The sequence below is a fragment of the Equus asinus genome, chromosome 2, assembly GCF_041296235.1.
Source record: "Equus asinus isolate D_3611 breed Donkey chromosome 2, EquAss-T2T_v2, whole genome shotgun sequence".
In the NCBI taxonomy this organism is placed as follows: domain Eukaryota; kingdom Metazoa; phylum Chordata; class Mammalia; order Perissodactyla; family Equidae; genus Equus; species Equus asinus.
The window spans coordinates 87674931-87808496 of record NC_091791.1 but is presented as its reverse complement, the minus strand read 5'-3'; the positions used below and the strand labels follow the sequence as shown (position 1 = coordinate 87808496).

General features: G+C 44.3%; 1 protein-coding gene and 1 long non-coding RNA gene across 4 annotated transcripts; one reads left to right on the top strand and one right to left on the bottom strand.

The window, feature by feature from the left end:
• Positions 1-52912: 52912 nt before the first annotated feature.
• ERCC6 (ERCC excision repair 6, chromatin remodeling factor) lies at positions 52913-123466 on the bottom strand. 2 transcript variants are annotated; one of them, XM_044759343.2, is made up of 21 exons: positions 123353-123466; positions 118476-118911; positions 116467-116587; positions 114400-114511; positions 109090-109807; positions 93893-94021; positions 88576-88734; positions 82175-82310; positions 72739-72909; positions 72112-72288; positions 67374-67490; positions 63685-63780; positions 61445-61660; positions 60877-60987; positions 60362-60481; positions 59829-59923; positions 58296-58441; positions 57510-58211; positions 55818-56022; positions 55167-55245; positions 52913-54087 (listed from the first exon to the last, which is right to left on the bottom strand). In XM_044759343.2, exons 2-21 carry the CDS (start codon positions 118895-118897, stop codon positions 53665-53667), a joined length of 4455 nt encoding a protein of 1484 aa, XP_044615278.2. In that variant the 5' UTR covers positions 118898-118911; positions 123353-123466; the 3' UTR covers positions 52913-53664. The 2 variants fall into 2 exon arrangements, with proteins under 2 accessions (XP_044615278.2, XP_070349217.1); XM_070493116.1 differs by having other exon boundaries at positions 118476-118907; positions 123353-123459.
• A 60-nt stretch (positions 123467-123526) lies between these two features.
• On the top strand, positions 123527-131479 carry LOC123281131 (uncharacterized). Of its 2 annotated transcripts, none has more exons than XR_011496500.1 (3): positions 123527-123793; positions 126641-126740; positions 129998-131479. It is a non-coding gene; the product is annotated as an uncharacterized lncRNA (long non-coding RNA). The 2 variants fall into 2 exon arrangements; XR_006520387.2 differs by having other exon boundaries at positions 123591-123731; positions 129998-130656.
• Positions 131480-133566: the final 2087 nt, after the last annotated feature.

Here is a 133566-nt window from a genome sequence, read left to right as displayed (position 1 = left end):
TAATGCTGCGTTCGGGAGCCTTGACGAGGAGGCGGGTCGGGTCCCTGCATCGCCCGAGATTCAGCCTTGATCTTAAAGATACAGCGCGTTGCAAACAAAAGGCCTGGCGGGCCCACACGTGGACCCCCTCCCCGGGCGAGGCGCGCTGAGCTGGAGGGCAGAGTGCCGGGGCCCTGGCCGGCCCGTGGACACCGTCCGAAAACCGCCGGGAGGAAGACGCGGCACCACTCTGGCGGAGGCAAGTCGGGGCCCGGAGCGCTTCAGCGGCCCTTCCTGGGCTCAGCCGGCCCCGGAGCGGGCAGTCAGCCCTGCCACGCGGAGGAAACCGCTGGAAACTCCGGCTCGGTTCAGAGCAGAGAGAACCCGCGGCGCCAGCTCTGCCAGGGCCACCGATTCCAAGAGTCCGGGCGGTCGGCCCGGGGTAGCACGCCTGCAGGTCTGGGAGGCGGGTGCGGTAGCAGGCGGGGCCGGCGGGGCGGCTGAGAGAGCTGTTTGCACTTCATGCAGAGAAGGTTGGAGCCCCTGGAGCCGACGCCCTTTCAGCCCAGGCCAAAAGGCTCGTCGCACTCTCTCTGTCTCTCTCCCTGTCTCACTCAGAGGGTTCCTGCTCTCTGGAGCCCTTTTTAAGAGCCCGAGGCGTCCCTTGCGCGCCTGGGTCCGCCAAAATTCCCCTCAGGCTCCCTCCTGCCCTAGGCGGCAGCTTCTCTCCTGCGCACCCCGCGCGCTGCGGGAGCCGGCTGCCTGTGAAGCGAGGTGAAGAAAGAATCCGGGCCGGCTCCGCCAGGATGCTCCAGGCGCGCTTGGGTATCTGCGGGAACCCTCGGCACCAGGCGCCCGGCGCCGCTTTGGCCCCAGAAACCAACTAGGTCCAAGCCCCAGTCTCAGCTCCCCATCTCTGACATCCGCCGAAGCAGATTCCTACCAAGGCCCAGAGACGTCCCGGGGGCTGGACACGCTCGTCCTGGGTCGGCGGGCCTCGCGCTCCCCGCGCCGCCGGGCCTGTCAGGACCCTGAACAGCGGCACCGGCTCCTCAGTCGCTGCGGAGGGATAAGGGGCGGGTCCCTAGAACCCCTTTGGGGCCCCGCGCTGCCGGGGCGGGACCCTCCCGGCCAGATCCCGGGCTTTGGGGGACCGACGCCAATCTTCTTCTGGTCCAAACCTGCGAAAGTTACTTGGGACGCGCCCTCAGCTCTCGCGGCAGGGACCGAACTCTCGACTCGGCCATCCCACGCGCGGCTCCTGCACCGCGGCTCCAGCCGCAAGGCGTCCCGTTGTCGCTTGATCCCAGCCTTCCCAGCGTCCCCGACTCGAGCCTGGCCGAGACGTCTCCCTGGCGGGACTATCGGCCGGACTCCTGGAAAATACCCACCTCGCGCGGGGCTCAGAGCCAGTTCGGGACCCGCGGCCTCCCTTTGCCCGAAGTCTCTCTCCCGGAGCCGCGAAGCAGGGCTCGCTCCTGGTGGCAAAACCGCGAATAAACAAACAAACAAGCAACCGTAGAAACGAAAGACTACCGCAAACTTTGATGACGCGAGCCCCTTTTTTTCCTCCGATTTTCTCCAACGCTTGGGGCCCGGGAGGTGACTAATAGTATTCGCTACCGTCCCCCTCCCCACTTAGAAGGGCGTTAGTAACGAAAAGGTTATTTTTACTTAATTCTTGCGCGGTAAAATGTATTTTCCAATTAACCAAATTCACCGATCTGTCCCCGCTTGGACACTCCGATAATTTACAACCTAAAAGTGTACTTTCTTTATCTAAAGACCAAGGTGACTGCTTTTAATTTTCTCTAACCTCTTTACACTTGATGTTCACCAGACTCATAATGTTAATTGGCTTCATATACGGATCATCAGTTTAATGAAGAAATAAATCCTGTGTTGCTTTATGTTTTAACAGTGATTGCTTTAATGAGGAATGTGACGTGTTCCAAAATCAAAGCTGCGGGAGGCATTGGGGGGGCTTCTATTAGGACGGGAATGCTTCTTTAAAGTTAAAACCAGGGGTCATATTTCAACAGATTCTCCCATCGCCCGCCCTCCCCACCCCCACCTGGTTGCTTCCAGCCTCTGGAGGAGACAATTCTGTGGTTGGTCCTCAATTCTCCTTCTCTCCGTATTTAATATACAGCAGCCGCAGAGTCTCCGTTCCCTATAAGAATCATTTTCTGGTTGCTAAACAGACGTGTGACTTGCCTCCTGTCCAGCAGCGCAAAGAGAAGCCAAAACAGAGTGAGGCGTTCAACTTTCAAGGTTGTTCACTTTGCAAAAAAATAAAACTAAGCGGGAAGAGAATACACACACACACACCATAAGATTCGTGTGCAGACCTTGCAGGGACCGCAGCCCCAGCACAGCTCATCCCATCACGGAAAATTCGAGCCCCTACTCTTAAAGGAGGACAGCTCCGTTTAGGCCCGGTGGGCTGCTGCAGACCCGGGCTCTGGCCCCTGAAAATATGTGCAGAGGATGCGCTGAGCATCCCACCTGAATGATGAGAATCTTACATCTCTATATCAATTAATAGGAGAGAAAATCTGCTCTCTCTAATGGGTGTTTGATTTTTCTCATTTTAAGCTTGTTCTATGAAGAGAAAACTGTCGTCTCAAAAACACCGAGGCCAGCAATAAAATGCTGGAAATTGGAGCATCTATACCTGTAAGCCCTAAGTTATCTTTCAGTTGAATTAGGAGTTATTTTAAACTGATTCCTGAAAAGGATCCCAGATCCTTAGAAAATGCAGGAATTTGAGGCTCCAGGTTGGCATCTCAAACACCACACATGGTACTCATTTCTTACTGTTTACTCTGTTTCAGGAAAGCCAGAGAAACATTTGGAGACACCACTGTCAACATCTTTTGAGCCCGAATACATGAACATATGTTGAACTTGACATCTCAATTGTGCTCAGAAAAGATTTCCCAACCTCCCTTTTAAAATTTTCTTTAGCAGAAACAATTCCAGTACACGTGGTTTAAAACCATAATAATTTGGTAATGTTTTGATTGGTGGTATTGTTTTGTTATTAAATTTTTTTAAAAGGCCTCTCTGGTGGCTGCACAGCTCTCCCAGGGCAGCAGGTGTGGCGTGTACATACTCAGGATGGACCCCACACAGTCTCGACTTGTTGGCAAATCTATTGTCATTTTGCATTTTTGGAAATTGCCAAGAAAACTTGGGTTAGCTAAACACAATAGAATATGTGAAAAAAGAAATAGCAGCTCATTGAAATTCCAGATGAACAGAGGACTGTGAACAGAAAATATATTTCTTCAACAAGGGATAGTTATGCATTTTATTATCTTGGAAATTCCCTATCATTCATGAGTTTGACTGTCATGTAAAAATAATAGCAGCTGCTTTAAATGCAAGCGAGCTTCCAGTAACTTCACCTGACGGCCATGGGATAAAGTGTATTCCCATGGGGCCCCCGGGGAATGTCAAGAGCTCCGCACCAGGCTATTGATGCTCAGAAGGTGAGAAAGCATTGCAGCTGACAGGCCCCCTGGCTGCACCCCCCCCCCCCCCCCCCCCCGCTTCATTCAAGCAGGCTCCCGTCCTCCTGAGCTGGCCACTTACTCTCTCAGGACCTCCATGACTTCCTCAGTGAAGGGGGGATCAAAATGCCTACATCAAATGCTGGGGGGAGGACTAAAAACAGTGCTAGAGGATGTTTAGGGCCCTGAAATTGTTCTATATGATACTACAGTGGTGGATGCATGTCATTATACTTTTGTTAAAACCCCCAACATGTCCAACACTAAGAATGAACCCTAATGTAAACTATGGGCTCTGGATGATGACGATGTGTCAATGTTGGTTCATCGATTGTAACAAATGGACACTCTGGTGAAGGATGTTGATAATGGGGGAGGCTGTGCATGTGTGGGGGCAGGGAGTATATGAGAACTCTCTGTACTTTCTGCTCAATTTTGCTGTGAACCCAAAACTGCTCAAGAAAAATAAAATCTGTTAAAAAGAAAGAAAGAAAAAAAAAAGATAATGCTGAAAACAATGCCCAGCACAGAGGAACCACTCAGTAAACACCAGCTATGATTGTTCTCCTCTCATCATCGTTCCTATTGTCTTGCCACTACTATGGCACACTAGGGGACCACATTCCTGAAGAGATGCTGCCCCGAGCTGCCTTAGGTACTTAGAGATGGCACCTGACTCTTCTGGCTGTCTCCAGCATGAGCTCACCTTGGGCCAAATCAGCACCACCCCTGGGGAGAGCTCCTCTGTGACTTGTCATGCAGCCAGTCTGCCATCTTGTTTCCTTACATTTTTCATTCTTCATACCTCATTGCCTGGTTTGTTGAGCCTTACTCCACACACACCTATTTGACTAAAAACCTAAACCAAGGGCCTTAAAGCTGGATCAGAGGTATTTTATTTGGCCAACAGAAATTTTCCAGAAATGCAAACTGATTGCCTTTAAACTGGGCATGTCAACTCTACTTGGCCATAAGCCCCACTATTCCACACTACTTTCCTCCAGGTCACCTCTCACATTAGTGTGACCCACCCGGTTCCTGCAGGCATCTGCCTTTCCTACCCCTGGCATAAATTGTCTGTGAGTCTATAATTTCCAGACTGATAATGAGTTCCTGTCAAGTGTTAGGATGGAAAGGAGTGTATTGAGGGAGACTAAGTCCACAGTCTCTGGAGTTTCAGAGTCTAATTCAGTCCACTTCAACAAACACGTATCTAGCACCTATTCTGTGGCTAGGCACAAGGGTCACAGACCAGAGCTCTTGGCCTCAGGAGCCAGCCCCTAGAGATTCTGGCCAGGAAAGGAGATGGGGCAGCAGGGGGCAGGGAAACTGACACTATTCTTTACCACACCAGAAGATGCTGGATTCACTGGACCTTCCTTTACCTGCTCGAGAGAGCATTCTGGAAGGGCAGCTCTCAGAATATAGCCCACCCCCAGGTGAGGGAGGGGGTCCCATACTCATTTACCCTCATGCAGCTTCAGACAGTGAAGCGCCCTCTCTCCCCAGAGCCCATGGACACAGTCTCCCTCTGTCCCCAGTGTTCAGGCATCACACTAGCATGTGGAGGTCTTGACAGGGCTCAGCATCAGCCTTCAGCCCCCTGTTCCCCAGCTCCAGCTGCAGTGAGAATCTCGGGGGACTGAACCACACATCAGTCTGGGATCCATCCTACAGATGCGCCTACAGGATTCAATTTCTAAGATCCCAACATCCAGATCTACTCCAATGGTACTGGAGTCATCGACTTGGAGCAAAATCATTTTATAAACATTTAGTTGGTAAGTCTAGCTGACAATTATTAAAAATGTAATAATGAATTGCTAATAAGAAAATGAAATCAATCCGAGGAAATCTCCAATAGAATCCAGCCAAAAATAGAAGAAAGAGCCCAGTCTCCAAATCTGAATTATCTCAGCAGTAAAGCTCTAGGAAAAATAGCTTTCAAGGTCAGCATTTTGGTGCAAAACAGTTGTCTATAACAAAACACTAACAGAGTTGTAGAATGGTAAGAGAAGAAGTGGGGAGACGAGGATTTAAGTAACAACAGAAGAAGGACCGGAATCCAGATCTCCCAGCCCGAAGCCAACACTTCCGGCTGCCCCCTCTTTATAAGACATGTTTCTCCTGAAACAAAATACACAGTCGATTGGCCCCGCTAAGTGCTCAATAAATGTGCAGGATTTAATTGAAATGACTATTGAAGAAATGAAATTAGTTTGCTACATGAATGATTAGTAAACACCACGAAAGTCTTCCCATTTCCAATAGGCTTGAATTATGTAAACATCTGCCTAATGGGTTTTGAATCAGACCAACTTGGGGTCAAATTTGGCTTCTTCTTAAAGCCCCTTTCCTTGTCTACAAAGTGGGATTGACGACGCCTGCCTTTTAGTATCTGACCCAGCTATCCGTAGCTTTTTCTCTCTCTCTCCCTGACGCACAGCCAGCTTCTGTCCATGGTTAGACTCCACCTCCCCAGGACACTGCCCCAACCCCATGCCCACTCCACTGCTCTGCTGGTACTGTCTGCTTCTCTCTTTGTGACTTGGTTCACCATCACCTTGCCTAGCCCAGACAGGCCATGTGTGTTCCCAGAAGGGCATCTCAGCACACTCCAGAGGTAGGGCACTCACTGCCTCGCTTCCCTCCTGCTGGCTTCAGCCTCTCCCGAGAGCAGCCTCTCAGAGCACATTTAGATCCAGACACAAATATTTATTGAGTGAAATTGACTGATGTCTGAGCAAGGCTGGTACAGGCCATTCCCACCTCTCAGCCCCATCACCAATCAGCCCGCAGTACCCAACAGGCCAGCCTGGGGAGGGGCACGGCTCGGCACGACATACTGAGGCACCCTGGGGACATTCACTATTTACCCGTCTATCCATTCATTGCTTCATTCATTCCACAAATAGCTGTGGAACACCGGTTTTGCATCGGATAACATTCAGGGGATGCGCTGGTACACACGACCCCAGGGATCTAAGAGGCGGATGTGTTGGGAAAGCCTCTCATAACCATGGGAGTGGAGAAAGGCAGGCCACACCTCTGGAGAGGACCCCCGCTGTGCATGGCTGCTCCCCAAGTCCCCAGCAGTTCATTCAGAGCATCTCAGCCAGAGAGGGTGAGCCCCAGCTGCTGCAGAAGGGCAGCTGATGCAGGGACGCCCGAGGCCTCACCTTTGCTGGGGAGGGGGAGGTCCCCAGCCCAGCCCCCAAGATGTCCATCCTGTAGCCCGAACATTCCTCTTCCCCTTTACTGTCATTCCTCGCACAGCTGCTCACTGTGAACCATGTTTGTGCCAGCCTTATGCTGGGGGTGAGAGAAAAGAGATGTGCTTAAAACCTTTGAATATAATATATTCATGTGATTTTTTTTAACTAATATTATGTCACCAAGCAGACTGTAAATGCCATAAAGGTAGAGAGCAGGCTAGCTCGGGCTCATCATGATATACTAAGCCCTTAGCCCAGCGTCTGGTGCCTAGCAGGCACGCAGTAAAGATCTGCTGAATGCATAAATGAATAACACAAGATCTGTGGGCTCTGTTCTAGAGGACACAGACATGAAGATCCTTTGGCGATCAATGCCTCCCCCTGCAGAGCTGGTCTTGCATCCTTCGGTGCTCTCTGAGACAAGCCAGGGCAGAAATAAGGACAGGAATCAAGGGCCAATCAATCTTCTCTTCTCTCCTCTCCTGTTTTTGTTGTTAGCGCATTGAGTCGATTCTGATTCCTAGTGACTCTGTGTACAGCACAGCAGAACCCTGCCCAGTCTTTTTGCACCATCCTCTCATCTTCCGGGACTGTGTTAGACAATGCTCTGCTGCTCTTCATGGAGTTTTCAGGGCCACCTATGAAAACTGGTGGAGGGTCAGCCCAGTGGCCTAGTGGTTAAGTTCAGCTCCCTCCACTTTAGCAGCCACGCACCGAACTATACCACTCGTCTGTCAGTGGCCATGCTGTGGTGGTGGCTCACTTACAAAAAGAGGAGGATTCACAACAGATGTTAGCTCGAGGTAAGTCTTCCTCAGGGGAAAAAAAAGAAGAAGAAGAAAGAAAACTGGTGGCCAGTTCCTTCTTCCTACTCTGTCTTAATTTGGAAGCTCTGCTGAAAACTCTCCACCATGAGTGACCCTGCTGGTACTTGTAATACTGGTGGCACAGCTTTCAGCATCACAGCAACATGCAGCTGCCACGGTATGACAACCGACAGACGTGTGGTGTGGTTCCCCAATCGGGAAACGAGCCCAGATGGCAGTGGTAGGAGAAAACCAAGTAACCATGAGACCCCCAGGGCTGGCTCTTCTCTCCTGTATCTCTTGCTACGTATTGCCAAGGGCTTTTGAATAGTCACAAGCAGTCACCTCCAAGATGGCCATAAGTGACACAGTTTTCAGAATGAGGCAGACACACTGTCCAGTCTTATAGGAAAGGCTAAGACAGCATGAGAGCGCATCTTCTCTCTCCCCACTCAGCATATGGTGTATCGTGTCCGAAATCTCTGTTGTTGTTTCCAGACCTCCAGTCATCTGACCTTTTCAAATTTTGTCTTCCACATCTGCAAAAGAGAAATGATTCCCAGAAGAAGTACTTGATGAAATGCTAAAGTGCTCTGTCGATGTGCTGGCAGCTAGAATTTGTGATCTCCCTTTCATAAAACAAAAAGGAGGGGAGGGAGCGGTGACAGCCCTTCCACTCTGCCCTTCTGGCCTTATTCATTCGCATTCTCTCCCTGTCTTTCTCTCTCTCTCTCATCTCCCCTTCCCTCCATCCTCCCCACCACCGCCCCTCTGCGAGTCCAGCCTCTAGCTGGCAACGCCTATGCTAAACTCTGCTCTGTCCAGAGATGCCTGTCTCTGTGTTGGCTCTGACCTCTCACTCTGCCTTTCCTCCTTTAACCAGGAAATAGTGCTCAGATGGGAGGAGGTGGGGGCGGAGAGTGGGGGAACAGAAGGGCACTCTCATTTCTTACTTTATGCAGCAGTTGCTGCCTGGCTCTCCACGGTCAAAGTTTCTTTCTGTTGGACCAGAATCGATCTTAGCTTTATTTTCTGTTGTTTAAAATGTGAAAACAATTGTACAGAACACAACTGGCCGAGGTCCGTCCCCTGCCCCTTGGTAACATCTCACCCCTCCACACACGGATGATTTCAGTCTGACATCTGAAGGCGCGTGGATTTGCAATCCCTGGATAGATTTTTTAAGTGGTGGGCTTATGGCTGGCTCTCCCTTTATTGTGCTCTTCAGAAAAAGTTGGCTAAAGGAAAAATAAATCAATCAATGAATTAAATGTTAAAATGTTTTTCAAATAGCACAAAGGACAACAGAATTAAAACCACCCATAATCTCACATCCTAAAGATAAGCATTAATAACATTTTATTATATAGCTTACCAATATTTTATATGAATTTATTGTATGGATACTTTTTAAAGAAAAAATAATAAGACCATACCATTACCCGGTTTTGTAGTTTCTCATTCGCTTAACAACATATTGTGAAAATCTTTCCATGTCATTGAATGTTCTTCCATAATATTCGTAGAGGGTCTATACAGAGTTAGGAAGATGTCCAGTTGCTGTAATAGAGACCCATAACAGTGGCTTAACAGGACGTTCGTTTCTCCCTTATGTGGATGTCCAGCCTGGCATCGTGGCCGTGCTCCGTGAGGTGGCAGCGCTCCCTTTGATCCACTTACTCCACCATCCCTCGGGTGTGGCACTTGTCTGCATGGCCCAAGAGGACACTCACCACACCTGCATTGCAGCCACCAGGGAGGGTGGGAAAGGAAGGCAGGAGGCACGGCCCTTCTGGCATCTAGACGCTGCACCTGTTACCTCTGTTCTCATCCCCTTGGCCAGAACCGTGGCCATACCCAGCTGCTAGGGAGGCTTAGAAATGGTTTTTATCTTGGCATCCATGTGCCCAGATAAATATTGCAGGGTCTGTCCTTATGGGAGAAAGGAGAATGGATATTGGGGCACAACTGTCAGTATCTGCCACACTTGTATTTTATTTGGGGGATTGTTTTGGGACATTCCTATACCCATTGTTATTTTCTTAAGATAAACTTTCAGCAGACAAGCCATTTGATCAAAGAATAAGCATATTTAAGATTCCTGAGAGCCATTCGTACTTCCTATTTCTGCAGAAGCCCGTAACCACTTACATATTTTTCCTTTTGGCTTCCCTTCCACCTTGAGCAAACTTCAGCTCTCCATCCTTTAACAAGGGGACCAGCCTGCATGGGTAGTAGATAGACATCAATGAGCAAACTGAAAACCACGTTCACGATGCATATCCCACAGGCCTGACTCAGCCCCCTCTCGTTGGGGGCAGCAAAGTTGGAGCCAGGCAGTCTCTCAGGGATGGGCCAGGATGTCAGATACTGCTGGAGAGGACCCACACACAGGCCAGGGGACAGAGATCTGGATGAAAGCCCTGATCCCCTCAAGGACCCCTGAATAAAGAGGCTGGTGGGAGGCAGGGGTCACAATCAGGAAACCCCAGGCAAAATGATGCTGGGGTGGGGACTTGAACACTGCAGAGGACGGTCCTGGAACAGTCATCGAATCAGGGCTTTCTTCTCCATGGTGGGGAGGAAGATGAACCCAGGGTCAAATACCAGGGGAGTCAAGACCCCAGACCACTGGCTGATTTCTCCCCAAGGCAGGCTCATTTAGCAGGGGTCCTCAGCACCTCCCCTGAACCCACTCAACTCCTTGTGGGGGGGGGGGACTGCCACTAACACAGGGGCTCTCTGCTTACACCCCTACAGAGAGTAGGGGTCACAGGTCACTACTGTGAACTCCATGAAAATGTAAATTCAGACTAGCAACTGGTGCCTCAAAGGGAGAAGAGGGGAAGTGGGAGGAAGGGGGGGTCTCTGTGTCCCCAGTTCTCCCAGCCCAATTTCCTCAGACTGCGCTGAGAAAGAGTTACCAACCAGGTGGGCAGTTTCTGAGGTGGCTGCCGCTCTCCTGCAGTCACGTGGAGCCAGCCCACCCAGAATCGCCCCCATCGATTTAAACTGGAGCCAATAGCTGCCACCAGGTGGCACCAAACTGCAAAGGAAGCAGCTCCTTCCTCTTCAGCCATGCTATCAATCCGGCAGACACAGCTTCATGTCAAAGGAGGGAGCCCCAGCTGATTCATCTGGGTGTTGCTGGCTCCTCCAAGGCCCTGGCACGGGGAGTGGACTCAGAAAACGTGTGCATGTCTGCTGGTTGCAGGATGAATGGATGGATAGAGTTGATTCCCCCAAACGGAGCTGGGCACCCCTTCTCCTTCAAGGGGGCGCTGCAGGCCTTCCAGGTGCCTCAGCCTCCAGCTCCATCTGGGGTCCAGAGCCTGGGAAGAAGGTCTTTATTATACAAATTGGTGGGAACCAGGTCTGCCTCCCATGCAGGGGGTGAAGAGCAAGAGGTCGTGGGGGTGTCCTAACACTGCATCTCACATGGGGCAATCAGAGAAGCCCCTCCTGTACCCATCCCCTCCCCAGCCTGGCCAGCCATCTCTCCACTCTTGTCCTTGCTCCTCTGTCTGTCTGGGAAGCCTTTAAGGCTCTGGCCCTCACTTCATCCGTTCTCACTTCGGAGTCATCTATCTCGTCAAGATAAGACTTCCAGGGCCACCACAGCCTCAGTCCCCCCAACTCCCTGCCCTTCTCCTATCTTCATTTCTTTATTAGCCGGCAATGCCTTCTCACATGTCTTACTGGCACACACTTAGCATCCGCCTCCCTTCGAGCATTCAAGTTCCATGGCACAGCCTGACATCTAGAGCAGCGCCCAGCACACCACATTTTGCTGACTGAACAAACCCCAGCTCCTCCCCTGGCTGGAGCTCCGGGCAGCCCCCGGACCCCTCTGCCGCCCCTAGCCAGGACTGCCCCTCAGCAGGAGAGGTCATCATCCCTGAGAAGTGCACCTTCTTCCTCCAAAGGCAACTCCTCCTTAATGACCCTGCTAATTGTAAGCCCCATAGCCCAGCTCTGCACCACCACCATTGCAAAGCTCATTTCCTTACAAAGTCCAGGACAAACAAACCCAATATATTTTGTTTTAATTATCGCTGTTTAATGTGCCATAATGAAACTACGGTGAAGATGCACAATGGGAAGAGACCCTTTAGAGCATGTGCCGGGGCCGAGATGCTGGTGAGTGACAGCCTGGCTGCTTGGGTCTCCTTCACTGTAATCCTGGCTGCCTCCATAGGCCCAGAAACCCATGGGTTACCCACCCTTCTTCACCTGTGGCTCTGAGCCTGCCACCCCGGCAGGATGTTGGCCGTAGTGGAGAGCAATCAGGAACCCAGCAACTGTGGGGACAACGGAAGTTCCCCAGGGGCCAGGGGCCTGGATTCGTCCCCATACTCATGAGACAGCAGGCAACCTTTTAAATCACTTCTGACAGTCTGATAAGCCACACCAAAAAAGGCATCTTGTTTTATCTTTTCTCTTGTTTCATCTTTATGGGTTAAACAGTTTACCAGACATTTGTGCCTATGTTCTATTTCTTTTTGGGGTTTTTTTTGGGGGGGGGGTCTTCTTCCTTGCCTCGTTTGCTGCTGGGGGGTTCATGATTCTTTTTGGAGGATTAATGATTTGGAAGAGCTCCAGAGGCAGTAAGATGTTACTGTCTTGTCCCTCATCTGTGTCGCAAACGTTCTTCTTGGCTTACTGCATGGCTGTGGCTATGCGCCCACTCACAGGACAATGCCGCCTGCTCTGCACCTGCCTTGCTGAGGGCAGAGGGGGTCCCTCCACAGACCCATGTGGCGTCAGAGGGAGGAGGCGCCCTCATTCCTCAATCGGGTGCTGGTTCTCTGGCTACTCTAGAAGGGAGACCCCCTTCTCCCCAGCAACCAGGAGGACCCCAATCTCACCTACGTCATCCCCATCACCCCTCCTCCTCTTGCACACCTGCATCCCTGCTTTCCCAGCCTTAGGAAGAGGGAAAACTCGCTCTGTTCTAGTCTTGCATTTAAGCTACTGAATCCTTTGAATCTTTGTTTCTGTTTAGGAGGAGGAGGGTGAGGGCAGCCCTGGGGCTCCAGTAAGAGAATGAAGGGGAAAGGAAATAGAAAAACCACACAGATGAGCCCTGGAGAGCACCCCGGGTGGCAGCTGGTCTTCACTCACATGTGTTCACGCAAAGACTTTAAACACCGGGGTGGCCAGTCCATGAGTGGGAAGAGCGGGGTCTCCTTTCCGCATCTGCTGTCCATCATGGGAGGGTTTGAGGGTGGGATGTGGAGAGGCTGCAACAGTCGCAGAGAAGGTGAGGGGACCTTGGAAACAGCCGAGGCCTCAGGTGACTGCAGTGCCACCTCCTGCCCCTCACAGTGGTCCCTGACCCCGGAGAGCTGGAGCACCAGGAGGAAGGGACGGACCCCTCAGAGAATTGCCTGGCTCCACCTCAGGCTGGTCCTGGACACACAAAAACTTGGATGGGAGCAGAGGCAAGTTGGGGCTTGTCCGGCTCCTAACTATGGCCAGGGGATTATCTAGAGAAAGTGAGTATTGCACGTGCTTCCATCTTTCAGTCAACAAACTGTTGCCAGGCCAGAGGGGCCCAGGCATGGCCAGGAGAGTCGTGCACTGGGGCACCTCTGCAGTGAAGCGGCGGCAGGCTGTGCAGTGCAGCTAAGGGACCTGCTCCCACTTTGCTCTGCAGATAGCCAGCGCTCCCGTAGCCTCGATCCTGGGCAGCTGGTTCTACCTGCAGGATAGTGACGCTTCCGTCTGAGGTGAGGACTCTGGGACACTGGTGGCTGGGAGCTGGGAGACCCTCGGGCCAGGGCATCTGACTGCCCAGCCATTCTGCAGGCCCCAGACCCACAGACGGTGGCAGAGAGGGGTAAAACCACAGGGCTGTGAAAGGGCCGAGCTGAGCCAGGGCAAGGCACTGCTGGTCCTAGACCCCGTCGCAATGGATGACAGAAACACTGAGCAGGGACTGGAAATGAGTCTGCCAGCTCAGGAGTTGTGGCATGAGTAGGGGCTGAGCAGGAAGACCCCTGGTGAGAAAGTGATGCGGTGTGAGGGGAGCCAAGCCCAAGGATGGCTAGGAAAGGACTCGGAGTGTGGCTTCTGCCCCATCTAGGCCAGTGGCCAGAGCACCCATGCTTTGGTCCTGCCCATCCAGAGAGCAGGCCTGCACATCTTCTCTGCACCTCACTTTCCTCTCACCTGCGCGAGCTGCTGCCCATCCCTCCGGACCAGTGGTTCTCAACTGGAGTGATTTTGCCCCCAGGGGACATTTAGCAGCATCTGGAAATGTTTTTGGTTGTCTCGACGGGGGTGGGGAGTGAGGGATTGCTGCTGGCATCTAGTGGGAGAGGCCAAGGATGCTGGTAAACATCCTACAATGCAGAGGGACCCCACCCCCCAACGAAGAATCATCCATCTGGCCCCAAACGTCAATAGTACTGAGACTGAGAGACCCTGCTCCAGACCCAGCTTGTTCATCTACCCACCCGTTCATTCAACACACATTTACTGAGCACCAACTACATGCCAGCTCTGATGTCCCCCTGCTGACAGGCCTCCCCTACCCCAGACTCAAGTAGGCCCCTGCTGTCTTCCCCTTGGTCCCATTGTCTCCCTTGTGTCTTCATTAAGTAGCAGACATGTCCCAAACACCAGCCCTGTGCCAGGCCTGGCGCTGCAGAAGAAGATCCAGGAAAATCCACTCCTGGGCGCTCCCAGGCTGGCCCTGTTCTTGGCCATCGTTTCTGTGCACAGCGTTCCTCTCATCTCCCCGCTAAAGGCAAGCGTCTCCTTCCTATTTGCTAACTGTGCCACTTCCTCCTCCGTAGACCCTTTGAGAGATGCAGGATTTCCCGCTCTTCACAGATACGGAAGTTCCCACTCAGAAAACCGGGGAACTTTCCTAAGGTCACACAGCTGGCTGGCCAGGGGCAGAGCCGGGTCCAAACACAGGACTTTGACCACATTCTCAGTGTGCAAAGGGCTGGCACTTGACCACCTTCATCTCTGGGTCCGCAGGATACCGAGAAACGGTCCTGGAAGGGAATCTTAGGGAATCCCAAGTTGTGAGAGTCCTCAGAGGTCACGGAACCTCATTTGTACCAGGCAGGAGCTCACCACGGCCTGGCAGGCAAAGCCTGGAGACGTCCCTGCTTCCCGCCTGCCCAGACACACATCTCTCCCCATCAGTGTTGCCTGCGGCGCAAAGCGGAGAGCTCAACTGCTTTCTTTTCAAAATAATTTTAGTTGTTTTTTCCTTTGTTAATATATCCTCGTTGTCGAAAATGTAGAAAACATAGCTAAGTAAGAAGAAAACAAAAACTACACATGCTCTCACTCACCAGAGAAAAATCAGTGTTGACTGTAATGTATTTCCTTCTGGTGTTTTTCCTATGCAAATAGCTGTAAACAAAAATAGAATCATATTGTGAAGACTCCTGTAACCAGTTTTCTTTTCATCCAACGATGTTGTGAACATCTTGCTATGAACATCACCTTTAATGTCTTCTCCATAACTTGGATGGATGGTGGACAGATAGATGGATGGTGGATGGTGGATGATGGATGGATGGATGGATGGTGGGTGGGTGGGTGGGGGATGGAGGATGGAAGGATGGATGGAAGGATGGATGGAGAAGGGGGATAGATAAGTGGGTGAAAGGAAGGATAGATGGATGGATTTATCAGTTACTTCCCTGCAGATGGACATTTAGTTCACATCTATCCTAAAATTTCCAAAGAAGTGGTTTCTCTTGATAATATACTAAAGAATTTGCTGGCAGGAATATCTTCTTTCTTGTTTGCTTCATTTTTTTTCTAAGCAATACCATGGTTGGGAGCATTGGTCTTGAGGCTCAGCGGATAGACACAGCGTCCCTCGCAGTAGTTGATCTGGTAGCCGGGGGACAAGATGACCCAGCCCTCCAGCAGATGTCCTGCAAGTCCACATAAAGCGGGTACTTCTGGCCACTTGGAGCTGTGTCTCACATCCTGCAGCCGCCTAGGGTGGCTGGCGGTGATGTTTGAAGGTGGCTCCTGCTGGGGCAGCCACTCCAGCTCAGAGGGCAGCTGCATGGAAGGACAGCTCAGCACAGCAATCTGCTTAGCCGTGGCCTGAGCCCCCTGCCTGCGCCTGCCTCAGCCCTCACCCACCACCCTGTCCTCCCACGGCTTTATGTGTGACCCAGCTCTGTCCTGCTGTGTGGCTGTGAGCCACAACACTCAGGCGCTAGACATGAGTCAGGGTGTTTTACCCCGTGCCAGGGTCCAGATGAATAGGATGGGCCTGCAGCCACACCGCCGGGTTCAGCCTCTGTCTCTGGCTCTCACTAGCTGAGTGGCCTTTTTGTGCCTCAGTTTCCCCTTCCGTACAACAGCAATAATAATAGCATAAACCTCATAAGCCTGTTGAGAGCATTAAAGTCACGTGACTTGGTGTGGATGAGCTTAAATAAATCATTCAACCCTACAAGAATGATACCCAACTGGTCCCAGTTCCTGCAGAAGGAAATGAAGGTCTGGGATGAAGGTTTGGGAAGGGCGAGTAGATTAACCAAGTCATCAGGAGGTAAACGGCAGAGCCGGGATTGGAACCCAGGCAGTGTTGCTGGAAAGTCACGGTCTTAACCATTATAAAACACACAGCCTCCAACTGAGTCTGTGCCTCAATTTCCTACTTCTAAAGTGCAGACAGCACCACTCCTGGCAGAGTTTTCAAGCTGGTGTGATCAGAGTGGAGATGCAGAGGGGCCTTGTAAGTGCACAGCGCCGCCCAAGGACTGGGGCCTGGAAGCATCGCGGAGCTGCCTGCTGAGGCCAGGGCCCCGGGGATGACATCTGAGTGCCAGGGTCCAAATTGGTTGAACCCCGCCTCTGGCTCTCACTAGCTGAACGTTGTGTTTTTTTAATGGTTAACATTTACTGGGAACTTATTATGTGCCGGGCACTTGATAGTTTGTGTGCATTATCTGAAATCAATCTTCACAACGGCCTCAGGAAGCAGGCACTGTATTTATCTTCATTTTACATATAAAGAGACCTAGAAATAAGGTGTGTAGAGACAAGTAAAAAGTCTTTAATATGTACCAATTCCTCTCAAGACAAACCAAATGAGCAAGCCGTGGTTTCTGCCTAAACAGCCCACAGCCAGCGCATGTTTTTAATGGAAAGACAATCGCAATAAACATTTCATCTTTGGATATTAGCAACGGAAGAGACCTTAACTTTCATGCAGTCCCGCATCCAAAACCCCAAATTAGGAAAAAAGCAGAGATCAGCATCCGTGGTCACTGTCATAGACTTGGGTTCCTGCAGCACTGAGGAGCTCCCCTCACGGTGTGGCCTTTTGTACCTCAGTTTCCCCATGTATACAATAGCAATAAGAATGGTATAAACCTCCTAGTCTTGCTGAGAACATTAAATTCACATGACTTCATATGAATGAGCTGTTTTGTCTTAGCCCAGGCCAATGTTCACAATATTATATCCAGGGCCTACGATTGACTTCACATTTCTCTATAAATCACCTCACATTGGTAACCCCCAATTTATTTTAAATGGACCCTTTAAAGCACTATCATAAATGCAGTATCCTTGTGTTTGTGAGGATAGACATAAAATAAACATGGAATACAAATGACACTCCAATGGCAGTGAGCACACAAAGTGCTTGCTTTCTGAACACCATCCCCACCAAGACAGGAGTCAGGCTTGCAAATGCCATGCAAGTTTGAAGTTATTTCAGAATAAAATGTAAAAGAAAGCGTGAGAGAGAAAGGAACAGGACTCCTCAGAGAAATGGCTGCTTCCAGCTCAGGCGGGGAAAGTACCCTAGGAGCCTGAGGCACCGTGCTGGGCCAGGAGGTGAGGAGGTGGCCAAAAACTATGGGAAAGTGTCTTAGGCCACAAGAGTTCGCCTAAAGCAGCTCCCGGCCAAGACTGGGAATATCCGAGCATCAAAATAAATGAGGGTACTAATGGATTATAATCTACCGAATAAAATAAACTCTGTCAGTCCAGCCTGCTGTAAATAAATAAGTAAGCAGGGAGAGCTCGTCCTTCCTGTAAATGCCAGGGATAAACGTAGAAGTGAAGGTGTTGGGAAATCCTCTGGCAGCCATCATAGTAACCAGAGATTCAGGCAAGACTCACCCAGGAAGGTTAAAAACAGCGGGTGAAAGTTTGATGAGGAACAGGATAGCCATGTAATCTGAAAAGTATTTCCCCACAACTGACTTACTCAGCTCAAAGAGTAACGTAGAATGGAGGAGCCTGGAGGAGCCACCTTCCCCGGGTGGTCAAGGTCGGCATGACCAATACAGGGACAGACACTCATCGTGCTTGCCAAGGCCATGTCCTGAGGGGACCCCACACCACCTGCGCTAAAAATGGTTCCCCCAACCCTAATCATGAGGAAACATCCCACAGACCCAAACAGAGAGACGTTCTGCCAAGTGTGAATTGTGAAGTTCCTGAAGACCCAGGAATGACGGGACTGTCCCGGTTAAAGGAGACTGGAAGGATGAATGACTAAGGCGTGTGTGGTCCTGGACAGGCGGGTGGGGGTAGCTGCAGAGGAGGACGGCGTGGGACAGCTAGCAAAGTTTGAGTGTGGACTTCTTATGAGGAAACAGTATTGCATCAGTGTTAAATGTCTAGACTTTGATAACTCTACCGTTGTATCTAAGAGATCGTCCTTGCTCTTAGGAAAAACACGCTGAAATATTTAGGGGTGAAGGGCATGATGTCTGCAACTTACTCCCAAATGGTCAGGAGCAAAAATGTGCATGTATGTGTGTGTGTGTGTGGAGAAAGCATAAGCAAACGGGGCAAAAATGTAAATAGTTGGTGAATCTGGGTCAAGGGCACATGGGAGTTCTCCTCCATTCTCGTAACTTTCCTATGTTTGAAATTATTTCAAAATAGAAATATTTACCAATTAAAGGTGTTTGCCTGTGTGCTGACCCAGACCCTCTGCTTTGGACATCATCGGAAGAACGAGAAGAGGGCATGACCAACAGCCACTCTGCGGTCCAGCCCCTGCGTGTGGTGTCCGGGGACCCCAAGCCTGACCTCATCACCTGGTTCTTGGAACCAGAGAAGCCCAGGCTTCAGGCAGGGAGGGCTGGAGGAGGGTCATCCGAGACCACACACGCGAAAGCAGCAGGAGTTCCTCCTGAAAGAACCACTCCATGTTGCCTGTGAGGACATGTGGGTCCTTGGCGATCCCATTGGGGTTGGCCACCTTCTGGAGGAGGTCCAGCATGAAGCCGGGCTGGCATCAGGGTGGGCCCCACATGTGGTTAACCTTCTCCATAGTGAACAGAGGCTCCATCTCCCACAGCAGCTTCTCCTTCATCCAGGCCTGGTCCCCTATCCACCAGGGCCTCCAGGCCCAAGAACAGCAGGGCAAGGCCAGCCTAGCGCCCCGTGGTGAGCAGCTCTCGGGCTGTCACTGTCAGGGTCTCACATTCTCAGGCCCTGAGGCAGCCCGTCTGGTGGGTGGGCACCCTCTCTCTGTGTCATCCCCAGGGAGACCATGTGACAAAGGTGGAGGGCAGTGACTGAGGGGCTGGGAGGGACCAGATCAGCTCTCCCTGGGCAGAAAGTCTCCAGAAAGGACAGAGAGAGCATGCTCTGTGGCCTTGGCCTTCCTTGTGTCTGGGCCTCAGTTTCCCTATCTGCAAGGAGCTCCTTAAACTTCTACAGGAGACCCCCCCAAAGCACCAGCAAAGCACAGGCATCAAACATTAACTACTTTAAATGATTTGACACTGGATACATAAAGAAAAAAATCCACGGAGCGAACAGGAGGCAAACCAGTACTTTGGGGTGCCTCCCTGTGCTTTGGCTCAGTACCATTTTTAGTTTGACATTAATCGCAAGGAAGGAAGATTATAATATCCTCAGGGTTTGGGGGCCCCAAAGGTCCTTATGGGCCCTGCCTCACACCCCCGTCCACCTCCTGTCCCCTCCTGGGGCAGAGTTGGAGCTCCCATAGGAACCACCCCAGCACAGAATGCGGCCCTGGGACATCCTCCAGCCCAGGCTGAAGGCCAGAAACCTGGGCTCCGGCCCTGCCCCCCAACCCTCCAGCTCTGGGCAGATCTCTTCTCTTTGCCCTGCCTCAGTTTCTCCATTTGCAAGCCTGGGGTCAAGACTTTGAGCACAGGACTGCAAGGAGCACTAAATAAAATCAGAATGTGAACCCACCCAGCCCGCCCCACTGGACCAAACCCAGCTCTGCAGACCCCATGGCTCTCCTTTCAAATTCCTGCCTGGGCTGTATCAGAGATTGGTAAACCTGGTTGACCCCCAAAATTTTTAAAACCAGAAGTCTCAGAATGGCTGTTTTAGGGAACTATGACAGCTGTGCTGTGACTCTTGCACTAATTTGGCGGAGGTAGAGAAACACAATTTTATCTTCTGCCACTGGGCTAACAGGCACAGTATTTGAGCTCCGCTGTGTCATCTGCAGAAAGGAATAACGTCTCCTCCAAGGGTTGCTGTGAGGATCAAGGATGAAGTCACTCCATTCATCGGCCCAGTGGGAGGCCTGGTGCTGGGGGACGTGTGCAGGGGAGGGCCACGCCACTCGTCCCACGCCCCTCGTCCCGCTCTTGCCCAAGGCCACCCACAGTCAATGGGAAATTCCAGAGAGGATGCTGGGTTCTGGGAGCTCCTCTCAATGGCTACTCCCGGGGCCGAAGGACTTTGCAGGCCCTAAAGACTGAACTGAAAATGGAGCTCCCTCCCAACCCCATATGGGATTTAACATAAAAGCTATACTGCAAAATCCAGTGACACAGAGTTTTCACTGTGGTGACAACGCTGTTGCTTTTTCAGAATACTAAACTCATTCCATCCTGTTTCTCATGGAGGGGCTTAGGATACTTATTGGAGAGAGGGCTGTGGGGCCGCCCTTCTAGCCCCTCGGGCTTCTGCCTTGATGGCCCACCTGGGTCATGGGCCAGAGTCAACGTCGGGCGGCACGCAGGCTCTCACACACCTGTCGGCAGCCCTGTGGGTAACCCCTGCAGGGTCAGCGCCCGAATCGGTCCGGGAGGTAGTTGCCAGGCTGATGAATGACCTTCTACTGCCGAATGCTTCAGTGCGTATTTCCTACAAACAAGGGCATTCTCTTATGTAACCTTGGTCCAGCGGCCCAACTCAGGGAGTTAACAGCGACACTGCTGCTAATATGCAGCCCACATTCGAATACAAATGTCCAGTTTCCCCCTAACCGGGGGCTCTTGTGCTTGATTTAGTGTCTTTCTTAGACCAGTTATTCAGTCTTTTTGAAGTCATTCAGTCTTTCCTGACATTTTTGAAGAATTCAGGTCAGATTTTTTTATGGTTCTTTTTTTTTAACAGAAACAGTATCATATGATATGTAACGTTAGCTGTATATTTTTGCGATACTTCTCCATCAATAAATAAATATGACTGTGTTTAAACTATGCTGAGTCTATAAAGAAATACAGCACTCAGTAGTGTGACCAAATCATTGTTGAGTCATTCCTGCCCTCATAGACATTCAGTTGTTGCACTTTTAAGATAAACACCAGTATATGTGCTTTTTTGTGTATCTGTGCACATAATTGTCAGGAACAAAAACCTAGTCTGGCAGTTGCTGGGCCAAAGGATATGTTTGCCTTTGATTTAAACGGACATCGCAAAATTACCATTCTAAGATCCACATCAGTTTACACTGCCTTCAAAAGATGCTTAGAGCGCCCGTTCCCATCTTGGGAACACTGTCCATTTTTTGCTATTTTTTGCACCTACAGTTAACACACTCGGACCCGGGGCAGCTGTCGCAGGCTGTTTGGTTCTGATCACCGACAAGACTGCACATCTTTTCGTGGCCCCGGCCATGTGAACTGTCCTCTCGGTAAACTGCCTGGCGGTGACAGTCATTTCTCACTCCTCAACAGCACTGTTCATCTTTTTCTTACTCTTTCACCGAGGGCTTTATGTTTGGGGGCTGGATCCTGTGTTCTAGACGCCACAGATGCGTTCTCTCCGCCTGTCCTTTGTCTTTGCTTGCAGCGTCTATTGTGTCTCCAAAGTTTTAAGCTTTGAAGGAATTAAATTTACCAACCTTTTTTCTGTGTTTTGTATTTTTTTGTATGTTTGTGTGTGTGTGTTTTGCTTTTGAAGACCATTCCCATTCTAAGTTTATATACAAATTATTCAATAATTTCTCAACATGCTTTTGTAGGTTTTGTTAGTTCTTTAGCTTGAAATTTGTTTTTACATGATTGTCTACAACTATCTACAACATGTTAAGTGTGTATTTAGGTTTCCAAACCGTTTATGAAACAATTCAGCCTTTTCTTTCTGGACCCATCATTTGGGTACTAATTTCCCATATATACATGGGTTGTTTACTGGACTCCATTCTGGTTCATTGGTACATTTGTCTTTTTCCCGCATCAAGGGCATTTTATTATTATTATTATTACTATTATTATTATTATTATTACAGCTTTGCACTCTGTTTTTGCATCTGGTCTGGCTGGTCACCCTCTCTGGTCTTCCTTCTTGAAGTGCTCCTGGCTAACCTCCCCCAGGCCTGCAGGATCGCTGCCTCTCTCAGGTGATGGGTGATCTCAGGCCTCTAACGCCCGAGGCTGAGTTTTTATGGTGGGAATTCCCCTGGCCTTCCCTCAGTTTCCACCGATCAATGGGTAATTGATGATTGGCATAATTCCACTTAATCCCCAGAGGCCTGAATTTGTGTCCTCACACCTAGAGGGGGCGTCCAAAAGCCAGGCAGCTCCTCCCCAGTTGGGAAAGGAAATAGAACATCTTTCCAAAAATGAGGGAAATATTGCTAAAACTCGTGACATTGAATCTATGTTTTTATATAGACTCTGAGGGCAGCAAGAGACCCAGAGGAGAAAAGGGACTTGCTCCAGGTCACCCAGCAAAGGCTTCCTGATCTCCCACCAGGGCCTCCCTCTGGTCCCTCACGCTGAAAGGTTCCCAGGCCCCCTCTAAGCCAGGCTGCCTCTTCCTCACAGCCTCAGCAGGACCCTGCCCCGGCCAGAGGGCCCTGCTCCCAGCCCTCCACTCAGGGCTTGCTCTTCACACTGCTGTTTAAACCACGCTCTTCTGTAGGGAAATCCTCACTGCCACCCACCCAGCCCTGTTCTGCTGCACAAGGGGAATCCTGGAAGCCAGCCTGGGCCCCTCCTCTCCCTCACGCACCCTCCATCCATCACCCAAATACCTCGGTTCTCACCACAGCTCCACCTCTTACGAGGAGAGGTATTAACCTCTCTGTGCCTCAGTTTCTTTGTCTGTCAAATTGAGACAATGGCCACGCTTACACTTACACTTATGTTTAACTTGCCCCAGGCCTGGAATGAGTCATTTCTCCAAGAAGCCTCATACCTTTTAGGGGGAATGGTATGTAGAGACCAAGGTAGAGGTAGGCAACGTGCTCATTGCTATGCCCCAGGCCTCTTAGCAAGAATCCTTAGCAGCCAATCAGGAAGCAGGAACCCGGCTCTGCCCTCCTGCCACCCCCATTCCAACCTACTCCAGAGGCTGCGCCCCTTGGGCTGAGCCCCACCTGCATTCTTCCCACAGGACCCCACAGCTGGCTCCAGAATGTGGTTGTCAAGCCCCCTCAGGCATGTGGGAGCCTCCAGACCCAGGATTGCCCACCCCAAGCTCCAGAGGGAGGGGGACACACCCAGGCGGAATGGGCTGCTGATGAGAAAACCAAGTGGCCACAGAGACATCTTCAGCTCTGTCTTCTGGGGGCTCCCTGAGCTCCCCTGTGCACAGTCAGCCTTCATTTGGGAATATAACCAAACCAACAAGCCCCTGGCTGCTCGCCTCACCGCCCCCGGGCCCCGGGTTTCTCTTACAACCCACACCACTGGCCCAACCAAAGTCATGAGATGCAGCCCTCATGTCACAAGAAGGGACTGCAGACACCATGTCCTTTCTTCATCCTCCCAATATGCCCAGCTCACTTTGATGGGGCCCTGCGGGTGTGTGGAATGGAGACTGAAGCTGCATCGGGGCCACTCACCCAAGGGAGTCAGCGTGTGGTTGGAGGAGATGAACGAGTCCCTCAGAGCAAGTGGGCCCTTTTGTCTTTCTCTAATTTAAATTTAATTTTTTAACACAGTAATACGTGTATATGTTTCTAAAGTCAAATACTACTACAAAGCTGATAATTAAACAATAGCACCCCTATGCTTCGACTAGGGTGAGAGAACACAGGTGTGCACATTTGTCCTCAAATGTTGGATCCCAGGAGGGGCCCCCACCATTTCCCTGGAGGCCTTGAATGGTGAGGTTTTTACTCTAGGTCACTCTGTTTTTCCAGAGAAGAACCTGCCAATTGCCTGCCTAAGATATTAAGTCTGGCCTCTGGGATTCTGGGCCCAGGCTGGAGAAAGTGGCTTGGCTCTCATTACTTCCACAGGCGTTCACTTGATTTCCATTTGCTCATGTCTCCATGCCCCCAGCCTCTGCTGCGCCTGATGCTCAAAGCCCACAGCTCCCCGGGTCCATTTCTGAAGAGGGCCAACATTCTTCCACTGCACCGGGTTGCAAAGGAGATCCAGAATTTCACACTTGGAGCAGATTCCCTGCGTTCAGCCTCCAGCGGTCCCTATGCTTCTAATTCTCAGCCTTTCTGGCCGTCCTCAGCTTATTGTCTTCCTCCTCCTTCAACTTTATTTTGCTAAATTACTTACCCTCTTTCATGCGCATCCTGTCATCTGAAAATCTTTTTGGTGTATCTCATCCACTGTTTCTTCTCCTGTTCTCGTGCCCTTGTGCAGCTACACCATGGTTTCAGGAAGGAAGGGAGATAACTGCGACCTCAGTCACCCTTTCTAACTGGAGGTTTCTGGTCCATTTTCTAAGTTTCTCTCTCTTTGAAGACTGTTTCTTAACTTCTCTGGGGATGAGCAACCAGCTTTGTAAGTCGAGAATGTGGAGTTTCAGGCATCTGTAAGATCTCCAAGTGCTGATGAGCCAAGTGCCCTGGTGTGTTGTGTGGCCAGGATTCAGCTTTGTCTTTGGGACAACATCCTCTCACTCCACAGAGAAAGGCCCTGGAAATCGCATGGTAGGGCAAAGATGCTGCACTGAGGTTCGATAGTGATGCTAAATGGAGGCTCTAAAAAGAGGGAAAGAAAGGATACCCCTTCTTATGGGCTCAAATGTCCACTCTCTCCACACTAGGTGGCCACTCACCTTTTATAGCCTCAGCTTCTCTCATCCTCATCTTGAGAGAACCTTTGTGCAGGCTGTAAGGACCGAAGGAGTGAAGGGACATTAATGATGACTAGAGAATGGTGAATGGACGTGAATGGTGGATGGTGAGTGGAGGTGGATGGTGAATGGGGCAGATGGTGGATAGTGAATGGAGGTGGATACTGGATGTGAATGGAGGTGAATGGTGGATGGTGAATGGGGTGGATGGTGGATGGTGGATGGTGAATGGGGTGGATGGTAGTTGGTAAATGGAGGAAGATGGTGGATGGTGAATGGGGAACAGTGGATGATAAATGGAAGTGGATGGTGGTTGGTGAATGGAGGTGGATGGTGGATGGTGAGTGGAATTGAATGGTGGAGGAATGAATGGTGAATGGAGGCTGAGAAGCCCTCCCCCACCTGTATGAGGAGAAAAGACTCTTTTCACATTCCTGTAATTTTCACATCCACCTTCAAAGGATTTTTTGCTTCCAATCTATTGGAAAGAATAGGGATTCTAGGGGCCAGCCTGGTGGCACAGTTGTTAAATTTTCACATTCCACTTCAGTGGCCCAGGGTTCACCGGTTTGGATCCCAGGTGTGGACCTAGGCAGCACTTGTCAAGCCATGCTGTGGCGGGCATCCCACATATAAAGTAGAGGAGGACGGGCATGGATGTTAGCTCAGGGCCAGTCTTCCTCAGCAAAAAGAGGAGGGTTGGCAGCAGATGCTAGCTCAGGGCTAATCTTCCTCAAAAGAAAAAAAAAGAAAAGGGATTCTGAGATGGCTCTCAGAGAGCCTGGAGTGAAGGAGAGGAAAGAGGACAACATGCTACTCCTGGAAGACAAGTTCCAGAGCAGCTAATTCCCAGGACATTTCTCTAACCCCTGATTGAGGTCCCAGACGCAGATGTGGCCATTATCCTCCAGAGTAGAGAGTAGTGATTCTCAAAGGGATGGCCTCAGCCAGATGCCTCTGCACTGCCTAAGAACTTGTTAGAAATGCTAGTTCTGGATCCCAACCAGACCTACTAAATCAGGGACTCTTGGGTGGGGTCCAGCACCCTGCTTTAAGGAGCCCTCCAGGTGATGGTGATACCTGCTCAAGTTCAGAACCACTGCTCCCTCATGGGCACACAAACCACCTGGGGATCTTGTAAAAATGTAGGTTCTGGGGCTTGAGGTTCTGCATTTCTAACATGCTCCCAAGTGATGCCAATGCTACTGGTTCAAAGACTTCACTTTGAATAGTAAAACTCTCAAAAATACAATTTGAGCCACAGATTGAATTATACATTTTTGTACCAGCCTCATTTAGAAAAAGTAAAAGGAGACAGGTTAACTATGAGAAATTATGTTTTATTCAAACTAATACATCAAAAATATTATTTCAACATGTAATCCATATGAAAAGGTATTGAAATATTTTATATTATTTTTACATTATTCCCACATTTATATTATTTTTTTATACTAAGTCTTTGAAATCTTTAAAGTTTAGAGCACATCTCAATGGGCACAGGCCACCCCTCAGGCGTTCCATAGCCACATATGCCTAGCGGCTACCATATTGAAAAGTGCAACTGAAGATGCTCTCCCACATTCCCACGCACACTCTCCCCTTTGTCCTCCAAGGACTTACCCTGGGATGAAAGCATGCGCCCACAAGTCTGTTGGTGACCTTTCTGTGGACTGTTCCCTTATTAGAGTGACTATACATTTCTCTTTGCCACTGATTTACTATTAAAGAAGATTCATACCTGCATGTGGAATATTTCTATTGCTCCCCAGAGATAATCACCCCTATGCTCTAACACAAAGAGAGAGAGAGAGAAATCATTGAGTCCACTCAAGCCAGAGAGAAGGAACTGAGACCATGGCACAAAGCTGGGATGCACAGGGGCTGCGAGTGGGGGACTGCAGTAACAGAGGAATGAGGAAGATTCGGCCTACCACTATGAAAGAGGTCACAAAAGCTGATATCTGCCCAAGACTCTGAAGTAGGGGGTGAGGCGGGAAAGAAGGAAGATTCTCCCAAGGGAAACTGAAAAGCTAAGCTTACAGCACGCACAGGTTGGCAGTCTGCATGTACACAATCAGGGAGGTGTGGAAATCCCTAAACTGAGAAATTAGCATGAGAACTGGTTATAATTGGGTGAGACCTCAAGCATCTAGATGACACAAAAGCAAAACCAATCTTTGGGAACAACTTCCTAGCCCAAAGATTCCTACATGAAAAACAAACAAATGAAACTCCTGCTGTATATGAGGTCCAAATTAAAAAATTTCAAAATATACAAGAAAATAAGACACAATGAGTAAAAATTAGCAGAAACATCAAACAAAGGAATTGGCTGCCCTCTACCCCTGGCAAACTTGAGTCTGTAAAACGTTATGAAAAAGCTGATAAAGTAAGATTATTTTTAGAGATTAAGGAGACTAGAAACCACACGAGGAAAGGGAATTGTGAAAAGATTAGGTAGGAAGGAAATAAAACATTTAAAAATATTAAAAAATCATTGAAATTAAAAATTCAATAGACAAGTTAAAGAGCAAGTTAAACACCTTTGAGGAGAGAATTAGGGAAGTGGAAGAAAGTTCTGAAGAAATCACCTAGAATGTATCACAGAGAGATAAATACAGGAAAAATCTTTGAGACTAAACGGAGTCTAGGCTAAGAAGAGCTGGTACCCATCTGATAAGCATTGAGGAGGAAGGCATACAGAAGAGGCAGGAGAGACAATATTGAGTAGCTGGTCATTTTTGAGAAATTATGAAAAATAGGCATCCTTAGATTGAGGAAGCACACGTGGTCCTAAGCAGGAAAAATAAAAATGAACACACAGCTCTGTGACAATAAAAGTCATAAAATAGCAAAGACAAAAGGAAAATCTAGAGAGCAACCAGGGAGAAAAGACCAACGACCTGGCAAACAGCAGCCACCAGACAGACAGCAGGTGTCTAACATGCGATAGAAGAGGCCAGAAGACAAGAGGATGACATCGTCAGTACATTGAAAACACATAGCTGTTAACCTAGCATTCCACACTCTGCTGAAGAATCACTCGAGAGGGAGAGTGAAATAAAGTAATTTTCATTCAAGTAGAGGATGCCATTTACACACACACACACGCACACACACTTTCACTGAGAGAAGTACTGAAGGGTGTATTTCAGAGGCAAAGAAACTAGACCTAGAAGTAAGGAGTGAGACACCCCAAGCAGTGGTGAAGGAAGAAGTGAGTGAACATGTAGGTAAATGTAAGTGAGCATAAATGAACATAAATGTACAACACCATGATCATTGGGGATCACTGGAAATAGATGGACCTGAAACTGAGACAGTATAGCATGCAAGCTGGGGGAAAGATACGATAACAGTTCAAGGGTCCTCTGGTTCTTTTATTTTTTCAGAAAGAGGATGAAAACATAGATTTTTAAAATGCATATTAAACTTTCAAAGAATAGGAATAAAATACATAACTTTTAAATAAACGTAAGGGAAAGGGGATAGCAAAAATTCAATCAATTCATAGAAGACAGGAGAGAAAAATGAAGTTAAGGATTAAAACAAAGCACGATAATAAATTCAAAATACACACAAAAAATGACAGAAATACAGCCCAATTTATCAGCAATCTTAGTTATAAAGTGACTACATTTGCCCATTGAAATACAACCATCTCAGTGGGATTTTTTTAATCCAGCTACATGCTATTTTGCAAGAGATGCAGTTCAACACTCTGACACACACGCAAAAAGATGAATATAAAAGATGGGAAAATATAATAGGCAAGTATTCATCAAAAAGAGCAGTTTTAACTATACTTATAGTGGATGAAATAGACATTAAGAGAAGCAGCATTATTAGAGTCAAAAAGATCATCACACAATGATAATGGAAACAATTCACCGTAAAGATATAAAAAAATCCAAATCTGCATGTTTCAACAACATAATTGCAAAACAGATAAAGCAAAAATCAATAGCTTTCTAAAGAGATATTTTAAAAATTCCCACTCAGTAATTAATAAATTAAGTAGAGAAAAAAAGATCAGTAAGGACACAGAACATTTCAACAGTAGAGGACCAGGCCAGCCCCAGTGGCCTAGTGGTGAAGTTCAGCGCACTCTGCTTCAGCAGACCAGGTTCAGTTCCCAGGAGCAGACCTACATCACTCATCTGTCAGTGGCCATCCTGTGGTGATGGCTCACATATAAAAAGAAGAAGATTGGCAGTGGATGTTAGCTCAGGGTAAATCTTCTTCAGCAAAAAAAAAAAAAACAGGAGGACCAGACAGTGGTGAATTCCACCAACCATTCAAAGAAGAGTTAATGCCAATCCTTCTCAAACTCTTCCCAAAAAACAGAAGAGAGGCGAACTCTTCCAAACACATTTTACAAGGCCAGCATCACCCTGATACCAAAACCAGACAAGGATGCTGCGAAAAGAGAAAATGACAGGCCAATATCCCTGATGAACGTAGATGCTAAAATCCTCAACAAAATATTAGCAAACCAAATTCAACAATACATTAAAAGGATCATACACCATAGTCGAGTGGGATTTACTCCAGGGATGCAAGGATGGTTCAACATCCATGAGTCAATCAATGTGATACACCACATTCACAAAATGAGGAATAAAAATCACATGATCATCTCAATAGAAGCAGAAAAAGCATTGGACAAATTCAGCACCTATTTATGGTAAGAACTCTCGACAAAGTAAGTACAGAGGGAACACGCCTCAACATAATAAAGGCCATAAATGAGAAGCCCACAGGTGACATCATAGTCAATGGTGAAAAACCAAAACCTCTTCCTCTGAAATTTAGGAAGAAGACAAATTTGTCCTATCTCATTACTTTCATTCAACACAATCCTGGAAGTCCCAGGCAGAGCAAATTAGGTAGGAAAAAGAAATAAAAGGCATCCAAATTGGAAAAGAAGTAAAACCATCACTATTTGCCAATGACATGGTATCCTATATAGAAAACCACAGGGCTGGCCCAGTGGTGTAGTGGGTAAGTTCACATGCTCTGCTTCGGTGGCCCCAGGTTCAGATCCTGGGCACAGACCTACACACTGCTCATCAAGCCATGCTGTGGTGGCATACCACATACAAAATAGAGGAAGATTGGCACAAATGTTAGCTCAGGGAAAATCTTCCTCAAGCAAAAAAAAAAAAAAAAAAGGTGGAAGATTGGCAATGGATGTTAGCTCAGGGCCAATCTGCCTCACCAAAATAAAAAAAGAAAAGAAAACCCCAAAGACTCCATCAAAAAAGTGTTATAACAAATAAAAAAATCAGCAAAGTTGCAGGATACAAAATCAATACACAAAAATGTGTTGTGTTTCTTTACATGAATAATGAAATATCAGAAGGAGAAATTAAGAAAACAACTCCATTTACAATAACATCAAAAAGAGTAAAATATACAATGGAATACTACTCAGCCATAAAAATGACAAAATTGTCCCATTCACAACAACATGGATGGACCTTGAGGGCCTTATGTTAAGTAAAATAAGCCAGAGGGAGAAAGACAAACACTGTATGAGTCCATTCATATGTGGAAAACAAACAAACACATGGACAAAGAGAACAGAATAGTGGTTACCGGGGGAAGGGGGGTTGGGGGGGCGGGCACAAAGAATGAAGGAGAGCATCTATAAGATGACTGACAAATGATAATGCACAACCGAAATTTCACAATGTTGTATACTATCATAACCTCAATTTTTTAAAAAGACTAAAATATCTAGGAATAAATTTAACTAAGGAGGTAAAAAGCCTATATGTTGAAAACTATAAGACACTGAAGAAGACATGAATAAATGGAAGGATATTCTGTGCTCGTAGACTGGAAGAATTAATGTTGTTTAAATGTCTATACTACCCAAATCAACATACAGATTCAATGCAATCCCTATCAAAATTCCAATGGTAGTTTTCACAGAAATAGAGCAAATAATCCTAATTTATATGGGACCACAAAAGACCAGGAATAGCCAAAGCAATCTTGAGAAAGGAGAACAAAGCTGGAGGCATTGCTCTCCCTGATATAGTATTGGGATAAAAACAGACACACAGGGGGGCCGGCCCCATGGCTGAGTGGTTAAGTTCATGCACTCCACTTCGGCGGCTCAGGGTTTCACCTGTTCAAATCCTGGGCACGGACATGGCACCGCTCATCAAGCCATGCTGAGGTGGCATCCCACATGCCACAACTAGAATGACCCACAACTAAAACGATACAACCATGTACCAGGGGGCTTTGGGGAGAAAAAGGAAAATAAAATATTAAAAAAAAAAAAAAAAAACCAGACACACAGATCAATGGAATAGAATAGAGAGCCCAGAAATAAACTCATGCATATATGGTCAATTAATTTATGATAAAGAAGCCAAGAATATGCAATGGGGAAAGGACAGTCTCTTCACTAAACAGTGTTGGGAAAATTAGCCATACGCAAAAGAATGAAACTGGACAACTATATTCTACCATACACAAAAATTAACTCAAAATAGATTGAAGACTTCAACATAAGACCTGAAACCATAAAACAACCAGAAGAAAACATAAGCAGTAAGTTCTTTGACGTAGGTCTTGGCAATGATATTTTTAATCTGACACCAAAAGCAAAAATAAACAAGTGGGACTACATCAAACTAAAAAGCTTCTGCACAGCAAAGGAAACCAGCAACAAAATGAAAAAGCAACATAGTGAATGGGAGAAAATAAGTACAAATCACATATCTGATAAGGGGCTAATATTCAAAATATATAAAGAACTCATACAACTCAATACCAAAAAAATAAACTCATTAAAAAATGGGCAGAATATCTGACAGATATTTTCCAAAGAAGACATCCAGATGGCCAACAGATACATGAAAAGATGCTCAGTATCACTAATTATCAGGGAAATGCAAATCAAAACCACAATGAGATATCACCTCACACCTGTTAGAATGGCTATTATCAAAAAAGACAAGAAATAAGTGTTGCTGAGGATGCAGAAAAAGGGGAACCCTTATGTACTGCTGGTGGGAATGTAAATTGGTGCAGCCAATATGGAAAACAGTATAGAGACTCCTCAAAAAATTAAAAATAGAACTACTATATGATCCAGCAATCCCACTTCTGGATATTTATCTGAAGAAAACAGAAACACTAATTGAAAAGGTGTGTGCACCCACATGTTCACTACATCATTATTTACACTAGCCGAGATATGGAAACAACCTAAGCGTCCATCAAGGGATGAATGGATAAAGAAATTGTGGGGTATATATATATAATGGAATATCACTCAGCCATAAAAAAGCATGAAATCTTGGCATTTGTGACAACCTGGACAGACCTTGACGGCATTACGCTAAGTGAAATAAGTCAGGCAGAGAAAGACAAATCCTATATGGTCTCTCTTATATGTAGAATCTAAAAAAACCCCAAGCTTGTAGATACAGAGAACAGATTAGTGGTTGCAAGAGGTCAGGGGTGGGAGGTGGGCGTAATGGATGAACTGTTTTTGGTTTTTTCAGTTTAAATAAATTGAATAAACATTTTAAAGAAATAAAATAATTTTTTAAAAAACTATAGGATTCACCTAAAGTAGTACTTGGAGGAAAATTTATAGCTTTAAATGCATGTATTAACAAACAAGGAAGATTCAAAAACCGTGAAACAAGAGTCCAACTCAAGACATTATTAAAAGGATCACTGGGTCGGCCCCATGGCTGAAGGGTTAAGTTCGTGCTCCCCGCTTCAGTGGCCCAGGGTTTCGCCAGTTCGGACCCTGGGCGCGGATGTGGTACCACTCATCAAGCCACACTGAGGTGGCATCCCACATGCCACAACTAGAAGGACCCACAACTAAAATATACAACTATGCACTGGGAGGATTTGGGGAGAAAAAGCAGAAAAGAAAAGAAAAAAAAAGAAGATTGGCAACAGTTGTTAGCTCAGGTGCCAATCTTAAAAGAAAATAATAATAAATAATTATTTGTTAAAAAAAAAAAAAGAAGTCTGATAGCACCAAAAGTTGGAAAGAATATGGATCAGCAGGATTTCTTTTTCTTTCTTTTTTTTTTTTGGAGATATAATTAACAAATAACATTATATTAGTTTCAGGAGCAACATAACGATTCAGTGTTTGTATATATAGTGAAATGATCGCCACCATCAGTCTAGTTAACATCCATCACCACTCACAGTTACAATGTTTTTTTGTGACGGGCACTTTTAAGATCTACTCTCTTAGAAACTTTCAAGTACACAAGTATTATCAACTACAGTCACCATGCTGTACTGTACATCCTCGTGACTTATTTATTAGGAGTTCTTATACTTTGCTTGAAGGGGTGACATTTGGTACCATGGGTACAATTGCATTCCCGGTTATGTGTCCAGTAAAAGATGTCTGTGAGACAGTCTTACTCTTGTATACCAGGAATACCGCCCATCAGAATGGTCATAGCCACAGTGTATATAATATAAAAACCTGGAAATAACTGAATGGCTTTCAATAAGAGAATAGATAAATGTGCAATATTCGAAAATGGCATACCACACCACGGTGAAGCTACATGCAACAATATGGATGAAACACAGCCTTATAACATGGGCTTTAAAAAACAAGAGCCAGAATATTAGGTACTGCAAGACGCCCTTTTTATTACATGAAGAACAACTGAAAATAAACAACGTACTTTTAGAAATACACACACAAACACGGAAGTAAGGCAATGAAAAGCACAAGATCCAGAACAGTGGTTCTCAGTTGGAAGCGGGTGGAATAAATAGGTAGACGTGAGCTACCGGAGGGGCCCTTTCTCCCCTTCGAGCCATAGGCTCCCCCGTGCTTATTATTACACACATAAACACAACAAAACAGGGCATGACGGGACAAGGATGAGCATCCTGAGACAGGAATACTCATTTATCCAATTCTGAGCACCTGAGGTCCATTAGAAAGTCAATAGCATAGGAATCAAAGAAATAATAGAGAGGATGACAAAACCTAAAAGCTGGTTCTTTAAAGAGACTAATAAAAGAGACAAACCTCCAGCATCACATTGAGATAAAGAGAGGAAAACACAAAAACGACCTCAGAGATGTAAAGGACCATAATTATAGATAGCGTCAAAACTTAAACAACCATTTGAGAATACGATGAACAAGTTTGTGCCAATAAATTTGAAAATCTGGATAAAATAAAACATTTTCTACAGAAATAGGACTTAATAAAAGTGTCACAAGAAGAAATAGAAATGCAGAATAGATTCATATTTGTTTAAGTCAAATCAGTAGTTAAAATTCTTCCCACAAATATATGCGCAGTAAAACAGGTGAGTTCTTCCAAAATTCCTAGGAATAGATAATCTTACACAAATTTCTCCAAAGAGTTGAAAAAGCAGAAAAACTCTCCCAACTCATGATGTGTTTAAAACAAGAACAATCCGCAAAGGGAAAATCATACTCCAGATTCACCTGTGAACATAGACACAACTACCCTACACAAAACAGGGGCAAATGGAATCTAACAGTATATTTTAAAAAAAAATGACAAAGGAGGATCTATCACAGGAATACAAAGATGGTTCCGTTTTAGACAGCAGAGCAGGGTGCCCCATCACATTAAAAGATGAAAGGAAGAAATTAACCCACGATCACCTCAACAGATGTAGAAAGAGCATTGGATGACATGCAACACTCATTTATGATAAGAATTCTTAGGAAATCAGAGAAGAGACTTCCTCATTCTGATAATGGCCAGCCATTAGAACCTAAAGCAAACAGCATACATAATAGTGAAACTTTGAAATTATTACTTTTATTTATTTATTTATTTATTTATTTATTTTTTGAGGAAGATTAGCACTGAGTTAACATCTACCACCAATCCTATTTTTTTGCTGAGGAAGATTGGCCCTGAGCTAACATTTGTGCCCATCTTCCTCTATTTTATATGTGGGATGCCTAAACAGCGTGGCTCGATGAGCTGTGTGTAGGTCCACCCCCAGGATCCAAACCGGCAAACTCCGGGTTGCTGAAGTGGAACATATGAACTTAACTGCTGTGCCACCGGGCCAGCCCCATTAAAAAAAATAGGCTTTTAAAAATGTGCAAATGTTTTTTAGATCTAACAAAAAGTATTGGCAAGGCTACAGCTCTCATAAACTGCTGGTGGGAGAGTAAATCAGCACGATTGTGGAGAGCAATTTGTCGGTTCCTAGAGAAGCTGAAAATGCAACCCCACGTCTAGATGTGTGTCATGGAGAAGCCCTGGCGTGTGTGTACACTAGGAAACAGGAACGATGCTGTTGACAGCATCATTCTTGGTACTAGTAAGAAAGACAAAGGCCTGTCTATCAGTGGGGAATTAGATTACAGCAGAATATTATACAGAAGTTAAGATGAGCAAACAAGAGCTATGCATTACCCACATGGAACACGTCTCAAAAACATAGTGCATGAAAAAGCAAGTTGCAGGGCTGGCCCCACAGCTGAGTGGTTAAGTGCACACGCTCTGATTCGGCAACCCAGGATTTTGCCAGTTTGGATCCTGGGCGCAGACATGGCACCACTCATCAGGCCACGTTGAGGCAGCGTCCCACATAGCACGAACAGAGGCACTCACAACTAGAATCTACAACTATGTACTGGGGGGCTTTGGGGAGAAAAAGAAGAAGAAGAAAAAAAAGCAAGTTGCTAAAAGTATGCACAGTATAAAACTATTCTGTTTATTGAAAAACTTTTTGAAACAATATTCTATTTAGTATATGGATAGCTATATATGTAGTCAATGAATAAAAATATGCCTGGGATTAATGTATGTCAACTTTAGAATATTAATATATGTTAACTTTAGGTGTCTAGTTGTCCCCAGGGAGACAGGAAATGAAAAGGAATTGGAATGATTAATTCTTTGACAAGAATATGCAACACATTTCTTTAAAGAAAAAGACCTGAAACAAATTTTGCACAATCTTGATATTTGCTAAAGCTGGGCAAAAAATACGTGGATGAAATATTATCATTTAACTCTGCATTCATGAAAGAACATAACCTAAAATTTCTTTAAAAACTCAAAAGAATTTACTCAGACATAGAGGGAAATGCAGGAAAAATAAAGTATCATACAAATGGAGACGTATCCTCAAGGGTAAGAAGCTCGAAGGGGCAGCGACAGAAATCTCTGAGAGAAGGAACTGGTGAGCAGTAAAGCTGGGAGTTGCAGGGGTGGGGGTGGCGGGAAGGGGCAGTAGCCAGAAACTCCTATTAAAAGTATGACCTTCTCTGGACCAGCCCCATGGCATAGTGGTTAAGTTCCCACGCTCCCCTTCAGCACCCATGTTCGCCAGCCAGGATCCCTGGTGCAGACCTACACCGCTTGTCAGCCATGCTGTGGCAGTGATCCACATACAAAATAGAGGAAGACTGACGCAGATGGTAGCTCAGGGCGAATCTTCCTCAGCAAAAAAACAAACAAACAAGCAAAACAAAAGACACCTTCTCACCTTGACATCTCAGTCATGCTTCAGGTTCCAAACTGTGGGTATCAAAGGAGTGGGGAGTATCAAACAGAAACTCAGAGCAAATATGCTTGACAGGTGGGGAGCATCCCTTACTCAAGTAGGAACAAGACACAGGTGTCCTCTCTCCTCACCATTCCTGGCTAACTTTGGGGTAGAGGAATGAGGCAGCATGGTAAGAAAAAAAATAAGAGGTAACAATATTGAAAAGCAAGAGACAATCTTGTCATTATTTGTAGATGATTTTGATATGCCTAGAAAATATAAGAGAATCAGCTGTCAAACTCTTGGAACTATAAAGGTAATTCGACAGTAATAATAATAAAACTGTTACCAAGCAAAGGCTCGCTGCCTGATGCACATAGAAGCCAATACTATGGCACCAGTTTTTGAGAGAATAAAGAGTTTTATTGCAAGGTCAGCCAGCAAGGGGACAGGAGGCAGGGCTCAAATCTGTCTACCCCGGCTGAAGTGGGGACAGACTTTTAAGGAGCCAGGAATGGAAAAGGTTATACAAAATGCTAACTTGGCAGAATCTGATGGGAGAGTAGGAATGTAACAGTCTCATACGTCTGATGTGCTATAAATCAAGGGACCCCTCACTTCTTATTAGGTTCCTCGTTCCACTTTCTCTATATATTGAATTCTGTAGTGGGGGAACTTTGGGTTCTTAGGCAGCTCAAGGTCATCTGAGGACAAGATTTCCATCTTCTGAGCATCCTCCCGCTACATGACACAGTTTTTGCTCATTACCCCTGCAAAACAACTTTTGATGCAACATTGTTATTGATACAATAGGAGATACAAGAGGGCCAGTGCCAACTGGCCTATGATGGTTACAAAGCAACGAAAATAATAACAGCTAACACACATGGTTCTTGTTTCTTCCCAGGCGCTTTACACCAACACGACTAATTAGAAAACCAATGGTTTCAGCAATGTAACAGATAAGATTACCTAAAAGTTCTTGTAAACAACAAGAAATATTTATATAATGTAACAAAAAGCTAAGATCTTAGCAAAGGAAACTGCCAGGGGCCACAAATAAGAAAGAAACTAAAAAACAGAGTGGTACATGCTCACCATAAAGTGCTGTTTTGGAAATCTAGAAGTCTGGATTTAGCACCAAGGCATAAGCGACAAGGACACGTGGCTGCTCAGGACAAAGAGTGAGAACTGAGACACCCACTTCCAGCCATGATCCTCGGGAAAAGGATGGGCTGGAATAGAACCCACCTCCTGGGACCGAGAAGCGTTTTCCGTTCGGGCGTGGACTCTTGCTGGGGGATTTTGTATCCCCTCATCCCTCACCCCTACTCACCCTCTGAGAATTCATAACTCGAAGCATATATGCATTTAAGTATTCAAGTTTCTACCACCATGTGATCCAGGAAGCTGTAAATCAAGAAATTAATGCAAAAATTGACCCCAGGCTGGTAATGCCATAGGACAGCAGGAAATGCAAACTACACTAGGGAGCCAAGGCTTACACCCACAGATAAAGTGTGTGAGGATGGCTCACGTCCAACATTACAAACGCAAAAGAGCAATCCACTGTGACAGAGAGCCAGCAGATGCAACAAAGAGCAGAACGAATACCAAGAACTTTGACCAGTGCAATAATCTGATGGAGACTCTAAAACAATTATGTCTAAAATTATAGCCATAAAAGAAAAATTCAGTAAGAGAAAAGTATTGTGAAACAAAATCAGGAAGGTTTGGGGGTTGGGGGGAAGCTGTTTTAGAAATAAAAATTATAGTTATAAAATTAAAAATTCAATGGACGCCTTAAACAGAACATTAGAAAGAAAGGGTTCCAGAAGGATGGGAATAGAGAAAACTGGAAAAAGGCAACAGTCAAAGAAATAAGGCCTACGGTTTTCCAGAATTGTTGAAAGATATGAATCCTTAAATTCAGGAAGCAAAAATTTCATACATAATAAAAATAAATCCACAAATCAGAGCAAAAATGCAGAATACCAATGACAAAGAGAGGATATGCACATGGGAACAACTTAGACAAATGGATAATTTTCTAGAAAAATGTAACTTACCAAAATTGACTGAAAGCAATATTGAACACCTGGGAATATTTTTTAAGTGCACAATTCAGTAGCGACTAGTACATTCACAATGGTGTGCAACCACCAAATCTATTTAGTTCCAAAACGTTTTAATCACCCCAAAAAAGAACCACGTACCTATTAAGCAGACATTCTGCATCCACACCCCTACTGTCAGCCTCTGATAACCTCCAATCCACTTTTTGTTTCTATGGATTTGTCTATTCTGGGTATTTCATATCAATGGAATCACACATGTAGTCTTTTGTATCTGGCTTCTGTTACTTAGTATATTTTTGAGGTCTGTCCATGTTATAGATGTATCAGCACTTCATTCCTTTTCATGGCTGAGTAATATTCCATTGTATGGGTATACCACCTTTTGTTTACCCATTTATCTGTCAATGAACACTCAGTTGTTTCCACATTTGGCGACTGGGAATATTACTGCTATGAACATTCACGTGCAAGTGTTTGTTGAGTACCTGTTTTTATTTCTTTTGGGAGTATTTCACCTAGGACTGTAATTGTTGGGTGGTATGGTAGTTCTATGTTTAACTTTTTGAGGAACCACCAAACTCTTTTTCACAGTGGCGGCACCATTTTACGTTCTTACCAGTAGTGTATGAGGGCTCCAGTTTCTCTACACCCTTACCAAAACTTGTTATTATCTGACTTTTAAAAATATTTGTTATAGCCATCCTAGTGAATGTCAAGTGGTATCTCATTGTGGTTTTGATTTGCATTTCCCTAGTGACTAGTGATGTCGAGCATCTTTTCATATGCTTGTTGGCCATTTGTATATCTTCTTTTTCTATCTAGATTCTTTCTCTATTTTTAATTGGATTATTTGTCTTTTTGTCCTTGAGCTCCCAATTTCTTTTGCACTTTATGTTGATTATTTATGTTTTAACAACGTATTAAGATATAATTCATATATATGCATATACAATTACATGTCATATAATTCACCCATTTAAAGAATGTGCTTTTTTGAGATATAATTGACATATAACATTATATTAGTTTTAGGTGTACAACATAATGATCTGATGTATGTATATATTGTGAAATGATCACCACAACTAGTCTAGTTAACATTCATCACCACACATAATTAAAATTTTTTTTCATGTGATGAGAACTTTTAAGATCTACTCTCTTTGCCGCTTTCAAATATATAATATGGTATTATTAACTCTAGTCACCATGCTGTACATTACATCCCAGGACTTCTTTATGTTATAAATAGAAGTTTGTACCTTTGGACCAAACATTTTTGACCTTCACCAATTTTGCACACCCTACACGCCCTGCCTCTGGCAACCACTAGCCTATTCTTCATATCTATGAGTTCAGTTTTGTTTTTTAGCTTTTTTTTTAGATCCCACATATGAATGAAAGCATATGGTATTTGTCTTTCTCTGTGTGACATATTTCACTTAGCATAACACCCTCAAGGTCCATCCATGTTGTCACAAATGGCAGGAACTCCTTTTTTAATGGCTAAATAATAATCCATATTATATATATACACATATATACCACATTTTCTTCCTTCATCCCTCCATTGATGGACACTTAGCTTGTTTCCATGTCTTGGCTATTGTAAATAATGCTGCAATGAACAGGGCAGTGCAGATACGTCTTCAAGTGAGTGCCTCATGGAAGTGGAATCATACAGAATGTTCTTTTTGTGACAGACATTTCACTTAGCATAATGTCCTCAGGTTCCTTCATGTTGTAGTATGTAACAGAATTTCCTTTCATTTTAAGGCTGAATAGTATTCCATTGTCTACATATAAACCACGTTTGGCTTTTCTTCATCTGTCAATGGGCACCTAGGCTGCCTCCATTGTGAATAATGCTGCTACGAACATGAGTGTACAAATATCTCTTTGAAACCCCACTTTCAGTTCTTTTGGGTATATACCCAGAAGCGGAATTGCTGGATCATGTGGTGATTCTGCTTTTCATTTTTTGATAAATCACCATACTCTTTCCCACAGTGGGAACTCTGGGTGTCGGTTACATCTTGGAGTTTGTCTGGTTGGAGGGAAGGGAGCTGGACTTGCACACTCCTGCACCAGTTGGTCATTGGCTAAGGGCTGGAAAGGGCACTTCCTTGCAAGGAAAGGGACTCAAGTAGCAGGAGGGACCCCAGGGGACTGTGCAGCACACTGACAGTGTCCACTACATGTGCCTTCCTCATCTCAGAAAACGGCAGTGTCATCCTGCTTGTTGTTCAGGCCCCAAACTCCAGAATCATCTTTGATCCTTTCTGTCTCTCACATCCCATTCCAATCCTTTAGCCAATCTTACTGGCAATAACTTCAACATATACCTCAAACCTGATCACCTTTTATTTAGTAATCTTTTAAAAATTGTGGCAAAATACACATACATAGAGTTCAGCAGTATTAAGTACATTCACGTTGCTGTGCAGCCATCACCACCATCTAGCCACAGGATTTTTATCTCACAAAACTGAAATCCTGTAACTATTAAACATTGTGTTTATCCAGTCCTCTGTTGATTGACACTTGGGTTGCTTCCACCTCTTGGCTGTTGTGAATAACGCTGCTATGAACATAAGTGTGTAAATATCTCTTTGAGACCCCACTTTCAATTCTTTTGGGTATATACCCAGAAGTGGAATTGCTGGATCATATGGTAATTCTATTTTTAACTTTTTAAGGAACTTCCATACTATTTTCCATAGTGGCTGCACTATTTTACACTCCCACCAACAGTGTACAAGTGTTCCAATTTCTCCACATCCTTGCCAACACTTGTTTTCTCTTTTTAATTTTTTTATTGAGGTCAAAATAGTTTATGTCATTGTGAAATTTCAGCTGTACATTATTATTTGTCAGTCACCATACATATGTGCCCCTTCATCCCTTGGGCCCACTCCCCACCCCCCTTGCCTCTGGTAACCACTACTCTGTTCTCTTTGTCCATGTGTTAGTTTATCTTCCATTTATGAGTGAAATCATATGGTGTCTGTCTTTTCTGTCTGGCTTATTTTGCTTAACATAATTCCCTCTAGGTCCTTCAATGTTGTTGCAAATGGGACAATTTTGTCTTTTTTATGGCTGAGTAGTATTCCATTGTATATATACCACGTCTTCTTTATCCAGTCATCAGTGGATGGGCACTTGGGTTGTTTCCACGTCTTGGCTATTGTGAATAATGCTGCAGTGAACATAGGGGTGCATAAGTCTCTTCGAATTGTTGATTTCAATTTCTTTGGATAAATACCCAGTAGTGGGATAGCTGGGTTATATGGTATTTCTATTTTTAATTTTTTGAGAAATCTCCATACTATTTCCCATAGTGCACCAGTTTGCATTCCCACCAGCAGTGTATGAGGGTTCCCTTTTCTCCACACCCTCTCCAACACTTGTTATTTTTGTCTTGGTGATCATAGCCATTTTAACGGGTGTAAGGTGATACCTTAGTGTAGTTTCGATTTGCATTTCCCTCATGATTAGTGATGTTCAACATCTTTTCATGTGCCTGTTGGCCATCTGTATATCTTCTTTGGAAAAATGTTCATTTCCTCTGCCCATTTTTTCATTGAGTAGTTTGTTTTTTTTGTTGTTCAGTTGTGTGAGTTCCTTATATATTTTAGAGATTAACTGCTTGCCAGATACATGACTTGAAAATATTTTCTCCCTGTTGGTGAGTTGCCTTTTCGTTTTGTTCCTGGTTCCCTTTGCCTTGCAGAAGCTCGTTAGTCTGCTGAAGTCCCACTTGTTTATTTTTTCTTTTGTTTCCTTTGCCCAAGTAGAGATGGTATTTGAAAAAAATCCTTCTAAGACCAATGTCGAAGAGCGTACTGCCTATATTTTCTTCTAGCGGTTTTATGGTTTCAGGTCTTTCAAGTCTTTGATCCATTTTGAGTTAATTTTTGTGTATGGTGAAAGATAATGGTCCACTTTGACTCTTTTGCATGTGGCTGTCCAGTTTTTCCCACACCATTTATTGAAGAGACGAAGAGACTTTCCTTTCTCTATTGTATGTTCTTGGCTTCTTTGTCAAAGACTAGCTGTCTATAGGTGTGTGATTTTATTTCTTGGCTTTCAATTCTGTTCCATTGATCTGTGTGTCTGTTTTGTACCTGTATCACACTGTTTTGACTAATATAGCTTTGTAGTATATTTTGAAGTCAGGGATTTTGATGCCTCCAACTTTGTTCTTTTTTCTTAGGATTGTTTTAATTATTTGGGGTCTTTTGTGCCCCATATGAATTTTAGGATTTTTTGTTCTATTTCTGTGAAGAATTAAGGTTCTGATTGGGATTGCATTGAATCTGTAGATTGCTTTAGGTAGTATGGACATTTTAACTATGTTTATTCTTCCAATCCACGTGGATGGAATATCTTTCCATTTCTTCATGTCCTCATTGATATCTTTCAATAATGTCTTATAGTTTTCATCATATACGTCTTTCACCTCCTTGGTTAAATTTATTCCTATATATTTTATTCTTTTTGTTGAGATTGTAAAAGGGATTGTATTCTTGAGTTCTCTTTCTGATAGTTTTTATTAGAGTATAGAAATGGAACTGATTTTTGTAAGTTGATTTTGTACCCTGCAACTTTGCTGTAATTGTTGATTATTTCTAATAATTTTCCAGTGGATTCTTTAGGGTTTTCTATATATAAAATCATGTCATCTGCAAAAGAGTTTCACTTCTTAATTCCTATTTGGACTCCTTTTATTTCTTTTTCTTGCCTAATTGCTCTGGCCAAAACCTTCAGTACTATGTTGAATAAGAGTGGTGGGAGTGAGCACCTTTGTCTTGTTCCCATTCTCAGAAGGATGGCTTTCAGTTTTTTCCCATTGAGTATGATGTTGGCTGTGGGTTTGTCATATATGCCTTTATTATGTTGAAGTACTTTCCTTCTATACCCATTTTATTGAGAGTTTTTATCATAAATGGATGTTGGATCCTGTCAAATGCTTTCTCTATGACTATTGAGATGATCATGTGGTTTTTATTCCTCATTTTGTTAATGTGGTGTATCACGTTGACTGACTTGTGGATGTTGAACCATCTCTGTGCAGCATGAGGTTTGTATAAAAATCTCGTAGATGAGATAGTCCATTTTCTGATAGTCTCTTATTTCCTTAGCATAGCTGATTCCATCCTTTTCCTCTTCCCCTTCTAAGTTATTATTGTCACAACTTATCCCATCTTGTGTTGTGAGTTTGTGGTTAAAATGATAAAATTATATTTATTTTTGATGTTTTTCCTTCCTTTTATCTTTAATGTTATAATTAAGTGTTTGCTAACCTATTCTGATAGAGAGCTGCAATTTTCCAATTTTTGTCTGCCTATTTTTCTCCTTGCTCAAGCTTTGTAAACTCTTTCTTTTGCTTTTCAGGTATGAGGGCCTTCTTGAGCATTTCTTGTAGGAGGGGTCTTGTGGCAATGAACTCCCTTAGCTTTTGTTTATCTGGGAAAGTTTTTCTTTCTCCATCACATCCTAAGGATATTTTCACTGGATAGACTATTCTAGGCTGAAAGTTTTTGTCTCTCAGAATTTTGACTCTATCATTCGCCTGTAAGATTCCTGTTGAGAAATCTGCTGAAAGCCTGATAGGGGTTCCTTTGTAAGTTATTTTCTTCTGTCTTGCTGCCCTTAATATTCTTTCTTTCTCATTGACTTTTGCTGACTTTACTACTATATGCCTTGGAGAAGGTCCTTTTACATTGATGTTATTAGGAGTTATATTAGCTTCTTTCACTTGTATTTCCAGCTTCTTCCCCAGGTTTTGGAAGTTCTCAGCTATTATTTCTTTGAACAACCTTTTGGCTCCATTCTCCTCCTCTTCTCCCTCTTGAATACCTATAATCCTCATGTTGCATTTCCTAATTGAGTCAGATATTTCTCAGAGAATTTCTCATTTAATTTTAGTCTTAGTTCTCTCTCCTCTTCCATCTGAAGCATTTTTATATTTTTGTCTTCCAGACTGATGATTCTCTCCTCCATAATATCAGCTTGTTATTTAGGGAGTCCAGATTTTTCTTTATCTCATCCATTGTGTTTTTCTTCTCCAACATTTCTGACTGGTTCTTCTTGATAGTTTCAATCTCTTGTGAAGAAGTTCTTGATTTCATTGAAGTGTCTATCTGCATTTTCTTGTAACTCATTGAGTTTTTTAAATAATAGCTATTTTGAATTCTTTGTTATTTAGATTATAAATTTCTGTCACTTCAGGATTGATTTCTGGGTGCTTGTCACTTTCCTTCTGGAGTATTAATATATTTTTTCATACTGTTTTATGGCATGTATTTGTGCCTCCACATAGTGATATGATCTGGTGGCAGATTCCACCTGCTGCCACCGGGCTGGGGTCAAGAGCTGTGTATTCTGAGCCTGCCTTGACCCCGGCTGGCTCACCCACAGCTGTTGCTTTTCTAACATATGCACGGGTGCTCTGGTCGACCCGATGACCTGGAGTGCCAGGTGGGTGGAGGGGTGCTTTCTTTTGCCTGCACGATCCCAGGGGCATTCTCACTCTGCCCTCACTATCTGCTCTCCAGAGGTGTTGGCTTGATGGAGACACCCCTGCAATAGCTTAGTCACCTCTCTTTGGGGCTTTCCCACAGGCTGTGAGGGAACTTGGAGAGCGAAGGTGTTCCCGTAGAGGGCCACCTCTCTCCCTTCTCCTCTCAGAGCTGTGTGGTCCTGTGCCCTGGGTCACTGCCGTTGGGCAGGGAGAGGAGATTCCCTCACCTCCTTCCAGTTATTCTTGGGGATCCAGCACCTTCACCTTCAGATGTATGGCTGTGTGGGTCTCTCAGACGTCTTTTGTGTTGTATGAATGTTCTCTGTTGGTTTATGAATGTCCTTTTCATTATATCTTAGGTTGGAGAGTCTAAGGGAAGAGCTCACTCCACCATGATTTTGACATCACTCCTGTTTTCTTTTTCTGATGGTAGCTATCCTAATGGATGTGAGGTGATACCTCACTGTAGTTTTGATTTGCATTTCCCTAATGAATAGTGATGTTAAGCATCTTTTCAGGTGCCTGTTGGCCATTTGTATCTCTTCTTTGGAAAAAGGTCTATTCAAGTTCTTTGCCCATTTTTGAATGGGTTGTATGTTTTTTGTTCCTGAATTTTAGGAGTTCTCTATATTCTGAATATTAATCCCTTATCAGATGTACGATTTACAAATATTTTCTCCCATTCTGTGGGTTGCCTTTTTACTCTGTTGGTAGTGTCTTTGATGCACAAATTTTTAAAATTTTCATGAAGTACAATTTGTCTATTTTTTCTTTTGTTATCTGTGCTTTTGGTGTCATATTCAAGAAATCATTGCCAAATCCTATGTCATGAAAGTTTTGCCCTATATTTTCTTCTAAGAGTTTCATTGTTTTAGGTCATATTTCTATTCTTTTACATTTATTGAATTTGTTTTATGGCTTAGCATATGGTCTGTCCTGAAGAATGTTCCATGTGCACTTGAGAAGAATGTATGTTCTATAATTATTGAGTAGAGATGTCTGCTAAGTCTAGTTGGTTTATAGTGTTGGTCAAATCTTCTATTTCATTGTTGATCTTCTACCTTGCTGTTCTATCCATTATTGAAATGGGATATTTGAAGTCCCCAACTATTATTGTTGTTTATTTCTCCCTTCACTTCTGTCAGTTTTTGCTTCATGTGTTTTGGTGCTCTCTTATTAGGTGCATATATGTTTACAATTGTTATATCTTCTCAATGGGTCAACCCTTTTGTCATTATAAAATGTCCCTCTTTATCTCTAGTAATATTTGAGTCTATTTTGTCTGATATTAGTTTAGCACTTTAGCTTTCCTGTGGTTGCTGTTTGCATGATATGTATTTTTCCATCCTTTTTCTTTCAATCTATTTGTGTCTTTGAATCTAAAATGTTCCTACTGTAGGCAACAAATTTGGATCCTGTTTTTCTTTTTATCCAATCTGAAAATCTCTGCCTTTTGATTGGATTGTTTAATTTATTCACATTTGTTATTACTGACATAACTGGGTTTATATCTGCCACTTTAGGTTTTTGTTTTCTATATGTCTCATCTTTCTTTGGTTCCTCTTGTCCTCCTTTACTGTTTTCTTTTGCATTGAATGAATGTTTTCTAATGTAGTACTTAAATGTCATTAATGATTTTTTTTCACTATTTTTTCTTAGTGCTTATCTTCTTAGTGGTTGCTCTAGGGTACCATATACCTTTTAACTTATCAGAATCTATTACAGATTTATACTAGTTTAACTCCAATAATGTAAAGAAACATTACTCATATACAACTCTATTGCCTTTCCCCCTTTTTTTGCAGCATTATGGTTATACATATCTATAACTGTTACAAACCCAACATTATAATTATTATTTTACCATCTGTCATCATTTCATTAGCCCATTACAGCTTTGCCCTCACCCACTTCCTTTGTGCTGTTATTAGAAAATATGTTACATATATATTACATTTCTGTATGTTATAGGCCCAACAATACATTATATACATATTATTCTATACACTTTCTTTTTGAATCAGTTTAAAGAAGGAGGAAAAACATGCATTTATAGCATCTTTTATGATGACATAATTACTTTTACTGGAGCTCTTTGTTTATGTAGATTTGCATTACTATCTGAAGTCACCTGCTTTCAGCCTGAAGAACTTCCTTTAGTATTTCTTGTTAGCCAGGTCTGCTAGCAACAAATTTTCTCACTTTTCGTTTATCTGGGAAAGTCTTTATTTTACCTTCATTTTTGAAGGATACCTTTGCTGGATATAAGATTTATGGTTGATAGGTTTTTTTCTTTGAGCACTTGAGTGTTATGCCTGCCTTCTGGCCTCTATGTTTCCTTCTGAGAAGTTAACTGTTGATGTCGTTGAGGTTCCCTTATAAATGATGCATCATTTTCACTTGCTACTTTTCAAGATTTTCTCTATCTTTGATTTCGGCATTTTTACCATATGTCTGCAGGTCCCTTTGTGTTCATCCTGCTTGGAGTTTATTGAGTTTCACGGATGTTTTTCAATAAACTTGGAAAGTTTTCAGCCATTATTTGAGTACTTTCTTCTCCTCTCTCTCTCCTCTCCTTCTGGTACTCCCATTATGCATACATTGGTGCTCTTTATGGTGTTATCACATTTCTCTGGGGCTTTGTACATTTTTCTTCATTCTTTTTCTTCTCTGTTCTTTGGATAGCATGATCTCTACCAATCTATCTGAAAGTTCGCTGAATCTTTCCTCTGCCAGTTCAGATCTACTGCTGAGTCCATCCAGTGAATTTTTGTTATTATACTTTTTAACTCCATGAATTTAGGCCCTGTCGCTTGGAGCTGGAGGGGATAGGAAACAATGGCAGCGTGTCCGTCCCAATGAGATACTGTACCCTTTCATTGGGAACTCAGGGAGGGAGCCCCATTTTCTTGGCTAAACCCACCTACCTTACAGCATCCGTCATCACACTGAGATGAGGAGGAGGGAGGGAGGAATGGGTTCCAGCTCAAGAGTCAAACTCTTGCTGTTGTTGCCCAGATTTAGCAGCTTTTCTTGACTAAGCATCTCTTCATTTGCAGTGCGCCCTTAGGACTATTTCCAGAAACATTAAATGGTTTTTTGGAGAGGGGCAGTTGTCCATCTTTTGGGATTCTGTCCAGTTATAGGTGTTTTCTGAGGTCCCACACACTGCCATTCTGGAAGTGGACATCTAAAAGATGTTTTAGTGTTGAAAAACTTAACTGTGTACTCTCTGATGCTGAGAGAGAGAATTAAATGAGAAAAACTACACAATTAAGTCAACAGATGCAGAAAAAGCATTTAATAAAATTCAGCACTGGAGTAAGGACTGGAAAGAGCATTTCCTTAACTTGATAAAGACCGTCTGCTGGAAAACAAGAGCAACTGCATATTTAATGGTAAAAGTTTAGAAATTTATTTTCAATGTCAGGAATAAGATAAAGGGGCCAACCTTTGTCATTTACATTTATTATCATATTGGAAATATATAAAGTATAAGTATTGGAATGAAAGAAATACAATTGTCATTATTTGCAGCTGACAGGCTTATTATATACAGGACAATTTATAGACTATTAGAATTAATAAGAGTTTGGCAAGATTGCTAGATACAAGACAAATATGTAAAAATCAACAGTACTCATAAACTAGAAAGTGACTTTTTCTTTAAAAAGTATGTCATTTACTATAGCAACCCAAACTGTAGGATAATTAGAAATAAATATAAGATATGCATGACCTTATTATATAAGTGGAAAGCACAACAGAATTGTCTTTATAATAAATATGTATTATAAATGGAGTGATATGCCCTATTCATAGATGAGAAACTCAATATCATAAACAATTTTCCCCACACAATCTATACAGTCATTATAATTTTAAAGACAACAAGATCCAAATGTGACAAGCTGATCCCAAAATTTATATGGAACAAATGTTCAAGAACTAAGGCATTTTTAGAAGATGAGGAGTATCATTCTACCATATATAATAGCCAGTTATAAAGCTACGATAATTAAAACAGTGGGTTATTGGCAAATAAGTGGACCAATTTAACAGAATAGAGCCCAGAAAGTCCCATAATTACATGGAAATTGGATATAACAATAGAGGCGGCCTTACAAACCAGGAGGGAAAGGATGAACTATTTTTTTTTTTTAAAGGTGCTAGGAAAAATAAGTATCGCTACATTTACAAGAGAATTTATGAGAGCGTAATCATGACTTTCAGCCAGCCCTGGTGGTCTAGTGGTTAAGATCTGGTGCTTCCACCACCACAGCCTGGGTTTCTTTCCTGGTGTGGGAGCCACACCACCCGTCAATCAGCTGTCATACTGTGGCGGCTGCATGTTGCTGTGATGCTGAAGCTATGCCATTGGTATTTCAAATACCAGCAGGGTCACCCATGGTGGACAGGTTTCAGTGGAGCTTCCAGAGATGGACTAGGAAGATGGACCTGGCCACCCACTTCCAAACATTCGGCCACCAAAACTCTATGAAGAGCAGCAGAGCATTGTCTGATATCACGCCAGAAGGTGAGAGGCCGGCACAAAATGACCAGGCAGAGTTCCGCTCTGCCATACACGGGGTCACTAGGAGTCAGAATCGACTCAGTGGCACTAGCAACAAATCATGACTTCAGGTTAGGAAAAGGGCTCTCAAATAAGGAAACAAAACACAACAAGACTGCATTTGACTGTATTTTTTAAACTTCTGTATAATAAATGACATCCTAAACAAAGGAGATACATGGCTGTTCTAATCTTTTACATTTTTATGTAAAAGTAGAAAAACTCTCAACCAAAACTAAAAATCTCTGAAATACCTAGGAATAAGCCTAATATGGAGTGTGCAAAACCTTTATGAAGGAAGTTAAGAAAATTTTATCCAAGAATATAAAATATTTTAATTAATAAAATTAGGCCTATCATGATACTAATGGGAAAAATTATATTAATTATAAGGAAGGCTATTATCCTCAAATTAATGTATAAATTAACGCAATCCAAAACAAAAGAGCAACACAATTTTAACGGAACTAAATAAACTGATTCTAAGACTCACTGATAACAGAAAATGCACAAGAATAAGACAATGAAGAGGAGGGAAAAAAAGGAGGGGGACTTGCCTTTTGGTCGCAAAACCAAAGGAAAGTGAAGAGTGTGGTTGGTGGGAGACACCTAAACCCACCGCCCAGAAATGGACAACTTAGCAGATGATAAACATGGCACTTCAAGTGGGTGGAGAAAAGATGGACTAATCGATAATCATTGGGATAAGTGTCTTTTCATTTTTGTTTTGGGAGGAACCCTAAAAGGTAAATAATCAATGATAAAAGTAGGCAAATATGACATGAACAGGCAACATACAACAGAGGATCAGCAAATGGCCAAAAAACATGGAAATGTTTTGTCTTCTAAGTAATCAGGGAAACTCAAGTTGAAACAAGATATTTTCAAACCACAAGACTGCTTAACAAACTTCCCGAGATTGGTACTACCTACTGTTGGCAAGGGTGTGGAGAAATGGGTCTGCTCATGGAGTGTAAATTGAAGGAAGCAGTTTCACTGTATCTGTTAAGATTAAAAATCTGCATAATTTTTTTTTCTTTTTTGGTGAGGAAGATTGGCCCTGAGCTAACACCCACAGCCAATCTTCCACTTTTTGCTTGAGCAAGATTGTCCCTGAGCTAACATCTGTGCCAACCCTCCTCTACTCTATATGTGGGATGCTGCCACAGCATGGCTTGATGAGTGGTATGGAGATCGGCACCTGGGATCTGAACCCTTGGACCCCAGGCCACCAAAGCGGAGCGTGCAAACTTTACTACTACACAACCAGGCTGGCCCCAAAAATCTACATAAGTTTTAATCCAGCAATTCCATGAAGGTATATCACAGGAATGACAAGGTGTCTTGCGTATGTTAGATGGAAAGTTAGTTGCAAAAATAATGATTTAATCCCATTTATGTAAATCACATACATAAAACTAGCTGCTGTCATAAAGAGACACCAAAAGACAGTGTTTTAACCAAGTCAGAATTTATTTCACTCCTAAACAGGAAAAGGAAAGCAGTTCAGGACTGGCAGGGCAACGTCTCCATCCTCAACACGTGACTTCCATCGACCCCATGTCACTGCTTAAGCCCCAGAGGCATCTCAGCCAGCAAGATGGGAAGTCACAGGAGTGTGCACCCGATTCCTTATTGAAGGGCCTAGGCTGGAAGTTCTGCTCACAGCCCACTGACTGGTCACGTGGCCACAATTAACTGTAAGGGAGGCTGGCAAGCAGAGTCTCTAGGTGGGCAGCCCGGCGTCCAGGTCAAAGCCACAGAGCTCATCAGTGCAGGAAGCAGGGGAAAAGGACACGATAGTGGCGGCCTCTGCCACACGTGTCTGTAAACGCAGGGAAAGCAGCTGGGAGAATACACACAAAACGCAGTGCCTACCTCTGAAACAGGAGCGAGAGGCGGCGGGCAGAGGACTGCCTGAAAACTCCTCAACAGTGATAGTGTATTCATGCATTAACTAAGGGACTTCAAAAATTTCACAACATTTTAAAATCCTTTATTTGTAGCTTGAGACTGATACATGTTAAATACGTTAAATCTATCTACATTGGACAAAGCTTTGAAAGTCCCCAAAACGAGATTTTATCTAAACGAGTAAGTTACTGTCTATCGTTTAAACCATCCCACTTAGAGAACCTCCCTCTACGTCTCTCCCCTGGGAGGCATGACAACAATGTCCACAGAGATCCACGCTGAGACCCGGGCAGGGCAGTGACCCGCCCAAGGACACAGCCTGCAGGTGGCAGAGCTGAGATAAGTGCTGGAGTGAGGACCACTTCGCTCGCCGCATCCTAACTTGGGCGGCATCTTCCACCTGCCCAGGAGGCTAAGGCCGCTCTAGCTTTAGATTCCAGACGCTGCAGATGACGACGCCGAGACAATTCACACTCGTGACACGCCTCAGCACTTCAATTCAAGAACAGGGGGATGCAATTTTATGACTAATGATTACAAAAGTAAAGAAAACAGTCTTTCCAGAGAGAAAACAGTCACGAACTTGGACTCCCTTCTGAGCCAAGTAACCAAGTTTAGGATTTAGTGACCTGTTGAAAATCCTTTCTATGACTTCTGGATGATGGCAGAACCAAGAAAATAATAGAATTTCCTCCTTTAATATATAATGAATGACTCTAAAAACAGAAAGAAAAAAAAAATGAACAAGCCAGAATCCCGAAAGAGGAGAAAATCCTGGTGGGGATCATGACTCCGACAACTCCTGTGTAAGTGGAGGGATTCTTGGCCCAAGTGCTCAACACAATTTCCAAATAGGAAAGTGAAACCCAGTGGTCCCACCACAGCCGCCTGCTGCCGCAGAGGCTCTCCCTGACCCCCAGCCACACCCCTGCTCTGGGCCGCAGGAGGAGCATTCAGGTCTGGACACAGCTGCTCGCTTTCAGCAGGACCAAGATGTAAGGAAATGGCATGAGAGGAAGGCAAGCATCAAACAGAAAAGCCAACAAGAGGAAAAACAGCAAACCAGAGAAGAGAAACCCAAGAAACGAACAAATGGCACGGTTAGAGCTCGAGTAGAAATGGAAGGAATAGAATGAATTTAAGAAAACAAGATTTCAGAGCTGAGATGACAAAATAACAACGAGAAGGGAACAAGAAAAACAAGCGGAGGATCAAAACATCACCATCACAGAACTATAAATCCATAAACAACAGCCAGAAACAAGAGATGCAGCTGCAAACCAAGCCTCTCAAACAGGAGAGACAGCGAACACACAGGAAAAAGAGATGAAAACGACTGGACAGAGACATGAGGGGAACGATGCTGCCTAGTATCAAGTACTCAGCGTCCTTGGAAAATCAAACAATGAATAAAATAAAAAATGCTCAAAGCTGCCTCCCAGCATGCAAGCGGGGTGGCTGCAGTGGTGGTCACCTTGCGGTAATGACGGTACATCCAGTTGTGGTTCTGGAGTGGCATTTGTGTGCATGTGTGTGTGCTGGTTGTTTTATTCGTACTCACTTTTGGTTCTGCTTGTGTTTTTTTTTTTTTTTAATATAATACATTCCATTTTCCTAAAACCAAGCAGTCACTGTAGGGAGGAAAAGATGCCCTTTGCTTAATGTAAAGCCTGTGAACTGAAGACAGTGCAGCTTTCTGCAAATAATATCTTATCATCTATTTCCAAGCTATTGCATGCTTTACTAAGAAAACTACCTGCCAATCTAACAGTACCTTAAAAGGAAGATCATTTAAAGGCAATTAATATGATTCAAAGGATAACAAATCTGATCTTTTTGGGGTGACAAATGATAAATTCAAATGTTTAAAAGCTATGCACCAAAAATGGTGCTGTTATCAGATATTGATGAACTAATTTATTGAACAGGCCTGACGGAATATCAGACACGTTTTTAGCACCAGTAAAAAGAATTCTTGAGATTTCTGGTCTATAAACTTCTAAATGAGCAGTCTCATGCTGCCTGCCAGCATTTTTTGGGTAAAGAAGCAAAAGTGTTCCCAGAATTAACTGCTAGGCCCCTGATTTTAAAACATAATTCACAGTGCCAAAAAAGTTCATGTCAACCCAAGGATTTTTAGAACTTTCCCATTTCAGAGAAGAACTGCTTCTTCTGTAAAGTTTTAATTATGAGGTAGATATCATTCAAAGTAAACATCAAATGCAGCCAACTTCTGTCGACAAACACATGATTATTAATCATAGGATTAATAATCAGAAATTTCTGTTAGAAAAAGTCAATTAAAAGTTTAGAAAGTAATGTTGATCAGCAGTATTCTGGCTTGAGTTTCCAGATTCCTTCGCCATTAGAAGTTCTATGGAAAGTGCACAGGTTTCTCAACAGTTCTCGAAAGACACAAGACTGGGACGCCGACAACTTGGACTCGAACTCCTGCAGGATCTCCCGCGTGCTGGCCTGGCCGTCCACACGGGCCTGGAAGGCGATGAAGTTCCTCATCTCCACCAGGAGGTCGTCGTGCTCTGTGGAGGAGGGCAGGGGGGCGGGCGGCTCCTGGGGGGGCACGGGTTCGCTTTCTAACCGCTCCGGCAAGATCAGGTGGTTTCTAGCTCTCATTTTAGCCAAGAGCGAGGATGAAGTGAGGGCGCCGGATGAAGACTCTGCATCTTCCACTTTTCCACTAAAATGCTCAGAAACAGTATCTTTTCCATCCTTTTTCATGACGCTGTCCTGGAGAAAGAAAACCACTGCACTGATATATTTCACTTCCAGTTTACGCTTCCACTTATTTCTCCAAAGGCTGAGGGGCCATAAATAACCCCCATGCCCAGAGTAGTCAAGGTGATGGAGAAAGAATGAGATATGCCTAACCCAACGTGAAAGCAGGGGAGTCGAGCATGTAAATCCACCTGCTATTAAAGAACATTTCCTAAAAAAACCCCAAACTAGGCTGTTCACTGGTCCCCCTTCTGAGGGGAGAGCGGCAGGAGGATGCAGTGGCCGGGGGCTGGGCCCAGAGGAACTGTCTCCAGGAGGCGCGCATCCGCAGGCTTCTCCTGTTCCCCCTCCCAGGTTCTCCCTGACCCGGGCACTGTAGGATGAGGAGCCGCATCACAGCTGTGCCTCCTCCTCACTTCCAAATCCTTTTCCTACTTTACATCTCACGTGAGTCTCCTTAAAACAGCACCAGTCTCACCTGTCTTCACTCTCCTACGGCTAAAAGAACATGGGAAGTCAAACAAAGGCACTCTACTCCTAGATGGGCTCCTACCAATCCATACCAGGAGCCTGTACCTGGAGTTTTCAAACTTCACTGTAACATCACCTTAACCGGGAACGACAGAGAGGCCGGACTGATGGCGTGTGGCCTCCTGTTCACTCTCAGCGAGGCGCAGCAGGCGTCAGTCACAGAACACGGCGGGACGGGCACAACGCTCCCGCAGCGGGCAAATTCTGAGTAACACTCCAGGCAGTTTTCTAGAGCTCTGTTCTAGAGGGTACTGGTCTTCGGAGCTGGTACTTGGCCTCTGGTGGGCAGGCTGCAGGGGCAGCGACTCACACATCACCCTCCCTGTATGAACTCTCTGAGCAAACAGAACCTGCTACAGATCTCGGGTTAAAGACTGTGTCTTTTAGGAAGTTAGCCGGCCCTTTCAAACTCAAAAGGACGTGCTCCATAAATCCGAGCACACAGTAAAACTATCAAGCGTTAGTATGCCCGCGGTTTCCTTTGCATCTGGATTGGGTTAAACCTTCACGGCCATTCCATCGAGTCTCCCGCACGAGAAGCAGAGGGGTTATCCCATTACCTGGGCTTTCTCCTTCGGAGACGCTGAGGAAGGACGCTGCATAGAGAAGCTGGAATTCCTCTTCTGACCAAACCTGCTCCTGAGGAAGGAAAAGAAGCACAGCAGATGAAAGCTTTGCCTTCGTGCCTGAGAGAGGAAAACGCCCTTCCAACACCCAAACTCTTCCTGGAAAAGTCTCCTTCTGTTCTATGCCCTCCGATTCCTCCACTCCACCCTCCTGGGAAGTAAGTGCTGCATCTCCGGGAAGAACCACTAGCAGCCTCGTTCAACATCTGACGGAAACTATCCTCAATTCTAGGTAGGAAACAATTCCAGAGGAGCATTCTAAACAGCATGGTAATCACTGATTGTTGAAAACTGGCTAATCATCTTACTAAAGTTTAATCGTTACTCTCTATTTTTAATGACATCATCTTTTAAACAAAACAGATCAGTTTTCCTTAGCTCTGAAAAGCAGGGGCAGAAGGCAAGGGAGGTTTAAGGTTACAAAGGTATCTCCTGTGTGTCCAAGTGACACGTCTGGCTGACCATCCCTCCGTGAGACATTTTCGAGGACTGCAGAGAAGCAGGAGTAAGACTCCGTGCCGCCCTCCCTTGGCTCCGAGCCCGGGGGTCGGCGTCCTCACAAGCACGGCAGGGTGGCCCTCTTACTTTAACCCGGCCGGTGCCCCCGAGCTGCCCCTGTGGCCGGTCCAGGTGGGAGCGCCGGACGTGGCCCCCAGACACTGCTGCCGCGAGTGCCGCAGGGCTCTCAGGGCATCCTGGGCCACTCGGTTGGCCTCGGCCTCCACCAGCAAGTAATCCGGGCTGGCTCCATCCATGATGGCGTCATGTTTCATGACACTGTGCACGCCGACTAGGAAGAACAAAGGGAGCAGGAAGCGTGTTAGTTAGTGTGCACGATCATACTGTTCCTCCTGTGCAGTCTAGTGTGTTGTGGGTGGAGAAAAGACAATGAACACGTCCAGCTGCCATTTACTGAGTGACCACCATGACCCAGAACTACACAAACGCCACTGCTACTCTCCTTCGTCACTACCCTACGAGACTAGACATTCGGGTAATAATCACTGAAGCACAATGCTGCCATCACCACAACTTTGATGTAACCCCCATCGCTGCTATCTAGAAAATTTTAAAGCCTTCTATTAACAAATTCTCTATCAAAGGGAAAAATAAAAAAATATACACCAGAATCACAGAATTTCTAAAAAGTAATGATCAGGAAAACACCACAACTCAGAAGAATTTAATGCAGTTATCAACAGAAAACTCAGAGCCTTAAATACCGCCATCAATAAAAAAATAAAAATAAATGAACTAAATTTCCAAGTCAAACAGATTTATAAAAACTAAGCACCCTCCAAAAACCCTCACCAAAACATAACAAAAACAAAAGTACAGGGAAGAAAACAAAGATAATAGTAAAAATCAATGAGGTAGAGAACCAAGGATCTAATTCATAAATTAAAATCCTGGTTTATTGATAAAAAATCACAAAACAGACAAACTACTAGCTTAACTTGATCAAAGAAAAAGGGAGAAAATATACAGAATTAGAAATGACAGGGGGAAATTATCTTGAAACACAAGTGAAATAAAAGAAAATATTACTACGAGAGGACTTCCTATGCCTATATGCAAATAAATTTGAAAACCAGACCAAAAAAATAATTTCCTAGCAAAACAGACCAGGAACTGCAGAAAGAAGAGAGAAAGTTCCAATGGGCTACCTGACAAAAAGCGTCAGGCCCAGACGTTTCTCTCTGCAGGGCCCCCGGTGAAGCTGCCTCCCTGAGAGGAAAACCACACACGGGGCCCTCGCACTGTGAATAGTGACTGCCGAGGCCTGAGTGGACGCCACTCCAGGGATCACTGCGCCGGGCAGCACTGCCTGTCCCCAGAGGCCTGAGCAATTGTTGGGTCTGCTTCTCCCATTTTCCCCCATATTGGCTATCAGCCTTCCTCCTTCCAGTGTGCCTGCCTCTCCACACCATGATCTCTTACTTTAACGCCCTGTGGTTAGAAGATCAATAGGGCATGTAGAGAACTTTCCATGAACGTGCAGGTGGCACAAATCTACTTAAAGCACTGCAGCCCTCCTGTGTGGGTCTAAGTCAAGGACCAGTGATCTTGGAAGTTCCTAAATTCTGCTTGGTCTTCAGAAAAGAGAGGTGAAGATGGTTTTCAGAAACGTCAATACTTTTCAAATCTGAATTTTGGAAGGAAAACTACTCGCAGTGAGAGCCCCCATGGCAGCGTCAGTGAAGGTCGCTCCGCCAGAGCTGGCCTAGCCCCTCTCTGTTCCCAGCGCACGCCGGGCAAATTTAGCAGAAGCACTACCTGATTTCCTGAAAAGCTTTTCCAGAACATAATCATCGTGGCCCCGCTCCTTGGGCTCGTGCTCGTTCTCGCCGTCTTGCTTCCGGTACTGCCTTCTCTTCACCAGGTGTGGGATCCGAGTGCCTTCAAACTTGGCGTCTCTGCGATGCTTCGAGCTCTTTGGCTCCTGCTTCGGCCTCCGGTGTTTCTCCAGGGTCCCTTCCTCTGCCGCACGGTGTTTCGTTTTTGCCTTGTGCTTACAGGAGTTATTTTCCATTTGGTCCCTCTCCCACAGGGGCTCTGTCTGAGCCTGGCAGCTTTCTCTTTTGTCAGTAAGACCCTGCTTTTCACCGACGCTTTCCTCGCCAGATGTCCTGGACATTCTGCTGATTCTTGGAGACTCTGAACATTCCCCGTTTCCACTAACCACGGGTGACTCGTCTCGTCCAGCCACTGCACCTGTGTCCTCTCCAAGGCTATCGCTGCTAGTGAGACCACGAGGCGGCTCGGGGACCTCCTTCAAGGGGTCGCCTTGATCAGAAGCAACTGCCTTCACATCAGCTCCTGCAGCTGCGGATCTCTCCTCAGAGGACGTGGCACCATTTGCAGACGTGCTAGAGGCGGGAAGCTTCCTGCTCATGGGAACGTTATGGTCTGTTCCAACAGCTGGCTCAAGCTGTCTCTTTAGACGGCGTTTGGGTGTCTGAACATCTGACCCAGTCCCTGGCAAGGGGAAGACAGGCTAACATTACACTGTGTCACTCTTTTGTAGTTCACCACTTTCGGTGAAATGACTTTAGCCAGTACCTGCGAAAATAGCGCTGGTCTCAGTGCTCTGGGATGCGTCAGGGCTGGTCAGGGTAAACAGCTCATAAAGATCATTGGACTTGAAAAACCGCCTTTGCTTTGGATCTTTTAGCACTCTATTTGTCAAAAACTGCTTGAAGATTTGTCTACAACGATAAAAGTTAAACTGGCATCAAACCATGTTCAGCTCTACCCCAAAATCCTAATTATAAAACAATCTGAAAGAGATATGATAACTGCAGCTGCACAGATGTCTAAATAATTCCCCAACTTTTAGCCTTGGAAAATTACAACTCAGGAAGCACACAAAACACCAGGTGGTCTCCATGTTTTACAGAATTTAAATTAGAAATAACAGCTTATTATTATTTATACCCAAGGAGCTTTTTCAGCCTCCAAGATTCATCACATTTCAAGAAACATCTTCTCACATACACTCATGTGACTCACGGCCCTTGTGAGCTGGAAGGAGCTGGCCTCCTGACTCCTGGACCAAGGATCCCTGCACTGCCCTACTCAGGACCCTCCTAGGATGGGGCTCAGGGAATCTTACCTGGGGCTTCGCAAAGTTTTCACCTGGAGCCACCTCCCCTCGCTCCCACCTGCTGATCCACGCTCCAGGCGAAAGCTCCACACCCCCGTCACTCTTGCCCTGATACCTCCAGGAAGTCGTCCCGCCCCCTCCCAGGCGCTTATTCGTCAGGCTAAGACATGTATCTTTACGAGGAAGCGCCTCCCAGGACTCAACCGTCTCCAGCCCCCTCACAAGGGCCCTGAAGAACAGGACTGTTGCAGGAGTGGCGCGGTGCGTGGTGGAAAGCGGGGGCTCCCTTTAGGAGAATGCAGTCCTCAGCAGGGGAGGGAGCAGTGGCACCATCTCCACTCTACTGTTGCAGGAGTGGCGCGGTGTGTGGTGGAAAGCGGGGGCTCCCTTTAGGAGAATGCAGTCCTCAGCAGGGGAGGGGAGCAGTGGCACCATCTCCACTCTACTGTTGCAGTTACCCTCGCCTCAACCCCTCGTCACCGTAGAGAGACGGAGGAAGAAACAGGGGTCCTGGTCAACCTCTCTCTACGGGGCACGTGAGTCAAAGACCACCAGGACACCACACTGATCGGAGCTGCGTGTGACTGTAACACCAGCATGCTGGCATTTCGACTGTCACCTCCTCAAGAAGCCCCCACTACAGCAGGCAGGAACATTCCCCTCAAATAGCAACTAATACACGGTCCACACATGAGCAGTCCTTGAAGTTTAATAAGCTAGGAAAACGATCAGGTTCAAAGACATTTTAAAAAAACTCACAATAAGCCACCTAAGCTTATTTTAGTGAGAAAAAAACATGAAAACAAAATTTTAAAATTCCAGATATTCCTCAAGTTAAAGTGTCTATCGCTCTAAGATAAAAAGACCTTTTAAAGCAATACTTTAGAACAATGCCCTGCTCGAAGCCTGGAGGCGTCCTTCTCCATCCCGCACCGCCCGCGGCCAGGAGAGCAGCGCCAGGCAGGGCGCAGGCAGCCGTCTGTACTGACCGGTGGTAAATCTTCTCTTCAATGGTGCCCGCAGTCAGAAGCCTGTACACCGTCACCTGCTTCTTCTGGCCTATCCTCCACGCTCGCTCCCGGGCCTGCGGCAGAGAGATGCGGCTCAACAAGGGCCTGCGCAGTGACAAGCACTGACTTAGGGGAAGAGAGAGGGCTGGTTGCTTCCTGCCACTCCTAAGGTTGGAATTCAGGCTAACCAGGCTAAATACACCTAAGGCCTATTACGGAAGATAACCAGGCAGGTGACAGAGACAGACCACGCCATCTCCACCTGAAAAACAATGTTTTGTAACTTTGCACAGTCTCGTTTCACCCCAGATCTAGCGATGGACACTACAGACAAACTGCTGAAGGCGCTTCCTGTCTGTGACGCTGGAGGGTGTCTTCCTCCACACTGAAGACGAGGCGGCAACCAAGATGGGAATTATATACCGGACCTAACACGAGGACCAAAGGGCCCTGCCAAGCGCTAGCCACTAAACTGTATGTCACCACCAACTCCTTTAAACAAACAAACAGACCTGCGTGTCTGTGCTTGGGTTCCAGTCGGGGTCATAGATGATGACTCTGTTGGCCCCCGTCAGGTTGACTCCTATGCCACCCACTCGAGTGGTCAGAAGAAACACGAATACGGACGTGTCCTAGGGGCAGACACAACACTTAGTGCGCACTGACTAGTCACGGCTCTTCACCCCTGCCTTTGCACGTTCCACACATGGAAACGTGCTCCCAGTATAAGGAAGGGGTTATGTCCTAGAGACCTTTGTTTGGTCAAAATCCCATCTCACAGTTCCTGCTTTTAATATCAATTCTATTTACAATATTTAAAAGTTGAGTTGTCAAGAAGGAATACACATTCCTTGTTTAAACACATGCACACACCAATAACCCAGAAATGCAGAGTCAGAAGCAGAAAGCCCCCTCCCCACCCCCGCTGCCCAGTGCAGACGTCAGCAGGGCTCGGCAGGCAAGCACTGCCCCCTCCCCGCTGCGGACAGCAGCACTACTTGACCTGACTGTTCCGTTCACTGGTTACCTCGTTGTATCTCGTAATCAGTGGTTGTCTTGAAGCTATTGTAGTGGTACCATCCATCTTGAGATAGGAATACTTTTGGGCTCTAAGAAATACTTCAAGTATGTCCAGCATCTGTTTGGGAGAGAGGGTGGAGGAAAAGAGTTTAAAACTCGAATATACACCTCCAAAGAGGGATTCTACAACTGTGTAAACAGAGTCACACCTTCCCCAGCAGGCTTTAACTAAAAGGAGTTTCTTGCTTTGAAGGTAGATAAATATAACAACTACAGGAATATTTTTGGTATTTCCCTACTGTTAATTCTTGTAAGTTTTGTAAATAGCAGGGAATTTATTTGAATTCAGATCCAAACTCGCCTGCAGCCCAGAATCACATGGGAAGCCTTTTTAAAACGCCCGCTTCTGGCACCAATTCTAGAGGAAGGTCCAAGTTTCCAGGGAGATTTGCAGGCTGCCACCTCAGTATTTGCAGCCTGCTCTTGGATTATTTTAGATTATATCCCATTTTCTGAATTAATGTTTGTAAGTCACAAGGAACCAATGGTTTCTTGCGTGTGGTTTGCATACTCACCTGTCTCGACTGAGAAAACAGCAATACTCGCTGACCCTGCTTATGCCATATTTTCAACAGGGACTCAACAACTATCATTTTCCCAGAACGTTTCCAGTATCCAAACTGATCTTCCTCTAGCTCCCCCTCTGGAACGCCTCTGAAACTCTTGGGGCCTCCAGAAAAGAGATCAGGGTGGTTGCAGATCTTCCTCAGGGCCACGAGTCCAGAGAAAATCTATGGTATAAAAGAATTATGTAGACTCAGGATAGCCCATGGAAGATAATCTCCACTCGGGAAGGAAGGAAAGGGGCTGTTGGATGTGTAACACAGACTAAACCATAATTGCTCACCACTTCTTAGTTTCCTCCCTAATAACAGCATATTAGGAGCTGGAAGAAATCAGCCTTCACTCATCTTTTCCTGACAGGACAAGCTCTCCAGAAACAAAAAAATTCTATCAGTCTGAACATGTCTACTGGGGTCATACTCAATTACTAATGATTTATTTCCCTCACTAGAAAAAAGGGGATGCAGTTCACAGTATATAAAAAACTGACTAATCATTTAAATATAAATCAAAAAAGTCATGCCCACCCAACTTTGGAGAAATAAGTCATGTGCAAATGCAATTAATTAAATTCAAATTAAAAGCAAATGAATTTAAATATCACATTCCTAAGCACTTCACTAAAAGTTCTGTAGTTTAATCTGTGTCAGAGGTTGAAGTTCCATTTTCCTTTACATTAGTAAATAAGAAAGCGTATTGCATGGAAAATACACGAATGGGAAAGATCTGAAGGATGGGTCACACGGCAGAAGGGCTTGGGAGACCAGGAGGGAGGGCCTGCCCATCTCTGCCCAGCAACAGGGCATCCTTCACAGCTCTCAAAGGGTGACCGAATCGAGCTCACCAGTGCAAACGCTAAAGCAGAGAAAGAGGCATCATAAATTAAGCCAATAACCAGAGAGTGTGGTAGTTTTAACCAGTAAGCCACAGCTAAACAAACAAGAGATCTGAACAGATCAGGAACTTTGTCAAAACTCCCCGAAGAGTCATCTGTGCCTCCTCCTTCTTCCCCAGACCTGAGCTGTACAACACAGCAGTCACACGCCACAGGCGGCTGCTGAGCACACGGCGTGTAGCTGGTCCGAACTGAGATGCGCTGCTCGTGTTAAATACCCAGTTATAAAGACTTAGTCCAAAAAAAAAAGAGAGTAAATTATTTCAGTAATCATTTCAAAATTTTGATTATATTTTTGTAAGATGTTTTGGATATATCAGGTTAAATAAACTATATTACCAGAATTGACTTCACCTATTTTTTTTTTTCCCTGTTCTAACGTGACTACTGGCTAACTGTCAATCACCCGTGTGGCCTGCGTTCTGGTTACTGAATAGTGCTGACCTAGACCAGAGATGGCTTCACAACTTGGAGGCCCATGAAGGTGAGTTAAGGGGAGATGTGGGAGACAGGAACAAATGCAAACGATGTAGAAACCTCTCTGAGATGCGAATGATACAAGAAATGAGAAGCTGCAAGAGATGGTTAAAAGAACTGAGTGACTTATTCTGAAAGAAAAAGCACGCAGCGTTAGGGAACACAGGCAGCCACGTCGCCTGCGTTCATCTCTTTATCTACCTCCGCGTCTAAGCTGGAAAGTGCATTTCGGAGTGTACTGGGCTACTCTGTGGTACCTCCAATGAGGATGGACTAAGGAAGTCTTATACGTCAAACAAATAAAACACAATTCACATTTTAAGATACTGAAGCACGAAGAAGTTGAATAGTTCACTGGAAGTTTTAGACTAAATGCTGATTATAAACCTACTATACATGTTGACCAAACAGACATTTACCCACATATATTGCTGAGTATTGCCAATAACGGAAATGTTATTACGCACAGAAAAACCTGTGCTAATAATTCTTGCTCCACGGGCCTGTGAACCCAGCCGTTGGCTGCCTCCCTACATCCCACACCAGGCAGCAGGCCCTGCCCCAACCAGTGCAGATCCCGCCGTCTGGGCTTGTTCCTCCACTAAACCACGTGTGCTGGATTCAAGGGTAACCGTGCTCAGTGCAGGCAAATGGAGCGTGCTGAAATCTAACCTGTGTTCTTACTTCTGGAAGGGCTTCAAATTGCACCGAAATGTTTCTAAGAGGTAAGAGGGACTCCCTGACCAGCACTGGCTTCCTTTCCTGTCCTGCTTCCCTTGGTCCACAATTCATTTCTCCAGCTTCTAGTATTTAGCTGACCTGCATATCTCCATTGAGAATTCCGTAAACTTCTTTGGAATCAATGAAATTTTGGTAGACTTTATGCTGCTCATCTGTAAGACGGCAAAATAAGACCTATAAGAGGAAAAAAAAGAGAGAAACCATAATTTCAAAAAAAAACCAGAATAAAATAATTAAAATATCAACGAAATTTCCTAATCAAAAAGCCACAGTGTATGCAGTTTTAATAACGTACCTCTTATTAAAAGAACAAAACAAAGCGACACCACATCTCAGAGCTGAGCAAAGAGCACAGTTGGCTCCTCTCTGCAGCCCCCTCCACTTATGCCACCCGTCCACCTCTCGGTGCCCATCCCACCATCCTGACAGAGCCTGAAGACTGGCTGCCTGCTCACAGGAAGTTCAGCGCAGACCTCCCCCACCCCACTCCCCTGGGTGCTCAGCCCGTCCCCCCTCCTGCGCCCCTCACCCACATTCCACGTCAGCAAACCTGCCCAGGGCTACCCTCCCCTGGCTAACCCCTTTCCTGGAGTTCCCAGTGCAGGTGCCCAAGTTCACCAGACAACAACCACACCCCGCCCAGCCCAAATGCACCAAAGACTCCACGCCCTCACGTCTGCCAACTTTCTGACTCTCAGTCCCCTCTTCTCCACGTCCACCGCTACCACCTCACGAGTGGACTTTATTCCTTGTCTAGTTATATTCCCAAGGTATTTTCCTTCAGCCACCCCTTTGCCAGCCACTGCCCCTGCCCTGTAAACTTCCAAAAGTACATTAGCTCAACCGCCTGCCTTCTCTCCTCCTCCGTGGTAAGGGCTGGGCGCTGCTGAAGACCATCACCCACGCGGCCGGCATCTCACAGCTGCCACTCCCGGTCTCCAGGGGCGTCTTCCATCACCCCTACTCAGCACTTTCTGCAAACCCAGAACGGCTGACAACACTCCTTACTTTCCCCAAGCCACCCACCCCCCCCCCACTTTGTCTCAACTTCTGCTCAAAAAGAATCAAACAGAAACAACACGACAAAAATAGAAACTAACCCTATCTGGCAGGATTCCCTAGTCTTCACTACCTAAACGCACCTAACTTCTTCATCGGCCTCACCTTGCTTCCCTTTATTCTCAGAGGAACAGCTTCCTTTACGGGATCCAGGGCAACCCTTCCACTCTGTCCCAGATCTGAAAACCCACTCCTTCTCCTCAGGACACTGCTCCTCCCCTGAGGTTCTCCACAAGTCCAGGGGACATTCTCCGAGAGGATCATGGATGCTCACCATCTCCAGCTCTCGCCTTCCCAGCACTCCCACCCAGCACACGCCTGCAGGGCATTCCCACTGCTAGCACTGAGGCGATCCTGGAGGAGGTCACCAATGACTTCCTGGTTGCCAAACCCACCGGGTCCCCATGATTCCATGTCCCCTAACCTGCCTCCTGCCTCTCTACCTAGGTCTTCCCAGCCAGCTGTCCTCTTCTACCCTCCCCTTAAATGGCGCAGTGCCCTGGGCCGCCTGGCTCTTCCCATGCTGCACGGGCTCCTTGGGCACACTCATCCCTGTTCACGCCTGAACACCTTCCCTGCTCAGGGGTCAGAGATGCAGCCCCACCTGGAAGGCTCCTCAGAGCTCAGACCCATCTCGAACTGCCTTCGGGGCAAGCAGATTCTCACACAGGTGCTTCAAATAACATCCTGAATGAAACATCAGCTGGCTCCTCCAGCTCTTTGTCCTCTCTGAGCCTCTGCGGCAGTAGATCCCAACATGGCAGCAAAGAACCTGGAAGTCGCTGGGCCCTCCAGCTCCTCCTGCCGGCCCCACCCTTGCCTCGGCTCAGGCCTGCATCTTCTCTCCTGCGGACTCTGAGGGACTGGCTACCTCGGCCCTTTGCCTCCATTTTCTTCCCCCTCCAGTGCTTTCATGTGCTGCCTGAGTAATCCTTCTAAAATATGAACCTGAGTGTTATAATGCTTAATTTCTCAAATTCATATTTCATTCCTTTAAACACAACGGCAGCAGAGAAAAGCCCTTCCTCTCAATCACAAAGCTACTTGAAGGAGCCATTCACAAGGTGCCCAGTGTCTGTGGATCGCTGTTTTAGGTGTCACACGGCACTTTAAGATGGGGAGACGAAGCCCCAAGTCAAGGAGTTCCAGCCCGGCAGAGCTCGCGGAGAGCCTAGTGGGACCTTAAAATGGAACTTCTGTGTCTGTGTGTGTGCTGGGGGGGGGTGGGGGGGGGGTGGGTGTGGAAAAACCCCAGGGGGAGAGAGCAGCCTGAGCGAATGGAAAGAAAAAGTAGCCCATGTTTGGGAGACAGGAAGTGATCTGCCTTGGCTACTGCAGGGCAGACCAGAAGAGAGCCTGGGACTCCACAGTGAAAACAAACTGGTGCAGATAACCTAATTCAGTACTCTGGGTGGGAGAGAGACATCAAAGGTATGTTGGTGGGAAGACAAGCCTTGGGAACATTAATCCAGCGACACTGAGCAATACTGAACGGGGCGGGGAATGCCAATGGTCAGACATCAACTGCACTGGTTTATGAGGATGGGAAGCAGAGAAGCGAGAGAACGAAAAAGGACAAATAAAACACCACAGCAACTGGCTGACTAGGAATCAGAGATGGCTCAGAGGACGGTGGCCTGAGTGGCCGCAGGAATGGGAGACCTGTGGGGAACGCGAGACCAAGCGCTAATCTGGAGATGAGCTTCGGGTGAGGGAAGAGGCAGGGATGAAAGCAGCCTTGAGGACAATCTCCAAGATCCCTTAAGTTTTAAAAATCTACAAAGCATTTACTTTTAGATGCTAAATAGAAGGTGCAGCCATCTACTCTATGATAACACTAGATGGAATTCAAAAGGATGGTCCTTTTAAAACCCCAGTTGATGACGTCACTCCTTTGCTCAGGATCTTCCGGTGAATTTATTTCCTCCTCACGCACAGTAAAACCCTAGTCTCCACCACGACCAGCAGGAGCAGGCGATCTGGCATCTCGGGCAGCAACCTGACACCTTCCTGTGCTGGCTTTCCTCCTGGCTCCTGCCTGCGGCCCTGCGGGCCTCCTTGCCAGCCCCTGAATGTAAACACGCGCTCCCATGTTCTGTCGACCTGTTACACTCTGCCTCCAAAACCCCTAGGACTTGCTCCTTCACTTCTTCAGGCCTCTGCTCCAATGTCAGCGCCAGAGGCCTCCTCCGACCATCCTCATAGAAAGCCTGCTTCCCCAAATCCTGCCCTCAGCACTCCCTACCCCCTTACCCTGCTTCATTGTTTCTCCACACTGTTGGCCGCGTGCCACGCGATGTATCTACTCATGACTGTCCCCCTCGAGAGCGGCTGTGAGTTCCGTGAGAACAAGCCTCGACCTTGTGCACTGCTAACGCCCAGGACTGTGGTCGGCACCTAATAGATTTGTAGCATGAATGAACTGGGGGCTCGAGGAAAACGGAAAAGTTTAAAGGAGTAGCTGCAGGGATCCGTGTGTTAATAAGACAAAGCTCAAGCCTGTGGACCAGAGGAGGAGTCCCGCTGAGGGCAGATGCCACGGCAGGCTCACCTGTCACATACACATGGATACAGACGTAGATCAGCCTGCCCCACAGCACCAGTGACCACACCTGTTGGCCTCACTGATCCCGCATGTGAAAAGCAGGCTGAGTGGACAGGTGCACCCATGCTTTAGGAAGGTCTTGGTAACTCCTGGATTTACAGACCTGTTCATTTTTATCCGGCAAAGAAAGGCTCATTTTGACATCTGACTTCATTCTCCGCAGCAGGTATGGGTTTATGGTATCCCGTAAGACACATGCACACTTATAAGCAGTTTTAACCTTGAATAAGAGAAAAGGGGAAACAATTACTATTCTTTTGTTCTTACCTCTTGGTTGATTCCAATGCTTAAAATTTTTTTTTAAAAGAATGACCAGGGACCGGCCCACTGGCATAGTGGCTAAGTCTGCATACTCTGCTTTAGCGGCCCGAGGTTGGTGGGTTTGGATCCTGGGCTCAGACCCTACACACTGCTCAGCAAGCCACGCTGTCCCATATACAAAACAGAGGAAGACTGGCATGGATGTCAGCTCAGGGATAGTCTTCCCCAAGACGCAGGAGGAAAACTGGCAACAGATGTTGGCTCAGGGCCAATCTTCCTCACCAAAAAAACACACACACACATAAACACACAAAAAAACAGTAAAAGAATGACCAACGGTGGTAGAAAACTGGTTGGAAAATTGTTTGGAAAAACTGGTATAAGTTCTATATACTCCAGGAGGTGGTAGCTTTCATAACATCATCAGAAAAAAACGTATTAACCAAAACGTCCAACAAAAGAGCAACTGGTACTTTGGTGCCCCATCCCTCTTCTGTGCTTTGCTTTAATTATTATATACAGGTAAACCCTAAAGTAGAGGTTTATTCGGTTCTTGTCCATCCTCTGGGGACAACTGCTTTCCAACACGTGTGTTTATAATCTTGTATTCTCCAAGAGCTACAAAGGACTGCGCCTCTGCAAGACGGCAGATCAAAAGGCAGCTCCGCGGAGGGCTGCGGCCACGGGACAACCAGATCATAAGCAGATTACTGCCCACCGGAGAGTAAGGTCAGTACCGTGCAGAGTAAGCACTGCCCTCAGGGGAGTAAGTTCCAGAAGAACCCTCTGATCCCAGAAACCAAAGGTCACTCGGGCCTAAAAGGGAGCATCTGCTTCTGTAACGGAGCACGGCCACAGGAGATGGGCATTAACTGCACCGAGAAAACAAAGGCCCGCAGCACAGGACGCCACTCCCTCTGCAGTTACCTCAAAGGCAAACAAAGATTTCAATAAATTATTGATACTTAAGAAAAAAGTCTAAATAGGCTTAACGACCTAGTAAATGACTATTTAATGGAACAAGAGGAATGCCAACCAAAGTTTAAATTTAAGAAAGTTAGCTGCAAAATGAATGATAAAAAGAGCTTGACCATAATAAATTCAGAAAAATTCATGTTAAAAGAAAATTAACACGGTAAACAGGAAAACGTTTTAAAAGATCCGAAGAACACCTCACGTGAGTATGTATACATGTCTGTGCATGGACATGCGTTTATCTTGTGTGTGAGTGTATGAATATAAAAAGACAGGCTTCACTTGGAACAGCAGACAGTAACAAAGAGGCCCACTCACTCAGCACCTTTTAGTTACAGGTGACTCCCGGAAATGTGTCATTCAGGCACTGATTAAAATTACCTTCAAGATGATGATCAGGTACACATTACGGTTTGTAATGTACGGATGATTAAATGTCAGAATTTAACGAGACATTACAATCCCACCAAGGAAGCAACCACACTATTTAAATTCTTCCTAAAAATCCAGACAGTGTGTTAAGGAAACTGTCCCCACATCCTCGCCTCTACCCACATCTGTCTCCTGTAAAAGGGGCGAGCTGGCTGACGCTGGAAAGTCAGGGCTGGGCTGCTGAGTGGCCGGGCTGCTCTCTCCTGCCTGTGCACCCCTTTGGAGAGTTCGCCTTGCCCCCTCGCCCCACCCCTGCTGCTGGCCCACTGTGGTGGCTCACAAGGGTCAGAACTCAGAGTGGCTGCGGATGGGTCTGTCTTTCACATCCAGCTCTCCCCAGAGGAAGATCTTAAGTCTGGAGTGGGGACGGGGAGCAGGAAATACTAAGAAACCCTACTTTAGCCTTGATGTCGAGCCACATTCTCCAGTCCAACTTTCCTAGGAAATCTTGTGCTTCAGGCAATAAAGCTGATTCTCTATTTAATTCCCATCTGCCTTGCGTGTCTGTTTCTCTGAGTAAAAACACATGGTAGGGATTCAACTGTATTTCTCCAACTCTCACTCCCTACTCCCCAATGCCACGGAAAATGGAAACCTAGCTGAGCACGTCCCTGCTTTCTTCCTCCTCCTGACAAGGTACACTGATAATTACTCCCCAGTTCTGCCTCGTGCAGAGCTGAGGGGCCTTAGGCAAGCCGCCAAACCGCTGGGTCCCAATAACCTTGAGCATGAAATGAGGAAGTTCCACCAGATGACGCCTCAGGTTCTTTTCAGTTCAGAATTCCTTGCACAAGCTTTACGTACAAACCGAAGCAGCAGTCTGTACCGCTGGCACTTAATGTTCTCTCCCTCACCTTCCTCAGCCTTTTAGGTCCTAGCACAGTCAGCCCGTCCCCAGGAAGCCTCTGGGACCCCCACAAGCTCTGATATTGGATATGTCCCCTGATCACAGCCTCACTATCCCATACTGGGGTCATCTGTTTATTTTCCTCTCCCCGCTGCCCACCCACCCTGACTGGGAGCACTTCCACAGGAAGGGCTGGTTGTCAGCCACCTCCCATCCTTTTAGCCCAGCCTGACACAATAAATATCTGCTGACAGAATATCTTCTTGCAAATCAATAGGGCTGGCAACCATGGACTTAAACAAAAAGGAGCAAATAAACAACACTTCTGCTCCCAAGGACCTTATAAGCTAAAAAGGGAAAAAACATTAAGTGCACAGACTTTTGAAACCAGGACTTCAAGGAAGAAACAGGCCACATTTACATGGTCTCGAAGCTGCTCCCCACAAATGATTTACTAATTACAAGGCGAAGCAGTAACTTCAGAGAGTCTAGAAACCTGGCAAACACCCCCTCGTCATGTAATCAGACCACCACCAATGACCACCACTCATGAAGGGACACACGACAGTACGTGCCTCCAGATAGGAGGCACTGAGAAAGGCACATCACTGCTGTGATATTCTTGCCCAAATGCACACCCTGAGTCCAGTCACAAAGAAAGGAAGACAAACCCAAAGTGAGGTTACAAAATAACAGGCTTGTGGTCTTCCAAAACGGCAAGATCCTGGAAGGCAAAAGAAAGATCAGAGGAAGTGTTCCAGACTAACGGAGACTACAGAGACGTGGACACTACTGGAGCAACTGGCAAAATGTGAATGACGACAGATAACAGAACCGTATCAGTGTTAAATCTCCTCCAGATTTTGATGTTTAGACTGTGGGTATGTGAGAAAATGTCCTTGTTCTTAGGAGATACATGCTGAAGGACCTGGAGGAAGGGGCGTCCTGTCTGCGCCTGGCTTTCAGATGGTTCAGAAAACAAGAGGATAAGTTTGCCTACATGGAGGGGGTGGGGAGGAAAGAGAAAGCAAATGCGGCAACTGTTAGGAAAACGCTAATAACTGGTAAGCCTGGGTGAAGAGTATATACGAGTTCTTTTTACAATTCTTGCAACTTTCTGTAAAGTTTGAAATTATTTCAAAACAAAAAGTTTAAAAAAAGAACAGTATAAATGAAGGACAACAGAGACTCAGTGGGGGAAGAGAGCCCCTACGAAAGTTAAAAATCACTCCATCTCTAAACGCAAAAGGCACTAACGTGCTTGCTGACGATCCTCTAATTCTAAACGTATCAAATTCTTTTTCTAATTAAATATTTCAAACTTCTTTGGTGGAAGGCTTGTTTCCGGCTCAGCCACGACCTGGCAGGCACAGGCCTCTCTGAGGGCTGTGCAGAGCCCCTGCCCCCAAAATGCCACCAACTGCCCTCGGGTGGGCCTCCCCTCCTGTGTTCCTGTCTGGGACAAGCCCACTCCACCAGCCACCCAGACAAAAACCTCAGGGTCAGCGGCAGCAAGCTCCCACCCGCAACCTGACTTCCTTCATCTTCGCAGCCTCCACATCGTTGGTTCTGCCTGAAAACTGCCACTTGGGGCTCTTGCTCTCCACCTTCTTCTCAGAAGCAGCGCCCAGTCCGGGTCCAGGGCCTCCTCACCCTCACCCCCCCGGGATTCCTGCAGCTCCCTCCATGCCAGCCTCCCTCCCTCCTGAGTCGCCCTCCAAGAAGAGCCCTCTTCCAGCCTTCTGCTCAGACACCTTCCGTGCTCTTCCTGCCCAGCACCTCGGCCTCCCTTTCAAGGGCCCCGTGTTCCCACATCCACACCTTCCTGCTACTCCCCCAGCATCTCTAGTCCAACCAAGCGTGTGTCTGCACTGCTCGCACAGCAACCTTACAGGGCTCCGCCTGTACTGGTGCCCTCACCTAGAACGCCTCCACTCTCCTCGGCCTGTTTCCCAGAATCAGGCTAAGGGACAAGTGTCTCACAGTCTCCCCTGAGCGATTCTAGCCCCCTGGCTTCCCTTTTCTAAGCTTTCACTTTATAAGGTGCACTACCCTCACGTGCACTAGATTATATGCCACCAGAACTGATTCAATCTTGTTTCATAATTTCTGACTGCTCTTGAATATCTGACATGGTGTTTTAAAAACTCATCTGGAAAAACATGAGTGATCATGCAAAAATAATTTTGTGATTTCTATCAGACACTAATTTAATAAGCTTGGCCATTTCCCTTATAACCTGAATGACTTGCCTACAAAGTATAGTATTTAGTAGGAACACTTTAACTATTACCATGCCAGCAGGGTTAGCTGGCCGATATGTTACCTGCACCGGGGAGGCGTTTGCGTATCCCCCCATGGTGATGGGGACCGAGAACTGCTCCATGAACACGGGCAACGTGCCCAACTTTCCCGGGAAGATGAAGTCAAAGAGTGACCACAGCTCGCGGAGGTTATTTTGCATTGGTGAGCCAGACAAGATGATGCGGTGAGGGGTGCGGAACTATTTTGGGAAAGAAAATAGTTTGTTATTAAACTTGCCTTTTAACAGACAATCATCAACCCTAACCCAAAACACTGTCACGTAATCTTATTTAACACATTTACATATCACTTTGGTCTTCTCTGAATCACAGACATTTTATTAATTTTAATTCTTCAATTACATATAGGAAAACAAATTGGAAAGAATTTTTCTTATTGTTTGAGCTGAATATTATGGATAGAGCTGGATCTGGTTACAGTCTAACAACTCATCCCTACAAGAGACATTAAGCAATGTCAACAACTACAACTTTAAAAAGCATGATTAAGGGCAAGAATGAAGAATTTTCTGCATTAAGGCAAAACGTGTATTTCAAATTTCAAAAGCGTGTTACTAAAAGCAGAGAGTTTATTGTCAGTTAAATACAATTATCCACCTGGAAACCCCCATCGTTCTAAGAGGTCATACCTGTTTGCAAGCCAGGGTGACGGCAGCATTTGGGTTTCGAATTTTGTGTCCTTCGTCCAAGATCACGTAGTGCCAGTCATGCCTGCTAATATCATCTTGCATCAACCGAATGTAGGAGTAAGAAGTGATCAAAATTCCGTGACAGTGAGCAATATCTCGAATTAGTTTCTCCTAAAACGATGATAAAATGGTAAAGCCAGTTTTAAATAAGAAGTTAAAGTAAATGAGTATGACTCTTAAAATGACCACCTTGTAATCACGATGCAATCTAATGCACTTTATGAACGTGTAGTCAAACATAATACACAGAATTGTAAATACACATTATCAGCACTGGAAGTTTACTTCATCCTTCATTAACCTGTAAGCAGTAAACACCAACCAACATATCCACTATTAAGCGGTGAGACCTCAAAAGAAGACCAGAAAAAGTTACAACATGTAAACACTTAGCCAATTTTTATTTTTCCAAAACAACCTTTGTGTCAATCCTTGTCAAAGTTAAAACAACAAGGTAGATGGAAAATGATTCATTATTTTAAAACCAAAGAAACAAAATTAGGGAAAAGCCAAGGAGACAAGAAAGACAAACCCAGGAGCTCTAACGATGTACACCACGAATTCCAAGAGGATAGAGAAGAAAGGATATAAAGCAATGATTTTAAAAAATGATGGAGCAAAACATCCTAGAGTGTCAGGCAGAAACGTTGAGAAAAGACATACACCTGGGCATAGACCTACCAGATGTCTGAACTCCAAAAATAAAGAAAAATGAGAGAAAATGCTGTAGCTTCTAGTCAGAACAAAACAGAAAAAGAAAAGATTCCCTTCAGTGGGAAAGGACTCTACCTGCGTTGGACATGTTTTCTGCAACACCAAAAACGTCAGAAAGCACAGGGAAACTCTTTCCATAATTCCAGGGGGAAAGCAGTGACCCTGGATTTCTACATTGATCCAAACTAGCAGTCATGCTTGACAGAAAAAGTGAATAAACTCCACCTTCAGACAGGCTAGGGCAGAAATAAAGCAGCAAGAGACGGAATGGGTACAGCATGCTACATCCAGCCAGTGCAAGCACACAGCCACTAAAAGAGCATGGTCCCTTTCTAGGGTGGGAGACGGCCTGCTGGGGACGCTGTGCATCACAGACGGGGCACGCCCAGCAGCTGGGAGAGGACAGAGGGTCCATTACCAATCCCACCTCACAGACAAGGATGCTGGTTCAGAGACAGTAAATAACATACCAGGCCACACAGCTGGTGAGTGGTGGAGTCAGGATCTGAACGTGGAAAGGCAGCCGCCTCCCAAGCTAGAATTAACTAGATATTAGGCAACACTGCCTCTTAATTTATTATACAAGAAAAATTACATGTAATATACATACCAGTTCTTAAAATAAATTATTAAAATGATAATTAAGTAAATATTAAAGCACTGTTTTAAATACTCATGAAACTGTTAAGAAAGGTAAAATATAAAAAGGGATATATTTTTAAGTGTTACTGTAATTCCGGTTTAGTTTAACAAAACCTAGAGTGAGAAGAGACGAAAATGAAAGTGCTCAAGAATCCCACCCTGTCCAAGGGTGGTAGGGGGCACAGGGGACAGCTACTCCCTAATGCTCAACCATGAGAGAAAAACAGGTTGAAACACATTTCTAAAAAATACACACCCATTTACTGATTAACAGTTGCTACTTCAGCATAAACAGTAGAAAAGAAACAGATTATAGAACTATCACAACCACTATGGGGGAGAAAAGTAACAGAAAAGAAAAAACAGGAAATACAATAAAGAAAATAAGAGCTGGTTTCAGACTGACCATACCTGGGGTCTCCATATGACAGTGCGTTATCAGCAGCGAGACTTTCCACTGGGTAAGTGAGGCCAAAACCCAGCCTCGTGTTTCAAAGAGACCCAAACTAGACTGAGGCTCACAGGTGAAAATATGGGAATTATCAAAGATAATGGAAAAGTAAACAAAAACAGGGCAGGATTAGAAATGTAAATATCAGGGGCCACCTGGTGGTGTAGTGGTTAAGTTCACACACACAGCTTCGGCAGCCCAGAGTTCACTGGTTCAAATCCTGGGTGCGATCTACACACTGCTCATCAAGCCATGCTGTGGTGGCATCCCACATACAAAATATAGAGGAAGACTGGCACAGATGTTAGCTTAGGGCCAATCTTCCTCATCAAAAAAAAAAGAAATAAAGAAATATAAATATCAGACATAAAGAACTGAATAGAAAAATGAGGGATATTTGCATTTGAAAGGAGACAACATACTGAGAAAGAAGAGCCATGAACCTTACCCACCAAAAAGCAGTGCCACCAAACAGGAAGGCAAAGCGTTTCGAGCTGTGGTGACAAAGGGGTCCGTCCACAGCCTGCAGGGGACCTGACCACAGCCTCTCAGTTTGACAGATCAGAAGAGAGAAAGTAAGATTAAAGAAAACAAAACTTTAAAAATTAGGGTACAAAGAATCTGAGCATCACGTCTGCGAGCTCCTTTTAAAGCCGCAGCAGAGCTGTAGACACATGAAGAATCCTCACTCTGCACCCTCTACTCAGAACGGCGGAACTCAAACTGAGCAGTGAACACAATCTGCTACAGGCAAGTGAAAGACTTAACAAGATACCAACCCTAGTGAATCTTAAAGAAAAAACCTGGCGGAATTGATAAAGCAAAAGCTAAATAACTCGTTGAAAAGACCAAACAGAACAGACAAACCTCTGAAAAGTCAGCCCAAAGAACAGACTTGGACGCAAGAATGAGAAACGTCCAGAAGCGCAACCACAGACAAAGAGAATACAAAACCGTTAACCAAGGCTGCAGGCAATCTCACGCCAAACACACCTTCAGCGTGTGCCGGAGGAGGACGGCCACAAAAGGAAACTACCAAAATGGGTCCAAGAAAAATGAGACAAACTGATGAGACTAATACTGAAGAATCTGAAAGATGCTCTGCTCTTCTCACCACGCCCACCATACCCAAACAATTTTATGAGCGAAGCAGGAATCAACCTGTTATTTAAACTGTTCCCAAATAAAGAAAAGACAGACTGCACTCCAAATCACTATTATAAGGCTTGTAGCAAAACCCTGTTTTCAAAACTGACAGACATAACAGACTAGAGATCCATTATTTATAAATAAAGTCTAGCAATATATTAAACTAATAAGGCTTAGCACAGGAATGTAAGAATAACTAAATATTAGGAAACCTAACAATAATTCATGGAATCACAATCATCAAATTTTATAAAATTCAACATCTTCAAAAACGATATTATCTTAATAAAGTAGGATTCGAATATTTTTTAATTCAATGGCATATAAAAGAGTAGAAAAGGGCCAAGAAAATTCTGCGAGAGAAAATAAAGAGGAGGAAACTGCCTTCTCATATGCATAATACACTCAGAACTTCAAAATTAATAAAACTGTTTTAGAGAATAACTACACTAACTAGAATAACTACAATACCTAGTACCTATTAAAGGTTCGATTATTATTTTTGCTGTATTATTACTATGACTACTATTTTGCCATCTAGGAAGTATTCCACAATTTTCATCGCCTGCACAACGCTACACTGAAGGCCACACCTGATTTAACCGTTTCCTGACTTTTTCTCTCATGATGAACGCAGCAGTAACATGTCAGGGCTGCAGCCTTACGAACACACGCACAGGTTCCCTCAGGACTCGCCCCCATCCGCTCCTCCACCAGCACCGGCCCCGCCGCAGCTGCTAGTGCCCAGCGAGGAAAGGCAGGCTGTCCAAAGACACACGGCTCCTCCTCAAGCGCCTCACCCTGAAGTCCCGTGACTTTCAGAAGCCAGAGTTGGTTTCAATAGTTCCTCCACACCTCCATTTTCCACCGAGACCCTGGGCAGGCAGCTCTCCTGACGCTACCCCATCAGCCCCCCAAGAGAGCAGCGGCCGCTAGAAGGCATGGAGCAGGCAGCGCACGAGACGATGGCAAACACACACAGGAACACTCCATGCCCAGGGCACTCCAGGCACAGAGCCGTGTGTATGCGGAGAAAACGGACATGAAAACGACTCTAACTGTTTGGGGCTTGACATACAGCAGAAGTTAAAATACCATTCACACTTACAAAATGCCCACTGGATCATAACCAAACCCTGCAATGCAGGTCCACTTGCTCATGGAGCCTGGACCTGCTGAGCGCTGGATGCACACCCTCCCCACGGTCATTCCATAAACCGCCATGGAACACCACCTCCACCAGGATTCTGGGCATCACTTCACCACAGTTAAACAAACGCAATGCCAAGCCTCTCGCATACACACCACTGGAACCGCAGTTAGCTTCTTCTGCATGTTTAAGGACCTAAGTTTATTTGGAAAATTCTGTAATGTTAGCTGTAGAAATACAGAATTTCTACTATATTCAGAAAGATGTATAATGCTGAATAAGAGCTAAGCCACTTTTATAAAAAGAGTAAGAAATGTTTTAAACGTCCTCATTGACAGTACAACCTCCCCTTAACAGCCACTGGGTAAAAAACACATCCAAGACTATTTGTTTTCACCTGATTCCATCTCAGAATTCTATAACTGCCTAGACTGGAGTTTCAATAATGGTGAATTGTTGAATATTATGGACGTCTCTATCCAAACACTTAAGACAAATCATCTCGGGCGGTTTCAAATTAAAAGCTTGTAAAATATGTAACCTCTCCTAGTTTTTGCAATTAATAGGGTACATCTGCAATTAGCCTGACTTACTGAATGCAGTGCTGTTGTCATTAAAAGATGTCTGTGAAAGTGCTGCTGTTATTATGGGGGCTCAGGAGACCAATCCCTCCTAGAGGGCAAACAGTGGACTGGTGGAAAACAACAGCCATAAATCACGCTGTCAGGGAGCGGGCAGCGTGGAGAGCAGCGCAGGCACATGAAGGCCATTCACCGTAAACACAGCACGCAGCTTCCCGGCCAGGATTCACTGCACCTGTAATTAATTAAAACTTCCTTCAAGCTAAATCTTTAATAAACAAGGATTTGTGCTGACAATGAAGGAAAAAAGGGCTCCAGCAACACAATTTTACAATATACCTCACGGAACAAGCACGGCATCCATCATTGTTTCTATCAGGTGCACGCACTGTCTCTGAAGTTAATGGGAATCATATCACTTTGTGTTATAATTTGTGTACCTGGAATGGGTCTGAAATATTTAGGATGCTTGAGGGACCATGTGGCCCTTTCTACTTTTATTTGGTATGTTTTTGCTCAACTCCCATCTAGCATTTTAAAAAGCTAAGTCTTTTTCACTCTAGCGTTTCAGAAAACAGGGCTTTCAAAGAACACGTGATGGTGGTCTCATCAGATGGCCAAGTGTTTGCGTGGTCTATTCTTCAATCACAATTTGCATATCCCAAAGATAATTTTAACATTCCATTTTACTATTTCCATTTGGGGCCAAACGTATCTGGACATAAGGAAAAGGTCTGGACATGACTGACCACGAACACTTTTGACAAAGCAGGTCGTGAACTTTCTATCCAGAGCATATTTATACTGAATCAGTCAGAAAATAAAGTTGCTTTTCTCAACTACTGAGATGAAGAGGTCTACAGTATTCTTTGTTTCTAATAGTAGAATTACCTGAATAAATGTTATATGCCAGGGACTACACTAAGCTTTTTGTACACACATATTAACCCTACAAATCCTCACAAAATTAGCAAAAAGTACCCATTTTACAAGGGATCAAACTAGGCTTAGAGAAGCTAAGTGACTTGCACAAGGTCACAAAGTTATAAAATGGCAGAGTTAATTCTCAAACCCTGGTCTGGCCATCACAAAATCTATGCTTTTAGACCTTTATGTCAATGTTGTATTTCCCACTCTTAGGCCTCTAAATGCCATGATTGATCAAAATGAGATAAAATTCTCTGAATTATCTAAAATATTCCACACAATTACTATATCCTACATAGCAGAAAAAGGTGGGAGATATACAAAGTGGCAACCATTTCAGAATATAAGCAAGAAAGTTCTCTTTACACATCCCCAACAAACTGAAAAAAGGGTCGTTAGTAATTAAATAAACTTTACAACACAGTGCTAAAGATGTCACCACCCACTGTGAGTTATGGGATAAGCATCACAAAACTGCCTCCTTTTATTCTCTTTTCATATATTTTCTTTCTTCAAGAAATGGTTAGCTTCTCAAGGTCAGTTAAAAACATCATATCCATGTTTTGGAGCCCTAACAGCATCAAACACCTGGAATATCGTGCTTATAATTGTTTAACAAATAAATATTAATCAACTCACATAAGTTTCTCTCTGTTAGAAAAAAGGGATCACAAAACATAATGAGAAAAAGAAAATCTTAGATTCCTATTAAATGAGATTTCAACTGACCATTGAAGGAGATTCAGAAGCCTGAAAATATCTTTATCTGATTTGATCATTTGGTTGAAAATATTAGCCACGTATTTTTTTGCATGGTTGCTGGGTGTACATTTGATAATTCTATATACCGTCAATCCAAGAGAATATTAACAAAGATAATATGGATGAAATGGTGAGAGAGGTGGGAAGCTAAAAGGCAATTTGGGGAAGAACGACAGATGTGCTCCATCAGAAATTGTTTGATTATTTGACATCTGCTCTCTAAACGAAAAACTTTCAAAATCTTACGTTGCACTAGCTACAACAAATCATTACAGAAATAAAGATAATCTGCTTGAATGATAAATAAAACAATTCTGGCATTATTGCTCTTTTAAGTTTTCTAAAGAGAAATTTTCCTCTCTTTCCCATTTTCTCCAGCACTGAGCGTCCCTATCCCAGAGGGCCACCATTGCTTTTAGGCAGGACAGCCGGTGAACAGAGAGAGCTGCCCCATGGCGGCAAGGGATCTCAGCTGGTAAGGATGGAAAGAGGTCAGACATCAGATGCTGGGTTAGCAGTGAGACCAGCACTGAGAGAGTATCTGAAATATGAATAAGAAACAAACTCCACAGCAACCTAACACACATGTGCAAGCCAACAGGTGTGTGTGGGGTGTTGACAAGGATCTGCACATAAAAATAGAAAGGAAGGGGCACAAAGGTCAAATGCCCCTTCAGTGTTTGAATCCAGAAGCCAGTTCTGATCTTGGAAGTGTTACTAACCAGGTGGGTGCAAAGGAATTAACACATTCTTAATGTGTTATCATCACAAATAATAAACTGATATTAACATTAATAATAAACTGTGTTTCTAAAGTGGGGAATATGGTTTCAAAGATGCGAAAGACTATGTTTTTCATGTTCTGCATAACAGCTTACCTCTTTAAACATTTGAGATAGTTTACAATGGAAAAGGAACCGGAGAAAGTTAAGGGTCAGAGTAAAAACACAAGTCTACCACTTTTCCTCAAAAGTTAGGTAAGAAACTTCAAGTTGAACTCCTTGGAAAACTGTAAAGCACTAAAAAACTTATGAACAATCATATGAATGCATGTGCCTGTGTGTGCAAAACAACCTCAGAAGGTAGAATCATTGTAAACAAAAGTGAAATATCTATTTTCCAAGGTTTTGCCCCCCAAATCAGAAAGCAGGTCTCATCAACAGAGACACTGACCAATGTCAATTCTATTTCCATTAATGAGTGAATGTACTCTATTTACATGAGCTAGTTCTTCGGGTTATAATAACAGAGGGAATGTGGGTAAGCCACGCTATAGCTGAAGACGTGAAACAGCTTCACCAGCCCAAAAGAAAATAAAATGATAAAGAACAACACACACAAAATTTGCCTTCTAATGACAAACATCAACCAGTGAACCCAACTACAGGATTTTGCTATACAAAACATTAAGAGATGTCAACAGAAGTGAAAAAAGGAATCAAAATGTTTTACAAGGGGGCCAGCCCGGCGGCGCAGTGGTTAAGTGTGCATGTTCTGCTTCAGTGGCCCGAGTTCACCAGTTTGGATCCTGGGTGTGGACATGGCACTGCTTGACAAGCCATGCTGTGGTGGGCGTCCCACATATAAAGTGGTGGAAGATGGGCACAGATAGCTCAGGGCCAGCCTTACTCAGCAAAAAGAGGAGGATTGGCAGCAGATGTTAGCTTAGGGCTAATCTTCCTCAAAAAAAAAAAAAGAACAGTTTTACAAGGATGATGACAGGAGAGTTACAACAATTTCCTTTGACTAGAAAAACAATCCAAGCTATTATTTTCATACTGCTAACATTCCCTTTTTTTCCTTTGACCATTGCATTTATCCTACTTCACTACTTATTTTAACTCAATTTGTTTTCCACTTAACATTTCAAATTAAGGGTAAAGTCAGCTGATTTAACAAGAGCTAGGAGAAACAGGATTCCATCTCACCAAACCAGAGCTACCAAACTATAGCTACCCCTGACTCCCTTCCAGCGAAGTTCCAGTTACTCAGATCACACACACAGCGGGAATTCGGAAGAAAAGGGGTATGGGCAATACAGAGCCACTGCGGTTTAGCGGCTCGCCTGTGTCCAGCCCAGTGAGGGCTCCATCCAGCAGTTCTGGAGCAGCACTGCGTTCACGGGGGTGCACGAAAGCTCACTCAAGAGATCGGAAGACGCAGGAGAGAAAGAACACAGAACAAACCACCACTTCTTTCAACACAGCAGCCTGCAAACCCACCCTGGAAATGCCTAATTACTATTTACTCAGCAAATGCTTACGGTGCACTTGTGACCATGAGTAAGACGCAGGCCCACTCTACGAAGCTTACAGTCCAGATGCTGAGACAGACAGAAAATGTAAAGAGCATAATAGGACCTGGCTATGCCACCCACAGGAGCACAGATAAACCTCCTTTCTGATAACGTGGCCAAAACTACAAATAAGTGAGGAAATACAACTTTCGAAATACAGTGATTACAGTTATAGAATGATCAAGGACTCAGACAACAAAAAGCAACTTAACTGAAAGCAACAATACAAACTGTAAAACTCTCAAAACGGCAGGTTATTCTTTTGTTCATCAAAAGTATGTTTTAAAAGCATATTAACAAATGGGTTTACCAATTAAGAGTTATCATTTTACATTTTGTACCCACTTTCCTAAAACTGTTTAAAGCTGCTAATGCCCCAAATCCAGCCAGTCACCTGCTACGTACACCCCTGATTTACAGCCCCGCTCACAGACTCAGGCTGTGGAGTCCTGTCTGCACCCAGCTGCGTTTCACTGGACAACAAACACATCTCAACACCACCAGAGTGTGAGCACGGTAAACCTACGTTCAGAATTGTTTTGAAACTACCGAGCTCCAAGTACATGAGTAACAATAAGTTTAATGCAGGAAAGAAACACAGGAACATACATTTCAGAAATACATGGACCAAAGAACAAACAAATATGTAATGTGGAAGGCTTTAAAACAAAACAAACAAAAGGTAGTGAGCCCTGTAACGTTACCTTTCTGTGGGTACAGGAGCCAGTCTCATGCAGAACTGCCACTCGGAAGGGAGGCCACCACGTGTGAAATTCCTTCACCCACTGGTGCATCACTGTCGTCGGACAGACAATGACAGTCGGACCCAACCCCTCAAACCTGCACCCAAAACATCCAAGAAGGAAACACAACCATGAGTGACAGCACATGGATCATCAACTGCCAAAAAACAAGAAACAAACAAAAATTTAACAGTTCCGAAAGGAAAATCCTAGCTATGGAAATTTATTGATATTTTCTTTAAAGAAAAAGCTAGTGGAGTTAAAACCCAGTAAGTGAAATCTGTACGATCCCATTTCTCAATTAGGGGATGCCAAGTACTAAGAGAAAACACCAGCTAATACAGTAAAAGACAGCATCCATAGCAAAGTAAAAGAAAAATCAAACAAGAATTATGCAACAAATACTTCTCTTTCCTCTTCTATTCCAGGTTAGTGAAGGTGTTACACAGTGCATCTTAACCTCAGTGAATGTAAGGGTATCCTAAATCCACCTGAAGCTTCAGAGTCTACCAAGAGTTTTCACCCACAGAATTTCAATCAATCTCGGAGCCCTGGGAAGTGGGCAGGACAGACACCCTCTAGTGTTCGGGGGCCCTGAAGGCTGGCGTGACCAAGGCAACGTGGCTTCCAGGAGACGGAGCGATGCCTGAAGTCAGTCTTCTGCCAGCTGCAGCCCGCTCCTGCACCACGTCATGCTGCTCGCTTCTCCAGGGGATGAAAACCCAGCAGGGGAGCATCACAGCGACTGTTTCCACCAAAGTGTCCCCACGGCACCAGCCGTCATCCTCCTCCCACCTTGCCTTCCTCCCACGTCTCCTAATCCAGTGGAGAGAACTGTCCCCGACTCTCCGGGTGCCCAAATTGGAAATCCAGGCCTCATCCCTGGTCTGTCCCTCTTGTTCTCCACTGTATCCAACCTACGCTGGGTCCATGTCACACCTACCTCCTAAACCCCTCCTGAAGTCACCCTGTCTCTCTGTCTAGACTGTCCATACTCCAGTTCTGGCCACTATCATCTCTTACACGGGGAACTGCACTTTCTAGCATGACCATTTCAAAAAAGCAAAATCTGAATGCCTCATCCCTTTGCTTAAAAGTCCTAAAAGCCTTTTAATGTTTGCCCACTACTCGTGGGACAGTCTGAACACCTTAACCTGGCCTCTGAGACCACGAGGACTGACCTGTGCTGGCCTCTTCAGCCTCATCTCTCTCCCTGCCCAGACCCCAGCATTTGCTTCATGGCTCAGCACTCCACCTGCCAGCCCTGCCTGCAGTTCTCACAAAGGGCACGCTCCTCCAATCTCCCAACCTTCGCCTGTCCCTTCTTACCTTCTTATCCTAGCCACCGTCCATTGTCCTTCAGCCCTCAGCTTCTTCTAGTCTTCCCTGCCCTTTTCTCTCTAGTTGGGGTAAGGGCCCTTCCTTGGTGCATCTGCACTAGTTAGTGCCCTATACTAACCCTATCGTAACACGTATCACCCTTATTGTACTTGTGGGTTAGATGCTCCCTAAGCTCCTTGAGGGTGTAGCGACAGCCTCTTCTTCAAATGATCTCAACGCCTAGACCACAGGAGGTAAGTAATGAATACTGGCTTTATTAAATGAAAACTTTTTTTTTTAAGTTGGAAGAAAATATATTGAAACGTTGAAAGATGATTTCTGAGTTGGGGAATCACAAGTCATTTTTATTTTGTTGCTACAGCTCAATAAAAGATTCCTGAACTTAAAATAATTTTCCTGTAAGTTACTCAGAGTAAATCATGCAGTGCTTGAAATATTAAAAATAATTTTCTGGAGCCGGCCCGGTGGCACAGCAGTTAAGTGTGCACGTTCCGCTTTGGCAGCCCGGGTTTGCCAGTTCTGATCCCGGGTGCGGACATGGCACCACTTGGCATGCCATGCTGTGGCAGTCATCCCACATATAAAGTAGAGGAAGATGGGCACGGATGTTAGCTCAGGACCAGTCTTCCCTGATGCGGGGTTGGTGAGCTGAGGAGTCGAAAGAAAGATTTCTTGGACTCTCAAGGTCTGGCAGTAGTGCTCTTTTATTTAGAGAAGAGTGTGGAATAGCATGGGGACAGGACCCAAGGGCAGTTAAGAGCTGCTGCTGCATGGGGACAGGACCCAAGGGCAGTTAAGAGCTGCTGCTGCATGGGGACAGGACCCATGGGTAGTAAAGAGCTGCTGCTGCATGGGGACAGGACCCACCGGCAGGAGGAGATGCAGCTGAGGAGATGCTGCTGCCACTGCTGCTGCAAACATGGGTTAAGAGTAGGGCTAAATTTAAGGCCTAGGTATGTGAGTTATCTCTTTACAAGACAAAGGAAAGAATATGTAAAAAGAGTTATTAAAATGGTATCAGTGCCAGTGGGGTCTGGTTATTGGGTGGTCTTATAACTTTTAGATAAGAATCAAACCAGATTAAGTAAATGGCAGAAGCCACCGCTTAAATATTACCTTCAGCTAAAGACAAAGGAGGATGTTGGGGTGGGGGTCAGTTACAGGAGGTTGCCAGACAGTAAACAACTTAGGTCCTTGCCTTCCCCATTAAGAGTTTCTAGAGATAAGGTCATCCCTCCTTCTTCCTGGTGCAGAGAGGGAGACATCCCCCACAGATGGAGACTTCCTTCACAAATGCAAATGTCTCTCATCAAAGGGCAAGCAAATTCCACTCCTCAGAGCCTCCTTCTCATCTGCCGTTTTTAAAAGTAACCAGCCTAAAATAATCCTCATCATTCCTCAGCAAAAAGAGGGGGACTGGCAGCAGATGTTAGCTCAGGGCTGATCTTCCTCAAAAAAAAAAAAAAATTTCTGCAGAACTGAAAAATACCTTATAGCTCTAACAGAACAGGCCATACTTAAATGAGGCTTAGCCTACACTCCAATGTGACACAGGCCTCTACTCACTTTAAACCCTCTCACCTCCAGCTACAGTCACTGCCCCACTGCTCCACAGAAAGCACTCAGCTACAGACGCCAGAGACTGCACGAGGCCCTGACACTTCTGCACAATCCCTAAGCCACACTCTGCTCCTCATCAAGGCACATCCTGGGCAGGCCCCCCTCAAGCTCCCTGGGGAGGGCGTGAGTCTGCCCTGGCCCCTTCCATAACCATATTCCTTTCTAAAGGATTAAACGAGCCAGCTTCTTTCTATTCTCCAAGGACAAGAGTTATCATCAGTACACACTTAGTAGAGATTAGGAAAAAACCAATCAAAACCTGTCTAAAATATTTTTTAAAAACTCACTTTCAAATAAGCATAAATGTATACACAGGCTTTTTTAGGTTGTAACATGCTTTCCGTAAACTGCTACATTGATGACTCACACTTTGTCATTTAAGGCCAGTACTTTATCCTGGCTGAACGTCTGTCTGGCATCATGACGTCTTTAATTTCTACCGTTCTCCCTCTATTAGAAGACTATGGAGGTTTGCACGCGGAGTGGAAATCTAGGAGCAGACCCAGACTGTTCCTGAACCACAGAAGGGGCAATCAAATCCATTAACAGTCACATCAACTGAACCACCCTTTTCCAACCCTCAATACCGGTGAGATGAGCATAAGAAACGGCTAAATGTACTAGAGTGATTAGCATCAATTACCAAACTGGCTAGAATTCCTTTCATCTTTGATTATCATTGATTATCTAACGAATTTAGGACACACCAATAGCTCCAAGGTCAAATATTTCAGCCTGCAGGATGGAGATCTGCTACTCATAGCTTAGAATGTACCAGAAATTACAAAGTAAAATCTTTACCTTTGAAAGTTGATTAACTTTTCCAGGCCATTTATTGGTAATTAGGAATTTACTAAATGATATCCAAGACTTTAAAGTATTAACTGAAGTTTGAAAGGTAGATAATTTATCTCCTCTCCATCACAAAATTCAGGGGGCCTACCATTATAACATGAATGGCAAAGTGAAGAGAAGGCAGTAGGTTATGAACTGGGAACACAACAGCCAATACAGTTTTATTAGCCACATGTAATATGCTTCTCCCTCTTTTAAAAACAAACACACATACAAAACACATTAAAAAAACAATTCTTTTAACCATGAAGTTTCTTCTTGGTACCCCAGAGACTTACACTGTTTCAATGATGATGGACCTTAAAAGTGCAACACTAAGACCATCTCAAATTAGCCTCAAATCTACAGCTTGCAAGAGTTCAGAGAAAATGTAAATAGCTAATGAAGCCACACCAGCTCATGCAGAACTTCATCTGACTATTCATCTGACTATTTTTCTTTAGGACACAAACATAGAGGAGAATTCCAAGTTCATTTAGTTTGAGGAGAGGACATATTATAAAATTGTTAGAAAAATGCTAAAAACAATTTGCTCTGGCACATGGATGTGGAGGGACCAAGCTCCCCAGTACACCTCTATCCAGAAAGAGCCCAGTTGTTGGGTTGAAATATAACCGCATTCTAGGAAGCCACTTGTACCAATACTATTTTAATAAAGACGATCTGGGCTAGAGTCCAAGGTGCCACACTATTTCATTACGGAAAAGAGGATATGAGCATTGATAGCTAATTGATTACAGCTGCTGCTCATTATTAGCCCTGCCTTCACTCCTAGTAGGATTGTCCCCACTCAAGAGAGCACGTTTTAATTTTTAGATCAAAACTACACTGCAGGGATGACTTAGGTTTCTCAGGCCCAGAGTCGTAGACTCCACACAGGTTTCACGATAACAGGAAGGGAAGGGAAGAAAAGAGATGGGAAATAGGAAAATCCCAGAAATCATTTAAGAAAGTCCTAGAAACCATCTGGGGCAGCGTGGGGCATTCCAGTCATTAAAAAAAACCCAAGTAGAGTTATGGAGCCAAGCCAACCAAAGGGCTATTTAGAATAGGGCATTTTTAAAAACGCTAAGCTCATGACAGTCATAGAAAAGAAAACACTGAACACACATCTTCAACTTTGACTTTTCCCTTGGGCGGGAATATTTTGTGTATTTCTAGGCAAAACGTTAACAGACTTCTAACATTTGAAGAAAAACCTCTACAACAATATAACTTCCTTGTAAATAAAAACAACAAAACATTCAGTATTTAAAAATCTCCAAATGTTTTCTCCACTTACTACATCTCTATAAACATTTCTAAAATATTCTCAAACTTCAAGTACTCCTCATGAGAAGTGTTGATCTGCTAAATTAATAAAAGAGTAAGGAATAAAAACAAAGCACGAAACTCCAAAGATTAAAAGAAAAAAGTTCTTTCCTCGATAGTTCCCGGTTTGTATCTGGCTCTCCACTGAACACTTCTCTGCGATGAACCAGAGGCCAGGACAGTAACTTTCTGCAGATGCTGACTTCAGGCTCACTGACACTTTTTAAAGGTGTCTCGGAATCGTCCCTAGTGATGCCTGAGGTTTCTACCACATAACCGTCTGGCAATTATCTTGCTGTTCCTCATCAGATAAGCCTATTGGAATCAAGGAGTTCCTGGATTATCTGGTTCAAGATGAAATATCCCAGATAATTTACCTAGATTATTTTTACCAATACGGGCTTCCATAAAGCCAGTTCACAGCTTGAATATTGAGACGCTCACTGTATGTCAAGATCAAGTATTTCAGGCCTACTGGACTGAACTAGCACAGTTTAAATGCTTATTCTTTCAGAATACTAAAGCTTTAATAGTTTATTTAAATTCCTAAAGAAAATAAAGATTATAATCCTAACATAATTTTCTACCATTTTAGACAGTCACTTAGGTCCTGGCTTTAAAATTTACATAAAATTCTTAAAGATGGGAGGGGGGTAGAAGGTATAGCGAGCAGACAAGTAACTTCGTTTGAAAAAAGCGCTGTCTATGAATGCTGTCACGCACACTGATTATAAAAGAAATTCAGGAGAACGGCTTCTCTAAAGCTCCAACTTTCCCCAGGAACAGACTTTGCACTTCCTGCAATGCTCACCTGGTCTCCTGCCAGAACAAACATTTTAATGTAAAATTTAATAAATGGAACTAAAGGTATTATGCCTAATTTAAAATTCCATATTGTGTAAACTATTGATATTAACATAATTGAGTTTGTAAACAATCCATTTGCAGAAGCTAACCTTAGACACTGTATTGACCCAAAATATCTAGTGGGGCTCATCTGCAAAATGAAGCATCAATGCCTGGAATTCATTAAAAGTGTTACATGTTTAATTTCTCCTGCCCTACAGCTCCATTGTCTCGTAAAAATTTTCCTTTGATGTCCCCCACTAAAAGAATTAAAGGAATATTGTAATTGAAATGTCATCAATAATTCACAAGACCCTCCTCCACAGCAATACATCTGATGAAATATTAATTGAGCTCCACAGACTGACAGTCTGCAGAGGAGCACTTGCCTGTAATTTGAACCACGAGTCCTGATCTTGCTGTAGCTCAGACCTGCCAAGAAGGCAATTATCTGGATGGTCTTACCCAATCCCATTTCGTCTCCCAGAATTCCTCCTGCCTGCTGGCAGTGCAATTCCCACAGCCACCTAACACCTGTCTGCTGGTACCTACAACAACAAACACCAACAAGAAAAAGAAAATGGCAAATGGTGGATAAAACAGATCATAACAGAAAGCACTCATGAATTAATCATTGGGCTAGGTTCTAGCACCAGTCAGAGAAACATGCCGGATGTGTGTTTTACATGAGTATTATATTTACAAGGTCATACATTTTTGATTACATCGGCATAAAATCACAAATTTTTCTTTACAGAACGTTAAAACATTTCTAATTAAACTGATAGATAGGGTAATTAGGGACTATTTCATTTCTTTTCCAACATTAGAAATAGTTTGGTAAACCAGCATGAATTTATTATCTTTTATTCAATATCCTTCTGGAAAAAAACTGAAATATTTTCAGTTATAGACTTCCAATAATTTTTCTATGAAAAAGAGGCATTAATATTTACTTGTTCAATCTGAACGGCATCAAAATACAGGAGAGAGAACACCACAATTTACAATATACATACTGTTGAAAAGTCACTTGGTAATCAAGTTATCTTTTAATAGAAAAAATTAAATTTTGAGTCCATAAACAAGTCTGAATAATAGGGCTGTTCACAAAATTAGTACTTAACAGATGATTCTGTCATATTACTAGCAAATGCAAAAAAAAAAAAGAACAGCTTAAAGAGTCAACAATATAAAAGGTCTTTTTTAATATTTTAAAATTAAAACTCGATTTAGATACTAGAACTCGATTCAGGTACTTTATCATAGATACAAAAAGATCAGAGCTATTACAATAAGGAGTACTGGTCAAAGAGAAATAGTATATTCCCCTCTAAAAAAAAAACGGAATTCGTATTTTCCTTTCTCCATCAATGGCATGTTTAATCTATAATCTAAAAACGAAGTTAAAGGAATAATGCAAAAAGCATTTCTGAGAGTGAAAGAAAGATTTAACATTATAGAATGGTATGAAGATTATTTGCCAAGTTAAAAAAAAAAAGGCAAAAGCAAACAACACAAGTTAAAAGACAATGAAATCCAGGGGCCAGCCGGGTGGTGTAGTGGTCGAGTTTGCGCGCTCCACTTTGGCAGCTGGGGGTTGGTGGGTTCAGATCCCGGGCATGGACCTACACCACTTGTCAGCCATGCTGTGGTGGCGACCCACATATCAGGTGGAGGACTGGCACAGATGTTAGTTAGCTCAGGGTGACTCTCCCTCAAGCTTCCTCAAGCTACGTATTTCTACCTAAAATCTCATTATGGACTTCAGTCCCTGTTAAACTAGTTTTATTTAATCTCCTCTCAGTAAATATGTCAGAATTAACTTTCCCCCAGTATTTTGCAAATCAGTTCCAAAAGTTTGACTCTAGCTGTTGCCATTATTATCATATAAGGAAAACTCTGAATGAGAATTTTGCTGCTTGTTAAGTTTGCTAAATTAATTATAATTTACACACTGAATATGTACCCTGGAAAAGAGGATTAAAAATAAAAGCACAATGAAGTCTAGTGTGGATAAAAGATCATTTAATTTGGGAAGAAGGACTAGTTCTATTAACAGGTGGTATATAATCAGGGAATCATGGTACCACTTAAGGAGCCCACAGCTGGGGAGGCACCAGGGCAGGTGGTTTGGATTTAGCCTCAAAACCATCCTGCATGGAGATGGTCAACCCATTTTATAGTTAAGAAACAAAGGCAGAGAGAGGTTAAACAACTTGCCAAAGGTCACATTGCTAGAAAAAAATGAACAAGCCAGAATTGAAATCCAGAACCTCTGATTCCAAAGTGATTCCACCTTAGAGATAATTCTGACCAGTGGCTTTCAAAGAGGGGTTATTTTGTTCCCTAGGGGAAGTTTGGCAATACCTAGGGACATTTTTGGTTGTCAGAAGTGGGAAAATCCAATTGTCATCTACTGAGTAGAGACCAAAGAAGCTGTTCAACATCCTACAACGCACAAGACAGTCCCTACAACAAAGAATTTTTCAGTCCAAAACATTACTTGTGCTGAAGATGAGAAAGCCAGCTCCAGGAGAAAGCTGGCTGTGAACAACCACCCTAGGGCAATCTCAGCTTTGGAAAAAGACGCACTCAGAAAAGCCTCCACAACACCAACGTCCAATCCGCCTCCAGAATCACTAAATTCTAGTCGCTCCGGAATCGCCCTCCCTTTACTGAGGGACAGAAGAACTAGGGGACCAGCTCCTTGGGCAGAGCAGGAACCAAAATCTGCCAGGGATCGTTCCAGTGCTTCCAATGCCTCTCTTTGTTTGGGGCCATTCAACTTAAAGTGGGAAGACTCTGGAGAGAAGCAATCAAGAAATAATGAAAGGAATAAGAAACTGTGACCAGCCTGGTATCCCAGAGGGAGCCTGGACATCTGGATTCTATGTGACCCAGGAGAGGCAGCAACAGTGCGCCGGGGGTTTCCTCATCTACACGTGTAATCTCCAAGGGCGTTCAAACAGCAGAGGATTGTGTTTCTACGAGGATGATTAACACCACAGAAATGACGTAAGGAAAAATATCTAACAGGCAGCTCCGTAAGTTACATCACTACATGGAAATCCCCAACAACTGGGGACCCTGTACAAAGACAGCAAAGAGCAGCTCTTTCTTTCTACAAAGGCCCTGGGACAGCACAGCACACTGGCTGCTGGGCACGTACTGCTGGATGGGAGTCAGGGCCTGGGGTCTGGTTCGGGCAGTGCCGCTGACTGACCCAGGTTTTGTTGCTTCACTTTCCTAATAATAAACCCTGTAAAACAACTGCACACTTTAAGTGAAAACGGGTTATAGAATTCAGTTTTCAGAACCTTTGAAAAGTACATAACAATTACTCTTTAGGGAAAGTCAAAGATTTTTACAAACTATTGTACAATAGTAAAGAAACTACTATACTCTGCCCCCCCTCCCCCTGCCCCCCCAAGACTGAAGCATCACAAATTAAGCACAGACAGTTGGTCTACCTTGGCATTGTCACGCTAACCTGAGACTGCATTGACTAGTGTGGCTGAAAGGAAGGTCAAAAGATGGAAGTTTGTCATTTGATTGCTAAATTATACAGACAAATGCATTTGCTGGGCAAACTTTCAAAACAGAATTTTAAAAGTTAAATATGATCTTGCAGAAAATAGCACTTAAACAGATAATTGTGCCTTCGGACTCCCTTGTGTACAACTATACCCCGTTAATTTAATTCCACAGAGTGTGGTAAATACCATAAATATCTATCTAGAGCTTAAAATTAAATTGGCCTGCTAAAATTAATCATAAAAGAAAAATGCTGGCCATCAATCTTACTACTTTTTTTTCATATAGCAAAAGAAAAGGAACAGAAGTTTTATAAGATTTATGAAATATTTCACATTCTGTATTTGAGGGAGAAAAGATGAAAATAGCAAAATACTTTCCAGGAATATGTAATTAAGACAAATTTTTAAAAAACATGTATTTACACTAACTACAATGGGTTAACAGTCAATACAATGAATCCTGTATCCTCTTAGTAAGCAAAGTTTGGTTCTATTAACTGTGAAATTTGCTAAAAATCTGAAATTTATACAAAAATGCACATTCAACTTGATCCTTGAGGATATTTGCCATCTCACCTACTACACATGTACAAGTATCTTGTCTTTGTTAAGTCAATTTAATCTATAATTTGGATACTCCTTCTGCTAGTACAACACTGATACTATTTGCCCTGTTCCTTAAGAAGCAATCACTTTAGAGAAGATGCAAAGAGTTACCTATAGACGTTGTCTTTATTTACCTTCCCATAGTTAATTTTCATTTGGGAGAAGCCATAAACAAAGCAGCCACCTCTTCGGACTATAAAATGTCTAAAAAAATTACTAGGCGTTCAGATTTGAACTTCTTCACAGCTCTGCCCAGTTATGGCAATCTAACCAAGACACTTTAAGTCTTGAGGATTCAGCTTTCCTACATGTTTAGTGGGATAAAATAACTACTCTCCACCCTCTTTGTTCCCCTCATCCCCGAGAGGAAATTAAAACTATAATATACGCTCTTGGAGAGGAAATATAAAAAGCATGTTATTTTTATTTTTATTTGCTAAAGAAGATCTGCCCTGAGCTAACATCTGCACCAATCCTCCTCTATTTTTTTGTATGTGGGACACATCCACAGCACGGTCGGGGAGTGGAGTAGGTCTCTGCCCAGGATCCGAACCTGAGAAGCCAGGCAGCCAAAGCGGAGCGCAGAGAACTTTAACCACTCAGCCATGGCATCAGGTGCCCCAAAAAAGCATGTGATTTGTAAAGAGACATCTTGCACAAGTTTAGGGCATGGCTGAAAGCTGAATCATGAAGGAGATTAAACATAACCATCTCAAAGAAAGAAGTGTGCATCCTGCGCCCAACAACCAAGTGACGATCACAAGACAGAAAGAGGTATTCCACGGTCTAACTTCCTACATGATCGAGAAGGCCTCCTAAAGACCTTGTTAAAGGGAACCCGGCGAGTGATGAGACTGAAAACGTGCCTCAGTGCTTACACTCATCTTGGAGACTCGCCCAGGCCTCGGAGGCTACGGGCAGGCATCTATCATGCAGCCCCCGGCTGTCTGCGCCGTCTGTAACAGCGGCCACTTCCCACATGAAACACAGTTTCAAACAGCAACTTAATCCTAAAGGTGTTGGCCTATATTTCCTCTTTTGACATTAGAACAACATCTACATAAAATATTTAGATGCACATTTGGTCAGCTCAAAAGCATTATACCCTTAGGTACAATATAAGACACTCAGAAAATAATCTCAACAGTTTTTTATTTCTCATAGAAGTAAAAAACCTCCCCAACAGTGATTTTAATATACAACTCTTCTTACTTAATTAACCCAACTTAAGAAATTAGAAGTTTGGTCCCTTAAAATTACTAAGAACAAAAAAATAACTCAATGTAGATGACTTTTAAATGTGCTTTCAGTCTGCTGAGACAGGTCCATATAGATTCATCAATTTATAAACATACCCAACGCGCACTTTAGTCAATTTATTATCATCTAATTTTAATGAACAGCATGTGGCTAAAATTTCATTTGACAGTATCTATATTTTGCAATAAATTGTTTCAAGTACCTTAAGGGCCCACAGGTAACTACTGTGCAATTCCTAAAATATTAATTTGTACACAATGGCTTGATGACAGATAGAAAGGAAAGAACATATGGCACATACTTAAAAAGCTTTTTGAACAGAAAACCCGGCATTTTAAAACCTTCGTCAAATTCGGCATCACTTTCCTCAGAATCGTCTTCAAGCTTCAGACACTTCTCTTTGTTCTGCAGTCTCAGTTTATTCCATCTCCTACCACAAAAATAAAATCATATTTCCATTATTTTGGTTACAAGACAGATTAAAATAGTTTTAGATAATGCACAGGAAAAACAGGCAAATGAGAATGGTCTTTTAGCTTTTTGCTGCCATCATTACCCAAAATGCCAATATTCAAAAGAGAAAAACAATTAATTCTCTTTTCCTTCCCTCTCAATTTAATTTTATTTGAATTATTATAGCTACTCTAGAAATATTTCTGTAAGGTCCCATTTCATTATCAAAACTACTTGCTCCTCTTCTGGCATACCCTAAGGGAAAATTTCTCTGCTAGTTCCTAAGATATATGAACTTAATTCTAGAAAAGATTTAGTGAAAATTTCAATATAACTACATATTCCAAAACGGCAATATAACAAAAAATAGATTTTATTTATAATTACTATTTCTGTGCTAAACATAGGAGAGTTGTAGCATAAAACAGCACAGTATCTTGAACATAAAGCAAGTTTCGGGTCAAAATTACTATATTTCAGATTCACATATTGATTACTCAATTGGAAGGGCATCAACAACATAAAAGTATTGATAATTATACCAGTGAGAAAAAAATGTGTTGACTAAATAAAATCTAAGTTATAAATTTAGTAACATGATGCTTTTTAGATGTAAAATAAGATGAACATTTATATTTTGGAAGGGTGCTACCAAGTATGTACAACAGAAGAAATGTCTGAAAATCAGAAAGCCTCAGCTGTACACCGAGACCGCTGGGAAGGGCAGCCATTGGTCAGACTCATTGTGTACCCATACAACTATAATGGACACTGGTGTCAAGAGTTAAAAAAAAGAAAAATAGAAAAGTCAACAGCCTCACATTCTATTAACTTTCAAAATAAAAGGCTGACCATTTTCAGTATGCATGCAACTGACAGTGAATGTCACAAAAGGGTGGAAACGAAATAAAGCAACAATACAGATAAATGTCTTCCAAGTAAAAAGCTCACAGGAAGGGAATGAGAACACAAGAGACGTAAGAAGGCATTTATCTGCCCCGACTACGCAAGAGTAAAAGAGCGTGTGACGAAGGGGAAAACGTGAGGATGAAACTGCACACACCGCCGGTTAGAGGAATGGCATGTTTTCCAGCATCAACTACAGCAGAGACGCCAAAGAAGGAGTGACAGGCACCCCATCCAGGTAGCTGCCTGAGGACCTTAAAGCACATCTTCTGATAAATTCTTACCTTGTTGAAAATTCCACCCCTTCAAAGTAACAAAAAGAAGGGCTAGCTGAGGCTTAATTTGTGATCAATAAGGAAGAACTAGCTGGTGACTGAAACCGCTTCTCAGGGTACTAAGAGAACCTATCACTAAGCACTGTCGGTAATTTCTAGAGAAGAAAAGCAAATGGAAAAGGTGGTATATGGCCAAGTCTAAGAAAATAGCTATCATATAACCTTAAGGTTTAAGATGTGATAGTTTTATGTAAAAAATTTAATGACGTTTTTGCGCTTAACTTCCAAAGGCAATCTCTTCCTTTTATTTGTATTTTTCTTACTTAAAAATCATCTCTATGCAAATTGATTAAATAAAGTACCTCCAGGTGGCTATGCTACTCTTTGCCATTCTTCTGAGTTTCACATTATCCACAAATTTAGTTAAGTGCAATGGTATACAGCAGTGGTCCTCAACCGGGGCAATCTGGCCAGGCCCGTCCAGACCCGTCCACCTCGTCTGCCCCCCAGCCCCGGGTAATCTGACAACGTCTGGAGACATATTTGGCTGTTACAACTGCTGGGGGAAGGGGAGACATGCTACCACCACCTAGGAGGTGGAGGCCAGGGATGCTGCTAAGCATCCTACAACGTGTAAGACAGACCGCCACAACAGAATGCTATCTGGCCTCAACAGCAATAGTGTTAAGGCTGAGAAACCCTAGTATACAGGTATCCCTTATTACTGGAACTTAGAAACCAAAATGAGGCACATACATTTTCTAGCTGTATATATCTAAAGTCTTGCTACTATCTGAAATTTAGCAAGCAAGCAATTCCAGATCATATACCTCAGCATCCGAACTCTTACTATCAGAGCTCAGAACCAAATATCTGCATAACAAAAGATACTGGTATTCAGCAAATTTGTGGATAAAACAAAATTTGTGGAAAAAATCACAAAAACTGTCACAGCCAGTTAAAAATACTCCATTCTGCAACTACTCAAAGATAATTTTACAGGAAGAAAAGGAAAAACACCAGAAGATACTGACTGAAGTTTAGCACAAGGTCATTAAATGTTTTACTTACAGGAGTATCACACATTAAACTTCATTGATAGATGACAGCTATTTCCTTAGACTTAGCCTGTAAATCTTTGTGGCTGTTAAAATTCCCACCACATCACTCTGCATCAGTAGGGTTTCAGCTTCTTCCTTCCCCTTCCCTCCCTCCTAAACTATACGGCATCATGTCACCACAGAACACACAGCACCTAGGAAACCACACAAGCCACTACAGCAATGATTGCATTTCAGTGCCTTCCGCTTCGTAAAGAATGAAAAGTCAGTTTGGCTAAAGGATGACTAAAGGTGGTGGGGAAAAATCATTATTGCCTGCAAGTATCTGTATCATTGTGAAGACAAATTGCCCCAGTAGAATCATATGCACATATTAAAGGCGGAAAATACCATGGTATAAAACCACACGCACACGTGGCTCAGGCAAAGAGATTCCTCTGTTACATAAAGCAGTAATTCCTCATGTGGCTTGTAGCCAGAACAGGCCTGACCACCTCACCAGCGTCCACTGAGCAGGGCAGCACCGAGCGCTGGTCGACAGGACCAGGAGGTAGAGGACAGCCAGAGTCACCGGGATTCTGAGAAAAGGAGAGGCCTTTCCCATCCTAGAGGCCCTCAGGGGTCTCAAAGTGGCTCTCTTTAGTGTGTGTAACCCGCCGTCCTGCAGCCTGGCAGGCGGAGCCACCTGTCCGACCAGCAGACGTAAAGGGGGATTCTGCACTATGAATAAAACTGGGTGTAACGTGTGCAGCGAACATAGGACAAAACACCAAAGTGTGGACTTGAACGGTCTAGAATCAAATCCCAGCTGCCATTTACGAGCTCTTTAAGCCTCAGCAAGTAACTTAACGTCCTTAGCATCTAAGTGTCCTCATCTGTGAGAGGGGGAGACCACAGCATCCACTTCACTAGATTTGGGGAGGATTAAACGAGGTGTCACATGTAAGCGCTTATTAGCACAATCCTAGAATCTAGTAAGTGCTTAATGCATTAATATACTGCTACATATAATCGTATCTATTATTGAAATCCTCACACACCCTGAGGCAGGTACGATACTATGTTCATTACAGAAGAGGAAAAGTAACATTTAGTACAAGGCAATCCGGTGTGATAATGCAACGTGCCACAGTGTTTGACAGAACTGCCCGAACGCAGATATCTGAACAAAAACTACGACAATGTATCAAACGGATGCTCAGTAAATTATCATGAATAACGTGATCACATGAATAAAGACACCTAGCCATCAGGAGGTACCTGCTGGAATATCTCAATTTAAAAATTCTGTAACAGATCGGCAAACAGTAAACTGTCATGAAATATGGCCATCTTTTAAATAACAAAAAAGATAGAGAATGACTTAAAATTGGTTGGGGGCAGGTAAAAATGAACATCGGGGCCCAAATGATCTGAAATCCTAAGAGTTAGACATGGCTCCAAAATGTCTAAATTCTGTTATTTCAATGAAAAAGCTAGATAACTGATTTTAAAAGTGGAAGGAGGCAGGAAATAGTCCAATATTTACAATTATGGAAAAGAAAGAACTTTCTCGTATTTTTATCCTCTCATTTTGAAAACTCCACACATGTAATAGTCACAGCTGCAGCCACATAAAAGCAAGCGGGCCTGGTGCTCGCTGGCAGTGTTGCTGGCTCCTCACATGGCGGCCACAGTCGGCCCACTGTCAGCTCCACTGGCAGCCACTTGGAAGAGAACCTCATAACAAATATCAACTTCAACTCCAACCAGAGGCAGGCAGAGAACAGCTCCCTGGCTCCGCTCCATTCATGCAGGAATGAGAACCTGGCCCGGGCCGTGGAGCCCGGGGCTGCTGCTGCAATAATGATCCGTCAGAAGCAACACAGACCCAGGGCCAGATTGCCGGCAACACTGCACAGCACAACCAGTTGAACTGCACCAGGAATACCACTTCCTCCAGTTGTAACCTACTGGGGCACCTGGTCCATGGAACCCTAACAATACACCTGAGAGCTAGTTGCCGCCATTTAAGGTTAATCTATTTCCAGCATGTCAAGGATGTTCAAAATACATACGCAGAAAAACACAGCAAGCTGCCATGGCACCACACCTTGTGGCCTCATCTCTGTGCATCTGCATCCCTCTACTGTCCCAACCTTCCTCCTCCAGCACACACCCCCACACACCTGGGAGACCCTCCAGACCTCCACCAAGAAGGGCCTCCAGAGGAGGAAGCCTTCCCTGACCAGCCACAATTAGGCATCCTGGCCCCCCCATGGCACCCTGGGCACGCCTGGTGTCTCTACTAGCATGCTCGTCCAGTGTTAGCATCTTTCGAAATCTAGATCTGTCTCTCCCTTGGACTGGGAGCCCCTTGAGGTGAGAGGATGTCTCAGCCATTTTTAATCCCTAGAGACGGGTATCACGTCCACCTCATCACTGATTCTCCATGCTGACGAATGAGGTTCAGAATCGGGCTGGGACAAGGAAGACACCAGGGACAGAAAGCACGGCTTGAAAATGGTCAGAGTGTGTCATTCAGAAATGGGTTCAGGAAACCTCCTGTTCTCTCTCACTACAGGCTCCTCCTGTTGCATCTCCTACTCCAACTACACATATGCCGTCAAGGTGTGACACCGAGTGACCTCCACCGGATCAACATGGTTGAGGTCCACTACAAAGAATGAGCCGTGGCAAAGGGCAACTGCAAAGTCAGAGAAATTCTTAACTTAGAATTTTGCAAGGAGGAAAAAAAGGAGAGGAGGGGGAGCTCATTATATTAAATAACAAAAATTGTAAGTTATTTGTCATTCTGGAGTTCTGTTTTTTGGGTCTCCCAGTGGAATCACTTTGCAACGAGCCTGGTTTCTGCACACCAGCCAACAGGAAGAATCAGGAGGCGTGAGTTTGGGCCCACGCCTCCCTAGGACCAGACGGGAAAGGCTGGGCAAGAGAGTCAACTTTATACGAAAGAATTTGTCTTCCAACAGAGCAGAAAAGAAGTTTAACTGGCCTTAAACTCTCTTTACCAGACTAGAAAGGAAATAACGTTTTGATGTTCCCACCTTCATCTTTCTCTTTAGTCCATAGATATGAGAGTCACACAGCTGCAAGCAAATAAAATGAAGCGTGTTATCACTGGGGTGGTTTCTAACTCCTACAGTCCCTGAGACTCCAGTAGCAGCCAGGAGAGGAGGACCCAGTAAAAAACACAGATTTAAGAAACCCACTGAGAAATGAAAACCAGAAGTAGGCAGACAGCTGCTTTACAGGTCTATAACCGGTAAGCGGAGGTCCGAACTTTAGAAACATCATCTAATATCACTGCATCTGTCTCCTCAAGCACAACATGGGTCAAATAATAGGTTCTTACAGGACTAAAGGAGATAATATACGTACTATACCCTTTGGAAACTATTTTTCTATACTACATACAAGTCATGTGCTATCTTATCATTGGCAGGAGATTACACAAAAAGTAAAACTGAGAAATTTTAGTTGACTATAGGTTAAATGGGAATAAAAAATAACAGATGTCAAAACACCTACTGCCATCTTGGGCAGGCAGGAGTTAAGTGCACCGCCCCAGTCTAGAAGGCCATGGTGCTACTCCACCAGTCCTGTGAGCCACGCTCAAGATTATCAGAGCCCATTCTGAGCACGATATCCTACGCATCTAGGACAGCAAGGAGTGTGGAAATCAAGCCTTACAAGGTGCAACAGAAGGACCTAGAACACTGACCTTACAACAGAGAGAACTCGGAGGAACCAAAGTGTAATCCTGACCTACCCACACTCAGAACCAAGGAGCAGGCTGTGAAGCATGAAGAATGCCCTCGGGCAGATGTCTGCTGCCCCCTTGTATGTTCAAAGGGGAAATAACTTTTTATTTCTCTTCAAACAACTACTGCTAATGTACTTATATTTGTATAGATTTTTTTAAATAATTTTTTTAACTTAATTTTTTTTCCTCTTTTTCTCCCCAAATCCCCCAGTACATAGTTGTATATTTCAGTTGTGGGTCCTTCTGGCTGTGCTATGTGGGATGCTGCCTCAGCATAGCCTGACAAGTGGTGCCACGTTCACACCCAGGATTCGAACCAGTGAAACTCTGGGCCACTGAAGCAGAGCATGCAAACTTAACCACTTGGCCACGGGGCCAGTTCCTCGTATAGATATTTTACCACTAAGTTGACTTCAATCATATTAGTACAAAATGTATGAAAGGTAAGAATAGCCCAACATTAACCAAACTAAGTTTATAACAGCTGATGATTTGGCCATGGATACTAATACCAACTGTTAAACTGCTTCTTACTTCAGAAAGAGGTCACCTTTTTATACATATCAATATTTATAAGCTCTTCTTCATAATTCCTACGGACTCTCTTACCGGCTAGATGAAATTTGTGTAGTAAATGTTTCACATAGTGGGCATGCAAATAACAAGAACAGCTACTACTAACTGAGTGCCAGACACAGGCCAAGTATCTTAGATGTATCATCTTCTGTAATCCTCTTATCACCCTTGTACTGCTGTGATCCCCACTTCACAGATGAGGAGATGCACAAGATCTCGTGGCTACTGGGACACTGCCATTCCAATTCCATGGCCTGTGATTTCCAGCCCCTACGTGAGATATCATCTCCTTAAGTAAAATCAGCTAGCTCTGGATGAGTTGTGGTTTGAAATTATACATCCATTCATCCATACTATGTATATATATACATATACATACATGACTATATACATAGTATGTATATATATATTTTTAAAGCTTTGTACAAAGCATAGTCAAGTACCTTTTTCTTTCTTTTTTCTTTTTTTTTTGTGGGGAAGCATTCACCCTGAGCTAACATCTATTGCCAATCTTCCTCTTTCGTTTTTTTTTCCTCCCCAAAGCCCCACTGTATGGTTGCATATCCTAGTTGTAAGTTGTTCTAGTTCTTCTATGTGAGCCGCCATAGCACGGCTACTGACAGATGGGTGGTGTGGTTCCACGACCAGGAAGCAAATCTGGGCCACCGAAGTGGTGAGAGCACCAAATTCTAACTGCTAGACAACCAGGGCTGGCTGTATTACTTCTTTTAATTTAGAGTCAGAAAACAAATACTAAATAACAACGACTAACAGTTCTGACGCTCACTGTGTGCTGGGCACTGTTTTACAACAGAGTAGCCTACATGTATCAGTTCACTTAGGCCTTACGACCCCTACGAGGCAGACACTACTATTTCTCTCTTTTTCACAGTCAAAGAGAGAGAGGGAGGGACAGCGGCCTGCCCAAGACACCAATGTGGAGACTCAGCGCAGCCAGCAGGGCTCCAGAGTCTACTCCTGTTACACAATCCTGCCTCTCAAAAAATATTTTTCAAACTCCCTAAAACCACACCCTTTCTCACAGTACCAGCCAAAAGGGCAATAATCACCCCTTTAATTGCTATAAAATGAAAACAACTGTATATGAGCAAACTAAATTCTAAAACTTCACTTCTAATTTGTCTCAAAAAAGGTCAGTGCTGAAGTTGAAGGAGGGGAAGACGACCTGCCTTCCTGTCTGATTACGTGGCTCCTTCCCCGCCTCGATACTGTGCGGGGTGACTCAGAACACACTCCTCACTGACCCTGCCAAATTTCCCAAGCAACAGTCAAATCAGCTTAGCAGTTCTTCTGACTACAGACAACCCGGGCTGAACAAACACATAAGATACACGGAACAGCAGACAAACCAACGTACTGACTGCCTAGACCAATCCACAAAAAAGGCAAAATCCACCTATTAACAGGAATCATCAAACACGAGCAGCCTGAGACCAGATATTAATACAATGAACATGGCCTCTCCAAAACGTCAAGGAAGTCACATACTGAGCTGCTTGAAATTCAAAACTGACCGTACTGCTCTGTCTGCATTTTTATGTTGCAAGGGCCACGAAGCCTGCAGCGGTTCAGGCCTGCACTGACTGTGAGGGAGAAGTCACACATCATACAGTTAGACCATTCTCAACATCCGGAGAAATTTCCATCTCAGGATCATTCTCCATTTATTGCAATATCCATGAAAGAAATCCTACAACAGAAGCACAACTGAGTACGATTTGATTTTTAAAAGTATATTCAAGGCACCAAGCTGGGTATTTAATATAGTTTGCAATTCTGTAGTGCAATAGGTTTTCTATTTCAGACAGCTAAGAATCCCTCACAGATTAGGCTAATTTGCTAAATTGAGATACTCAGTGTTTTACTTTTCTTATCTGCCTTTTTATGGTCTATCTGGGTGGACTTAATTGGCACATCTGAGCAGATGAAATACCCTCAGTTAGGAGTCCAGATCTCATGGAGTAAATTAAGACTGATGCAGACAATTATGCAGTGGAGCTGAGAACGAGAGGTGTTTGTGGCGCACGAAGCGGAATTAGTCTTCATTTGCGTCTTTAGCTTTGTCATTTAAAAGAAGCCAAGATGCTCTCTAAGAAAACTCCTTAAGGGAGTAACTTTTTCTTTTCTCTTTAAAATACAGATTCCTAGGAACAAAAGAAAAAGAACACAGGTTTGTTTCTTGAGAAAGAAATTAACTCCCAGAAACTGATGACAGGAACAATCTTCAAATCATCATATTTAGGTTTCTGGATAAAATCTAGACTAAACTTTTATACTAAATTCAGATTTTTAGAGATCAAATGATTTGGGATTTTCAAGAAAATGTACAAGCAAACCAAGCTCCACAGTGTAACCAGGTGGCTCAGTGTGACCTGAAGGAGCTGAACCCTCCTTCAGAGCAACAAAGACCCAACTGAAGGACACACCGGGCACAATCCCCGTGCAGAGCGAGCCAGCTCCAGGAAACAGGAAGGGAAAGGGGCTCCAAGAAGACGACAAAATGGAGACAGCAGCTGGGAGCGTGGTTCCAGGGGGCACAGTCTTGAGCAGTATTTCAGGTGAGGAACGGGACCCGCACAAAGTGTGGAGTTGGTCCCCATCAGGTAACCAGAGGAAGCGGCTGCTGAGGCAATGCTCTTCTGAGTCCATCGCTCCAGACCAAGCCAACGGGTCAACCTCACCTGACCCGAACACCTTCAGGCCCCCGCCCCTTCTCCAGGCTTCTCTGCTTACTGCTATCTCGGGAAAGTTACCTCAGCTTTCTGGGCTCAGGTTCCTCTCTCCTAGGGGGTTGTGAGGATCAAACCAAGGGACCCACATAAGGGGAAGCACTGACAAGTGGTAAGCATTCAGTAATGCCAGCTTTCATTGCTGTTCTCAGGCAACCCCCTCCCACCCCCCCACCGATGGCTACCCTTGCTCAGGCCACCAGGGCCTCCGAATTTCCAAAACCAGGAGACTTTTTTCAACATTTATCCTACTTGGCTGGACCCTCTCGGCATCTAAAAATGATGACAGCCTTCCTCTTCTAGAACTATGCATGTATACAGGCAAATCCTCCAAACCAGGATCCAACCCACCCCTGGCCCGAGGGGCCCCAGTGCTCAAGGGGGAGGACAAAGAACATACTGTTTTACCAGATGACTAAGCCTTGTGGATTATTAAAGATATTCTGTAAGATGTACACAATGAATAGAGTCATTAGCCCTTTTAAATTCAAAATTATTCACATAAAATAAAGCAAAAAATGGGGCAGAAGAAAAGAAAAACGTTTAAGGTCAAAAACATATTAAAAACTTGGGGCTGGCCCCGTGGCCGAGTGGTTGAGTTTGCACGCTCCGCTGCAGGCGGCCCAGTGTTTCGTTGGTTCGAATCCTGGGCGCGGACATGGCACTGCTCATCAAACCACGCTGAAGCAGCGTCCCACGTGCCACAACTGGAAGGACCCACAATGAAGAATATACAACTATGTACCGGGGGGCTTTGGGGAGAAAAAGGAAAAAAATAAAATCTTTAAAAAAAAAAAAACATACTAAAAATCAGTTACATCAACAAGCACCATGACTACAGACTCAGATTACACTAGATCACGAGGCAAATCTTCTACCCCAATTCACACCATCCTTGTCAGGTCTTCCAGACTCCCTAGCAATCTCCCCAAATCCTCAACCAACTCCCAGATGCCTGCCTTCGGTTTTTGGTTTGGTTTCCAGTCCAGGGAGGTGGAGACACCATGCGCTGATTCTTGGCACCACCTTGTGACCACATCTAGATACTGCACATTCCACCCAATTCCACAGATGGATGGAAACTGGCATTTCCACAACCCTGTCCTGGCTTCAACCCCCAGCTCTCTCTCTTAACAGTGAGACCATGAGCAAGTCGATCAACTTGAAAGGGCCACTATAAAGCGCTGTACAGCCTATCATAATTATAACAATTGGAAGATATGTATGCATAGGATCAAAGACTGGAATGAAATGTAGTGCAAGTGCAAGGGCACGGCCCAGCACCTCCCACCCTGCCCTGCGGCCTCAGCTGCTCCAGGCCGAGCCCTGAGGATGCTTCCCAGGCAATTCTGAGGCACATGCCCTGATAAGAACCAAATGATCTGTTACCTACAGCATTTAGCTGAGCGAACCGACCCCAAAGTTCCTCTCTAGGCCCTCTCCTACATAAACACAATCGTGCAGGGTACGTAGATTTTAGAGATATACAAACCGAATGTGCCAAAAGCTACAGGCTCAGAAAAGACTACATAAAATCAACTTATACACATCAAGTAGTTCCCAAAGTTGACAGCGCATCAGAATCACCTGGAAAAGTTTTAAAATCACTGTCCAGTAGCCCCATGCTAGACATGCTGATTCAGCACCTCCAATAGCTGGGCTCCCAGGGGAAGAATCCGCCCCAGGGCTGGGAACCTTGACTTTAGGCTATGCTTGTTGCCAAGGAAACAGAGGCTGTTAGGTTAGCAACTTCAACAATAATGGCTGCCAAATGGAAATAGAAACAAGAGCTTTAAGGTATGGGTGTAAGTCCAATTATAAAAGCTAACTCTAGGCAGGTCAGGAGGAGACAAGACTTCTTCGGAAGGGCAGTCTCTCACTTGGGATGCCACCTGACCTATACCCAAGCCTCACCCAAGCAGCACTGACCACTGCTGGCAGAAGAGGCAAGAGTTGGTGACATTTTTTTGTCTGTGTTATATCTCAAGGTTGGCAAACGGCTGGCATGCATGCTGCTGCTTCCCCTCCATGGTCCCCAAGCCCAGGTAGACATCACTAATGGACTGTGGCACTCTTTCCCAGGGAACCCAAACAGGGCCCCAGCCTCCCCCTGCACAGACTGCCACTGTCCAAGATGGGAGCTGGCTGGCGAGGCAGGGGCTACATGCCCTCCCCGTCCTAACGTGGACAGCTCAGCAACTGGGCCTCTCTGCATACCACGGACACCACACCAGTCTCCAAGGAAATCCAAGAGACCCCTGAGGAAACATGCGCCTCCAAAGCAAAGCAACTTTTCCTTTTCAATGACGCACCTGCAGTTGTGGGACAACGTGGCAAGTTTTTAGCTGCATCCTAAAGTCCATATCAACATATCTGAACTCGCCAACAGACAGGGCCCCGTGCTCTGATGGACCTCCTCCACAGTCTACCCTGAATGCCTCACTCTGCATTCATTAGTCCCCTCACACTGGTTAGGTCCTACTTGTGCCCATGACCCCCGCTAAAAGACTGCAAATTCTTTGCCAGAAACCCTAGAAGCCAGTCCTAGAATGCAGACATGCATTCATGCAGTGAGGGCAAAGAAGATGCAATGGGAGCTGACCTCCCATCTCGAGTGGAAAATGAATCAACAAGATCGAGGAACAAGGACGGCTGATCTTTGATCTGCGGAGGGGAAAGGAGCACATATGAAACGTTTGGTCTTCCTGGCCATTCTGGGCTGTCCTCGCTGTACAGACTGGACAAGATAAGTGACATGTAAGTCAGGGACACACATCACTCAAACACCGAATGTGTGTGACTTCTATTAAGTCTTTATTTCGCTCCTGGAGCTCCCACACCCTAGGCTTTCTAAAGCAGCAATATATTTTAAGAAAGAGCTAAACCTCACAACTGAAAGCCATATACTAATGGAAACTTTAGTACCACAAAATGAAAATGAAAAAATAATGGGTGTTTTATAAGATCTGATTACCACTGACATGAATAACAAACGACAGAGTATTCATTTCTAAGAAGTGGCTCATCCATCCTGGTACATTGTCAGAAGTGTGAGCATCAGGGACCACCACTGAGGAGACAGCCTCCAAATGAAACGGAGTACAGACAAGGAAGCAGGGCAAGAAGGTGGGGAAGGCAAAATACATGAGCAGGTTAAAACCTGAAAGGCTGATCTGAGGTCTTAGGCTAAATCAGAGAAAGTAGGATCATGTGTGTTATTATCCAGTTCCAGAAGAGATTAAGATGTAGTAAAGGCTTGAGAGGAAATTTCCACTGAGCATCAGCTAATAACAGATACCCCGTCAGGACTAACTGAGAGCTAAGGAAAGACCATAACTCTAAGTTGAAAGAATAAACGGGATGAGACAGCCAAGAGTCACCCACTTTTACTTCCGAGAGTTTAAAAGAGCATCATAATTAATAGGGCTATAACCAACACACATTTAAGTTTAATAAAATGTGCCTAGCCTGGTATATATTCCTAAATTCTAACCATTAAATTCAAACCAGAAAAACTCAGTTTCTATGTTGTGAACTATATGGAGCTTTATTCTGATCTGTCATCAAGCCATGGCTAATATAAGAAATCCTAAAGGTCTTTTTCTTCATTCAAGGGAATGTCGTTACAATTTCAATCTGTCTACAAATATCAGCAAGAAGTAATAAAATATAAAGAGTGACTGCAAGTTCTCAAATGTTCTTAATATGCTCCTCAATCCTGAGCATTTTCTTTTCTTTTAACATCCCCCAATCCAAAGAGTACCAAAGGAGATGCAGTACAAACACTGCAATGTGGATGTGCACAGTTTAACAGCCTTAATAACTGTAGCTATAAAATTTTAAGAGCTATAGTATTTTGGCGGCAATTAGAGTTATTGATATTTCTGAAATTCATTTGAGATTTCACTGTAACTTTAGCAAAAAAACAACAGCTTATGATATGGCTTTGGAAATAACAGTTTTACAATCTTGACATTAAGAAAAACTTATTGCCATGAATTTAAAAAACCCATATTTAAAATTCAATCAAAATAAAATGCTCTTGATCAAAATACTGATATATTTAAAATATATTTAATACTGATCCAATTTAATGGGGAGAATGTATTGCTCCATCTGTAATCAATATGTTGAGATTAACACTTTTATTAATTCTCTACAGTAGTTAAGAAAAAGCCCAACACTGCTCGCTGTGCAAGCGTTGAGAAATAGCCCTCAAACAACTTTACAGATACTAAATGTACAAAATAACTTCAAAGTTGCAATGAGAAAGGACACATTTAAGCCAATCCTCATCCATGTATTACTACACAAGGTACTACTACAATGTGAGTGTAACAGCTCTGAAGAGCTGGATTTAGGTCACAGGTCCCCAAATTTTTTGTAAAAAGAGTATGCTGCATCTATTTTTAAAAGATTAAGGAATGGATGTGGGTCATTAGCAGTTCTAAATAACAGAAGCAAAACTATCAGATCAATCTTCATTCACAAAGGCCAGTGGAAAGCTAGAGGAAATACAATCAACTAGGTCTCCCTCCAGTGAGCAATAAGAAAAAATTGTTAAGGATTGGGGGAAAAGCCATCCTGGGAGCAAATACTAAAAAAGTAATCTGTTAAACAAATTCCTCTATCCCTCTCAGTCTCTTAGCGCTCTTAGTAAGCTAATGTACGACACTCAAGACATGGGAGTGCCATGTCATGCTCCGAGGGACATGGTGGAGAAACCTGCAGCGGACAAACTGTTTCTCTTGGCTCAGAAAAAAATGTGTGACAATTTGCAATACTGAGTTCAAAACATGGTCACTTTCCATTTTATTTATTTTTTGCTGAGGAAGATTCGCCCTGAGCTAACATCTATTGCCAACCTTCCTCTTTTTTTGCTTGAGGAAAACTGGCCCTGAGCTAACATCTGTGACATTCTTCCTCTATTTTGTATGAGGGTCACCACCACAGCATGGATGACGAGTGGTGTAGGTCCACACCTGGGACCTGAATCCATGAACCTGGGCTGCCGAAGTGGAGCACACTGAACTTAACCACTACTTCATGGGTCTGGCCCCAAACCTTCCCTTCTATCTTACCTGCATCACATACTGACAGAGTCACAGAAACAAGAGCCAAAGTGAGCCTCGAGTGTAAAAAAGGACAGTGCCCAAGAAGAGTATGCTATGCATACAAAGCACATTTCTGGTACCACAGTGGTTTATAATTCTGTAGATAACTACTGTTTCAAGACAAGGAAGGAGGGATTTAAGAAAGCAAGCTTATTCTTTCCCATGCTAAAGCTTAAATTTCAGCTTTTTTGGAAAGGAAGACCTGTAAAATTACTTTCCTGCTTCAAAAGCAAAAACCAGCCCCCCAGCAGACACCACACAAGCCTGCCTTCTCCTCCCTGAGCCTGGCTGCAGGGCAGCCACCCTCAGGGAAAGGCACACAGCTCATGCTCCAGTCCTCTGCGTGCCTCCTGCCCAGCCCTTCCCCTGAGCTTTCTTCTGAGACTGGCCCCCAAATCTGAATGAAGACCTGGAAGCAGCATCTGAGTCAGCTCCACCGAGGAGCTGGCTGTAGCGGGCTAAGGCTGCAGAAGTCCAACCTGTAGACAAACAGGGGTCTAACATATTCAGAAGGATCTAGAACTCTTACTTATTAATAAACCTGCCGCCTAAGATAAAGCAAGCAGGACAACCAGTTTACAATCTGTGCAGACTGACCTTAACCGCTGCTTATAATAATCTTCATCTCCGTCGTCTCGGCATTTCACTACTTTCCGACCTCCTCCTCCTCCTGTAGCTTCAGCTTCTTCCCCCGAACTTGGAAAAAAGTCATCGTCAATCTCTTGCACTGTGACCTTCTTCGGCCGTTTCGGGCGCTTGAGCACAGGCCTCAGTTCACAGTCGGTGCCCTCTCCAGACAGGTCGGCCCCGGCCACCTCCTCCTGCTCCTCCTCCGTGGGCAAGTACTCAGACTCTTCACTCTCAGAGTCCCCCTCTGCCTTTGGCCTCACATCAGACTCCCAGGGCTTCCTTCTCTTTAGCAACCCCACCTTCCCCTGGAACTGAAGAGCCCTCTTCTGGAGTTTCCCGATGCGCTTCTTCAAGCGCTTATCTGCTTTCAAGAGAACTCTGCTTCTCTCGTCTGGTTTGTTTTCACTGAGCGTTGGGATCAGCTCAGAAGTGACGGGAGCCGGAGCTTTCCTAGCTGCTCTTTTATTACAAGCTTGCTTCTTCCTTTCAAAAGACAGTTTCGCTTGATCTGCCAAATACTTTTCGAAGCCCGATGCTTCATTGAGCATCAGTTTTCTAGGCTTCTTCTCCTGTTTCTGAGGGATCTGGGTACCAAAAGGTGTCATCTGGCCAGTGCGGATCAGCTCCTCCCAAGCAGCCTCCTGGACAGGCATGAGCATGCTGCCGAGAGAGGACGGCCCCGGTTCTGAAAGAGGACGACAGGCATTGGGCACTTGCGTGAAACTGTCCAGGAGGACAACAGATCTATTCACTTATTCAATCAACACTAGGCACCTACAAATAACACATATTAAAAAAAAAATCATTGATGTGCTAAAGTGTACTCCCGCCCAAAAGAACTTCTTCCAAAATACTGCATTATAAATATACTCTCTGTGCATCCAAGACAGAAGTATTCATACGTAACATACAGAGAGATACATTTAGCTGAGTTTCCTTATTAATTAAAGGTAGTCCATCAGGAAGCAATCTCCCAAGCTTCCGGTGTCATTGCTCACACCAGCATTCTGATGGACTGAAATTCAAGAGACAGGAGAAAACTAGAAATAGACACTTAAAAAGTCAGCAGGCACCTAATTGGTAAAAACGTTAGCTCTCCACCCCCAATACGACAGTCACCACATAGTTATTTAAATTTAAACTGAAAATTCAGTTCCTTGGTTGCACCTGCTATATCTCAAGTGCTTAAGAGACACACGAGGCTAATGGCTCCCATAACGGAGAACACAGAAAGCACTTCCATCACTGCCAAAAGGTCTAATGGACACACTGTGTTAGATGGGTGAAGTTAACTGCCTGAAGAGATGACTAAAATGGGAAGTTATGCCATAATGGTACAAAGTCACCCAGAAATCATCCCTTTCATTAGTTGAAATTAATCTCTGGCAAAATTACTTTACCAAAAGCCAAAATGGCAAAAGAAGGAAAGCTTAACAGGAAAGAATCAATATGCTAAAATATGTTTCTTGTAGGCCAATAACGCCACAGAGAGTTTTTCATTAAACTTATGGTGAAGAAAACACACATTAGAAAGTACACAAATCCTAAGTGTACAGTTCAATGAATTTTCAGGAAAAAAATCCCCATACACCAGCATCCAGATCAAGAAACAGAATTACTAGCACCCCTAGATGTGCTCTTCATGGTGCCTCCTGGCCTCTGCTGCACCCCAAGATGATGACTGACCTGATTATTAACACTACTATAGACAAGCTGTACCCGGCTTTGAACTTTCGGTGAACGGAAAGGTCGTGTCTGGCTTCTTTTGCTCAACGTCACGCTCATGAGATTCACACTTTTTGTTGATTATAGTTGCAGTGCGTTGACTGTCATTGCTGTTAGTGTTCTGTTATGAAACTACATACAATTTTTCCATCCCACTGTTAATGGACGTTTGTGTAGTTCCCAGGTTTTGGCTACTAGGAATAAGGCTGCTATGAAATTCTGGCATACATTCTTTGATAATATATGTATATAATTCTTTGGGTATGTTAAGCTTTAATAGACAGTGCCAAACACTTTTCCAAAGTGGTCCTATCAATTTGAAGTTCCACCCAGTGTTCGAGAGCTTCAGTTGGTCCACACCCCTGCCATTCCATTTTGGCTATTCTGGTAGGTGTGAAGCAGTACCAATTTGTGGTTCTGATTTGTATTCCCTGATGACTAAGGAACTAGGGTACCTTTCCATAGATTTATGGATCTTTTGGATGGCCTCTTTTAAAGAAAATGTTCAAGTCTTTTACCCATTTTTCTCATAGGTGGTTTGCCTTAAAAAGGAAAAATTTCTAGGAGTTCTTTACACCTTCCGGATTCAAGTCCTTTGATTCACACATGTACTGCAAACATCTCCTCCCACTCTGCAGCTTGCCTGTTCACTCTCTTACTGCTATCCTTTGATGAACAGAAGTTCTTAGTTGTAATATAGTTCATTTGCAAATCTTTTCCTTTACAGTGAGCATTTTTGTCTTAAGTCTTTGCTCCAAGATCATGAAAATGTTTTTCAATGTTATATTCTAAAAGCTTTGTTTTACCACTCACATTTAGATCTACAATTCATTTGGAATTTATTTTTGTACATGGTGTAATGGGACAGGATTCATCTTATCTTCATGTGGATTAACTTAGCACACTTATTGAAAAGATGATTCTTATGCACAGCATTGCAGGGCCACATCTGTCATAAATCAAGTGACCATATACGGAGGGTCTGTTTGCTGGACCTTCTATTCTGTCCCATTGGTCTAATTGTCTTTCCTTGCACCAATACCACACTGTCTTAATTACTTAACTTGATAACAAGTGTTGATATTTTGTTCTTCTTCAAGATTGCCTTGGTTACTCTTGGCCCAATGCATTTTTATATAACTTTCAGAATCAGTTTGTTAACGTCCTCCACCCTCATCCTACACTTCCCACCCACATTCTCTTCCTCAAAAAAACCCCCTAAAATTTATACTGGGGTTGCACTGAAACTATAGATGGATAGAACTGACATCATTACAATATCATATCTTCCAACTCATGACCATGGTGTATCTTCCCATTTAAGACCTCTAATTTTTTAACAATATTTTATAGTTTTAAAGTAAAAAGCATTGCAGAAAACCAGATTTTTTTGCCAAGACTTATTTCGAGGTATTTAATTTCGATTATAATTGGCATTTTTATTAAATTTTGTTTTTGCTGGGCTATAGAAATATGACTGATTTTTGTGTATTGACCTTATATTCAATGATATTGCTAAATTCATATATTAATTCCAACAGACTGTCCATTCTTTTGGATTTTCTACATAAACAATCATGTATTCTGTGAATGATGATGGTTATCTCTTCTCTTTAATCTTTATACTACTACTTTTTTGTGGGGCGTGAGGAAGATTGGCCCTGAGCTAACATCTATGCCAATCTTCCTCTATTTTGTATGTGGGACGCCTCCGCAGCATGGCTTGATGAGTGGCATGTAGGTCTACACCCAGGATCCAAAACCATGAACCCCAAGCTGCCAAAATGGAGCATGTGAATTTAACCATTACACCACAGGGCCAACCCCAATCCTTATGGTTTTTATTTTTTTTCATTACTAGACTGTCCAGTCCAATGTTGAATACAAAAAGTGATAGTGAGCATCTCGTCTCATCCCAGATCAGAGGAGCAAAGCCAATGCTGCAAAGTTGACCCACCACTTCCAGAAAAGGATTCTTTATAAGATAATCCTGATAACAACTTATGAAATGGCTCACTATGTGGAGAACAGGGGAAATGAAGGCCTACTATACTATCTCTATCTCGTGGGTTCAAGACAGACTTGGCAAGGTTAAGGAACGCAGCCAACATCCACACCTGGGTAACGCAGAGCTGGAGCGCCCAAAGCCTGTGCTCCTTGACACTCCGTGCTACTGCCCCCCAACAGGGCAGAGGGCACCAGGGACAAGAAAGGGCGGAGGAGGGAGCGCAATGAGAGAGACCAGGAGTCTCAAGTGTTGGCTGGCATCTGACGGAGAGATATAACAGGCACCAGGAGCTCAGAAAAAGGGCAAGGCCATGGGTCTACAGATTTGTAAAATACTAGAACTCGGGTGGCCACAAGCACCACAGGGAGTGACTGCGATTATCCAGGGAGAGGCAGTACAACAAGAAGTGGGCTCATCCTCTTATTATCTTATTATGCTGAGAATCATCAACATTTAAGATAAAGCCAGAAAAGCTGGCCAAAAATAACTAATCAGAAATGGTGAGAAGACTGAAAGGAAAACCAGGAGAGAGACAGGGACCCCAGAAGGCACAGAAGCATCAGCTGCTCCAGACAGGCCAAGTGGAGCACAGGTGACAAGGGGCTGTGGATTTGTGGAAGTAACTTTGAATCCCGGGCAAAGTTTTACCAAAGAAGCAACAGGAGGTGAAAGCCAGCAGCACGTTTTAGGCAGACAGGCAGGAACAAAAGTCTGTTACCTCTGAGAAATATGGTACCTCAGGTGCAGAAAGCACTGGTCGTAGGCACAATGGATTCTGAGACTGAACTTTAAAAGCATATCTAATATTTTTTCTATCATCTCAATTAATTCTTCATAATTCTGTCTTATTAAATAAACTTCTGAAGCTGGTAGAAAATATTTGCTTCAACAGCTTAAATGCTAAGAAGCCTTAATCTATATTTCAAGTAATAAATGACTGAATGGCTACCAATTTCTAAACATGCATACACAAACACTGACTAAAAGACACTGCATTTCAAAGCTTATGCATTTTCCCAAAAGGTTTTCCAAAAGACATCCATCCAAGGCAGTGATATAAACAAAATCACGGCCACGGTATAACCTGAATGAAGATGTCTTTTCTTAAACAACAGAACTGATGCTTGGAAAGTCTGCCCAATATGTCCCAAAAAGGTATGTGAAAGCAGTTTTAACAATGTTCATCAATGAGGCTGGGCTCACAAAATGTAATTCAATCAAGATGTTAGCTGTCTTCATGAAATTAACTATACGAATGTTAAGATTTCTAATTTATTAAACATAATATTAAATGTGCACCAGCAGCCTCCAGTAGACTGAGTTAAACCTTTACTTCCATTCTCTAAAAATTTTACCCCATGACTTAAAAAGACTTGGTTCTGCAGGTATACTGTAGAGAATAAAATTTTCCTAAATCTGTTTTGACACTAAGGCAAAGAAATGTATTTTTCTCAAAACCCAGGCTGGGACAGAAGAGACACCCTCCTGACGTCAGGCCTAGGATCAGTTCAAAAACACAGTGGCATTGTTCCCAGCATCCTCACCTGCAGCCTCCTCCTCCAGACCAGCATGATCGAGTTCAATGTTCACCTCTGCTCCTCCAAGGATGGCCTGGAGCCGCTTCTGTTTTGCTGTGATCTTCTTTAGCTGTTGTTCCTTAAATGGTAAATGTTCAACACACAAAACGGCAATGAAGTAATTTATTGTTAGATACAAAAGACAGCATTATAAAATTGAAAAACTTTAATCAGGAGCAAAATAAAAATAAATTCCACACATTACTATTACTATCAAGAATCTTATTTGAGAAACTGCCACTTTTCTAGCAGGAAACAGCCCTCAAAGTATTGCCACCAGGCGCGCATCCCTGTCCCCACCTGCACTCCAGAGCAGCGGCACAGCTTTCTGTACGCCGAGCACTGGGGTTCACGTGTTCTGACTCTCCGCTGACTCTGGAGGTAGAAATGTCTACTCGGCTGCCCCCTTACTCACTGGAGCAATCACTAAACTTCTCTGTGTTTCTGACCTCAGCAGCCGGGGGCTATGAGGTCAACAGGCTGCATGGCTAAGAAACACAAACACATTTGTTCAAACGTTCAGACAGTTGAAAGTGTCAGCCCCCTTGGACAACCTACCATATTGTCCTTTATAGTATTCTACCCAATCACAACATTTTAAAAGGAAAATTTTTTCTGACACTCTTTTACCCCCTCACCCAGACGCCTCCTTGTCTTGCCTCCCTCTATATCATCAGAGCTCAGATCTGGGGCCATTCCTATCTTCCCCAATTAACCCGGCCTGTGGGACCTGGTTCTTCCCAAGGTCAAGAATGTTTAACTGCCAAATGAGCGCAGGGCGAGGGGAAATCCTGAATGCAAATGCCAAGTTGTGATGATCTGCGATTCATTTTCCTCTTGGAGTCTTTCCTTCTCTCAGCAAAATCTCATTTAAAACAGCCTTTCTCTCTGAACAGTCTATCTCTAATCATGAAAGAGCTACTAAGGAAAAAGAGGATGTACAATCCAGCTAAGACTAGTACGTAAAGTGGCCTAAAGTTTGGTCCTCTGCGCTCCTTCAAACCCCAGCCCACTAGAAGCCCAGGGTCAGAGAAGGTCTCTGCACATTGATCCACACGCTCCCACAAAAGGCAAGATGCCCCCTCCCTGTTTTGGGGAGACTCCGGCTGCCTTAGGCCACTGCTAGCTCGGACCTTTGGGCAGTTACTCTGGAGGTGAGGTGAGAGAAGACCAGGTGGTGAAGATGATGGACTGGTGAGTGGAAAGCAAAAGGAGGAACTGAGTCTCCCCCCTCCCTCCAGCAGAGCTGAATCAGAGATGCAAGAACTCTACTCACTGCACTGAACCAACCGCAAGTATGACGACATCTGTCAGTCATTCGGGATGGCAGAATAAAACCATCAAAACTAGTCAGGCACGCCTATCTACGGCAATATATTTTCACAAAGCACACATAAATTCTAAAAAGTGTCTCAAACCTCATAAAACAATGTCTTAAGTAATAGATATTCCCCCACCCTTAAGTTCTACCCCCGAGCACAGACCCGGTCAGCATGGCTAGGTGATGACTGGCACAGCCAAGGCCAGCCTCTCGGAACAGTGAGCATAAGTGTGTGAGGGGTGATGGCTGCGCCAACAGGAAACAGAGGGTGCACAACCAGTGCAAACAGGAGCTCAGCAGAAAAAATGCACGTTCACACAAGACAAGGAGCCTGAGTGAGAGGCCAGCATGCCCAAGAGGAGCCTAGGGTGGTCAAAGAAAATGGTGAAGCAAGGCAGACCATCAAAGCAGAGACGAGGGAGGAGGCAGGCAAAGCCTAAGGGGGCACTTCTTATCAAATACGTATGTGTATGTATGTATGTATGTATGTATGTATGTGTTTGTGTGTGTATTTTTAAAAATACTCTTTAACACAGGATGTTAAAGGGAAACAGCTGAAAAATTAAACATACAAAAAAGGAGCTCAAAATTTTCTATTATAAATATTTGCCTTACATCTTTTAAGTACTTTTCAGAATACTTCCTAAATACTAAATGAGCCTAAAGGATGACTTTTTCAAAAATGCAGTATTTAATGCGTTATTCGGAATCACCTTGTTATACTTCTGTCGTTTTACAGAGTCTAGTTTCCTGTTGATGTCTCTGTTGGTGGCCGCTTGAGGGCTAAGCTGTTCAATAATTTTATTGATTTGCCTTAGGGATGTCGTACATGACCTGAAAAATAAGATAGAACGTCTATTTTCCACTCTGGTAACATGTTTTATAGTTCAATATAAAGACAGAAATGCTAAAAACACGTCCTTTTTACTTCTTATTAACTAAAGGATAAAAGCAACTAAACCAGCATGCATATTCTTGTTGGCCACAAAGAGAACCTGAAGGATTGTCACAAGTTTAAGATGTCTACTAGTGTTTTTCTGTTATCTGCCTTATTTAAATCAGCACATTCCCATTTGTAAGCTGATTCATTCATTCCATAAGCATTTTAAGTGTCTACTTTATTCAAGAGACTGCTAAAACAATGTGCAATAAGTTGTCCTTTTATATGAAAAAACGCATATAGGGTTGTTGTGTGGTTTTTTTAAAAGACTTTATTTTCTGAGAGTTTTAGGTTCATAACAAAACTGAGAGGAAGGCACAGAGATGTCCTATATATCCCCTGTCCCAAACAGGCATAGCTTCCCCCATTATCAACAACCCATACATGGGTTTTTAAAGCCCATTAGGGAAGTCTCCCAAAGTTTGGAAAAGAACTAAAAATGCTTAAACATTTTCTTATATAAGTTAGACATCTGTGACAATATTTTTCTTTTGCATGACTGGAAGGCTTATTTGCTGTAGCATTACACTTTGCAGTGCAAAGAAAAAAAAATCAATTTATAATACATTGCTCCTAAAACAGACACCACTGAATTCTAACTCCCAACTTTCAAAACACAAATTCAATCTTGACACGTGTGTAATTTGCTATTTGTATCCTTTGTGTATTTCAGGATAAAACATTATCAATGCAAGGATAAAACATGTTATCAATCAATGTTATTACTGGCAGTCTAAGGACCAGATGTCACCATCCGTCTAGTGTTAGCCTGCCTTGTGACTCTGCAGCACTCTGTTCTGTGACCTCTGTAAGCAGTGGACACACTTCCAAGGTCAAACGTAAAAGGTGTTCATTATAAGGAATCGAGGTCCTCACACTTGAAGGTCAGACTATAGCTATTTGAGAACTCTTGCTACTCAAGAGGCCAAGAGAACAACACCAGGAAACTGCTAGCACAAAACACATCCTTTAAGTGCCACAGCCACCTGTACCATGGCCTCCCCACGGGGGAGCCAACAGTCCACGTTCCTTCCTCCTCTCCCCTCCCCCAGCCGCCCCCATCTGGGACTGCACCATCCTCCCACCCGGTCCTTCCCTTCTCTTTCTTGCTTGCCCCCTGCCTAGAACCCTGGCCAAGGGAGGGCAGACTGGCAATGGGGAGTGAGCTCAGTCCTCCACTCCCGCTTCCCACCACTGTGTAACGTTCAACAGAGCCCACGTTTGGCTCTCTCCTAAAACACAAATAAAGTCTCCACAGGACGTCATCTTTCCTTATAAAGTCAAAAGGAAGGCAGAAGAAAGGAAAAGCAGGGAGCTGTTTCTGATTATTTCTAGAAATGCAAATCTGAAAACTTACCAAAAGACTGACACTCAGTCAAGAAACTGGAAAAAACACAATAGCACAGAGGAAAATGTGAGAGGGCGGATGTGTTCCTTGCACGTTGAACAGGACACATCAGAACTTTGGGTACACTTCTCCTGAGAACCACTTTGTGCACATGCTTGTGAGCTCTGGGGCACTGAGAACAGTACTTCCCTCCAGGACATCAGCATAAACAGGCTGTTGTGAGCTAGACTGAGACCCTAACTACTGTGGACAATGCTGCCCCTGAGAAAAGGGCTGGAGTTTGAACACAAGGTCGTGGACTGCGCTTACTGACTCCATTCTCCAAATAAGAGGTGCTATAAATCTCCTAAGTTGCTGGAATACTGCAGCTGTTATCTGAATCTCTCCGTCATATGCAAACAAACTCTGCAATCAGAGAGAGGGTCTACACTCACGTGAGGTCATCCAGGACGGACCGGTACTCCTTCTCCGCATCAGCGAGCTGGGCCGCGCAGCTGGCCTCGTGGATGGCGCTGTCCACCTGCTGCAGCACACCTTGCTCCAGCACGTCCTGGTCATAGACATCTACACCCAAGCCCTGCAGTTCAAGGGCCTGCGCACTCGGCTCCACCGCCTGGATCTGATGCCTGTCAATGTGCAGCAGGGCCGGCCCTCTCCTCGGAACTTCTGACGGACACCCCTCGGCGGAAGCGGATGGTCCATTAGCAGAGGAACAAGAGGGGAGGCTCCCCTCCCCCTCCACACTGCCATCACGTTCTTGCTTGATTGCCATGTCTTCATTACTACTGACACACTGACTCTGTACACACTCTTGCTCCTGAGGCTGATTTGAGTGGGGGATTCTCTCATTTGGCATCCTCTACAGACTATCTAAAAGAAAAAAAATTTTCAGTAAGCCTTTTGGTAACATAGAATTGATATTTATATAGCTTCTTAAACGTTTTATAGTTAAAACAGACTGATTTCTCAAAAAATCAATTGATCATCCTCCAATTACAGAAATTCAAGTTTTCAAGTATTAGTTTTCTTAAAAGGGCTCAAATTATATAATCCTCTCCAGTTCTGATAATAGATAAGAAAAACTCACCAAACAAAAAGAAGAAAAATTGCAGTATCATTAACAGAGGACACTTGGGCTGCCAGCTAAGAAAGCTGGCAATAACACCCTGAGGGACGCCCAGCCTCCTCCAAATCAGCTGAAGCCATGTGACTGCGTGCCGGTCTCCAAGTCAGCATCTTCACTGCACTATGGCACAAGTGGTTTACATTACAGCAGCACGATCCACGGTAATGTACAGATTTACTGATGTAAAGAGAGAGCTTCTGTACAAATCTGACACTAGAAACTTTTAGGCTGAACATTTACTCCAATAAACAGAAACTCCGAACAAGAGAGAACAGCACCACTAAAATCAGAATCTGAGAAAGATTAAAACATTCTCAAAAATAACTCCATTTCAATGCGCAATATAATTTCTCCCCCATCAGGTTGGCAAAAACGTAAAGCCTGATAATATCCAGTATTGATAAGGAAGATCCACCCTCACACAATGCTGGTAGGAACATAAACTAGTAAACCTCTCCAGGAAGGTGATTTAGCAATATCTATCAATATTTAAAAAGCACATAACTAAGTATTCATTCCAGAGAAACAGACATGTACAAGGATGTTTAGTGTAGCATGTTGTTAATATTTAACGGAGGCATTAAGTATTTTCAGTGGTATTGACAGAAAAATCTTCTAAAGTGAGGTCACATAGTATGAACGAATTTATGCTGAAAAAACTGTGTATCCTCAGCCGTGTGTCTGGAACGCATTCCAAGCGACTGGAGATGCACACTCAACCTGCAACAACTGGGAGGAGGAAGCAGAAGGAACAGGGAGAAATAAAGGGGAACTTTTACATTTTACTCCAGGTACTCAGGAACTCCTTGAATGAAAATGTATTCACTATGTTGCCTATATAACTCTATCCAAGAAATACATTTAAAAGCAACACAATAACCAAGAGACAGCCTTGCTTTTTATTTATCTGTGAATAAACTAAGGTTTCTTTCAGCACTGAAACTTTATTTCTATGAAATGACCACAAGGGCCCCCAATAAGCCCTACTCATTCTTTATCAAATAAACAATCCCAGCAGTCAAGCCCTGGGACACAAAGATGCCAGGATCTTAGTGTCATCCTGCCCTGAGTAGCTCACTCTATAGGGAGGAGATGCGCATCAATAACACAGTGGGGCAAGTCTGTTGGGGAGGCAAGAGGCCACGTGGACATAGAGGAAGGGACAACGCACTGTGTCTGGAGCTCAAGAAACATGTGCAGCTAAAATGTGAAAACCCAGCCCAGGGTCTGATACACGGGAGGTGCTCAATATACCCTGAAAGGAAGTACACTTCAGAGAGGAGTCTGAAGTCGGGCCTGGACAATGAGTCACTGGTGAATTCACTCATGACAGTGAGAATCTCAGAAAGGAAGCAGACGGAAAGCAGGGAAGGGGCTGGTGGAGAGCCTATGAGCTGCCAGTAAGGTCCCGCAGCAGTCAGAAACGCAAATCTGGGCTCAGGAGAAAGGTCTGGAAGACGTGTGGATGCATCAGAAGAGTGGAGCAAACAGCCCCAGGGGTCCCAGGGCTATGACAGGTACCATGGACCCTTTAAGAGGGTAAGAAGAGGCTAACATTGAAAAGGTTAAAAGTGAACAATGGAGTAAGAAAGTTCCTCCTTTTCTGGGCCTTCTGATCACTTTCAGGAGAAAGGATCAGTTTGGTGCTCTATCATCAGCTAGTCTCCATTTTCAACAGAGAGGGCAGGATTCCAGCTCAGAGCGTTCACACTAGCTGGAACTGAACAATCCTATTTTCATTGCTCTTATTTGTATGTATCCAAGGATTTCTTTTCCAGTTGAAAAAAAAAAGACATTAATTCATCAAAAATATTAAGTAATAATACTGTAATACAAAGACAAGGTTAAAATAACGACGTCTGGAGAAAACTCCCAGCAATAGAAAAAGAGGAAGAGGGAATAGTTAAAAGTGGAAAATAAGACAAGAAGTTCACATAAAGAAACCAGAAAGGGTCCAGTGGATTTGGAAATTAGCAGGTCACTAGTTACCTTAGCAAAATAAGTTTGAGTGGAACAGTGGGGACGAAACCAGACTGTAAGAGGTTCAGACGTGAGTAGATGAAAAAACAGGTCACACATGGGTAGCCTGCCCACTTAAGGAGCTTGGCTACGGAAGGGAGACAGCTGGAATGATAAGGTAATAAGGGGTTGGGAGAGGAAAATTAGGTCAAGAAATACCATAGAATGTAATAGCTGGAGGGGGAGTAGGGAGATAACCTACACAGAGAGCTGTACAAGACAGCAGCAGGGAAAGACCAAGTACAGAAGTAAACAGAAAGCACAACACATCTTTCTCTGACTCCGGCAGAAGGATGACTCCTGTTGTACCTAAATTTGTAGCTGCAGAGGAGAGGAGCTGAGGTGGAGCATAGAAAAAACATCCTATAAGGTAGGAAGTGTGGGCATTTCCTGAGTCAGGGGATAAAGCTGGGATAGGAGCTGGACAAGAATAAGAATCTGGAATAAATGTCCTGTACCAGAGAAAAGCCGAGGGGGAACAAATGTTGGTGATACGTGTGGAAGGCCCATCTGAGGTTGGCCCCCAAAAACCACGGATGGCCAACAACCCCCAAGGCTGCACAATTTCCTCCCTAAGTAACCAGCAATCCCAGGGGAAATGTCACCAGTGGGGGATTTCAGAGCAGGAGTAGCAGAAGGACAGAAGGGCACGGACTGAGGAGGAGAGTAGTTCAAGTAACTCACTGTGGGGTCCAAGCTGGGTGAATTAAAAAGAAACAAGCCATAAGGGGGCAGGGGAGACAGACAGAAGTCATGGAACCACTGGGAGAGTGACTGTGGACCAAGGGCAAGTCTCCTAGGAGTGACAGCTGAAAAACAGGAAGTTCTCATCAGAAGGCAAAGAGCTTCAGAAGGGAAATAAATCATCCATTTAACAAATATTTGAGAATCACACGAGACAATGTACTAGGTTAACTAGTTTCTGTCCCCACAGAGCTTCGAGTCTCTTGGGAAAGACACACATTTACACACACACACGAATTTACATATATGAATATGTATTTATCTATGTTATATTTACACACACATGTAATCACGGTACCTGCTATAAGAGGAAAGTACAGGATTCTTTAGGACAAAACAACAGAGGAACCTAACTGACATTGTGGAGGTAGGTGTGAGGTCAGAGAGGCCTCTCTGGTAAAGCGATATTGGAGCCAGTATCTGAAGGATGAACAGGAGTTATCAGGCCAAAGGTAGAGTGAACATTTTGCAAAGAAACGACATATGTAATTTCTAAGGCTGGTCAGAGCTGGTGCATTTGGGAAAATGGAAGAAGGCTGGAGCACAGTGAGAATTTTTTACTCTATTTTACACGAATAACTGAGTTAAAGAACTGACAAGGACTCCATTCATTGCGTAAAACTTAGTATCTTCCACCACTCTGCAAGGCTTAATCATCCGAGAAAACAATATCCTCAGTGGCCTCCCCTTTGAGCACTGGGGCGAGGGCGAAATCAGACCTTGGTCCGGAGGTCTGGTTGTATCCGCGCATAGCTGGGGAGGAGCGGCAGGGATAAGCGAAGACGGACGGGTAGGCAAGGGCTAGGCGACATACGCCCGGGGAAAGCATGAGCTTGGATCCTACTCCAAGTACCATGGAGCGACTCCGAAGAGTTTGAAACAGGGTGATCCCAACTTGTGTTTGTAAAAGACCACCTGGGCTACTCTATGGATAACGGACTGGAGGAACAGTGTAACCAGGAGATGACGGGAGGGAGACGTCCAGGCGAACACTGACTGCAGCCTGGAACAGGGTGACAGCGGTGAAGACGGATGCTACATGGGAAACATTGTTACAGCTAAATCCGCCTGCTCCTCCTCCTACTCGCCTACATCCATACCCAAACGCCTGACTTGTTTTTACCTCGATTCTCTCTTGCAAATAACTCCAGTACTGAAATAGAGATCAAACAGGGCCGGGCTGATGCTGACACAGCCGAGAAGCAGACGCCGGGCCCCGCGCCCACCCAGGTGAGCGGGCGCCGCGCCGTCACTTCCGGCCGCAGGTGGGCCGGCCCGAAGGAGCGCGCCCGGCCGAGGGCCGGTCCCGGCCGCCCGCGCGGAGGGCGCCCCCATGACAGCCAGAAGCCGCTGCCGCCTGGGGCGCCCGAACAGGGCCCAGACAGCCCCGCCGACGTCCAACCCGGCCGCCCGCACACTCACCCAGGGCCGCGCAGCCGCCGGTACGGAAACGCAGACGCCGCCGCCGCCAGCCGCCTTGGAACCCGACTGGGACCGACCGCGGCGCATGCGTCTTCTGCCCGTCGTAAGCGCCGCCCCCTACAGTGACGTGACGGGCTCGCGCGGGTGGGGCCTACAGCGCCTGCGCCGGCTGCCGAGTTGCTCGGGAGCTGCGGGCGAGGCCACGTGGTATGAGCGAGGGATGCAGCCCCGCCTTTCTCCCTGCGATCCGGCCTTGCGAGTTGTCTCGGCTGCGGACCTGCTGTGTCTTGAGGCCGGCGCTTTACTCCTGGTGAAAAATACCTGTCTAGGAAGGCGGTTATAAGAATTTAAAGGCATGTTTCCGGAAAGAGAGAGAGAAGTATGCGAGGAGGCCTTGCGAATGTGAATGCTTCCGATTAACCGGGAACCCCCGAAGAGAAAGTAAGCTTCGGGAAGGGAACTGGCCTGAGCGCTGCGTTTTTCAGCCGCGTACAGTCGGCGTTCTGTCCTCTCCTGGACATCTGGCACGGCTGTGAGCCCGTAAAAATAGGGAGAGGGCTGTTTTTCTTTCTATACTCTCTCCGCCTCACAAACAGGGATTCCAGTGCTGGCAGAGAGTGGATTGTCCCACTCCTCTGGGAGTGGTGGTGAATGCTGGAAGGATCTTTGGGGCCTGGGTAGGGAAGGGCCTTCTTCGTTTTGAAGCCTGAAGTCAAATAGGAAAAGGGGGTTGGGAAGCGTACTTGGTAATGCTCGGTAATACCACCGTCTCTCTCCTGTTAGCGCCAATCTAAATATGTCATTCCACATAAAAATGTGACTTGTTTCTTAAAAAGAAAGAATTTAGTTATCTCTCGAATAAAACGTTGAGCCTAGAAAGGCATTGGTAAGATAGTTTTCCTGCTTAAATCTGAAAGCAGTTTCCCCGAGATATATAGGGTTTCCTTACTATTTTGAGAATGAGGTCCCCTTTTTAGTGTGTACTGTTTTGGAGAGCCCCTATGTATCAGTCAGAATTTGGACAGGAAGCAGATGATACACTCCGACTAGTTAGTTGAGGAGAATTGATAACTTTTCAAAGATGTAGGCAGAGTTTAGGAAAACAACTCAGGATGGCCTGGTACCCCTGGGGCTGGCAAGAGGCCAGGAGCAGTTCCCATCTATTAGGGGCTGGATTGCATCCCCCCAAATTTGTTTGAAATCCTAACCCCTAGTACCTCAGAACGTGACTATTTGGAGAAGAGGAGGTTAGGATATGGACATGCGCAGAAGAAAGACCCTGTCAAGATACAGGGAGAAAATAGCCACCTATCCTGTCAAGAAGAGAGGCCTCAGAAGAAACCAACCGTGCCACTACCCTGATCCCAGACTTCCATCCTCCAGAACAGAGAGAAAACAAATTTGTTATTCAAGCCCTCAGTCTTTGTTACATTGTTTGTTACTTTGTTATGTCAGCCCTAGCAAACTAACACACAATCGGTAGGCCTGGAGGGGTGATGGGAAGACGCAGAATAGCTGAATGGAAAAGACTGCTTCACCAGAGAAATGCACCAACCCAAGGTCACTCAGCAGGAGGGAGCTGGGGAAATAAATACCCTGACCTCCACATCCTCCCATTGATCAAAATCAACTGAAAGCCAGAGGGCAAGGGAGCCTGTTGATGTGGGTCCATATAGATCAGCCTCTTCGGGCACAAGGCAGGGTAGAGAAAGACGGAGAGTGGGTCTGGAGCCTCACACGGTACCCCACACAATAGTAATTATCCTTGTAGTATCCCTTTAATTTAGACAAGGCATAATGATAGAAAGTCACTGTTAATTCAGTAAAGCTTTTTACATGAATTTGTGTTCAGTTTATTAAAGGATCTACATACTTCCTCTAAGCCAAGTTTCCTCTGACCTCTTTAGACTCAGAGTAGTGAGTAATAAGGTCAATTAGCAGCGATAACTCAGATTTTGATGAAACCTGTGCCCATCTCTTGTGCTTTGGGGCCACTATTTAGCACAAGAGTAGTGTTGCGGGCAATTCGGATTGCCAAAGAGAACTTATTGTTGATCTCTTACTGTGCCTGATTTATAAATTAAACTTTATCATGGGTATGATATATAGGAAAAAGCATGGTATATGTAGGGTTGGTACTATTCATGGTTTGAGGCATCCGCTGAGGATCTTGGAACGTATCCCCCATGGTTAAGGGGGAGGACTACTATACAGTCACATTGGAGGTTAGGGCTTCAACATACAAATTTCGGGAGGAGAACAGCACAATTCAGTCCACAGCCAGCCCAGCCTTCAGTGACCTCACATTGGCGGCTTGAAGCTGGCCGGGAGGGAATATTCACACTACAGAAATGGACAAACTATGAACCAGGACTTTTGGTGGGAGGGGGACCTTGATCTGTTTCCAGCATACGCCTGCTTGTTCTTCTCAGGCCTGCGTGACTTTGCACATGCGTCTCTGCGTGGAATTCTCTCATCCGTTCCAAACTCAGCCCAGAGTTTCTTTTTTCTGAAGCTTTCCTTGGCCCTCTAAACAGAGTTAGGCATTGCATCTCTGCTGCACGCCTAAAGCAATATTTCCAGTATCTCTAGTGTAGCACTTATTGCTTTAGATTTTAACACATTTTATTTAACAAGCACTTATATAGCCCTCACTGGGGGCTAGGTTTTGTTCTGAGTGCTTTACACATACTAACTTAATTGAATATGACCAGAATTGTCCTTGTGCCTTTCTATTTAGTGTTCAGTGCAGGAAACTCTCCTCCTGCCCTTGTGAAGCAGAAGGGCTAAGTTGAGCCTCAGTTTTCAAACTTTCAGGGTAATGACAATGCACCACCTTTATTCTCCATTCTCCATAAACATGGAAAAAACTAATGAAAGAAATAGTAGCAATATCTTGGGAGGGCATTGAATACTGTGCAAAATTGATAAATCTGAAAATAGAGGTCAAATCATATTATTTAGAATTATGTTGGCAACCACTAGAAAGACTAATGTTAAATATACGTTGAATAAATGAGCAAATAATTTTAAAATCAATGAATGTATAAAATCATATAATTCCATTGAAATACGAATGTATATGCATCTGTGTGTGCATGTGTGTGCGGTGGGGATGAGGAACAGTCCCCTTACTTTTTGTTCACACCTCCACCATGGCATTCTGTGGCTTTATCTCTCTTAACTTCATTGTTTCATATATCCTGTCCAACTTTCTCTTTGCCCTGACTTTTTCTCAAACCCCTCCGTGATTAATTTTGGCCATTGCTTTTTTTCATAATCTTTTAGGGTCATTTCGGTAATCTCCAGCAAACACCTTGCTCTCCACAGCTGATTTAAAAAGAAGAGAACAGATCCGCATGAGCAAGTTCTGCTCACACTGTAGAAGGTACGGGTTCATCTCAGTGTGCCCTGATTTTATTAGGCTCCCCTGTTTCAGTGTAATGTTCCTGTTACTCACCAGCATTGTAACTAACATGTGCAGTTGTACATTAAGGAGATTTTGAAGGGAATCCTCATGATTCTGAACACCTGAGAAGAAAGTTATTGTTGGTCTAGTCTTCATATCAGTGGAAACTGAGAGTATGAACATAAAGAAGAATTTAGCAATAGTAAGAATAACCTGCGGACTTGGACATGTTTACAGGATATCCAATTTCAGATAAAACTCATAGAAAGAAAGTGGACTCATGCTGTCTTAATATGCTCTACACTGTGAGGCAGCTTCATTTGCTTGTTCTCTGTTGGTCCAGCTCCCTTTGAGCCGCTGACTCTCAGGGGATGCTGTTCAACCAGTGGCCACTAGAGGAAGCAGAGCACCAACTACTAGATTTGGGTGATTTCGTTTCAACAGATGCATTTTACTGAGTGCCTACTCCGAGCCGGGTGCTCTGTTGCCTGTGGAGGACACAGGTGAACAGAGCAGACAAGGTCCCTGCTCTCATAGGACTTATACTCTAGCAGAGGGAGAAAATAAAAAAATGCGTTAAACAAATTAAAATATAAAGTAATAAATTCTGTTTAGGAAAATAAAATAGGACAACATGTTAGAGAGTGAGCGGGATGCCTCCCTAGTGGGTGTGAGGTGGTATCTGAACAGGAGACATTCCGGCTGTAATCTGAATGACAGGAAGAAGACTGTGAGGTGGGGATCAGGCAGAAGAGGATTCTCGGCGGGAAGCAGTAGTGCAAAGAGGGTAAGACAAGCACAAACTTGGCAAATTTAAAGACTAGAAATTGACCCACTGCGGCTGAAGCTGGGGTAGGCAGGGGCCGGGTATCTAGAGCTCTGCAAGCTAGGCATGGAATTTAGATTTTCTTCTAAGGAAATCAAATCCTTTGGGGGGTTTTAAATAAGGAAGTAACATAATGAAACTTACATTTTAAAAATATTATTTTGGCATAAGGATAGTCTTATGGATCAGTGGGATGGAATTGAGAGTCCAGAAATAAACCCACACCTCTGTGCTCAGTTGATTTTCAATACCAGTGCCAAGACCAGTGCTTGGGGAAAGAAAAGTCTCTTCAACAAATTGTGCTGGGAAACTAGATATTCACAGGCAAAAGAATGAAGTTGGAATCTACCTCCCACCATATACAGAAATTAACCCCAAATGGATCAAAGACCCAAAAGTAATGCTAAAACTATGAAGCTCTTAGAAGAAAACTTAGGGGTAAATCTTCATGACCTGAGATTTGGCATCGGTTTCTTAGATATGACACCAAAAGCACAGGCAACAACAACAAAAAAGATCAATTGCACATCATCAAAATTGAAAACTTTTGTGCATCAAAGGACGCTATCTAGAAAGTGAAAAGACCAGCCACAGAAAGGGAGAAAATATTTGCAAATCATGTATCTGGTAAGGGCCTGGTATCCAGAACATATGAAGAACTCTTCCAACTGTTGAATAACAAAAAGAACAAACCAATTTAAAAATGAGCAAAGGACTTGAATAAACATTTCTCCAAAAAATATATATCAGTGGCCACAAGCACGTGAAAAGATGCTCAACATCATTAGTCTTTAGGGAAATGCAGATCAAAATCATAGTGAGACACCCCTTCACACCCGCTACATGGCTACGATCAGAAAATGGAAAATAACAAATGCTGGGAGGATGTGGAGAAATTGGAACCCTCATATGTTGCTGGTGGTAATGTAAAATGCTGCAGCCACTTAAAATAATTTGAAAGTAGTTTGGCAATTCCTCAGAAATTAAACACAGAGTTACCATATGACCCAGCAGTTCCACTCCTAGATGTATAATCAAGAGAATGGAAAAAATAGGCCCACACAAAAAAATGGTACACAAAGGGTTCATTGCATTGTTATTTGTAATAGCCAAAAGGTGGAAAAATCCAAAAGTATATCAACTGATGAATGGATAGACAAAATGTCGTACATCTATACAATGGAAAATTAGTCAGCCACAGAAAGAATGAAGGACTGACACATGCCACCACATGGATGAACCTTGAAAATATCATGCTGTTTGAAAGAAGCCAGGCATGAAAAACCATGTTGTATGGTTCCATTTATATGAGAGGTCCAGAATAGGCAAATGCATAGAGACAAAAATAAACACCACTGAATTTTACACTTTAAAATTGAATTTTATGGTAGGTGAATTATATCTCAATAAAGCAATTTTTTAAGAGCTCTAGTGCCTTAGGGCTTGAACTGGTGTTTCTCTTGGAAATCTTGTGACAGCCGCCAAGCAAATAAGCCCGGTGGGCATCAGGTCAACTCAAGACTTGTGAGTGAGGCCATCCTAGACCATCCCGCCCTAACTGAGAACTGAGCCTTCAGCTGACCTCAGGGGTCAGTGGAGCTGATCCAGACCAGAGAAATTCCTAGCTGACCCATGGAATTGTGAGAACTAATAAATATTGGTGGTATTAAGCAGTATGTTTTGGAGTACTTTATGCAGCAAAAGCTAACTGATGTGGACGGTGATCCAGAAGGATGGCGCAATGCTCGGTGCCAGAGGTGTGGACGACAGGATGGCTTCTTTCTGAGGGCTCATGGTCCAGAGAGGACCTACAATTTGCACAAAGGCACAGGCAGCCAGCAGGTCACTGCACTGTCACCTGTGGAGCAAGCGGGTCCACGGGACTCCAAAGGCTATACAGATCACTGGCATTCAGAGGAGATGCAGAAATGAGCCAGCAGAAAGAGAGCCACTCCTCTTCCACCCAGAGCAGGTGGTTCTTAAGTGGGACCCTTCCTCACTCGTCCCAGCGCTCTGCCACGCACGGGCACAGACACCTGGGGCAGGGAGGAGAGGCTGGGAGGGGGGACAGGCTTTCCCCTGCCAGCAGCTCACTGCTTCTGAAGACCTGGGCAGAGGGTCCTAACACTCAAATGAGCTGCATATTTACCTGAAAGGCCACAGATGTTTTAACCCCAAATTAGAATACTGGCCAAACTTATCAGATGTGACCTGGGTAATATTGTTTGGCAGGAGACCAAGTTTCATTTCCTCCCCACTTTCATGAACAGAAAAAGAACCTGAAAAAGCAAAGTTGATAGTAGTGCTTGTTAGAGGGGGAAATCACGTTTGAACGTTGTTGGATTAAAACTCCCCATTCAGCCTGTTACATTCTCTCATTCATTTTTCTTTCCCTAATACTTTGTCCTAGCAATGCGCCTGGCCCTTGGGAAGAGGAGGAATAAATATCTGAGTCTTTGCTCATGTCGTCGTCCTCTTCGGATCGGCAGTGTGGTGGTGGTCTACAAGTTCTCCGTGATTTAGCTCAAATTCCAGCCCTTTCCTAGAGCCTTCCCAACACTCCCCTTCAGGCTGCAGGAAATCCTCCTTGCTGTCTGTTCTTAACTCCAGCACAGCGCTCACCAGACTGCTTTGTAACTGGCTGGGTCAGTGTCCATTTCCCCTACTGATTGGGGAAAAGATCTCTGCTGCCCCCACAACCTCCCCCTTTTCCCTCCGGAAACACAGGATGTCACTCCCAGCCCAGCCGTGTCCCCTCTCCCACAGCCATGAGGACTGTCAGGCACTGCATATAAAGAGAGATGGCTGCTGCCTGTCAATGCATCAGCCCCTGGGGGACAGCCAGTCTCAGAGCCATCGGCTGTTCCGAGGTTGCACGAAGTGGTGAAGCTTCAAAAGCTTGCCTCCTCCAGCCTAGCGGAATCCCCTGTCCACAGCCCACCTCATTTCTGTGAGGTCTGTGTTTAGAGACCCACAGATTCCTCAGGATGCTTTTTAAGACTTCCTGCTCTTTGCTGGCAAATTGTTAATCAGTTTGTGGCAGCATAAATAAAATTAGAGGGTTTAATTTAAACTAATGAATGAGTGAGTGGAGACCAGCCTGGCGCTTTGCTCTCTGAGCCTTGGAGCAGTAAATAATGAAAGTGTCACACAGCGAGTGATATGTTTTAGCAAAAGTGTAGGGCCAGCAGAAACGAGACCTCAGAGAGCTCCTCCACCGAGATGCAATTTGCAAGTTGGTGGAATCCCCATTTTGGTGTGTCTTATTAACTAATTCCGCAGGAACTGTTCCAGTTTTCTGGCTTTTACAAAGATGGGAAAAAAACGGTAGCACTCAGGATGCCCATTCTCTGCGTCTCCTTGGCGTGCCTTCACGGGGCACTGCTTAATGTTGTGGTCCTCATGGAGGGGAGCAGTGGACACAATGATGAAGGCACACTATAGGCATTTAGTGGGTGGGGACCTGGAATTCTGACATTGTCAGTGTGGAGGACACAAAAGGGAGAATTATGCTACATTCTACTTGACTTTCAAATGCTTTCCCAGACGTTTGTGTAGGTAAAAAACTTGCTCATAATTATTTGAGTTAGACCTGAACTCCATGTGACATAAAGTCCTTTTGGCACAGTCTTACTAAGGAATTTTCCAGCTATGCAACTACCGTGTGAGTGAGGTAAGCTGAGACTTTGGCAGCATTTTAAAAGTCGCATCCCCAATGGCAACACCGCTCCTCGTCTCCACGTCTCTGGCATAACGCTGAGTCAGTCTGTGCTGTCATTTGTCACTTTCAAGTTGATTCCACATATACGCCCGAGCATCTTTCTATTCATTTTGTGTCCAAGTGTCAGCCTGCCCAAGCATTCACATGTTGAAATGAGGATTGTTTCATTACAAATTATGTCTCTTTTATTTTATTCAGCAAAGGCATTATACTGATTTCAAAAAACTGTGTGTGTGTGTGTGTGTGTGTGTGTATGTAGCGGGTGTTAAGATGTATTTGTTACAGAATGGGTGCCCTGGATCAGATGAGTTTGAGAACCAGTGTTCATGCCAGCATGTGAATGTGAAAATGGTTGAGAGAATTTTGGAGAATGTGCCTTCCCACTGCTCCTCCTATTCCCTGACCCCACCATCTATCAGTTCTGATTCAAGTTCCAAGGGACTTCCAGAAGGCATTTCTGGGCCTCTGGAACAGCTTTTCAGCCTGGGCAAGTGGTCCCACGTCTGAACTCTCCATCCAGCTGGCTGCTCAGTTCTTTCTCTAGCTCTCTGTCCCACATACCCCACACCCACTCCAGCTCCTGTAATTCTTGAGGAAGCCCAAGAGTGTTCCTTTCTTGGCTTTCCTTACTTTTCAACTCACTTTTATGTCCAGGGGTTGGGGCCATGAGGGTAGGGGTCCTGGACCTGGGCTGGACACTGGGGCAGTGTGGTAGGCAGGATTCCAAGATGACCCCCATGTTCCCATGATCCTCCCTCCCCCACTTCTGGACATGGCCTGCAGAGTCTCCGGGGCCCCTAGTATGATGGATTTTACTCCTGTGACCAGGTTACCTTATATGACACAGTGGACATTTAAATAGGGAGATTTCTACATGGGTCTAATGGAATCACCTGAACCCTTTAAAAGCAGGGAGTTTTCTTTGGCTGGTGGCAGAAGGGAAAGTCAGAGATTCCCAATGTGTCGCTGCTACATTGAAGATGGAGGGGGCCACGTGGCAAGGGATGCAGGCGGCCTCTAGGAGCTGAGAGCTGCCCCCAGCGGACTTTCAGTGAGGAAACGGACTGTGGTTCTACAACCCCCCGGAACTGAGTTCGGCCAACAATAAGAATGCACATGGAAGCAGGGGGTTGCCCAGAGCCTCCAGACAGGAACTCGGTCCTGCCGACTCCTTGATTTCAGCCTGTGATACTCTGAACGGGGTCATGCTCTCTCCCAGTCACGCTGTGCCAGACTTCTGACCTACAGAACCGGGAGCTAATAAGTGTGTGGTATTTTAAGCTGCTGGATCTATGGTAATTTGTTGTGCAGAAGCAGAAAATGAATACAGACAGGCACTATTTTCCTGAGGACAACAGGGCAAGGTATTTGGAGGGTGATCTGTGAGGAGCTGAAGCCAAGGCCTGACAGAGAGGAGAAGGTGCAGCTCAGGGGCACAGACAGAGACCAGAGGCCCGGTAAGATGGGAGGTCCAAGTGGGGCTGAGAAGCAGCCTGGTATCCACCACATTGATAAGATACAAGTAGCAGTGGTTAGTTCCCTTTAAATGTTTTTTCTCTATATATTTAAAATTTTTCTCTCTCTGTATAATGATGGCACAGCCTTGTTACAGAAAATTACCACCAAAAAGTAGTAAGAAAAACCCAGAAATCCCAACACTGACAAACAACCACTGTCAACTCTGGTTCACATCCTTTAGATATCTATGCAATATGGAGGTAAATAATTTGACACAAGAATTACAACTAATTTTAATTGAAGTCTTGCCCTGGGTTAGTACTGTGCAAAATGCTTTACACAGAGTAACTTATTTAATCCTCACAACACTCAGGAGTACTTAAGTACTCATATGTACTTATGAGACAGGTCCTTGTACTCTTATGAGATAAGCCCAGTTCTCGTCCCCATTTTAAAGCGGATTCACTGAGGCCCAGAGAAGCTGGACAACTTTCCCCTGCAGGTCACCCTGCAGAGCCTGGATTGGTCCTCAGGCAGCTGGACCCCAGAAACTGCGCTCTAACCAGTACCTCTCTACTGCCTCGTGTAAACAGGATTTCACAACAGATGCAATTTGACAAGCAGCTCCTCTCAGTGCTCCGTCACTGGCAGTGTCCTAGGTCGGGTCCCACAGGAAACAGGCGCTAAGGCAGAGATTTGCATGCAGGAGATTTGTTGGGGGCAAGATCCAGCAGAGGGAAAAGGTGGACCGCAGTGTCCTTTCAACACAGGCCTTGGCTCATCCCTCAGGGATCCCTGGA

Coding starts and splice junctions, on each gene's coding strand:
- ERCC6 (XM_044759343.2), bottom strand. CDS start 118,897: ATGCCAAATGAGAGAATCCCCCACTCAAATCAGCCTCAGGAGCAAGAG. Junction 88,735..93,892: donor CTGTTCAAAAAGCTTTTTAA/GTATGTGCCATA, acceptor TTGTTGTTGTAG/GTACCAGCAGACAGGTGTTA. Junction 72,910..82,174: donor GCTCCTGTACCCACAGAAAG/GTAACGTTACAG, acceptor TCATCGTTTTAG/GAGAAACTAATTCGAGATAT.